Below are 144,179 nucleotides of genomic sequence, written 5' to 3' on the forward strand. Positions count from 1 at the left end.
TGCGCAGCCTTCTGATAAAAATGCATTAAATTTAATAAGTTGCGATTGTTGGAGATGTCTCCATAGATGCAAGGGTTCGTTTTACTGAGTGCAATTTGCTTTCTTAAATGAGACTACTGTCTTAACGGAAAACAATTGCTTTCTTTCATGTGGTGGTCAATCGACATGGAGGACCAGTGCGTAAAACAGAACAAATGGCTATGAAATCACAAGAACATCAATATACAGCTCGCACCAATAATACTAATAAATCACTTAGGGCGATTACTCCCCGTATAGTTATGGACTTTCCACAATTTGATTAACGTACGTTTCACCTAGTCTAGTCAAGGCATTTATTCATAAATGTGACGGAGCGGGCAAATATCGTTTCTTCTGGTTTAATCCTGTGGCTTGATTTCTTCAGTTTCGTCTGAGTCACTGAAAGAATTAAAGGAAATACACAGAAAATTCTTAGCTCTTAAAATATATTTCTTCGTCGGTAGACAACACCTGCGTATCAATACTCCGGAAGATCTCCTAGCAAACAGTGTAGCGCAATGGTTGATACACCGGTCTCATACTCTGGAGAAACAGTGTCCATAATCCCGTCTAGTCACACGTAATTACGCTTCTGCTGGGTTTCCTCAATCACTGGAGACTAATCAAGTTAAAGTTCCTTTAGCAAGATAATGGAAGGTACCATACTTAATAAGTATTTAATTGAGACAGATGTCTGTTGTAATGCCGTCAACTTCGATGGAACGTCAAATTCTTACATTTCTTCTCATTATAAAGCTTTCAAACGAGCTAAATGTTTTTTTTTACTATGATTGCATAATTTTGTTGAACAGTTCGACTTCAGTCACCTCAGCCTCCGCCTGTCGATACAAGTTGTCGATAATGAAACAGTCGTGGATTCGAAATTTGTCGCCTATGTGGGTGTTCGTCTTGACGTTTAATTGATTTCCTTCACTGCTTTCTGGCCATGGTTGCATGGAAAGCTTACAGCAGCGCGTTAGAGACGAGGCGTTATATTAGTGGCTGGAGCTGCTTTGTACAGGGTGGTCAGACACAATCTGAAAATCTCGTAACGGGATTACAGCGTAGGTTGTGCCGAGGAATAAGTGTTAGGAAAAGATTCGATACATTTCGCCGCTTCACACTTTAGTAGCATTCACGTCAGCCAATCAGATGATTGCGTGCGCAAATTCAACTATTTGCACGAGCTAAAATACGGTGATGTACGCACATCTGTGGGTCCGTGAGCTACCCTTGTTCAAATGCTAATGAAAATGTGCCTTAAATAATAATTGAGTAATGAATCGCTCATAATTGCGTTAAAGGAGCATTGGTGAAACTAGTCCCCATTGATTGAGGGAACCCTGCAGAAACGCAATTACGTTTGAATGAAAGGGGTTATGGACCCTGTTTGTCCACAATACGAGCATAGCGTCTCAACGAATGGGCTACACAATTTGCTAAGAGGTCTAAAGGAGTACTGATATGCGGGCAGATGTCTACGAATGAAGAAATGTGTTACGAGAACTTAGAATTATATTTTTATTCGCTTTAGTTCTTAGTGGCTCGAAAAATCTTTGAAGAAGTCAAGTCATAGGTTTACACTATAACGGAATCGATCTGCTCGTCGCCTCACATTAACAACTAAATAACATGATTACAGTACGTGAAACATATCTGTTTGTCTCTAGGTAAATTAAACCTACTTGAGAAATTCCGTCATCTGTCATTCCAGGGGTCACCAAGTCTGCGTTACCTTTAGGTGGTTAGGAAGATAGGCCACTTTAAAAAAAATCTTCCGGGACACACTATTTTAACATGTTTATCTCGCTGTGATGTTCTTAACAAAGTATTAAAACCCTGAATCGGCCACGTTATACTTATCACCACATAAAATTTGAGCTAGGTTAGCAAAAGCTACGTTTCTTTGAGTAGAGGAAACCAAACGAAGTGCACATTTGGCGGCACTGTCTCTGGTAGACTGTTTGAATTCGCCCGCGCAACAACCTTATTGGATAACTAAAGCGCTAATTAAATCGAAAACGGAGCGACGTATCAGTTTGTGTTTCCTAAACAACTGTATCTCAACATCACCTACCTTGCAACACTACGATAAGCTTTTCAATCTGCTTCTGACCACCCTGTATAGATGGACGTGTTCTGCACAAGGCGTGCCGGTAAGCGTCTGGTTTTCTATCTTCCCCCGCGTCGATTTCAAGCGCGCTACAGCAACGTACTGCTTTTACTGTGACGCCGAAGTTGACATGAACATTCACACACAAACTGTTCCTAGCAGAGTTCGGATTTTTGTCTGACGTGCTGGCTGCAACGGTAGCTGCAAAAAAGGACCGAAAAGACGAAACTGTGTCAGTTGTCGGCAATGGAATTAAAACAAACTGGCCGACTGGTCTTTGGCTGCGACCGGCCTGCAGGCAGGCCAGGGCTGATTGGAGTTGGCTGTAATTCGGTTGACGGCAGGCGGGGGTGGCAGGAGGGGGTGGGGGTTGGGGGCGGTTAACAGCTTGCATCGACCCGCGAGCTGGCGCCGCCGCTGCATTCCCACGGCAGTCGCTTGTCCGCGCCGTATCAGCGGCGGTAGGCAGCTGTGTGTGTCTCAGGTATGGCAATCCTGTGTCAACCACACTCGCTCGCAAGGTATACGTGCTAAAATCCTGCAGTTCCTCTTCGCAACACAAGTGCATACGCAACGCGGTGCAAGCACTCGTCAAATGATAACGCCGCTCCCATAATATCATAGAGCTTACACATCACCTCAGTCTGCACTAACGGCGTGTTCTCTGTCGAAAAAACGTAAGTTTCGGTTTCACTTTACACTGCCTGAAAATTTTGAGACTGTGCTCTCACATACACATTCAACTCATCACCTCTCTTTTTTCTGTCTCTGCTTACGTTTACCTTTCCTCTTAGTCGCAATGTATAACATTGAAATTCACTTTTTATAACATAAATCGCTAAATCGCGCTTGTTTATTGCCCTTCATTGTTACGCTAAAAATACACAAGCTTACTTTGTAAAACGTAATGGCTAGCGTCAGCGACGAGTCTAAGGCCATACTCTGGTCAGAGAAATTAAACGAATATTTACATCAAAATAATACTACAAAAGAAGAAAAAAACAACTTAACCTTCGTACACTTTAAAAAAGCTTATGATTGTGTCCACAGATCTTCAATGATGAATGCACAAGGAATTTCAGTCTCCATCCCAAGTTAACAGAAATGACAAACTTAACACTAACAAACACCAAATCTAAATTAAAGTTCAAAACAGAAATATCTGTGCCATTTACGATTGAAACCGAGTTAAAACAGATGGTTTATAGCCGTTACATTTCAACTGCGCTTTCAAGTACGTGATGAGGGAATGGTACATGAATCCACATATCATTCGAAAATACTGAGATAATGGTAGAAAATCCACTAGTAATAAACCACTTAACAGCAAATAACGGAAAAGTAAAAGTACTGAAACAGTTTAAATAGTTTGGAGACATTTTACGTAACAAGCAACTTGGACGAGAGACCTGCATGGCAACTAAAAAAAAAAAAAAAAAAAAAAAAAGCCCAGAAAATAACATGGTCTACAAACAATAAAAATGTGTGTCAAACAAAAGTAAATTCAAACATTCCAGATGGTTGTTCAACTGGTTCAACCACAGGTCACAAACGGAAGTATAACTCTTTTCAAAGTCACCAATAAAAACAGAACCGACAAAATTTTGAAAGTAGAGGGAAAACTAGCTAGAACATCAATAAATAAAGTAAAATACAAAAAGATGGACAATGGCGGATGCGGCCAAATGAGGTGGTGTACAAAGAAATGGAGCCCATTACTGATGCTGTTCCGAAAAAAGAATCTCATTTTCAGGTAATATTATGAGGACCCCATAAATTAGCCTATCAAGAAAAATTGTACGAAAGCTTTCGAATATGAGGCAACAAGTAGGAGAGATAAAGGAAATCAGGGAGAATATAAAAAATAAAAACAAAAAATTTAAAGAAACTGAGTAAAGTAATTGTCAGATTTAAACCAAAAATGGACAAAAAATAAAAATGTTATTTAAAGCCGAGGAACGACAAAAAAGATCAGAAAGAAGGAAAAACGTGTTGAATAAGTTTGCAACACGCACGGGGGTACAAATGGCGTGGCAGGGGGGTGGGGGTACGTTTAAACTGGTTGGCGTTCCTTGAGCGTGCGCCCTGTCCACACCACGTACCTGGTAATCCCGCGGCTGTCCTACTGTTCTGCTCCACACCGCTGCTGGTTTGCCTGGAATTATGTATCTAAATCTGCAAGCGGATTCAGGAGAGCCACTCAACATCAAACACAACGCTGTCCTACTTCTGGTATTAACAATTACATTCTGAGGCGATAAGAAACTCGCAGGTTGCACTGTTTACATTCTAAGTCATAAGTGTGTATGCCAATTAATATTTTTTACGATTAACTGTCCACAATATCAGTTGTACGAGCGTGCACGTAACCGTCGTGGCGCGGGTGATTGTTCATGATGCGGAAGCTAAATAATCGCACGAAAGTTCTTACGCTCGTCACGCATACACAGATATCTGGTACCAGTCCTCCTTGACACTGGTAATAACATAACACTGTTCATAAGGTTATATTCTCAGTTCTCAGTTCTCACTTGTACGAGAGTGCGTGTAACCGTCGCGGCGCGGTTAATTGTTGATGATGCGGAAAGGCGATGACCGAAAGCACCTTCTCTGGCTCTGGCACTTGACTGCACTCTTTTTCGGTAGCTACTTTTGACTGATTTACATCATTTCATTCTGGGGGACCGAGCACGGCGCGGATGATTGATGCTTACGGTAAGACACGCAACGAACGGATACACAAAAACGTTATCGGCGGCGGGGACTGGTCATATTTAATTACGTCTTTGCGCACTTTTCACTGGAACCACTTCCATATCTTATTACTTCACTGTAATAGCGCTTGTAGCGACACTTGAATTTCCATAACAATGCCTTTCACATGTAGAGCTACCGACAGCACAACGTAACAGCTCCGTGTCCCGTGCTCGACGCTGCAAAAGCGCAGCCGCTCGCAAAGATACTCCGCAACTAAGCCAGCGATCTGACGATATGCTTACAAACTGACCAAAAAATAATTGACTGAAATGGTCTAATGAGGCCGTAAAAGTAGAAGAAGAAGAAATAATACTGCCTTTTCTCCGTCCCGGCTACCGCTGTTGGAACTCACTATAAGCGGTGTTTGACTACTGCAAGTACAGACCAAAGGAACAATAGAGCACGATGAAACAAACAAAATAACCTTAATAAAAATGATTCCAACTCTACATAAACGATTTACGAGACAATTTGAGCACCCCTCTTAGATTGTCTGCAATGACACATGCTACTGTCATGTACCGTTTAGTAAAGTCATCAGAAGATCAAAATCAATTGAGAAATTACCTACACACGATATCTCAATGGTGCGAAAATTGGCAATTGCGTCTCAATAAGGAAAAGTGTGAAGTAACCACATGAGCACAGAAAGAAATCCGTTACATTTCGGTTATACGATAAATCACACGAATTTAAAGGCTGTCAATTCGAGTAAATATCCAGGAATCAAAATTACTAACAACTTAAATTGGCAGGATCACATAGATAATGTTGTGCTAGAGGCAAACCAACGACTACTTTTTATTGGCAGATGCAACAAGTCTCTTAAAGAGACTGCCTAAGCTTGTCCATTATCTGTTAGAGTACTGCTGTGGTGTATGAGATTCTTGCAGATAGGGTTGACGTACGACATCGAAAAAGTTAAAAAAAAGGCAGCTGGTTTTATACTACCGAGATAATGGTGGGAAAGTGTCACGGATATGGTAACCGAGTTGAGATGGCAACCACTAAATCAATTGCCTTTTTCGCTGCAGCGAGATGTTTTCACGAAATTTCGATCACCATCTTTCTCCTCGTAATCATAAAATATTTTACTGTCTCACGCCTACACAGGAGAAATTATCATAATATTAATAAAAGAGAAATCATAGCTCGTACAAAAAGATTTAGCTATTCATTTCTCCCATTCGCTGTTGTAGAGCGTAACAGCAGAAAAAGAGTCTGAAGGTGGTCCGAAGAATCGTCTGCCAGGCTGTTAAGTGTGATTTACAGTGTAGCTATGCAGATGTAGGTGTAGAAAACAATGGTTTTCAAGATTCGACTTATGGACAATTGCAGTCATGCCAATGTCCCAACACTGTTAATGTCTGAAGTTCATGATCCTTATGCCGAAATAAAGCAAGTGTGGTACATGCACCATGATGCACCGGCACCCAGTCATGTGGCTGTTAGGGAATACACAGCACGAATCTTAGACAAGAAATGTATCGATCGTGATTTTCCAGTACCATTGTCTCCAGGTCCTCCAAGTGAAACTGTTGGATCTTTTTGTTTGGGGATGTTTGAAGGATTTGGTATATTCCAACCCTACTAATAGTGTCGATGAACTCTGGTAACGCACTAAGGCTGGTTGCCATCGCATTCGGAACACGCTTGGGATTTTTGATCCTGTTCGAGCATCGACGAGGAGAAGCGATCAAGACTACCTTCATACGAACAATATATTTATCCTCATCTGCATATCCGCAGTTTGGATCGTCTACTGCTCCTCCAATCAGTTGTAATACGTCGAATCGGGAAAACCATTGGTTTCTGTACCTCTCTTTATTACTATTACTTGATTGTTTCATTGTCCTCCAATCGCCCCTTTCCTACGAATTTACAATATACTCTGCCGTGAGAGGATGCCATACGTTTTGCATCTACAAGAAGCTATAACAAGATTTTTTGAGATTGTCAAAACGAGATTAATCACATTTGTTTGACAATGGCTTTTTTTCTAACTGGCAACAGATTTATACGAAAAATCATAACTTTTATGTTTCTTGAAACTGAAAACCGATGTATCTGGCAAAATCATAAGCCTTACATCCGGTGGAAATCTGTTTTTTACAAGTTGGGCTAATGGGCAGTAATATGGCAAACCAAATTTTATGTCATCACCAATTTTATTATATAGACTGACGGAAAAAGTTCGCAATACCAAAAATAATTAGTTTAGAGTAATGAAATTTTGGGAATACATTTGTCTTGTTAAAATATTTAAGTGATTAACATTACAAGACCACAGTGTAATGCAAGCGCGAGATAAGCTACTACAAAAGGAAAACGTTGGGACGTTAATAACCGGTGTAACCGCCAGCATGTTGAATGCAAATAGCAAGCGTGCATGCATTGTGTTGGATGTCAGTTTGTTGGATGGAGATCCATGGCTGTTGCGCTTGCTCGGTCAATACATGGACGGTTAATGCCGCTTGCGGATGACCCCGAAGTTGTCCGATGGTGTCTCATATGTGCTCGTTTGCAGACACATCTGATGATTTAGCAGGCCGAGGTAACATTTCTACACTCTGTAGAGCATATTGGCTAACAACAGCGGTATGAGACCCTGCGTTAACCTGTTTGAAAACACTCCCTGGAATGCTGTTCGTGAATAGCAGCAGAACTGATCGAATGACCAGACTGACGTACAATTTTGCTATCAAGGTGCGTGGGACAACCATAAGAGTGTTCTTGTTGTCGTACGAAATCGCTCACCAGACTATAAATTCAGTGTGTCCAGTCGGCTGACAGGTTGGTTGCTGGCCCTCAACTGACCACCTCCTAACCAACACGCGGCCGTCGCTGACACCGAGGCAGAAACCTGCTTTCACCAGAAAACACGACAGACCTCAATTCCGTCCTCCAATGAGCTCTCGCCTGTCACCATTGAAGTCACAAACGGCGGTGGTTTAAGGAAAGTGCAAAGCACGCTGCAGGGCATCTCTCTCGCAGCTGTCCTTGAAGCAATCGGTTTCTAACAGTGCTGGGGTGTCAACTACTGCTCGAATTGCTGCTGCAGATGCGGTACGATGCACCACAGCCATACGCCAAACACAATGGTCTTCCCTTACAGTAATGACACGTGACCGTCCGCAGTCTGGTATTCTTGCAACCATACATTCTCCTGACCACTGCTGCCAGTAATCACATACAGTTGATACACTGTTGCCAAGCATTTCATCCAGGTATTTCATCCATATCGATAATGGAAGACACAGCTTCTCCTAGCCCTGTTTAGCCGGCTGGTGTGGTGGTGCGGTTCTAGGCGCTTCAGTCTGGAACCGCGCGACCGCAACGGTCGCAAGTTCGAATCCTGCCTCGGGCATGGATGTGTGTGATGTCCTAGGGGTTAGTTAGGTTTAAGTAGTTTTAAGTTCTAGGGGACTGATGACCACCGATGTTAAGTCCCACAGTGCTCAGAGCTGTAGTGTTGGCAGAAGAGCCAACACCGGGTTATGAATGGAGGCCGAAATGCACACGTTTTAGCTAACGCAGGCAGGCATGAAGAGGGATGGACTATACGGACGTGAGGTCTGGAACATGACAACGAATTAGAATTCAGAAAGCGGACGTAGCTAGTTTGATACTTAACTTTATTCCATTAATGATGAACGTCGCTCTTGATGGTACATGATTCACAATATCACTATCAATAGTAAGTGAATATGGCGCCTTGCTAGGTCGTAGCAAATGACGTAGCTGAAGGCTATGCTAAACTATCGTCTCTGCAAATGAGAGCTTATGTAGGCAGTGAACCATCGCTAGCAAAGTCGACTGTACAAGTGGGGCGAGTGCTAGGAAATCTCTCTAGACTAGACGTGCCGTGTGGCGGCGCTCGGTCTGCAATCACTGATAGTGGCGACACGTGGGTCCGACGTATACTAACGGACCGCGGCCGATATAAAAGCTACCACCTAGCAAGTGTGGTGTATGGCGGTGACACCACAAGAGCCATTTGAATTTAGCCCTGTTAAATGACCTAGTTCAGAGGCAACTAACGCTCAGGACTGTTACAGCTTGTGTTTAAAGCAAACCCGTTTTTTATTCTCATAGTAGTGCTACGAACGTCGATGTTATGCGACTAGAACGAAATCTGAATAGACATCATCTTTCAGATGTAGAAACACGCCTACTGATTTCCGTTTATGTTACAGAACTCCTTCTTGATGAGAATTTTTTTTCCTGTCAACGTATTTTATTGTCAAGTGCTACAAAGTAAAAGTTTGCCTTGCAATTGCAGACCGTTCTATGTCTGATATTTACTGTTTTACAGTTCAGTTATCACACATGTCCGATATGGAAACCAATAGTATCGAGAAGCTCTAAAACAGTTTACGCCACCACTTTCGTGTACCCCATTGCTCGCTGGAGGCTTTCTTCCCTCCACTGGCCACTATCTGTGGTTCTTACTAACTTCTATGAGTTGTCTTCAAATACAAAAATGTAAAAAAAAAGTTATTAGGAACGTCCATCGCTCCCCAAAGAAAATATGGCGTCTTTCCCAGGTATCGTGGTTAGTTGTAAGTTGAAATGCGTGTTCCAATATCGCAGAAAACGTGAAGAAACTGGATCTACATGTACATCAAGATATAGTGTACATTACAGCCACACAGTTGGAACCGCTGAAAATATATAGAAATCACTAATCTTTCTTTTGATTGTGCTTTTTTCCCGTAATGAGCAGAGTCGGCATGGTTAATCGGATTTGGCAAGGTTAATGAAAGGGATGGCTGGATGCCCTTCTTTCCGCCACCCCGCAGCCCGTGGGACGGAATTAGTGTACCCCAAATGTGTCTAGTCTGATCATTGTAATAGGGTGACTGTTCAGATCTCCGTCAGCCTTGTAACTGAGGTGGGATGTGGGGACCAGCCCAGTATTCACCTAGTGGGATGTGGAAAACCGCCTAAAAGCCATATACAGGCTGGCTAGCACACTGGCCTCCGCCATTAAGCCGTTGGGCGGATTCGATCTGGGGCCGGCGCGTCTACCTGAGTCCAGGAAGCAGCTCATTAGCGCTCTCGGCTAACCTGGCGGGTATAGACGTCACTGATATTGTTTTTTAAATATATTTGTGATTATTTCACAGCGTAAATTTTAATCTATATTGTGTGTGTGTGTGTGTGTGTGTGTGTGTGTGTGTGTGTGTGTGTGTGTGTATATTACTTTTTTATCTCCAAAGACGAAAGTATCCGTTATAATTGAATCTCGATTTTTTAATCTCAAAGAAGCAGTGGACCATTGAGTGCTGCTCTCTCTTGACACGGTGAAATAACAGTAGCAAATACTCATCATGTCCCCCTTTCTCTCTAACCAAACACCCTGTAAATACCCTCGACTGCTACCCATATTTTTATTTTTATTGCGGTCTGCAATCCAAAGACAGGTTTGATGCAGCTCTCTACGCTTATGCATACCTGCTGCAACATACACTCCTGGAAATGGAAAACAGAACATATTGACACCGGTGTGTCAGACCCACCATACTTGCTCCGGACACTGCGAGAGGGCTGTACAAGCAATGATCACACGCACGGCACAGCGGACACACCAGGAACCGCGGTGTTGGCCGTCGCATGGCGCTAGCTGCGCAGCATTTGTGCACCACCGCCGTCAGTGTCAGCCAGTTTGCCGTGGCATACGGAGCTCCATCGCAGTCTTTAACACTGATAGCATGCCGCGACAGCGTGGACGTGAACCGTATGTGCAGTTGACGGACTTTGAGCGAGGGCGTATAGTGGGCATGCGGGAGGCCGGGTGGACGTACCGCCGAATTGCTCAACACGTGGGGCGTGAGGTCTCCACAGTACATCGATGTTGTCGCCAGTGGTCGGAGGAAGGTGCACGTGCCCGTCGACCTGGGACCGGACCACAGCGACGCACGGATGCACGCCAATACCGTAGGATCCTACGCATAGCCGTAGGGGACCGCACCGCCACTTCCCAGCAAATTAGGGACACTGTTGCTCCTGGGGTATCGGCGAGGACCATTCGCAACCGTCTCCATGAAGCTGGGCTACGGTCCCGCACACCGGTAGGCCGTCTTCCGCTCACGCCCCAACATCGTGCAGCCCGCCTCCAGTGGTGTCGCGACAGGCGTGAATGGATGGACGAATGGAGACGTGTCGTCTTCAGCGATGAGAGTCGCTTCTGCCTTGTTGCCAATGATGGTCGTATGTGTGTTTGGCGCCGTGCAGGTGAGCGCCCCAATCAGGATTGCATACGACCGAGGCACACAGGGCCAACACCCGGCATCATGGTGTGGGGAGCGATCTCCTACACTGGCCGTACACCTCTGGTGATCGTCGAGGGGACACTGAATAGTGCACGGTACATCCAAACCGCCATCGAACCCATCGTTCTACCATTCCTAGACCGGCAAGGGAACTTTCTGTTCCAACAGGACAATGCACGTCCGCATGTATCCCGTGCCACCCAACGTGCTGTAGAAGGTGTAAGTCAACTACCCTGGCCAGCAAGATCTCCGGATCTGTCCCCCATTGAGCATGTTTGGGACTGGATGAAGCGTCGTCTCACGCGGTCTGCACGTCCAGCACGAACGCTGGTCCAACTGAGGCGCCAGGTGGGAATGGCATGGCAAGCCTTTCCACAGGACTACATCCAGCATCTCTACGATCGTCTCCAAGGGAGAATAGCGGCCTGCATTGCTGCGAAAGGTGTATATACACTGTACTAGTGTCGACATTGTGGATGCTCTGTTGCCTGTGTCTATGTGCCTGTGGTTCTGTCAGTGTGACCATGTGATGTATTTGACACCAGGAATGTGTCAATAAAGTTTCCCCTTCCTGGGACAATGAATTCACGGTGTTCTTATTTCAATTTCCAGGAGTGTACATCCAGTTGATCCTGTGTATTGTGTACTGTGTTGATCTCCGTTTACAGCTTTTACCCTTCATACTTCTCTCCATTACCAAACTGACGTTTCCTCCTCAGGATACACACTGCCGACTGATCACTTCTTTTGGTCACGTTGTGACATACATTTCGTTTTTCCTCAGTTCCATTCAGTACCCCTTCATCAGTTATCCGATGTACCCATCTAATCTTCGGCATTCTTCCGTAACACCAAATTTCAAAACCTTTTTTTCCCCTTTTGTCTGAATTGCTTACCGTGGACGTTTAACTTAAGTACAAGGCTGCATTCCAGACAAATACATTCAGAAAAGACTTCCTAGAACATAGGAAAGTTATATACCATGGTACCAAACTGCTTTTTTTTTCAGAAACACTGTTCTTGCTATTTCTAAACCGTATTTTATATCTTCCCTACTTTGGCCACTGTCAGTTATTTCACTGCCAAAATAGCAAGACACTTCGACTGCTTTTAATATCTCATTTCCTAATCTAACTTCCTCAGCAGCGCCTGATTTAATTCGACTGTGGTGCATTACTAATGTTTTATTTTACTCAAGTTTATATTATTACAGCTCTTTAAGACACTATCCATTCCTTTCACTTGCTGTTCAAAGTACTTTCTCGTGTTTGACAAAATTACAGTGTCATCGTCTGCCTCCTTCGCTAAGTCTGCCTTCAGCAGGGGTGAGGCGAGCACGCCTTGTATGCGTCTCGCCTGTTGTGTTGTTTGCTAGCGAGCGTGTGTTTGTTTACTTCAGCGTAGCGGCTTGTCTTAAGGGTCCGACTTCATCAACTATCATGGTATTTTCCTACCGCGAAGCCACGATTAAATTAACTATTCCTTTGGATCACGAACGACGGAAGGCGTATGAAGTAGAACGGTTTATACGGGTCGAAACGCGTCTCCTGCTGCAAGATGTTCTCGGAATTCGTTTTTATATTCTCAGTATTACTTGGTACGTAGCGCCGGTGAATTAAGAGCTGTGAGACGACATTCTCCAGCGCCACAATAACGATCTCAAGTTCTGATACTCTGACAGCCATGTAGGGAGTATAGTAGTTGATCACGCTAGTTTTGGCATTCGAACATTGAGGATTTTCGAAATCTCTTTTGAGGTGCCGACGGACGTTGTGCTGGCCGCTTTTAAACCTTACGGCAGCATTGTCAGTCACGTGGCTGAAATGTGGATGACGTTCGAAATTTACGGTGTCCTGAGTGGTGTGCGTCAGATAAAAATTAAACTGTGGAAACTTGGGCCTTCCTACTTGGTAACTGCCGGTGCAGGGTTGTTATTATATGATGGTCAGCAGCGCAGTTGTTCAGGTAGTGGCCAGGAAGGCCATGTTCGTTCCGAATGTTGCCGACCTAGATTCGTTCAGAAGCTGATCGCAGACTCGCTGTCCCTGCGACGCCCACTGTATTACCTTTATCTTCCGCTACTGCGGCAGTGCTGCCTGCTGCGCCCCTCTGAATCAGTCGTCACCGGCGTCGATGCGATGGACGACAACAGGCGCAAGCCGTCTGTCACGACCTCATGGTTGTTGATGCTGGAGCTGTACCAGCCTCGACTTTTCTACCGTCTGGCTACATGTCGGACGACAGCCGCCCGTCGTCCAACACGGAACAACGTGTTAGTAAGCGACCGTCACTTTGGAAATGGAAGAGATAAGAACATACCCCTTCTGATAACTAGGTTATAGGGTGTGTGCGCACGCTTAATTCTCTTCTACTGATGACGCTCTGTCCTCTAACGTCCTGGCTCCGGACGACGCGACATCTTTCCCTGCCTCCCTCTCAAGTCAGTATCCACCTATGGACACTGACAATCCCTCGGCCACGTCTGGTGTGGTTGCCTCCCTTCCTGCCTTTCTGACGCTACATGTAGGCACTTCTCCGATTGGGCGGACGACATCGATGCTGAAGTTGGACGTTCTGGAGGTGTACAGGGCGATGGAACCCCATTGGTGGGCTCGGCTCCCCTCCCCAACACACGGATATGCCGTTCCACCTTCCACAAGAGAATAAGAGGAAGCTACCTGTTAAAAAAAGAGGTTCAAATGGCTCTGAGGACTATGGGACTTAACATCTGAGGTCATCAGTCCCCTAGACTTACAACTACTTAAACCTAACTAACCTAAGGACATCACACACAGCCATGCCCGAGGCAGGATTCGAACCTGCGACCGTAGCGGCCGCGCGGTTCCAGATTGAAGCGCCTAGAACTGCTTGGCCACACAGGTCGGCCCTGTGTTTCCCTCGTGTTTACATCGCCCATCCTCAAGAAAATGGTTCCAATGGCTCTGAGCACTACGCGACTTAACTTCTGAGGTCATCAGTCGCGTAGAACTTAGAACTAATTAAATCTAACCAAACCGAAGGACATCACGCACATCCATGCCAGAGGCAGGATTCGAACCTGCGACCGTAGCGGTCGCTCGGCTCCAGACTGCAGCGCCTAGAACCGCACGGCCACTCCGGCCGGCCGCCCATCCTCCTGGCGATGGCAAGTTTTTAAAACTTATCACATAGCCACAGTCAGTAAGCTGTTGTGGAAAGCCCATGTTTAGGGTCTTGTTCAGAAACTAAATAGTGCTTTATTTACCATTAGAACAGAATCTGAAATAAGTGACAGTTCAACACGAGAAGTAGTCTACTTCGCATATTTTCATACGCTTACGTCGTATGGTATTATTTTTTGGGGTAATTCTTCTGATTCAAAAATGTTATTTTTGGCTCAAAAACGGGCTGTTGGAGCTGTATGTGGTGTAAGTCCGAGAATCTCTTGTCGACCCCTTTTCAATAGTCTGGTAATTCTAACATTGCCCTCACAGTATATATTTTCTTTGATGTCGTTTGTTGTCCGCAATATTAGCCTAGTCCCAAGAGTTAGCAGCTTTCACTCAGTTAATACTAGGCAGAAACCAAATCTTCTTGTGGAATGCACTTCCTTGACTCTTGTGCAGAAAGGAGTGCACTATTCTGCTGCATCCATTTTCAGTAAGCTACCACAAGAACTCAAAAATCTTAGCAGTAGCCCAAACATTTTTAAGTCTTAACTGTCGAGGAGCTCCTGGAAGAGCTGAAAAATTAAGCAAATTCCAGTGTCACATTGTTGATTTTATTTATTTAAACTTACGCCTTGTCACCTGAATATGTTTCTTATATTTCATTTTATCTGTTTCTAGTATCATTTATAATTTCATGTATTGACTCGTTCCTTGACCATGGAGACTTCTCCTTAATTTGGTCCCACGGAACAATAAATAAATAAATAAATGACAATACTATTTGTGCACGCCACAAACCGTCTTTAATCCATCAAATGCTGTACGCTGCAGACGTTGACGTTGCTCTGAGGACGTGCATGTTGCAACCTCTTGTGCTCGCCAAGGCCTTAGAGCACACGTCTCCCATGTTTCCCCTACTGGTAACGGAGTGGCGATCCACTACGTGACTTTGTCCTCGCTGAAACTCCTTGATGGCACAGGTGTCAGGATCATCAACGTCTATTCACCATGTGGTTCGGGTCACTGCCACGAACGTTCCAGCTTTTTCTCCAAGGCAGTCATGTCTCTCTTCCTGGGTCGGCAAGATGTACTAGTCAGTGGAGGAATTCCGCCCAGGCACCCAAAGACCAACAGCCGCGTCTCTATCCGTGCGTGGCGCTAGCGGCAGTTCTCCAACTTCTCAGCCTTGTGGGCTCTTGCGAACATTTTCGTGGTAATCGTCTGGGCTTTACACATTTCAGTAGCCATTATTCCGGTCGCCTCGCTCGTCTTTATGTCTCCCGCGACACTGTCGGTGGTGTACAGACTGATAAAGTCTAGACCGTAAAGTTCTCTGACCATATCGCATATATCTGTGCCATCGATCTCTGTTGTCATAGGGAGGCAGGGGACTACGGAAACTGAAACTGATCCATCTTACTTCGGCCTACTTTCAGCAACTCATCGAGACCATGTGGACAGCTTTTCGTCGAAGTCGTAACACATGTCAATCTGCCTTGACATGGTCAATCCTCTGCACAGAACCTGCCCTCAGCAAGCCCTTGATTGGTTATGGAAGGTAGGTCGCGGCGTGGCGACGACGAACCCATGAGTTCTACTCCACCATTCTCCAGGAATGTACTATGACGCCGTATTCGCCAGAGCGTCAGGTGATGGTGAATCGTGCCAAGGCAGAGATCACACTTCTCTCTGGACGTCACCTTGAAGGAACTGTTCTAAGGGTGCATGCAAACGACGGGTTATCGCACGAGCATCCACCTATGTACCATGTGATAACGGAACAGCTACACCGTCGTACATTAGTACTTTGTTTACTGTTCTTATGACTGATGATAGCGACGCTTAGATACCCAAAGCGGTGCAGGGTCTGCCCTCCAACGCACGGTATGCTATCTATTGTTCTACACAAAGTCACCATCTTGCAAACATTACGACGGTCTCCCGACTTTCCTTTGGATCGGTTACTGCATATCCAACAATGGATCTGCTTGCCGACGTCACGGAGGACGGAGTACATTATTCTATCCAGGAGGATTCTACGAACAAGTCGTTTGTCCCTGACTGCCTCCCACTAGAGTTTTATCGGACATTTCGTCCCGTAATGGTGCCGGTGTGGACGGAAATTTATCTGGAGCTTATGTTGCCTCTCGTGCAGATCCAAGACGGTTCCCTCGACGGCATCCTCATTCCCATCCACAAGCTTCGGGGTACATCACTGACATGAGATTAACGCCTCTTGACGTTGTTCATCATCCACACAGAGATCTTTACTCGTCTGCTGGCTGCACAGTTTAAGCAGATGACCCGGTACATGGTTTCCATTAATCACACTTCTTTCGGAGGTGCCAATCTGCCCGCTGTCGTTACAGAGACATAATCACTCTTGCTCATGATCGTCCTTGGCCTGGACTTTTGGTAGCTCTTGACTTCAGCGAGGCGTTCGTTCGCGTCGATCACGGCTACCTGAATGGGGTGCTTCGCAATATGGAATACCCTTCTACTACAGTCGACCTTGTAATGCGTCTCCTTCGTGGATCTGCATCTCGTGTACTCTACAATGAGCGTCTCACTTATCCCATCTTCATCCACGGTTGGGTGAATTAAGGCTGCCCGCTCTCTGCACTGCCGTGTGCACTAGGTGGCCATGTATTCAGCTGCAATGCTTATGCGGGAGATCTCATCAGAGTTCTTCGTAGCGTTGCTGAGGCCAGGCTGTCACTGCAATGGGTTACCACCTACGGCGAAGCTTCTGGTACCTGCCCTAACGTTTGAAAACCGAGTGCCGTGGCTATAGGTGTGTAGCTTCAAGCGGACAGCGTCACTGCATTGCGTGAAGTTGCTACCATTCGATGCTTAGGACCCGATTTCGCAAGTCATTTGCGGTGCGCCGTTACCCTCAACTGCCAGATGCTACCGTCCTAATAACGAGCTGGTCTCGTAGATAACGTATGCGAGCCATCGGTCTTCTGCAACGAACGCAATGTGTAAATGTGTATTTGGCATCACGCATCCCCCGCATTGCACAGTCACCTTCTGTTCCTTAGGCCACGGTCCGCCGCATCCTAGCTATATTAGGTTCATATGTTTGCCACGGATTGCTGTTCAATTACGGTTCGAGACAGTTATCTTCCAGCAGTGCAGGGGCTGTTTAGGCCTTTATCATGTCCCTGACATAGCGGTAGCCCATTTTCGTCAGATCTCAAATCGTGCTGTGGTGCCGTTGTCCTGCATGACTTACCATCCTCTTCCTGAAGCCCTTTCACCTAACTCTCTCTCAACCACAATCCAACTTTTGAACGTCCCATCACACTTCTTTTACTTTCGCTATTTTTTCCTCGAACTGAGGTGTGTCCCTACTGCGATGGAGCCAACGCTCTTGACATTCACGATGGCGGTCTATTGCTTTCTTCAGCAAAGTAGGTCACCGAATTTGGTTGAGGGTAAGAATCCCCACGTCCATTGGGGTGCCACCTGGTACTCTGCGTGAACTCCTTATCTTGCCACTGACGTTCAGCCTCCATGGTACCTTACGGTTAATGAGAAGCAAGTACAGCGGTCACGCCTTTTAGTGCACCAATTGGATGCGCACTGTCCTTACTTCTATGCTTAAGAAAACTCGGGTAAGCCCTGTTGATGTCAATAATGTCTGTAACAAGTTTATGTTAAAAATATACACTAAAGTGTGGTTTTTTTTTTTTTTGTTACATGTATTCGAGGAAGTTTCCGACAAAGTGTTCCAGCGGTGTTCCCCCCGATCAGCGTCTCGCGGTGAGGGGCACTTCATCTGCTAGAGCTAACGGTTGTTATCGGCGAAAACCTCGCTCCACCGTTGTTAAAATTCTATGAATTTATTGTTACAGAACTGTACCACAAAAAATCTTGTAAAATGTAATGACTTCTAGCTGGACTTCCGAACTGCGCAGATGTTAACTTTTATGAGTGTACGCTGTATTGCGGAAAATAAAAGACTGAGTTCATTGGTAAATTCTGCTGTCCTCGAAGACTTTATTGAAGTCAGATAATGAAGAATTATATTTCCGAACATTGACTTTCCTGAAGTGTCTGCAATAACTTCAAGCTGAAAGGCAATTTTGAAATGTATCGTTTCACAACATGTTAGCTATTGCACCAAATCAGAGGGGACTTCAAAAATTAATTAAGACATAAACCGATTTTTAATCAAGTTACAGTGACTAAATATTCACAATAAACGTTGTTTGTCCATTGGGAGTTGACCATTGCGCAGTTAAACAATGTCGCTGATAGCTAGAATTTTTCTAACTCGCCGCTCCATTGTTTCACGTGACATTATACAGCCAGAGGTACGGCGGCGCAATACAAGCCATAGTTTGAACCCCTCCATCTCTAGGTCAGGAAAATGATCCTGCGAATTTCAATCAAATCAGTCCGGAGTAGAATTACCAATTAAATTTCTCGCCAATCAAAGACAAACACAGTCGAGAATGCATGCGAAGGAGTATATTACGAAAGACGACAGCGTATTAACGATGCAATCCAGCATTTAAGAGAGCCGGGTACCTCATCGTGGCGACCGACATGTCCAGAACTCTATAATCAGCGTCTTGATACTCAGATGTCTGAAGAGATAAATGAGAAATGGCGAATCTTGCTAAACAAATGTCTAGATTTGAAGAGCGCTTAGCTAAAAAAATCTAAATGTCTTGAGACTTGGGTCTCCCGTCGGGTAGACCGTTCGCCAAGTGCAAGTCTCTCGATTTGACGCCACTTCGGCGACTTGCGCGTGGATGGTGATGAAATTATAATGATAAGGACAACATAACACGCAGTTCCTGAGCGGAGAAAGTCTCCGACCCAGCCGGGCCCTTAGGATTGACAGTCTGTCACGCTGATCACTTTTTTTCGATATAGTTGGTCTAGGCGGATGTCACAAGACATCCGTTAAAGTTGATCGCTGATTCCTTAATACTCAGTTTTTTATTACAGAGGCCAAGCAGCCCTCTGACCGAACACGCTGAGCTACCGTGCCGTCGGCCACTCAGCTACCGGGGGCGGACAGCGTTAAAGCTGATAATAATCAAGATCTTACTGCTTAGATACCCCAGCAGATCAGTGAACATATGACTTCTCATAACCAAGCACTGGTGGATCAGCTTACGGTGCAAATTAAAGAGCAAGTAACCACACGGTTATCACAGCAATTAGGTAATAGTAATTTGGCTCCTAAGTCAGAAGTTTGTGGACAAATAAATTCCGTAAAAGAACAGCTCCACGCTCACATCAGTGAATTTTAAGTTGAGAAGGAACAACTTCGTACTGAGATTCAAAAAGTTGCCGAAGATTTATCAAATCTAAGTTTAAATTGTGTTTAACAGTAAGAAGATATAATGACGGGTTATCTAATGAAGTAAATGAAACTATTAAAGTAGTAAGAAATAAATTAGTAGAATCTATTAAAGAAGTAAATTTAAATAACGAACAGGAAGAAGGTTTGTCTAGCTGATTAAATCTGTGTGCCCGACCGAGACTCGAAGTCGGGACTTTTGCCTTTCGCGGGCAAGTGCTCTACCAACTGAGCTACCGAAGCACGACTCACGGCCGCTACTCACAGCCTTACTTCTGCCAGTATCCGTCTCCTACCTTCCAAACTTTACAGAAGCTCTTCTGCGAACCCTGCAGGAAGTTTCATATCAGCGCACACTCCGCTGCAGAGTGAAAATCTCATTCTGGAAACATCCCTCAGGCTGTGGCTAAGCCATGTCTCCGCAGTATCCTTTCTTTCAGGAGTGCTAGTTCTGCAGGGTTCGCAGAAGAGCTTCTGTAAAGTTTGGAAGGTAGGAGACGGATACTGGCAGAAGTAAGGCTGTGAGTAGCGCGCGTGAGTCGTGCTTCGGTAGCTCAGTTGTTAGAGCGCTTTCCCGCGAAAGGCAAAGGTCCCGAGTTCGAGTCTCGGTCGGGTACACAGTTTTAATCTGCCAGGAAGTTTCATATCAGCGCACACTCCGCTGCAGAGTGAAAATCTCATTCTGGAAGGTTAGTCTAGTTTAAGGGGGGAGGTTCAAAAGCATCGATAGGTACCAATTCCAAACAAACTGCAACTGAAACAATGCAGTAATGTAGCTCGGTAATGAATGGAGTGAAAAATAAAACACTCAGTTCATCGGTATAATTCTGTTGTCGATGTCTTTATTTGACTAAGGTAGTGAAGAATTATTTTTCTTAACATTGGCTTTGCTGAAGTCTCTGTAGTAACTTCGAGTTGAAAGGCAATATTGAGACGTATCGTGAAACATAGGCATACTGAAATTTCTGAAGACATTGTGATAATTAAACTGCGTTTTCTGAAAAGTTTCGTATCCCGCATTTCACGAAGTTGAAACAGATTGAATTTTTTTATGAACTTGATACTGGAACGATTTTGAGGGAAAGTGCTTTCATTAATTTCAGAAAGGCAAAAAGTGATAATTGTGAAATTTTAAAAGTCTTTCGTGATAAATGTTTGAAGAATTTCTAAACACTCATGGTGGTGTCTGTTTGTTCTATATCGTGTCTCCTCACCACTTTCGCGCAACGACGCTCTGAGCGTGTTTTTTAGGGAATTGACTACTTTGAACCTGGGACCTGTTGCTGGTAAGGAGACGCCAGACCACACATGACATGTAGAATTCAGAAGAGTTCAGGAGACGAGCGATGATATAACCAAATACTTAATGATTTCGGCGTCAGCTCCACTGCACTCCCTGTAAAAAAATCTTAATACTAACTAAATTTAGTGGAAAGGGCTCAAGGTTTTCCGATTTTTAGTTAACTGGTAAAATAACGTCGAAAAAGCAGTTAAGTTTACCATTGGAAATTTTATTCTACTCACAAAATATTGTTTATAAATTGCACTATTGATAAAAGGAAATGTCTTAATACAGGATGGTAGAAACCAACTGCGTTCAACAAAACTGTGAACGAATATTCCCTGAGTGGGTTTCCAAGTTCTACAATGGATCGAAGGATGACTTATGCCATATCACATCTATAATCTAGGTTTAAATTAAGTTTCACAAATGAGAAAACTATCAAAATGGTCTACAGTGACCCTCAATTATCTTTAATTACTTATGTAACTTGTCATAAATTACAGTGGCTGATGTGGCTTCTCAATAATTATATAACAGAGAAATCATCGCATTTCAGATTTTTACTTCAAGTGGCAAATGTGAACACCATGAGCTTTAATTTACGATCGACACTAGTATTACGCAAAAAGGGGGTGTAACAGATGAGACTTCTGCAGTTCTGAGTGAAGCCTTATGCGCTCAAAAATGCGGCATCGCGTGCGTTCATTACCTTGTCGGTGTTTAGGCAGCGTCAGGGCAGCGGCGGGCAGCACAGCTCCACTCACCTCGCCATCTCGGAACTAACTAACCTCTCCTAACTTCTCTTTACTACCATTTACCGAAGTTGGTTAAAAACAACTACCTGGCTGTGTTTTCATCTGACCAATCAGGGTCTCAATGTTAATCTTAAGCTCCGCCTACAAAAATTCTGTCTATCCAATGAGAAACGTTATACTTTTAGTGGTGGGGAAATGTTTTTAAAGTTTGCAACGTAACAGAGACGCGAAAAAGTCTCACGCTAAAACTTGTGGGTGGTGTGGCCCTTTTTGTGTTATCGCAAGATCTATACTGTTTTTCTGGAGGGCTGTAGCTTTTAACATGGGCTGACAGGTGGTCCTTTACGTAACAGAGACGCGAAAAAGTCTCACGCTAAAACTTGCTGGTGGTGTGGTCTTAGCAGTTAGCTGGCGACGTGGGTGTCCGTCCCTTATCACAGGGCCTTCCAGCTTAACACGGTGCTGCTCTCGGCTTCTGTTCTCGTTTCTCCCCTCGGAACTGCGTCTGTCTCACGGTGGGAAGGTATGACAGTCATTTAGGCATTCTTGTGTTAGTCTGTGGTATTCCATTTGCTCACTCGTTACTCGTATTCCTTTGGTTAATTTAATGTCACGATTTATTCGGAGCTATGTGACATACTACTGTATTTGCTTATCATGTCAGAGTGTTGGATTTGCCTGACACTTTACATATCACCACCCTTCGAACTTAATTTTTGCATTGAATTTAGGCAATGATTGAATCGTTGTCTAAGTCAATCAAAAATTTTATAATTTATCTAAAGTTTTTCGCATACTGTTCAGCCACGCTATTCCATTCTATGCTAGTTTGTATTACTAATTTATATTTTTATATTCTTCCACATTATAATTAAAAATGACAAGAGAAGAACATTTTTATGCTATTGTTAATATTTAATTACTTTCTTTCTTTATTTAAGTGTGAAGTTTGTTTTTTAAGAATTTTGTTTTGGAAAGTGAGGAGTCTTTCACAACGATTTTCTTAGAAATATTGTTTTTATAAATGTAGTGATTAAGTATCTATTCCTAACACATTTTCTAAATATCTTGTACAAGTAAAATGTTTTTGTTTCCAGACATTCATTTCAGCATTGTTACACTAACAAATAAGAATTATTTCCAAGAATTGCTTTGACAAAGAAATATACATACACAAGTATTGAGATATTATCCTAACAAATGGTACAAATGTTAAAAAAAGGGAAAACATCCAACAAGATAATTTTTTATTCTATGTTTTTATAAGGAGAAAATAAGTAAAATATAGTTATTCTTTTATTTTTATGAGGAGAAAAAAAGTGGTATATAGTTTTAGCGTCTATTATGCCTTACTTTGTTTTCTTTATATACTGTCCATTTTAGAACTAACGACTTGTTTTTTTCAATAGTCTATTTTTTACTTAAGTTCATAGTTATTTTGTAGTTTATTAGCTGTCTGGTGTGCTTAACTTATTTAGTTTTTCACACGTTTCTTTTGCACAATTCCTACATCACATAATTTGATTTCACACGTTCACACAATCCTATGAATGTTTAAGCATGAGGTTGGCGAATGTTTTTGCACGAAGGTGATGGACTTGAGAGAGATGGATGTGGGCAAGTATTTGATGTACAGCTTCGTTCATCGTTCCTTGTTGGCTTTGCAAGTGTGTGTTGCTGTTGTGGAGGTCCCATAATGGAATGTAGCTGTGAGTGCAGAATCTCGTGGTTTACTGGCTACGTATGTGTGAAAGTCATCGTTATGTGTCGCTGAAAGCGGTAGTTTTTCGTTGTAATATTTCGCAGATGACTAGTTTACTTTAGGATAGGGATTTGGGAAGGTATGTCGTCTATTCTTCACCCATTTTCTATCTTGGTCTCAATCTTGCGAATCTTCAACTTCTGTTCTTCCTGCTTTTTTCTGCGTCTTACTTGCTTCTTGGTTTTTCTCTGGGCAGGATATGGAAATATTTATTGATAACTAGTCGCTTTGAAGTTCTCCTCCTGGTAACAGTTTGATAAATTGTTTGGGAGTGTCATTTTTATTTTTTGGAAGTTTTCTTCAGTTTCGTGCATCAGAGTGCTGTTTCATAGCAGTAGTGTGACTTTTACACATATTTTTTGCCAGCCATGGCTTGCCCAAGCGGTCTTCTCGTCAGGCCGTGCTCGCTCCACTGAGTCAGTGCGTTAGGGGGTTTACGAGCGGTGAAAGTCCATTGTCCCTGCACTGGTCCCTTCTGGCGTTTGGCCGTTTGGCGTCCCGTCGCATCTTTGCACGGCTCTGTCACTGTGCGGCTCCGTGTTCCATCCCAGCAGGGTTCCTCCTAGCGGGCAAATTTATTGCCCACATTCTATACAAGAGCCTTCTGAAGGTCTCGCTTCTACCTTGTAGGAATCGTGTCTTGCTAATTACATCCTTTTCTTTCTTGATACTTCTTGCATTGGTACTTGTGGGTCGTTTATTTATAATCATCTGACATGTCTAGTACATACATTGTTTTGCACCTTCTTAAAAAGCTTTACAAATTTCCGCGCCCTTTCCACGTTACAATTCTAAGATATTTGGAGTCTTAACGTCTACTCAAGAATCCTCAAATTCGTTTTTATTTTTGCGTAGTGTCGTGGTGTATAGCATTTTAGTATTTCCTGCTGTTAGACCATCTATGCTTTATCCCTTCACCTTAATCTATGGTACTATTGGTGTTATTATTGAAATTACATTCTTTTTCCCACCTTCCTCTCTCTTCATTCTTCTTTCTCCTGACGATCTTATCTGCAACACAATCTTGAAATATTGTGATGATTATTTACGAGTAATAAAATTAATCTTCAAACTTGTACTGAAAGTTTTTAATAGTGCCAGCCTTAGGTAAAAACATCTCTGCTTTATCTCGTAAAATACTCTCCAATTCTCTTTTACTGTGTTCTGAAATACCTTGAACTTCTTGCAATTTTTCGTCGATTTCTTTATGGATTTCTAACATGAGTTGTGGCGATTCCTTCTTTTGTGCATACCATTCTAATTATTCATCCTTTTTATCTCGTATCATTCTTAATTGTTTGTTTATAACTGGTATTTCTTCTAATTTTAGCTTATACTCAAAGAGAAGTGTGACATTCCCGAATGTTACTCTACCTTTCCCCATATCTATTATCGCTCGACTCTCATTTAAAAAATCTGCACGTATAATCAAATTTAGATTTAGTTTAGGTATAATCACGAAGTTGGCTTCGATCTTTTGACCTTGGCACGAAAGAGTTAACCTTGTTTGTCTCGTAACTTCCGCAGCATTGTTTCTAATAGGACCTCTTACTTTAATCTTACGTGATTTCAGAACTGGCAATTCCTCATTGGCATTACACTGCATGAATAAATTTTCTGAGATCGCAGTCAGTTCACTTCCGCTATCAATTACAATATTGACTGGGACATGCTTTACCATGGCCTTCACAATTGGTTGAATTTGAAAGGGTTGGTTCTGTTCTTCTTCCTCTTGCATCAACGAATCCTCCACTGAATCATACATGAGTCTTTTTACGAATTTCCCTTGTGAATTCGAACTTTCTGTAGGATAAGCGTCGACTGCTACTTCTCTCTCTTTTATTTCCTCTTCCCTATTTCTTCCTTCATTTACGCTTTCTTCTACATCCTCTACTTTTTCCTCATCCTCGTCTATCTTCTCCTTCTTCGTTGTTACTTCCACATAATCGCATCTAAATGCACTAATTATCGCTTCATAACTTCCTTCATTATATACGTTGGGTTTTGTGCCCACTTGTAACTATTTTCAACATCTGTCGACTGCGCATTATCCTCATTGAATTCGCTTTCCCTGGTTTCCATCTCAGATAGCTCTGCAATACTTATTACTTCGTCCTTTCCTCCTTCATTCGTTGTGCGTGCCTCTGGTAATTCATCTTCCTCGTCAGTATTCTCCCAATTAATTTCGTCCCAAAACGATATTGTTATTTTCTTGTCTTCGTTTTCATCTGGTCCCTGCGGATTTGTTTCTTCCTTCTTCTCTTCTCGTGATAAGATTTTTACTTCTCTGTTCAAGGTGCTGCAATTGTCCTGGGTCGGTGCGTCATTCTCTTTGGCATGGGCACTTAGCTGTCAATTCGAACGTTTATCGGGGTTTGGTGGTGTTACCTCCACCTCTTCTATCTGTATTCGCTTTTCTTGTTCAGCTTGTTGATAGTGGTTTCTTTGTTGATAATTTGTCGCTTTATTTGTTTTCCAGTACCTGTTCCAGTTGTCGTTATTCCCTCTGTAATAGTTGTTGCAGTTCCTGGGTGAATTATAGTTGTTGCCATATTCTCTTCTAAATCCATAACCGATTGTTCGTTGAAATCTATTGTCGTTTCTTGGTGAGAAGTTATCACGTGGTTCGTAATTATTGTTTCTTTGTACTGTGTCTTGTGGATTCCACTGCATGTTGATTTCGTTTTCACGTACGCTTCGTCTTTTTCTTGCGTCATCTTCCGAAAATATGAACTCTAGTTCCGTTAGAATACCTTTAAATGCTTCGACGTCATTGCCTCCGCGACCTACTAATGATTGCTGGTATTTCAATGGTAGCATCATCGCGCATAATTTAATCAACGCTCCGTCACTGTATGGTACATCTAAGCATTGATTTTTGTTTGCCATTACTTCGAAAAATTTCACGGGACTCTTCTCTCCTGAATTTTCAAAATATGGGTTCTGTAACAGTTCGTACTTCACTCTGTTCTGTGCTTCGCTGGACCAATATCGTTAGAGAAACTCCTCTCTGAAATCTTCGATCGGCAGGTCGCTGCAACATTCTGCATGGTTTCTGAGACTGTTCCTGACATGTGTGCACATATAAAGTCTAATTTGTGTGCTAGCGTCCAGTGTTCTGGTAAACCTACTCGGAATAGATCAATAAAAGTTCGTGGATGTAATGAGTTTCCTTCTCGAAAGTGTTGAAATTTTCTGACTGTGTCGAAATGATCGCTGTCGTACTTCGTCATAGTTCCAAATGAAATTCGCGATTCTTTGCCACTTTTGTTTCTGATCATTTAACCCGTCGTTCTTTCCGGTTGTGGTAGATCCATTGGATATTGTCCAATGTAACTTTCGCCTACCCTTGCGTAGTATCGTTGGAGTGGTACGCAATAATTTTCTTCCATTGGTTGTGAACGTGTAGCTGAATGCATTGCACTGTACTCTTCGCGACGTGGTTTTCCATTGTCACGTATTGGTTGAGTATCTTGTCTGGCTAACCTTGCTGCTTCATTGCACGATCCAAACTGTCTTGAAACATACATTTGTGGTTCCACATGTGTTTATGATGACGTTTTGTTCATCAAGAATATCGAAACGTGTTTGTTGCTGTGCAGGCTGTCTGCTTTCATGTATGTTACTTTCCACCTGTGATTGGAATCGCAAATGCGTAATATCTTCGTTAATTGCTTGTTTTTCCGGTGCTGTTACAGATACGGATGTGGTTGCAGACTCAGTGCTTGTTCGATTTTGTTCACTAGGCTCTTCAATGGTTTGCAACAACTCAGTTCGCAATTTCTGAAATTGTCGCTTCGTTTGCGCTTCTATTTTGACTATGCGGTTATCATATCTTTTGTGATACGTTTGTGTAACACACTGTTTTCAACAATTTCTCGCACTGTACCTGTTGCTTCTCTAGTAATTTCTTTTATCTGTTTCTCAAGTTTCTTGACTTCTAAGTAGGTGTTGTTACGTAATGTTTTGATCTCGTCCTGAGTGTCATTATGCATTGTTTGTAAGTCCACTTGTACCTTGTCAATTTCTGTTCTCAATTGATTGTAACCTGTTATTAAGTGTCTATCACTTCTCGAGATTCTTTTGCCTCGTTTTCAATATGACTTAGGTGTAACTGAATTTTTTTGTTTTGTTCTTTAATCGCACGCATTTGTCTGGTGGTTTCTGAATTTTGTTTCGTCATTTCTGCATTTTAATTTGGTTCGCAATTTCTTTATTTTGTCTTGTCATGGTTTCCGTCATCAATTGTAATAATTCTGCCAGATTAGTGGGTCCTATTGCGTTTTCTTCCGACGTCCTACGCTCTGTGTTTTCGCCCAAATGTTGGTTTGCAACCGATTGCATTGAACTGTGCTGTGACACGTTTCTGCTCGCATTCCTTGTACTCTGTGGTGAGGGAACTCTGATTACTTGTACTATGGGTTCTACGTATTCATGACGCAAGTTAGAATCCTCATCGACTGTCTCACTACTTTCCTGCTCCTCTGTCGTATGCTGACCTAGGTTTTCTGTGCCTTGGCGTACATTATCCTCGTTATGCTGCGTTATATGTCCTTTTTCTCTCGATATTGCATCGTCTATTGCACTGTCCTCTATTCTCTGTCCATTTTCATGCTGGGTCCCTACCTCAATTCGGCCAAGGTCTCGATCTGCCATTACTAATCTTTCTGAATCCCTTATTTTCTGTTTTAAAATCAATTCACGCGCCCTACTTGAAGTCAACATGCGCTCATACGATCTCACGCGTTTCATAAACATTTTGTTCACACGACTTGACAAACCATTCACTTACTTCTTGGGTCAGAACCAACTTGCCAACGATGTACCCGCCACCTGCGCTCTTGCATTGGGGAGAAAACTTAATTCTATCAATTTTCAAAATTCATAACTTATTTATGATATTGTCTCTGCTAGAATGTCTCTATTGAATACTTTCTTACTATCTATCACTGCAGCTATTGTTTTCGACTATGAATAACTTAAGAAAAACAATTTTTTTACTATGAAAATTTTTCAGAAGGATATTTTTCTGACCTAGTTAGGCATGTGGTCGACCATCAATCATGGTATTTTACCATCCTGGCAGGGTCGCCATTTTCTAAACATTCATGCTGGTGTCTGTTTGTTCTATATCGTGTCTCCCTACCACTTTTGCACAACGACGCTCTGAGTGCGTTTTTTAGGGAACTGACTAGTTTGAACCTGGGACCTGTTGCTGGTAAGGAGACGCCAGACCACACATGACATGTAGAATTCAGAAGAGTTCAGGAGACTAGCGATGATATAACCAAATACTTAATGATTTCAGCGTCAGCTCCACTGCACTCCCTGTAAAAGAATCTTAATACTAACTAAATTTAGTGGAAAGGGCTCAAGGTTTTCCGATTTTTAGTTAGCTGGTAAAATAACGTCGAAAAAGCAGTTAAGTTTACCATTGGAAATTTTATTCTACTCACAAAACATTGTTTATAAATTACACTACTGATAAAAGGAAATGTTTTAATACAGGATGGTAAAAACAAAATCCGTTCAACAAAACTGTGAACGAATATTCCCTGAGTGGGTTTCCAACTTCTACAATGGATCGAAGGATGACTTATGCCATATCACATCTATAATCTAGGTTTAAATTAAGTTTCACAAATGAGAAAACTATCAAAATGGTTTACAGTGACCCTCAATTATCTTTAATTACTTATGTAACTTGTCGTAAATTACAGTGGCTGATGTGGCTTCTCAATAATTATATAACAGAGAAATCATCGCATTTCAGATTTTTACTTCAAGTGGCAAATGTGAACACCATGAGCTTTAATTTACGATCGACACTAGTATTACGCAAAAAGGGGGTGTAACAGATGAGACTTCTGCAGTTCTGAGTGAAGCCTTATGCGCTCAAAAATGCGGCATCGCGTGCGTTCATTACCTTGTCGGTGTTTAGGCAGCGTCAGGGCAGCGGCGGGCAGCACAGCTCCACTCACCTCGCCATCTCGGAACTAACTAACCTCTCCTAACTTCTCCTTACTACCATTTACCGAAGTTGGTTAAAAAAAACTACCTGGCTGTGTTTTCATCTGACCAATCAGGGTCTCAATGTTAACCTTAAGCTCCGCCTACAAAAATTCTGTCTATCCAATGAGAAACGTTATACTTTTCGTGGTGGGGCAATGTTTTTAAAGTTTGCAACGTAACAGAGACGCGAAAAAGTTTCACGCTAAAACTTGCAGCTGGTGTGTAGCGTTATCGTAAGATCTATACTGTTCTCCTGGAGGGCTCTAACTTTTAACGTGGGCTGGGGGGTGGTCCTAACGTAACAGAGACGCGAAAAAATATCACGCTAAAACTTGCGGGTGGTGTGGGCCATTTGTGTTATTCTAAGATCTATACCGTTTTTCTGGAGGGCTGTAGCTTTTAACGTGGGCTGGAGGGTGGTCCTTGACGTAACAGAGACGTGAAAAAGTCTCACGCTAAAACTTGTGGGTGGTGTGGTCTTAGCGGCTAGCTGGCGACGTGGGTGTCCGTCCCTTATCGTAGGGCCTTCCAGCTTAACACGGTTCTGCTCTCGGCTTCTGTTCTCGTTTCTCCCCTCGGAACTGCGTCTGTCTCACGGTGGGAAGGTGTGATACTCATTTAGGTATTCTTGTGTTAGTCTGTGGTATTCCATTTGCTCACTCGTTACTCGTATTACTTTGGTTAATTTAATGTCATGATTTATTCGGAGCTATGTGACATACTACTGGATTTGCTTATCATGTCAGGGTTTTCATGGAAGGTGTTGGAATTGCCTGGCACCTTACAAATTTCATTATCAAAAACTGCATTAGGTCAATTTTTATCTACGTACTGACTAATTATCGAGCGCATAAGCTACGTATAAGATCTGTCTCGTTCATTTCGTAAGGTTTCAACTATTGCAGCAATTCAGAATGGAGTTTCAAACATTAATTAAGAACATAAACCGCCGGTTAATCATGTTACAGTGGCTAAATATTCACAATAAATGATGTTTGAACATTGGGAGTTAATCTTTACGCTGCCGCGCAGTTAAACAGTATTGATGATAGCCAGAATGTTCCCCAACTTAACGCTGCACTGTTTCACGTAACATTAGACAGCCAGAGACGGCGACGCAGTACAAGCCACAGTTTGACCCTCCCTTTCTCTCTATGTCAGAAGAATGGTCTTCCGAAGTTGAGGTAAATTGTTTCCGGAGTAAAACTACCAATTAATTTTTTCTCCAAGAAAAGACAAAAATCTCGAATGAGGTTCCGTCACACACGGATACACTCGACCAAGACCGTATCCAGAGGAGTATATTACGAAAGAAGACAACTTCTTAACGTCGTAATCTTGCGTTAAACGGTGCGAGGTACCCCAGCCTTCAAAGTTTTCACCTTGCAGATACTCGTACCCCGGTGTGTGACTCCTGTGATGTTCTAGACTCGAACTGTAGGTGATAGGTGTCTGATTCTTTGTGCGACAGATGCTGGCTCTAATTACCCTTACACCACCCCAACAGATACCTGTTCACCTGCTCCTCTTTCTGAACTGGGTCTACTTCGCACGAAAGAAGACGAACTCCATGAAGTGGATTTGGAGATAAGCAGTTCACGGCTTGTTTGCTGAGGGCGAGAAAAATGTCCTTGATTTTGGCGCTTCATTAACGAACTCTATTGTGCAGCTGTCCGCAGTCCCAAATGCAGACAGTTTATCTCCAATTTCCTCTGTACTGTTTCTTTTAACCCTCTTCAGAATTTGGGGTGTAATTGCAGTGAGGAGTTAGTTGATCCACGCCTTTTCCACTCTTACAACCGGTTATCCTCTGGTCATCGTGATGTTCTTCTCCGAGAAACTATGCGTCGATGGTTTTACCCAATCTAGTGACTATCCGCTCCCTTCTTAGCGCGATGTCGGTTTCCTGCTGTTCTCGGTGGTATTAACAACAATTAAGAAATAATAAATTAATGGTTGATATTCTTTGTATTTCTACTCCACGTTTCCTGCGCTTTACTTGGCTCCTGGAGGGACGGAACGGACATGGTGGCCAGGCCTCGAGTTGCGACTCCTTCCCAGTTTGCCGCTACCACTACCCCTTTGTGTGCCAGGAAGGTTCCATCGGAAAAAGAAGTGGTCAGCGCGTCTGAAAGCCATGTAGCGGGCCCTGGGTCGGAGATTTTCGCCGCTCGGGATCTGAGTGTCGTGTTGTCCTCATTATTGTTTCTTCATCATTGACACGCTAGTCGCCCCATGTGGCGTCAGCTAAAAAGACTTGAAACTCGGCGGCCAATATTCCCCAGCTGAGGGCTCCAAGTCATCCATGACATACGATCATTTCATTTCACAATGTCATCGACAGTCCTCAAAGTTTTCCATGAATTGAAATCGCTTTACAAACCTCTTTGCTTTCCCCTGATACTTCCTCAGCCGGCCGCTGTGGCCGTGCGGTTCTAGGCAATTCAGTCTGGAAACGCATGACCGCTGCGGTCGCAGATTCGAATCCTGCCTCGGGCATGGATGTGTGTGATGTCCTTAGGTTAGTTAGGTTTAAGTAGTTCTAAGTTCTAGGGGACTGATGACCTCAGAAGTTAAGTCCCATAGTGCTCTGGGCCATTTGAAAATTTTTTTGAATGCTTCCTCAATATAAAGAGTAAATAACATCGGCGACAGACCACAAATTCCTTCGTAACCATTGCCTTCCTTTCATGTCCTTCGACCCTTATAACTGCAGTCTGGTTTCCGTACAAGTATCAGATAAGCGTCTTCTTCCTGTTTTTTTTATCTTGTCTAAATCCAGAGTGTTAAGGTGTACGCAGTCGACATTGTCAAAAACTTTCTCTAAATATACAAATGCTCTGGATGTATTTTATAAGATACATTTAGTTTCGAGTTTCATCGTGGCTGGCTCTCGCAAGGATTCAATATTTCTGAGGTGATGTCGTCTCCAGCAGAGGCTGTGTTTCATCTTACATCTTTTAGTACCCTGTCAAATTTGTCTCGCAGAATCATATCTCCCATCTCATCCTTATGTTCTTCCTCTTCCATTTTCATTATATTGACTTCAAGCTGATTTATTTGTATAGCCCTTCACCGTCTTCATACCACCTTTCAGCATTCCCTTCTTTGCTTGTTATCTGAGCTCTTGATATTTTTATAGCTCCTTACCTTCTCTCCAAGGGCTCTTTACTTTTCTTGTAGGTGGAACGCATCTTTCCCCTAGCCATGCATGCTGCTACAGTCTTGCATTTGTCCTCCAACCATTTAACCAATCCTTCCTAGATGTCTAGCAGTTTATGCCAGTCTCACTTTTTAGACGCATGTAACCCCTTTCATCTGCTTCATTTGTTACGTTTTATATTTTATCTCAAAAACTTAACCAATCGACTTGTATTGCTTTCTCGCGTTTAGGTCAATCGTTGCCTAAGGCTTGCTTTAAAACTCTCACCAACTTCTCGTTCTTTCAATTTACTCACGTCTCATCTCTTTATTTCCTAAATTTCTTCATTGTCTCCAGTTTTAATTTACAGTTCATAACCAATAAATAACCAGATGGCAGTTATAAGAGTCGAGGGCCATGAAAGAGAAGCAGTGGTTGGGAAGGGAGTGAGACAGGGTTGTAGTCTCTCCGATGTTATTCAATCTGTATATTGAGCAAGCAGTAAAGGAAACAAAAGAAAAATTTGGAGTAGGTATTAAAATTGACAGAGAAGAAATAAAAACTTTGAGGTTCGCCGATGACATTGTAATTCTGTCAGAGACAGCAAAGGACTTATAAGAGCAGTTGAACGGAATGGAGAGTGTCTTAAAAGGAGGATATAAGATGAACATCAACAAAAGCAAAACGAGGATAATGGAATGTAGTCAAATTAAATCGGGTGATGCTGAGGGAATTAGATTACGAAATGAGACACTTAAAGTAGTAAAGGAGTTTGGTTTTAGGGAGTAAAATAACTGATGATGGTGGAATTAGAGAGGATATAAAATGTAGACTGGCAATGGCAAGGAAAGCGTTTCTGAACAAGAGAAATTTGTTAACATCGAGTATTGATTTAAATGTCAGGGAGCTGTTCCTGGAAGTATGTGTATGGAGTGTAGCCATGTATGGAAGTGAAACATGGACAATAACTAGTTTGGACAAGAAGAGAATAGAAGCTTTCGAAATGTGGTGCTACAGAAGAATGCTGAAGATTAGATGGGTAGATCACATAACTAATGAGGAGGTATTGAATAGAATTGGGGAGAAGATGAGTTTGTGGCACAACTTGACTTGGTAGGACATGTTTTGAGGCATCAAGGGATCACAAATTTAGCATTGGAGGGCAGCGTGGAGGGTAAAAATCGTAGAGGGAGACCAAGAGATGAATACACTAACCAGATTCAGAAGAATGTAGGTTGCAGCAAGTACTGGGAGATGAATAAGCTTGCACAGGATAGAGTAGCATGGAGAGCTGCATCAAACCAGTCTCAGGACTGACGACCACAACAACAACAACCAATAAATTATGATTATACTCTACAACTGTCTCTGGAAATGTTTTGTAAGTTAAAATCTGTTTCTAAGTTTTGTTTTACTAATACACGACCTCTATGGCACCCTCCGATGTCTTTCGCGTGTACCAGATTTTTATGATTCGTAAACCAAGTGTTAGCAATGGATACAGGCTATGCAGAAAACTGTGAAACTGAACATAGGGGAAGAGCAATGAGCGAAGATTTCCTTTCCTGCTTGGACTGTAATAACAGTAGTTTTGCTGCTATTGTACTAGTAATAATTCTTTCTGAATGCAACATTTTGCTGTATCCAGAGGCGGATGTCATCCTCGGGAAAGGGCTAGAGATCATTTCTATTGCTTGAGCAGATACAGTTAGTGTACTAGACGGATTGTATACACTACTGCAGTTGAAGACGAGATGATAGATGTTTCACATACAATACGCTAAGGCAGAAGTGAACAAGCAATCCGTGACACGAGTGCTATAGCTTGCCTTGCTGGTACATTTCCCCCACCGCCACACAATGATGTCCGACCGCGTGGAGGGGGGGGGGGGGGGGGGAGAAGAGGGGGAAACTGCGAACGTGTTGCATTTAAAAGGCAATACAGTCCCTCTGCTTACGGTGTTGCTTTGTATTTCATATTTCTCAAGAAAACAGGTCAAAAACAAGACAAATTTTAGCATTATTTACTTTTCGTTTGCTGAAAATGTATAATATTTATCTGATACAATCTTTCGGCTAAGGGTAGACACGTACAGTTTCACAGATGTTCGCACTTATGTTAATACGTAATCGTGACTTACATAGTTTCATAATCGAAAGAAGGTCATTCACACACACGTACATGTTGGTCGAAACATTGTACAACTTTTGAAACCTAATGACGGACACGTGGGCACTCTGCATGAGGAAAGTAATGTACACGTTCTGGACAGTTTTCATGTCAAAGGGATTTGTCTTGAAACCTGGAATCACCTTGCAGATCAGTCAGGTACATCTGCACCATTTGATTGTTTGTTCTTAATTTATTTTACACAATCATAATTTCGGCTTTATAGCCACTCTCAAGTGCATGCTGAAATGTTAAAGTATCCATGACTTATCTGCGACATGCCATCGTCATCGTCTATAAGACCAGAAATATGTTTTTTCGACGATAGTACTTCACAGACAGGTCAGACATATTTTAACATTTCAATATGCACTCGAGAATGGCTGTAAAACTGAAAACACTATTGTATAAAATGAACAAAGAAGAAACAGTCAAATGGCGGAAATTTATTTCAAAAAATTGGCACTAACTGCTTCTTGATGTACTGAACAATAAATGCCGTCGGTCGATCGTTGTAATATTTTGCTCTCTTATTGTCAACTAGATGTTTAAATTCTTTCTGTATGGTACTTGTCATACCGTTTCATAGCAAATCTGTAATACTAGTCGCTTATGCTACTGCGTAACACACAATGAGAGTTCTCATCCCTCTCTTCTCTCATTCCAAGTTACTTTTGAAGACTTGTAACGATAGATCGCTAGGCTGCATCTTTTGGTGCAAATAGCTACTCGACCTGTGAAGGTCATTCACTCCACGAACAAATAGCGAAGGTTAGACACTCTTGAAAGCACGATTTGTGTCGACCGAAAAATGTCGTGCCGGTATACTCAATGAAATGTAAACTGTTTTTAGTGTTGCTGCGAAACAGTTTTAAATGAACACGCCACCTTTTGAGTGAATTGATATTTATTTGATTACTACCCTGGTTTAGGCCTTTAATGCCATTTCCAAGTAATTGAATTTATGTCATTAACATATTTTGTAGGACATCAAGCACGGACATAACCTGCAATATATATTATTGACATACACTCAATTATTTGTAAATGGTATAAAAGACCGAATTCTGGGTCATAATTAAATAAACAACAGTACAGTCAAATGACGGTGAGTTCATTTAAGACTTAATGAAATGCCTCGCTGTTTCGGGGTACTTCCGAGAGAGACCGAGCGATGCCTCGACACGTGGAGTTTGGCACGCCGTGACCGGCCCTTTGCTGAGGGATTTGACGGACGAGAAATACACATTCCCGAAGAGCTGTCTTGATTTGAGTGATTACTACTTCATCCATCTAACAGTAGATGCTAATCCATTTTACTTTAACATGGCGTGTGGTAATCGATTTGGGCCTTCTTCTCTTAGAAATATACGTGTTACGCTTTATGCAGTTCTGAACAGTAGACGGACAATTGGTGATCCCTTACTGTACCAATTATGAGATCTGTAGGAAAATCGTACATCGAGCAAACTCTGAAGGAAGCCAAAGAGAAATTTGGAAACTGAATTAAAGTACAGGGAGAAAACAAAAAAAGTTGAGTTTTACCGATGACATAGTTATTTTATTAGGGACAGCAAAGTACTGCGAAAGGAATAAAATGGAATTGATGGTGTCTTAAAAAGTGGCAGTAAAATTAATATCAATAAAAGTGTCGGTGGAGGAAATTGGATTAGGGATAAAGTAAGCAGCATCAAACAGACAGTTGCAGTAGTTATGCAGAGATAATGAAGAACCTTGCACAGTGCGGACGAGACCGAAGAGCTGCAGTCTTTGAACTGAAGAAGTTTTGGTTCTTTCTGATACTTTGCCGACCCTCATCCCAGATTCAGTAAATTCTGTCAGTTCCCTTGTTCTTATTATTATTATTGTTATTATTATTATTATTATTACATTTCTGGTTATTTACTGTGATGTTATTTCTATACGACCATTTAAATCTTGCACTTTACTACAATATTGTAATACACAGATATATGTCACAATTGAAAAGTTGTAGCTTTTTTATAGGAATACATAGTGAATCTTTATTAATGAGTGGTTGTTTCTCGTCGCCAGAGTTCCTGTGAAACAAACCAATTCCATTTCTTTCAGTTTACGGGTAAATCGCTAATTGAATCACGCATCACTGATGTATTTGTGGTACTTGTACGAATTCAGAGCATTAATCCTTGACCGCAAATATCTGATCATTTGATCCTACTTTGAGCTCACTTCACTGGCGTCATCACTCAACAATCGGACTTCATAATCCAGATACCAACATTGCATAGTACTTTTTCAGCTTGGCTGGCCGGTATTTCGCCCATTCTCAGCACCACTGGAAGCTGCTATACATCTGTGGTAAGGGTAGTTTCTGTGCAGTGACACATAGCACAGAGAGAAGGACGATTACCACCAAAAGCTGACATTTGAAGCTAAACACCTGCAAGGGCTCATATTTTTACAGCAGCAGGGGATAATTAGCAATAATTACCCTTCCACATGATGTAAGATCAGCCAAACTAGGGATCAATTTGTCTTTCACTACGGTACTCTTCACACTTATCTATTCCACATGTCTATTTTTCTTTCAATAATAAATAGTTTAACACTAGTTGTGTACTACAAAAATTCATTTTTAGTCTGTGACGCATTAATTACAAATTTGGTTGGATCCTATGCAGAAATTTAGAGAAATGTCATTCCTAGCAGCATACAGCTGGCAGGTAAAGACAGAGACAGTCGATGAGAACGCAGGAGCACATTCATTTAATTAGAACTTTTTCTCCGACTTTTAGTTTTATTTGTGCTTCAATTATTTGTCTCTTAAAAATACAGGTTGTTACTTTATTATTAATTGCAATATAGAATATCAATTTCCATTTCGTGCACAAGAGTACACGGTACCCATACGTGCCAAACTGCCGATAGCAAAAATTCAGTTCTTCTCCGGGACATATCTAGGGCCTGTTGTGCACAGCACTTGGCCTAGTGATCATTTGTATGACTAGCGGAAGAAGGGGGGTCCTGTTGCTACCCTACAGTACAGAGTCAAAATTCAAACATTACTCACTTCCTCCATCACAGGCAAACTGAACAAATCGGGTGGTTATTTTATGTTAGGTATGGTGTAGGATGGACCATAGGCGGCTTACACTGATGGCGCCTGGTGACGCGGTAACAGATATATGTAAGCGGAGCAGCCACGGACGGGGGATCACCCTAGCGAAGATATTTGCTGCAGATGGGGAAATCCACTGAGATAAGTGACTCTGACAAAGGAAAGATTATTGTTACACAGAGCCTGTGAACGATTATATCGACTACGGTAAAGCTAAGCGAAAGTTCAAGTCTATTATCGTGAGCATCAACGCAAAGGGACAGGGGGAGAGTGAAACTACCACTATGCGCTAAATGGTAGGACGTCCACGGCTATTCCCAGAACGTGTAGTACGTAGGCCTGTCTGCTCTGTAAAATAGGACAGCGGTACGTCGACGATATTCTAAGCCAAGTTTTGTTATCCCTCAAGGCAAGCCAAGCTGGGCTTACATTTAAATAAGACGATGTCCGCCTACACACGGCGTGAGATTTACTGCTTATCTTCGTGCTTGCCAAATCCTGCCTCTGTCAGTAAGGTAGCCGAATTTCTCCCCACTTGGGAGCGTTTGGAGCACTTTGGACAGTGCACTCGTCGGATCTCGCGATTTTGACGATCTAACTCGCCCGTCGGATAGATGTGACACAATATCCCTCAAGACGATATCCATCAACTCTATCAATCAATTCCAAGTCGAATAATTGCTTGCATAAGGACCAACGCGTTAGTAACTTGCTTAATTTGTGAAGCTCTTTCTCTTGAGTTAATCTGCCAGTTTTTATGAAATTGTAATCATTTGTGTGTCTGTGCACGTAAATCACATCTATCTATTTCCGTCAAGTTCAAATGATTTTTCGTGGTGCGTCATCTTTTCCTCTCTCTCTTGTTTCTTTTTTCTCTTTTTTCATATGTACGTAATATTAGGTCTACGGCGTAAATGTAGTTCAAACTGACGTACGGATAGATGGCAAGGATCTTAGTTTCATGGCAAGAGTCCTGTGGTAACCAGACTCAGCATTTTTTCACGAATAAAACATTTTGACTAGCTGTCTCTGCATAATTGGCACTTCTTATTAGAGAAATATGCCCAAAGTGTTACTGCATTGACGAATAATGCGCTAAAAATGATCTTAACATGTCTGAAAACAACTTAAAATGACTACCAAAAATTATGTAAGACTAGAAAGACTGCAAACTTTGTAAAATATTTCTGATAATAGTTTTACATCATAAGCCGGTCGTCTTTGATGAATTGCGATCAATGAGCAAAGTATCCAGAAAAGATGTAAAGCAAACGATTTTGTCTTCATGCATACGTATTTGTTGTTTATATGCGTCAAAATATATAAATATGTCGAAGTATATAAATACACTGTCAAACGTTTACTCACCTATAGAATTCGTTTTACGTAAGCAGCACACCCTGATGTAGCAGCTCAAAGACGGGAAGCCGCGGAAAGATACTCCTGCCGGAGCACAAAGACAGAAAAATGAGGAGTCATTCGCCTCAACTCTCGTTCAGTCCCTCACCAAAAAATTAATCCTGCGAACATATAAGCGCTTTTTGTGCTGATAGATAGTAGCAGAGATACAGTGACTATGGAAGAGAGAAGAGACAGTGCCTGCTGGGACAGAGAATGAGACAGTGAAAGAGAAGGACAACATGATGAAGAAAATAGTAGTGACAACCAAGGAGTGTGGAGATATTGATAGTCAATGTGAGACAACGAGTAAAACAGAAAGAGAGATGGATAGACATAGAAGGAGTGGGAGCAGAAGAGAGACAGGCTATGCAAATGAAAAATACAGATGAGTGGATGTCACACACAGGCTTGAGGGGTCTGGTGAACTTTAACACATCGGTATAGAGGAGCGCACATTCTGGAACGAAATTCTAAATACGTGGATATAAGTTGAACCCCAAGAATTTTTGAGCTGTCGAGGTATGGTGGAGACAGTGACAATAGGAAAGTAAGGTAAGAGAAGAGAGTGTTAAGTGAGAGAGGAGACAGTAGTAGTGTTTATACTCTAAGGCAATGCGGGAAAAAGGTAGAGTGGCAAAGAGACATACACAAACACTGGCAGCTAGACGGCGATGCTGAGTATCAAAGCTTAACCACAAAGAGAAAATGGGTAAAAGTGTTGTGTTGGCAGAGGAGCAAACACCGTGTTACTAGAGGAAGTCGAAATGCACGAGTTTTAGCTCACGCAGGCTGGCGTGAGGTGGGCAGGACTATACGGACTATACTGACGTGAGGTCTGGAACATGCCAAGGAATTAGAATTCAGAAAGCGGTCGTAATTAGTTTGATACTTAACTTTATTACATTAATGATGAACGTCGCTCTTGACGGTACATGATTCACAATATCAGTATCAATAGTAAGTGAATATGGCGCCTTGCTAGGTCGTAGCAAATGACGTAGCTGAAGGCTATGCTAAACTGTCGTCTCTGCAAATGAGAGCGTATGTAGACAGTGAACCATCGCTAGCAAAGTCGGCTGTACAACTGAGCGAGTGCTAGGGAGTCTCTCTAGACTAGACCTGCCGTGTGGCGGCGCTCGGTCTGCAGTCACTGATAGTGGCGACACGCGGGTCCGACGTATACTAACGGACCGTGGCGATTTAGAGGCTACCACCTAGCAAGTGTGGTGTCTGGCGGTGACACCACAAAAATGATTTAGAATGTTCAATGTTAAAAGAGCGCGAATATGTTCCCATGCTGAAATTGTTGGTGAGAATTGTGGAATGAGGATTGAGACTGCTGATTCCTTACTTTTCTGTGTCTCTTTTAAAGACAAACATATTCGCCTTTCTTATGCTCTCACAAGGAAAATTTTTCGCTGTTGTTAAATATGTGATTCAATTAAATTTACTTTTGATATCTATCTTTCAGCCTCACAGACATGTCTGATTTCCTATTTGTCTGTACTCACTGATACAATCTTTTCTCATTGGCACTGTTGACATATTTTTAAACGTTTGTAATGGCCAATACGCCTGTGATCATTCTGATAAATGTTATCTAGTAACACCGCATCTTGAATTTTTTCAGGATATAGATTTCATAAGAAAAACCTCTCTATAAAACGCAGGAAAACTAATTCTCTGATAGGGACAGACGGTATTAGACATAATTACGAGTATAGCATCCAACAAAAATTTTCCTACCTTGAAAGTGACTTTTGAGCCTCGCATAAGTTCAGAGTACATTGTGTTGGCGATAACTGCGGGAACTGCATTAACGAAACATTTGTGGCAATTTGCTACCTTCAAAAGAGTTATAAACGAGGCGATTTCAAAGGAGAGGCTTCAAAGGTACCAAGCCATAAAAGCTGGACTACCATCACTGCAAAAACGGGATGCGGCCAGACAAATATTCTTTCACCTCTTCCTGTCATAGCTCGTGTGTTTGTTGAAAGAATGTTACAGGAACCAAAGAACTGTGTATCACATAGGATGTTCTGTAATCCGTTGGTTTTAGTGGTTAAATGGCCACACTGAAGTGAAATGACGATGTTAATGTCCAAAACAACATTTCAGACAGCTATTTTCATTCAGTGATACAAGGATTGCACGTAGCAGAATATTCCATTTTCCTAGGTTACACGCCTGTGAATAGCACAGTACTGCTTACTGGGTAGAGAACTCAAGAAAAAAAAACTTGTAATCCTGGTTTTTACGATATTAAATCTGAATATTGTCAAGGCATTATAATGTGTACTAGAAACAAGATTAACTAGCTAGAGCCCTTCTCTTCATCTCTCAAGAAACTAGAACAGCTTTATTCTGCGATGAGAAGTATGAAATGGGAACTTGTCTATAGTTAGAATTATGCAGGCTACTTTGAATGCCCTTGTTGGCATTGCACCATATTAGGAGGATAATCAAACGTTCACCACATGGAGCAACCAGTGGTTGCTCAAGGTCAATCCTTCTAAGACCCAGGCGATCACTGTAGGCAAAACCATCCCTTCTTTCTGTCTTCTCAACTTCTATGTCACCATCCATGACCGTCCTATCGCCCTCACCACCATCCGTAAGTACCTTGGAGTCACCCTTGACCGTCACCTCTCCTGGACCACCCAACTCCGGACAATCCAAGACAAGGCACACTCCTGACTCCAAGCTCCTTTCCAGCCATACGTGGGGTCTGGACCCCTCCACCATCCTCCACACCTATAAATCCTTCATCCGCCCTATCCTCTGCTACACCCACTCTGCCTGGATCTCCGCCCCTCCTACCTTCTACAAATCCCTTGAAACCCTTGAACACCATGCTCTCCACCTCGCCTATCACATCCAGCTCCCCTCCCCCACGCGGATCCTGTATGACCTTATTCCGTTCCCCCACCTCTTCCTTTTCCTCGAATGGATACGGATCCTCTACACCTCCCATAAACTAGATCCCCCTCACCCACTTGTCTCTCCCATCCTCTCCCACCCCAGTCCACTGCTGCGCCTGTATTCCCATGTTCCACCTGCTCTCCATCTCTCGACTCTCCTTACCCTCTCCCAAGGTGGCTTCCACCAGCTCCCCCTCCCTGATGATGCCCTCATCCCTTCCATCTACCCCTCCTATCAACTTTGATCCTCCTCCTCCACTTCCTACGTTTCCTCCTCATGGCACCCTATCTCCCTTCTCTCCATCCTCCCTTCCTCCCCCTCCTCCCTCCGGGATTCCCCTACCCCCCAATACCTTCTTTCCTCCCCCATCTCCGCTGCCCCTAGCATCTCCCCTCCCACTCCTCCCCCACCTTTTTCCCCTTTTGGCAGGTCCCCGGACTCGTACACGTTTCAGTGGACATTAGCGCGCCAGAGATCATCGCCATCAGTTTTGTGTGTGTGCTGTCGTGTTTGTGCATCCGTGTTTTCACCGTTCACGCTCCGTCGTTCACGTGTTTCGTCTAACTCATCAGTGTTTTTGTACAGTGCTGACAGTTTTCCTTGTTTTTCTTCATGTGTGAACGGGTTCATGTTTTTTTAATTACTGTGTCGACTGTTTTTTAAACACCGTTATGTTACTCTTGTGCCTTCATTGGTTTTTCTCTTATTGTACTGCCTGTGGCTGAAGAGCGGGGTAAAGTTGCCGCTGCCAGCTCACCTTGTATAAGGTGTAAAATAACAATAAAGAAAAAAACGTTTACGTTATCATGCATCCTTTCAGACAGACGAGCATGCAGGGAGGCGGTGCATTCTGCGTACACCAGCTTTGGAGGACTGGGTTCTACAGGATATTGAGACGAATTCTAGTACAAGCTTCAGACAGCTGGTCCGCCAATATGGTGCTACAGCCTGCTCTTAGGCAAGCAACGGCCCGCACACAGCCATTTTCACGGAAACGGCGTCGCCCTGAATTACCTACAAGCACTACCAGCAGACTTTCATCTTCAGCACAACCTTTCGTATTGGTGAACTTGTATTGAAAGATTATTTAAAGTTAAGCAATTTCATTAATGACATACACTTTCTATTTAAACAGCAGCACTTGCATAATGATATACATATAACTACTATGTTAGTTTTATACACTCCTGGAAATTGAAATAAGAACACCGTGAATTCATTGTCCCAGGAAGGGGAAACTTTATTGACACATTCCTGGGGTCAGATACATCACATGATCACACTGACAGAACCACAGGCACATAGACACAGGTAACAGAGCATGCACAATGGCCGCACTAGTACAGTGTATATCCACCTTTCGCAGCAATGCAGGCTGCTATTCTCCCATGGAGACGATCGTAGAGATGCTGGATGTAGTCCTGTGGAACGGCTTGCCATGCCATTTCCACCTGGCGCCTCAGCTGGACCAGCGTTCGATCTGGACGTGCAGGCTGCGTGAGACGACGCTTCATCCAGTCCCAAACATGCTCAATGGGGGACAGATCCGGAGATCTTGCTGGCCAGGGTAGTTGACTTACACCTTCTAGAGCACGTTGGGTGGCACAGTATACATGCGGACGTGCATTGTCCTGTTGGAACAGCAAGTTCCCTTGCCGGTCTAGGAATGGTAGAACTATGGGTTCGATGACGGTTTGGATGTACCGTGCACTGTTCAGTGTCCCCTCGACGATCACCAGAGGTGTACGACCAGTGTAGGAGATCGCTCCCCACACCATGATGCCGGGTGTTGGCCCTGTGTGCCTCGGTCGTATGCAGTCCTGATTGTGGCGCTCACCAGCACGGCGCCAAACACGCATACGACCATCATTGGCACCAAGGCAGAAGCGACTCTCATCGCTGAAGACGACACGTCTCCATTCGTCCCTCCATTCACGCCTGTCGCGACACCACTGGAGGCGGGCTGCACGATGTTGGGGCGTGAGCGTAGGACGGCCTAACGGTGTGCGGGACCGTAGCCCAGCTTCATGGAGACGGTTGCGAATGGTCCTCGCCGATACCCCAGGAGCAACAGTGTCCCTAATTTGTTGGGAAGTGGCGGTGCGGTCCCCTACGGCACTGCGTAGGATCCTACGGTCTTGGCGTGCATCCGTGCGTCGCTGCGGTCCGGTCCCAAGTCGACGGGCACGTGCACCTTCCGCCGACCACTGGCGACAACATCGATGTACTGTGGAGACCTCACGCCCCACGTGTTGAGCAATTTGGCGGTACGTCCACCCGGCCTCCCGCATGCCCACTATACGCCCTCGCTCAAAGTCCGTCAACTGCACATACGGTTCACGTCCACGCTGTCGCGGCATGCTACCAGTATTAAAGACTGCGATGGAGCTCCGTATGCCACGGCAAACTGGCTGACACTGACGGCGGCGGCGCACAAATGCTGCGCAGCTAGCGCCATTCGACGGCCAACACCGCGGTTCCTGGTGTGTCCGCTGTGCTGTGCGTGTGATCATTGCTTGTACAGCCCTCTCGCAGTGTCCGGAGCAAGTAAGGTGGGGCTGACACACCGGTGTCAATGTGTTCTTTTTTCCATTTCCAGGAGTGTACTTCATTTACAAGTCATAAATATTATTATATAAAGTAAGATCACATTGGCTACAGCAGAGGTCATGAAGAAACATGGCGAACTGTTTAACGCGTGGCGGTACAACCACTACCAACAGTTATCGTCTTGATAACACGCAAATGCTCAGCACGTCGTCAGCTCCTGCAAATGGATAAAACATCATGCCTTTTTGGTTCAGTATTTGTACATTTTATGCAAGACTCACTTCCCAAATTACCATGCACTTTTACAATCTGTACAGTGCAATCGATCTGAAGGTGGCCTAATTTATTTGCCGAAACTCGTCATTTTAAATAAATGATTCGTTGCGATCGTAACTGTTTCTTCGTAAGCAAAGACCAGACACTGCTTCATTACTCACTTCGAAATAGGCAAGTTCGGAAGTAAGGAGTACAGCAATCAGGCGATTTACGAAGTGTAAGTATAGTCCACACATTTTGATGTTGTTGATATCCATTGGGGGTGCTCAGTGCATGTGTGCTAGGAAGACGGTTGGTTAAATGGGGGCGCAGGCTGCATTTAAATCAAGTGGTGCTAGGGAGAGCAGTCGTGTAGGGGAAGCATGTTCTGTAACAAGTGTCTGTGCTCACTGTGGATAGTTAGATTTCTTATCTGAGAAGGAGTTGTAGGTAGCACTCACTTTGCTGACGAAGTTTCTTCGTCATTTATTCTAGCGCGCGCGCGCGTGCTCGCGTGCGCGCACACGCACACACACACACACACACACACACACACACACACACACACACACAGAGAGAGAGAGAGAGAGAGAGAGAGAGAGAGAGAGAGAGAGACAGAGAGAGAGAGAGAGAGAGACAGACAGAAAAGGAATGCGGTATACAACATTTATAGCTGTAAATGTAGATTTTTACCAATAATAGGAATGCAAATACAACCAAAAGAATATTATGCGTTCGACGCATGATTTATTATGTGCACCAACCGAGAACAATTCAGATATAAAAACGGTTGCTACAAGTAGCCAATGCCAATTGTCTCATTGACTCATTAGTTCGTGTCTTACTAAAGCACCTGCAAAAACAACTAAACATTTTAAAGTTTAGTTTGGCGCTTGAGTTGGTGGGGTGAGAGGCTGTAGTGGTGCGGTGGGGAGAGGGGGCAGAGTTGGGGGGGGGGGGGGCGGGGGAGGGGATTACCGAATATCTGATTGCACCAGGGGGTAATCAACTAAGAAAGGTACGGAATCACTGAAAGGAAGCAAATATTAGTAAACAGTCTCTACCCTTCAATAATTCCTGAGGTGTTCATTCCCGATCTGTCAACACCTAGAAATCCTTGGTTCCATCATCACTGGCGCGGGATACTTCCTTGTTGTGGTTTTCAGTCTGAAGACTATTTACTTGCAGCTCCCCTTGCTGGTGTATTCTACGAAAGTATCTTCATCTTTGCATACCTCCTGCGAGCTACATCCACTTGAACTTGCTGACTGTATCATGTCTTGGGCTCGCTCTACAGCTTTTACTCTCCAGTACGTTCATCCAATCCCAAACTGTTGATTCCATGACGTCTCATTATGTCATAATTGGTAGCTTGTCTCAGGAAACCGTGATCGCTATTTGTAAAATGAATGATAAACAGCGTATAAATCAGTGTTTTATTTTATTAATTGTGACCGATTTCGACCTGACTAGTAGTTCCATCAGTGCCGACAAACTGCATCTTGCAACTCTACACCTGAAGGTGATCCGCAGGTCAGATCGAAGTCAGTCATTGTCAATAAAAAATAGTAATCTGGACAGTGTTTTTCATTCATTATGCGTCACCGTCTCTAATATCAACCGATCTCTTCTTTTGACAAGATGTACCACGCATTTCTTTTTCCTCTTGTTCGGTTCTGCCCATCTAACGTTCGGATTTCTTCTAAAACATCACAATTCTATAGCTTCCATTCTCTTGTTGTTCTCGGTGTTTATCGTCCGCTTTTTATTTTCTTACAATACCACACTCAATACAAATACTTTCGGAAAATAATTTGTGACATTTAAATGTATATTCGATGTTAACAAATTTCTCTGCTTCAGAAACGCATTTCTTGCTATTGCCACTCAACATGTCCTCTCTGCTTCGGCCAGCAGCCCAAACATCAAAACTCGTGTACTACGTATAGTTTCTCATTTACTAATCTAATTCTGTCAACGTCATCTAATTTGATTACATACCATTACCTTCGTTTTGATTTTGTTGATTTTGGCCTCTTTCAAGACACTATCCACTCCAGAACAGCTTTTCTTCCAAGCCCTTCACCGCCTCTGACACTATTAGAATGTCGTCAGTAATACTCAAAGTGCTCATATCTTCTCCCTGAACCTTCATTCGCTTTACAGACTTCTCCTCGGTTGGCTCTACCGCTTGTTCAATACACCGATTAAATAGCTTCGAAGAGAGGCTACAGCGCTGTTTCACTCCCTTCTCAAATACTGCTTTCCTTACATTACTTTCGGCTATTATAACTGCCGTCTGTTTCTTGTACCTCCCGTCATTCGCGCACTGCTTCCCGCGCAGTGCATCTTTCACTGGACCAAAAACATGGAAGTCGGAAGGTGTGAGATCCGGGTTCTGTGGTGGATGAGAAAGAACAGTCCTGTGAAGATTTGTGAGCTCGTCTCTGATTCGCAGACTCCTGTGAGGTCTTGCGTTCTCATGGAGAAGGAGAAGTTCGTTTGAATTTTTGAGGGACGAGCACGCTGAAGTAGTGTCCTTCAGTTTCCTGAGGGTAGCACAGCTGTGTGTGGCGGGAGATCGGATTGGCTAGCACGTCCTCATTGTGATAATGCAGCGTCTCGCCCAAAGACTCACCGTGCTTTTGTTCATTGCCAGGTCTCCGTAGACATTCTAGAAGCGCGTATGAATGTCTTCGATGCTCTCGTTTTCTTACAAAAAATACCCAATGACACTTCTCTGCTTGAAACGCACCTTCGTTACAGCCGTCTTTTTGAAGACTACGTTTAGCATCCTCATGTAATTTTAGACCCTGCAGCGGGAATATTCCACGATGTCCCACAACAAATTCCACTTTTATTTTCAACTGGAATGGACCGAGAAAAATGTGTTGCATTAGTTATTGAACGGCCCACTTGTGAACTTCTTTGGCTCCCGAACCGATGATCCCCGAGGCAGCTTTCAACCAGTATTCTCCAATCTACTGTAAATAATTCATTTCAGTACTGTGCAGTTATTAAGCAGATTGGTCAGTAATATTCCTATTTGTCAGCCTTCTATAGAATAGGAATTATTACATTTTTCTTGAAACCATAAGATATTTCGCGTTTCTCATAAATCTTACATACAAGGTTAAATAGTTCTGTCAGGCCTGGGTGTCCCAAGTATCTCAGTAATTCTGCGGGAAATGCGACAGCAAAGTCAATCGTTCTAGTCCCAAGCGCTCCTGTTTTGACAATAATTGTAGCAGGACTACAATGGAAATTCAACTACGTATATAAATTGCGGAAAATAGCATTTGTTGTCTGTTTTAATACGCTGTCGACTCACATTAATGTGACAACCATCTATGTTCGACATTAACGTGCTATAACCACTCACTGATTGCAGGTGACGGCACTGGCAGTGGTGGATATGTGAAGTGTGTCGGGAGGACGCGGTAAACAATGCACTCATTGCCATGATACGGAAACGGAGCGAGTTATCTTACGTCCAAAAGGGCAAGGGCCAAGGATGGAAGTACTTTAGAAACGGCAAAGTTTCTAAACTGTTCGTTTGCCATCGTGGTTAAAGCATGCCGTCCATGGCGAAGGAGCGCTATCCAAAATTGGCCCCAAGGCAGCAACTCCTATATACCACGGGCCACAGATGACACGGGTGAAAGACGGCTGCAAAGTTTTGTACGGGCGAATAGACATGCAACTGTTGAATAACTGACATCCCACACGAACGAACGTGTTACCAACATTGTCACCTCAACGACCGTTCCGTGAACGGTGCCGTGTAAGGGGCTTCTGCATGGGGTGCTTGGTTCATGCGCCCATGCCGACTGCTGTTCATTGGCGAGAGACACTGAAATTTGCACGGCAATACCGCAAATGGACGTCCACCGACTGGTGACAGGTGGCCTTTTCAGACTAATCACGAGTTAAGTTCCATCGGACAGATAGCAGTTGCGGTGTACGGCGTGAGCGTCTGAAAGCAGACACCCTACAATAATCGTCGGTAGGATCGAGGCCGGAGGGCATGCCCTGGGTGATCTCGCCATTCTGGAAAGCCCAGTGGTTCTACACAAGTATGTATCTATCCTTGGGGTCTGTGTCCACTCCTTCATTTAGTTTACTTTTTTCTCGGTACGATGGCATCTTCTAGCAGGACAATGTTACGTGTCAAACAGCTCGCAGTGTACGTGCGTGGTTCGAAGAACACTAGAATGAGTTTACCGTACTCCCCTGGCTATGAGACTCTCCGCAATTAAGCTCGATGGAGAATCTGTGGGGCCACCTGGACCACCTGGATCATGTTTTTCGCACCAGAGATCCTCATCCGAGGAACCTAGCGCATATGGCCATAGCGCTAGAGTCGACGTGGCTCATCATCTCTGTCGGCACCTTCCAGAACCTCACTGACTGGTCCGCAGCTCGTGGCCGTGCGGTAGCGTTCTTGCTTCCGGCGCCCGGGTTCCCGGGTTCGATTTCCGGCGGGGCCAGGCATTTTCTCTTCCTCGTGATGACTGGGTGTTGTGTGCTGTCCTTAGGTTAGTTAGGTTTACGTAGTTCTAAGTTCTAGGGGACTGATGACCATAGATGTTGTCTCATAGTGCTCAGAGCCATTTGAACCATTTGAACCTCACTAACTCTCTTCCTGCACGTATCGTACCTGTCTGCAAGGCAAAACGTGGTTATTCAAGCCTTGGCTGTGGTTACATTAATGTGTCTGGGCAGTGTAATTCATGTAGGTGCAATACATAAATGAAAATTTAAATTTCTAACACTGCTCATCTGAACGTCATTACATGCACCAGCAAGAGGAATGATACCCAGTATCGAGAAAAAAGTGTAATACTTAAGAATAGCAGATGGCAGTCACAGACCTGTAGCACGCACAGTATATAGCGGTACGAACAGGAGAAGCCCCTGAATCTGTACCGCGAAGCGATTATCGGAGCAGATTTGTTGAGGGAGGGCTGCGTACCAAGTGTGCTAACGCGGATCACGTTTCTTCCCCCCGGTCGAAGACGCCGTAATCGCGGGCCTGCGGGTGGGTGCTAATAAATACCGCAACCCCGGCCCGGCGTGACAAGCCATTACGTTGATGAGGGCGCCGCCACCAATCACTCGGCCTCCGCGGCTCGGCTCCCCCTGTAATCCCGGCCGCTCCCCTACCCAGATGGACCGGCCGGGCCGGCTCCCCGAGCCCGTACTGTTTCCGTCAACAATGCTTTATCGCCTCCAGAAGCACCGGTAGCCGTCTCCTAGCTGACAGCCAATACTTTCGCTAAGAGGCTCAGAGCTCCATAAATACAGAGTACCCTCCCCGAAAGGCGCATACCGCTACCAGAGTACACAGATGACCATTAAACTTGCAACACCAGATATGATAGCAAATAACGAAAAATTGCTTAGTGTGTTTATGCAGTACAAGAATGCATTAGTAAGTTTGTTGTTGATTTAAGGATGTACAGGGCACGCAATGTAATATCCAAGGCTAGCACCTCTCGTGGCGGCAATGGTAACCTGGCTAGGCATGGAGTCGAATCGAGCAACAATAACAGACACAGGTCCAGGAGGTGGACAAAAATACGAAAATATCACATACCACAACATATTACCATGCCTAATACGGCGTAGACAACCCACTGAAAGCAGCCTTGACAACCAATTGAAAGCAGCTTCTTCCAGTTGTCTCGAAATGGATAAGTACAGGTCCCATGTGATTTTCAAGGGGATCTTATACCATTCTTCCTGCGAAATAGAGGTAAGATCAGGTAACAATGGTGGAGGTGGACAGCGATCACGCAGCCTTCCCTCAAACGTAGGCCACAAAGGCTCAACAATAATGAGACTGTTGACTGTAGTGGCCAGTGGAGATGCGCCAATTGATATTCTTGCACAAAAAATGAGTCCTGGATGATGCGAGCTTTGTTGATACGGTCCATGTCGTCGTGCAACGCAGCATGGCCATTGGGGACCAAACATTGTACCATAGGATGGTCATGATCATATTCACATAATCTTCGACGGTAAGGCTGCCCAAGTCATTCCTGAACTCACACCATGTTTCAGTCTTGGAACGTAAACTCGGCCTGAAGTTGGAAACAGTGCGAAACAATACTCATTTGAGAAAATACCTTTCCTCCATTGCTCCTTAGCCCAGGTTTTACGGCTTCAGCACCATGTTTTCCTATTACGGGCAGTTGCATTACTGATGAGTCGTTTTGGAATTCCAGCGCGACCTGCAGTACTCTGCTTCTGGAGCTCCCTTCGAGTTCTTTTGGTGCTGACAGGCTTTGTGAGAGCGATATTGAGTTCTGCGGTGACTTTTGAACCTGCCGTTCTTGTTTGTCGTCACAATCCTTTTCAGTGGTCGACTGTCACGACCACTCAATACAAAACTGCGTCCCCGTTGCGACACATCGGATGAGGTTTTTCCACTTACCATGTATGACCTATGAACTTCGACGCAGTGGCTCTTGAAACACCAAACACTTCGGCTCACTTGGTCACCGAAGCGTCCACCATACGAGCAGCAACAATTTATTCACGTTCGAATTCACTTAGCTCCGAAGCAGTGCAATCGCTATATAGAAGACACTGTTCTGACCACAACTGACGCACTGAGGACATTGCTACGTATTGTGGCCAATGCACAGGTGCCATTAGTGGTCAAATATAAAATCGCCAAATGCAGACTTGGCTATCATCTACATTTATGTTCCAGTACGCATTTCTCATGGTGCTTCCTCATTTTTGTCCAGCCGCTCTACCTCATTCCATTCTGCTTCAACTCTATAGCTGCGTTTGCATTGGCCATATCTTAGAACGTTAATGACTGCAATGATGTTGCTGGCAACATTGCTGAATGTAACTGCAATACATGGTAATATTTCACTGAGAGCAGGCAGTATTGCTTATGTGAAAAGCTGTTGTAATTTGTTGTGGAGGTATGGCCGAGGATGATAATATTGCAGATAGTTGCCCAGGTATGGCCGAGGTGTCCCCAAAGCTGTCTATCAAGTTGGAGAATATTTCGTATAGGCAGGCCATATCTACACTATGTGATCAAAAGTATCAGGACACCCACAGAAACATACATCTTTCATATTAGGTGCAGTGGGCTGCCACCTACTGCCAGGTACTCTATATCAGCGACCTCAGTAGGTATTAGACATCGTGAGAGGGCAGAATGGTGCGCTCCGCGGAACTCACGTACTTCGACCGTGGTCGGGTGATTGGGTGTCTGTTCTGTTATACGCCTGTACGCGAGATTTCCATGCTCCTAAACATACCTAGGTCTACTGTTTCCGATGTGATAGTGAAGTTCAAACGAGAAGGAACACGTACAGTACAAATCGTACAGGCCGACCTCGTCTGTTGACTGACAGAGACCGCCGACAGTTGAAGAAGTTCGTAGTGTGTAATAGGCAGACATCCTTCCAGACCATCACACAGGAATTCGAGACTGCATCAGGATCCAATGCAAGTACTATGACAGTTAGGCGGAAGGTGAGAAAACTTGGATTTCATGGTTCAGCGGCTGCTTGTAAGCCACACATCAAGCTGGTATATGCCACACGACGCTTCGCTTGCTGTAAGTAGCGTAAACATAGTACGATTGAACAGTGGAAAAACTTTGTGTGGACTGATGAATCACGGTACACAATATGGCAATTCGATGGCTGGGTGTAAGTATGGCGAATGCCCGGCGAACATCATCTGCCAGCGTGTGTAGTGCCAACAGTAAAATTCGGATTCGGTGGTGTTATGGCGTGGTCGTGTTTTTCACGGAGGGGGCTTCCACCCCTCGTTGTTTTGCGTGACACTATCACAGCACAGGCCTACATTGATGTTTTAAGCATCTTCTTGCTTGCCACTGATGAAGATCAATTTGGGGATGGCGACTGCATCTTTCAACACGATCGAGCAAATGTTCATAATGCACGGCCGGTGGCGAAGTGGTTAGACGACAATAACATACTTGTAATGGACTGGCCTGCGCAGAGACCTGACCTGAATCGTATAGAACACCTTGGGATGTTTTGGAAAGCCGACTTTGTGGCAGGCCTCACCGACCGGCATCGATACCTCTCCTCAGTGCAGCAATCTGTGAAGAATTGCACTGTTATTACAATTAATGCAACAAATGGGACAAAAGCTTCAAAAGTTAGACACAATGGAAGAAAATCAGAGACAAACACAGCAAAAGCTTCAAAAGTTACACAAAATGGAACTAAATCAGAGACAAACACAGCAACAGTTGGACACAATGGAACATAATCTTCAAAAGTTAGACACAATGGAACAAAATCAGAGACAAACACAGCAACAGTTGGACGCAATGGAACATAATCCTCAAAAGTTAGACACAATGGAACAAAATCTTCGGAAGTTAGACACCACACTTGAACAAACACGTGAAGATTTAACTACTGAGTTACATAACATTGAATCGAAATGTCAAAAAATCTGTAATGATGTAAAAACACAAATTTGTGAGCATTTTCAACCTATTTTTTCGCGGCATGAAAACGCATTACAGAATCACGAAGCAGCCATAAAAGAATTGCAAACTGTTGTTCGTGAAAATCACGACACCATGCAAGCTAAAATGGACTCAGTTGCATCCACCGATTCGGTTACGCAACTTCCAAGAACTCAGGAAAACTTAAAGGACACAGTAGATTCGATTTCAACACAAATGGACATTCTGAAACTTGGTTCAGAAAAACACACTGAGGAAATGTGTTCACTATCGGAGAAAGTAGCCGCACTTTCGGATCAGTTCACTAATTTATCTTCGAAGGTAGATGATAATCTGAATGACACAAAACCGGTAGTCTTTAATGAGACAGAGGAATGCGAACAAATTAGGAAATTCAAACAAAGTCTGAATCAAATTAGTACGCAACACCAAAGAGAAATCCCGGAAGTACAAGATCAGCTGACACAGGTAATACAACAATTACGTATTTCAGAGGACACTCGCGCTCCAATACGGGAAGATGGACATAGAAATACGGAACAGCCACAAAATAATAACACAGGACACTTCGGAAATTATGAAAGAAATTGGCAAGGTGCACCGAATTTTGAGATGGAACCGCCGACACGACGTAACAATGACTGATATGCTACTCGCCGACACGATGATTTTGACTATAAGCTGTTCATTACTACACGTAAATTCAAAACATTTAAGAATTCTGCCAACAACATCCATCCACAAGCGTGGCTCCATCAATTCTCTCATTGTTTTCCTCCCAACTGGTCATTAGAGCACAGATTAGAATTTATTTGTGGCTACTTGGAGAATGAACCAGCTGTAAGAATGCGATCGGTTATTCACGATTGTCACAGTGAAGGAGAATTTTATCATGCCTTCCTCTCAGCATATTGGTCTCAAGCTACACAAGACCGAGTAAAACATAGCATCATGATGATGAAACACCTTGAACAATCTGAATTTTCCAGTCTCGTCAAATATTTTGAAGACATGTTACATAAGAATCAATATCTTTCAAACCCATATAGCCCTTCAGAACTCATCCGCATTTGCATAATGAAATTGCCTGAACATTTAAGGAATATTATTTTGGCAGGTCGTTGCAAAGACGACATTGAAGCTTTTCAGGGACTCTTACAAGAATTAGAAATTGACACAGACAGTCGCGGGATGCGAAAACAGGAAAACAATCACTACCGTTCACATCCGTCACAATTCCGTGACGACAGAAACAATAACTGGACACGACAAGTCTATTCTTACAACGCAAATCGTGACCAAAACAGACACCACCCATATGACAACCACTGGCGGAGTAATAATAGTTACAGAGAAAGATCGCATTTCCATAGTAATGACTATCACAGAGACAATCAGAGAAACAGACAATATGGAAACCAATATAATTATTATCAAGGGAGACAGAATAACTTAAGACGCAACGGTCCAGCGCGCAGTTACGATTCAGGGAGAAATTCTCCACCACGTGACCGAGAAGAAAGAAACTATGGAATCTACCGACATGACGACAGACGATATGATCGTAACGACAGACCTGAATTGCAGCAGAACTGGCGGGATTCAAACAGAGCAGGGCCCTCTCGACAAGGTGAATTTGTAGAAGTTAGGTCTCCAAATCCCAATAACGACGCGCGCCAACAAAGACACAATAGGCAATGACTCATACCGCTGGCAGCCACAGAACGTACGCATGAAACTGACGACGCAGCTGCCGTAGCTAGTAATTACGTAAAAATGGAAGACATTAGGGACATCTTACTCCAGGAACAGAACGTAAAACATAACAACATTGCATATCCTGTGATTCACATTAATGTAAATGACGTAAAATTTACGGCAGTACTAGACTCAGGCAGTCCCATTTCAGTAATTAGTGAAACAGCTTTTAGCAAATGCAGCAAATCGAAGGATTGCCCCACACTTCCGTTACGCAAGATGAAATTACAAGGTGCAGTCATTGGAAAAAGTGTAGATGTACGCCAACAAACCAACTTAGAATTCTTTTGTCAAAGCCACAGCTTCTCTGTGAGCTTTCTTATTGTTCCATTATTGTCGACGGAAATTATACTGGGAGTAGACTTTTTGAATGAATATAAAGCAATCTTAAACTTTCACGATGCTGAAATAAGTTTAGAGAAAGAAGGTAAGTCAATAGCTTTGAAATTTGAAGATTGGCTCTCAAACCATGACGAGGAAATTAATCGGCTTTACCTTCTTTTAGACAACAGTTCGGAATTTTCTACGGAACTAGACACTAACAGTCGCTCTGCAAGTACTGACAGGGATGATATCGACGGCACATTTGAAACTAATGAGTTAATTCAGAATAAAATTCAAACAATTGAGAATTGTAATGACACTGATAGGCAGGACCTTTTTGAGATTTTACAAGCACATTCCACAGTTTTTACTCACAAAACAGGAACAATCAAGGGATTTCAATACCAATTTCGTGTTCGTGAGCATACTAAATTTTGTGTTAGACCATACGTAATTCCAGCACATTATAGGGACCGTGTTAGAACAGAAATACAATCTATGCTTGACGAGGGCATTATTGAGCCTGCAGTAAGCTCATACAACAATCCATTACATGTTATTGAGAAGAAAAATGGATCGATCAGGCTTGTATTAGATTCGAGACAAATCAATACTATCATTATTCCTGAAACAGACAGGCCGCAAACGTTGGAAGAACTTCTTCAAAATTTTAATGGTGTAAAAGTGTTGTCTTCCATTGATCTCAGATCCAGCTTTTACCAGATCGAACTTCATCCAGAATGTAGAAAATACACAGCTTTCCTTTGTTTCGGCGTTTGTTATCAGTTTCGGAAACTTCCTTTTGGGTTGAACATTTCCTCGGCAGCATTCATTCGCGGGCTAAATTCCATATTACCTGAGTTCTTAAAACGCCACATCACCTTATTTGTGGATATTCTGATAGCAGAAGCCTCATGGGAACAAAATAATCGCATCCTCAACAGCGTGTTACATATTTTTGCAAATTCTGGAATTACAGTTAACTTGGAAAAGTCTGAATTCGGTAGGACAAAGGTGAAGTTTCTGGGACATATTATTTCTTCTGAAGGCATTCAGCCGGATCCTGAAAAGTTAGAAGCAATCAGAGCCATTCCAGTTCCATCCACACAAAAAAACAAGTCCGCAGTTTTCTAGGCCTTGTAAATTTTTACCGTCGTTTTCTGAATATGCAAATTCTAGTTACACCAAAACTTTGTTCTCTCACTGGAAAAAATACTATTTGGAACTGGGACGAACAAGCACAGTTGGAATTCAATTCTTTGAAAGAATCGCTACTTAACGCGCCAATTATAGCTCATCCAGATCTCTCACAAAATTTTTGCCTTAGCACGGATTCTTCTAAAGTCGGTCTTGGTGCCCATTTATTTCAAGAAGCCACAGAAAATGACATTACTGATCAGAAAACCATTGTTTTTGCTAGACGAATGCTAACAAAATCTGAAAAAAATTATTCCGTTACTGAATTAGAAACTTTAGCTATCGTTTGGGCATTTAACAAATTCCGTTTCTTTCTTTATGGTAAGCACGTAAAAGTATACAGTGACCATCGTTCATTACAATTTCTTATGTCTTCAAAATTAAATCATGACAGGTTAAAGCGTTAGGCATTGTTTCTGCAAGAATTCCACTTCACAATAGTCTACATTCCCGGCAAGGAGAACATTGTTGCGGACGCATTGTCACGCGCACCGGCTGGGCTCGAGAAAAGTAACACAGAAAGCAACCTCGATAAAAATTTCAGTATTCTTTACATTCAGAAAGTAGCCTTTGAAAACTTCATCACCACATCTTTAAAGGACATTGCTCATGAACAAGATAAAGGTACGATTTGGAAAGACATCAAAAGTAAATGGAATGAAAAGACCCACATTATCTGGTTAGAAACAACATACTGTTCAAACGATGCTCTGTTGATGACAATCTATGGGTACTTTGCATTCCAGACGATTTTGTTAATAAGCTCATTTGGTACATTCATTTCAGCTATGCACATTTTGGTCCACGAAAATGTTATCATATTCTTCGAACGACTTGTTATTTTAACAATATGGAAAAGAGAATTCGAAGAGTCTTGTCTATTTGTAAACTTTGTCAAAAGGCGAAACTATCTACTGTCTCGCATCGTGCTCCATTGTTTCCTTTCATTCCTTCTAAATTAAAAGAATTTGCTGCTGTTGATATCTTGGGACCGCTTGTTAGAACATCTAATGGGTTTTCGTACGTTCTAGTCGCTGTTGAACTTACTTCAAAATTTGTTTCTTTCACTCCGTTACGTAAAGCCACTGGACGGTCTATATCCAACGCCTTTGTTAGAAATTTCTTACGTGAAGTTGGACACGTTAGTAAAGTAATTTCAGATAACGGACCGCAATTCAGATCTGCTGTTTGGTCACGCATGCTTCGTAACCATAAAATCAAATCTGTTTTTATTTCATTGTACTCACCACATTGTAACCCGTCTGAACGGATTATGAAAGAAATCAATAAGCTTTGCAGACTTTATTGTCACAGAATGCATCAGCATTGGGACAGATATTTACACTTATTTCAAAACGTGCTGAATGAAATGCCTCATGACTCCACTGCTTTGCCACCTGTTCTTGTACTGAAGAATAAAGAACCACCGAACAGAATCAGAGAGCTTGTACCTTTTCCGAATACACGTAAACTTCGATACAAAGACATAATTGATTTGGCTATTAAAAATATAAATGCTGCTGCAGACAACAGGAGAAAATTACACGGTAAAACAAATGCAAAGAAATTATATATTAGTCAGAAAGTTCTCATTAAAGCTCATTCATTGTCACATAGGAGGAAACACATGAGCCACAAATTCTTTCTAGTTTACAATGGACCTTACAGAATTCGATGTATACCACATGCTAATTGCGTTGAAGTTGAAAGTCTGCGTACTAGGAAGAGTAAAGGTTTACACCACATTTCACATGTAAAACCGTTTATTGAAAGATAATCAGCTTTTTAACTTTGTCTTTGCCATAATATTTTTCACTTCACGCTACTAGTACAATTTGTCAGACTTAGAATCTGTTAACATGCAACCATGTTTGAAGTTAAATATCCAGTCAAGAACCAAGAGAACTTATTTAAACAGAAACTACGAATGCAATGTTATAGTGAACAGACGTCAAAGTGTTATTGTGCGTGTACATTCTTGCTTGTTAGTTGCACGATTGCGTAACGAATATAAGGCTGGCATACTTAGAACAGTTACCAGTACTGCTAATGAGATTTTAATGCAACATTTTCGTTTACTTGAAAATAAATTCTGGATTTAAAGTACTTTCTGTGAGATACCAGATGACTTAGTGGTTAGTTTATGTGACAGCTACACGATTTTATCACGACGCCACTAATGAGTGACAATTTACAATGTTGCTTTTGCACTGTATCTGTTTTATATCTGCACAGTTTTTCTGTATTATTCTGGAAAGTAAAACATGTTTTAGTAGTAACTTTGTGGTATAGCTACAATGAGACAGCCTTTTCTGTAGCACAACAATACGTTACAGTACAGTACTTACTTCATCACCGCAATAAGCATAGTAACTACGATATCTATACGCAAAGCATTTCACTTTTGTTTACCATGAGGTAAGTACATTGACTTCTGTAGAACTTAGCTTTTGGAGGACGGTAACTACGACACTTCCACAGGGATTATCTTACAACAAGGCGCACAGTTTAGCGCTACAGTACACGTATTTGAGTGATTAATTTTGTACTTAAACATTTATTATTAAAGATATTTGAAGTACAATGATACAAAGGTTTTCCATGATACATTTCATTCCATTGCTGTAATCTGTAACACCTGAGGATATAAGTACATTAATCCTCAGGGGGGTACACGCTTACTTTGTGTACCATGTGTAGTGCAAGCACAAGGAGCCCTAGCTAATATGGTATTTGCTTATACAACTTTAAACATCGGTACCATATTTCTCTAACACATTAATTACACAGCTGTCTGATCATTTAACTGGGAGAGACAAACATTTATTTTACTACATCAGTGACAGATGTTTACGTAATTACACAGTTGGATAACTTCACACTTACGAGATTGTATTTTGTCTGTCTTTGTGAACTGTTCATATTTTTTCAGAACCATTGTGATACTATGAGAGCTTTGAATGGTGTATTTGGTATGGGATCACGATTTTTAAAGTATGTTTGAGGCAGATGACACTTTTGACATGAGCAGAGAATTTTTTTTAGGTTTTGAAATTATTGGAGGAAGCTACGGAGATTTTGAGAATTTGACTGAGGTGTTATGATGTTATTATTACGACGACGATGTGAATTATGCTGCTGAGGTATGTTTAAGCTGATGCTATATGAGTTCTATGATTATGCTACGTAACTGTTATGATGAAATATTGAAGAAGTGTCGACGATTAAGGTAAGGAATAAAGAGTAGTGGTTAGGGACTCCGGTTTGTGTAAAAGGTTGTTGAAAACCAAGAATCGTACTTTAAGAGTTATGAAATGTATGTAAATGCTTGAATGTATTACAATGCCGACGAAAACTTTTTGGACACTGTTATATTAATAGATTTTTGTTTCTACAGATGTGTAACGCAAATTCTTGACCTGTGAAATTTTTATATGAGACTGCCACTCTAGCGGAAACTGGTGTCGTAAATATTTCGGTAAGAAAGTTAAGTGACCACCTGCACGTAATGCGTCGTGGGCACCCAGCTGGGCGACAGCCACCTGGAAACAAGCCATTAGTGTGTGCCTTTCAGAGGCACAGGTAAAAAAAGGAAGGGGGGGGGGGGGCATTATGCTCGCTATTGACATTTCTTTGTAGAAAGCGTCGCAAATACGACACGCTCAAACTTGAAAACGTGTGATTACACTTTGGAGTTCTTACTTTATGATATTTACTGAAATGAAATGATGAGAAACATTCCATGTCTATTGTCTTGCTAGTTGGAAGATTGTTTACTGCATTATGAAATGACTTATGGCTAGCGAACGACGATTCACGCCTTGCTTCGCCTATTTTGTTTAATATCTAGTTTCTAGCTGCCCTGCAGCATTGGTTAAAGTAAAATTTTATAGATGTACTAACATAAATATTTTATGCCTACAAACCCAGTAAAGAATAACTTCGTGATATACTTCCAAAAAAATGAGGGAGCACAAAAAGACATTTCCCTTCACAGGAACTGCATACATAATTTTCTTTTCAAGTACTTGGTAATTTATTTCATTGAATAAGTAGTGGTGAACCATTTTAATTACATAGACATTAAGATGTGAATATACATTTCCCTTATCTGCGTTGTTGTCTTGAGTGTACTATTTTTTCTGCTTGTGAGTTTGTCATGTTTAGATATAAGTTATTACATTTATTGCTGCTTGCTTTGCTTACCTGCACCTTTTTTTTATTGCTGTTTGTATTAATTGTTTTGATCTGCTGCATTGCCTCGTCCCTTAGTTAAGCATCTGAGCTCAGTAGATTTAAGTTAGCTTAAGATGGGGTAGGTTATAAAAGAGAACGAGTTGTGATGAATTGGAAGAAATGTATTGAGAAGCTATAAGAAATGATTTGGGCAAAAAAAAAGAGTGTACAGTGGAGAAAAACTATTTTTGAAAGAGGATGTGAACAAAATACAGAAAGCATGCTTGGATAGGATATTTTTGGTGGAAACAAATGTTGAGATACGACGAAAGATCTACAGAATGAAGTTTTCGGTTGGACTGCAGTACCAAATGTTACCCTGAAAACAAACCCTGTCCTTTCCTTTTGTGTTATCCCACTATGTGTTTGTGTACCCTTGTGTATTTATTTTCTTCCTGTCTCTGTGTACTGTTTCATAGAATTTTTTCTCTTCTAATACTAAGCTACATTCACTATAATGAGGAATACTGTTATCCTCAAATATAATTTGCATTAATATCATGTTATTTACTTCGTAAAGATGTTTACACATTATTTTTTTCTGTTTTGTTCTAATGCTCATGTGTGAAGGTGATGTTTCAAAAGTTATTCTGATCTTTTATGTATGTACTTATGTCGTAATTTTTGTAACACTGATGTATTTGCTATTTCGATTCTTTTGTAAAGCCTGTACTACTGCAAATGTTATCTGTATTGTTATGTTATTTAAAGATGTATTTTGTACCTTTGTTATTGTATTCTTATAAAATTGTAATTGACACCAGTTCATGAAATTAAGTAACTTGTAAATTACATTTCACTGCACACGTTTCTGTTGGTCATAGTATATGGACAATATATGAGAAGTAGGGACTGATAGTGTTTGCATGTGTGTTAATAATTCAGCAAGGGACTGGATAACAGCATTGCTGGTTCTAAGGACATTTCAAACAAATTCTTTGTGATTGGACAAGTGGTGGTTTATGGACTTGCTATATTCTTCGCAAGACTCTTCGAGGGTTATTGTGCACCTGCACATTTGCAACAGATGGCTGCTGGCCATCTCTACAAGGACTACAGTGGATCTACACCTTTGACGACCCACCGATACCATTATTTCTACAAGGACTGCAGTGGGTCTGCACCTCTGGTGGCCCACCAATACCGTAATCTCTACCAGGACTACAATGGGTCTACTCTGTGACGACCTACCTAACAATATTCTTGAAAACTTCGACTGACTCTGCTGTGGGTTTGCTCTGTTGTGGCCCATTACCTGTCTGCATGTCAAGAGTCAGCACTGTCTTTCCGTTGGAAGGGCAACACTACTTCTTCAAGACTGCATGGAAATCCACTACTTCCGTGTGCATTTTCTTTTACTACACAGACTTTGAGAAAAACACTGCAATTTTACTTTGATGAATGATCAGTACTGTCTTTATGGACTTTGGGAAAATTTTAGCTTTTGACCAACATTGTATCAAGAAGTGTGTGCATTTCATTTCTTTGTCATTGTAATTATGAATAATTTTCCAAATCTGTATTGGCCACTGCCCAAAACAATTTGTACATTTTTTTGTGGGGAGCATGGGGGCTATGTAAGTAGGCTGTTTAGGTTTTTTTATTGGTAACGCCGCCGCCACGTAGCGCTCTGTATAAAAATCACTGGCTGTGCCGTGTGCAGTCTGTGGCTGGTTTGCATTGTTGTCTGCCATTGTAGTGTTGGGCAGCGGCAGCTGGATGCTAACAGCGCGTAGCGTTGCGCAGTTGGAGGTGAGCCACCAGCAGTGATGGACGTGGGGAGAGAGATGGCGGAGTTTTGAAATTTGTAAGAATTGGTGTCATGAATTGATATATATATATTATGACTATAAAGGTAAATACATTGTTTGTTCTCTATTAAAATCTTTCATTTGCCAACTGTGCCTATCAGTAGTTAGTGACTTCCGTAGTTTGAATCTTTTAGTTAGCTGGCAGTAGTGGCGCTCGCTGTATTGCAGTAGTTCGAGTAACGAAGATTTTTGTTAGGTAAGTGATTTGTGAAACATATAGGTTAATGTTAGTCAGGGCCATTCTCTTGTAGGGATTATTGAAAGTCAGATTGCGTTGCGCTAAAAACTATTGTGTGTCAGTTTAAGCACAGTCGTGTATAAATTTTTCAAAGGGGACGTTTCACAGCTATTGACATTGTACACACGTACCATTTATTTTACATTTCATGCGAGTCTTTTGTCCTTTTGGGCGTCCTGTATTAATGTTGGATCATGCCTCTTTAAGCAGTTTGTAATGTTAGTGTGTTCCGAAGAAGGCGTCGTTATCCCCGCCGAAACCTACATCAACATCCGGTTTCTATTTGAAGTCGGGGCGGATTCTTTATAATCATAAACTTATTCATTGCGTTCCAAAAGGCAATACAGCTCCAGGTGAGTCCTACCAAGATGTTTTGAGGAACAGAATCCTTCTAGCACAGCGTAAAAAATGGCTGGAGAAAGCTTCGTGACTACTCTTTCACAAAGACAATTCACCAGCACCTCAAGCAAACAATATTTTGCAGTTTCTTTGTAACATCACCTTTGAAGTGATTTTTCGTGCACTTTTTTCACATGACCTGACTCCACTCGACTTTTGGCTGTTTCCAACAATGGAAGACACTCGCTGTTGTCACGCATTCACTAGTCATGTTGCTACTGCATCAACGAATTTCCAGTGGTCTGAATAATATATCTAAAGAGGCGATTGCAGCGGCCACGCAATCATGGCATCGACGTTGTGAAAAATGATTGGTTGGTTGCTTGCTTGAGGGAGGGAAGAGGAGTGGTAGGAGACCAAACAATTGTGAAAAATGTATTTAGTTACAGGGAGATTATGTCAAGAAATTACACATTTTTCATAGTTTTTCTGGGATTACTCCGTGAGATAAAGAATTAGTGTTATAACTTCAATGCACATTGTGGTCGTCCACTGTCGCTGGAGCGTGTCGGTATCAGCAGATGTTCAACAGGAGAAAAGCATGTACTGAAATCAGTCCAGCTGTACAGAACTAACCCAAGGTAGCGATGGATGCAAAGGGAAATCCTTGCTCCCACATCATCAGAGTAGAACACATCGGAACAGGTGGAATTAAACCATGGATCCTGCCAGGACTGAAGAGGATTTACATGCATCTACTCTGGGCAATGGACAGCAACAACTTGCGTCTGCAATGGGTAGTGGATAGCGACAGTGCAGACGGCAGCTTGATGGATCAGTTTCAAAGCCACAGCTCAGCAGGAAAGTAGCTGTCAGCAGAAGGTAGTAAACCAGAAGGTAACTTTATGGTGTGACGCCAAGTTGACTGCATACAGCCTATCTCAGACATAAGCCTCCAGCTATTGACAGTAAAGCCTGTTGGCCGTGGCTGATTGCTTTATTTCAGACAGCAAGCAGTTTTCTTCTTCTGGTTATCATCTGACAACAACTGCTTCACTAGACATACTGTGAACAAGTGAACACAACTGATCACCCTGGACCCGAGGACCTAATTTGAGTGCTATATGTGTGAGGTGGGCCAGCTAGCGGTCCTCCAACAGCTGGACTCTCAGCCAAGAAATCGTGGTAGGTAGGAGTAATCGGGTGAAGTCGTTGGACAACCATGACTTCATTCGCACTGGTTTTCCTGTTTGGTCTGCCCTTTCAGAAGCACTGACAGTCTTGTAAGGTGTCATAAATTTGTTCATCCGGAAACACTGGTTGGCGCCTTCTGTGTCATTAGAGCACTGAATAAGTGTTCTTGCATACTGGAAATGTGCTATTGCTCCAAAGCACCTAGTTATTGAGTTTGTGCCGGCCGCTGTGGCCGTGCGGTGCTAAGCGCTTCAGTTTGGAACCGCGTGACCGCTACGGTCGCAGGTTCGAATCCTGCCTCGGGCATGGATGTGTGTGACGTCCTTAGGTTAGTTAGGTTTAAGTAGTTCTAAGTTCTAGGGGACCGATGACCTCAGAAGTTAAGTCCCATAGTGCTCAGAGCCATTTGAACCATATTGACTTTATGGGCGCTTCTCTCCACATGGCGTCATTCTGCTGAATCGAAGCAGCAGTAGTTCTTTAACCGAGGTGAAGCCATCGTACAGGAGATGAATATCTACACTACCATGCAGTAATTATGTGTCACAGTTGTTTTCAAGACCTCTAAATTCTTTGTAACTGTTATAACTTATTTACACTGTTCATGGACAGGAATTTGCCAATTTTACTTTTTTTATTATGGTCCTTGTATACATTAATTTCCACGGCTCATAACTCTGACGTAAATGTATCACAATTATGGAAGTCAGAATTCTCCCACTGTACTGTTGAAACGCAATAAAATATTAATGTAAGGCTTCTATTGTTATTTCAACTCTCTTAATGAATTCCTTGAGTTCATCTCCTAAACTTTTGCAAACTTCTGACGCCAAGAGGCATATTGGTGAAAAGTGCGCTTTGTAAGTACATAAAATTTCTTTACGAACTACCAGCAGCGAAAAGTCAGAAACAATCGCCAATATGATTGTAAGTAGAATACAGCGTATAAAGTAGGTCAGGGGCGGCCTCGGCGTGCCAAACTGCACGCGCGTACAGATGTGCTGCACGCGTGACGTCCAGGGCTCGGCCCGCCTCGCCACCACTCGGCTTTCCTCGGTCTTCCGCGGCACTGCTCGGCACAGCACGACATTAGACTAGCTGTGCGAGCGACATCTTTTCACCCGGCATAGGGTACGTTAGTTGATTCGTAGTGGCAGCCGTGTTTATTCCTCGCTATTTGTTAGCGATTCGTAGGAAGTATATAAGTACTGTTCAGTGGTTGTTGCAATGGAACACACGCTCACAACGAGGCAGGGTAGTGAAACAACGTCGCGAGCCTTCAGAGCTGAATGGGAATTGCAATATTTTTTCGAAGAGAAGGATGAAAATTCTCAATGTCTATTATGCAGTCGCATACTCGCCGGGCACCGCAAATTTGCAATAGAACGGCATTATAACACCACACGCAAAGGACTTAATGATTTAGTTGGGTTGATAGATCAAACAAGTTGCGGGATTAAGAAGACGTAGCGTTATGCTGCGAGACGGAACGAACGCGAATACCACTTACAAGTGTTTCTGATGTTTTTATTTGCACATAATTGTCGTTAGAATTCGAATTTAGAGTTCACTCAATTTTTGTTTCATTTTTTAGTCTGTAACCGAACGTAGCGACCTGTCATTAAGAGCAAGCTACAAAATAGACCTCAAAATTGCAAGAGCGAATAAGCCTTTCAGTGATGGTGATTTCATCAAGGAGTGTATTGTTGAGACGGCGGAACTCTTGACGCCACTGGAAGTAAAGAAGATTAGTGAAATTAGTCTTTCCAGACAGACAATAGCTCGCCGCATAGCTGGTATGGCAGCGGATGTCTTCAGGCAGTTAATTGATAGTGCCTGCAAGTTTATTGCATTCTCGATTGCTTTGGACGAGTAGACCGACATTTCGTACACAGTACAACTAGCGATTATTTGTAGGTGACGGAAGAGCTGATAGATTTAGTACCAACGAGACACACAACGAGGGATACCGACTTGTTGAAAGCAGCTGAAGAGGCAGTTGAAGCCGTTGGCCTGAACTGGAAAATGTTAGTTTCAGTCACCACGGATGGAGCGCCAGCAATTCGAGGTGCTCAAAATAAGTTCCCGTTAAATGGCCGTGACGTTATCCGAGACAGCGAGTAAGCAGGCGTTTGACTCACGTGGACAGTGACAGCTCGGTGCGTAGTGCGTGTCTACTGCCTCTGTGGCCATATTTACAAATGGGCGCAACAGACGGTCGAAGGGAACATTTGCCGTCATCCGCTCTATCGCCAAGTAGCAGCATGTAAACGGCCGCTTTCTTGGACATGCATTATTTAATAACTGTCATGGATCAATTTACAATTTTCGTAATTTTTATATGAATGGAGTTACTTTGGCTTTAATTACAGAATAAGTTTTAGCTCGTCTGCGTTTAAACTTTGCCGGCTAGAATTTTTAGACCGAAGAACATGACCTCTGAAGTACATCTTTAAGAGTGCTTGTATTGATTTTTATTCACACCAAAGTCTTGAAATTTGTTATAGCTTTATTTAACTGATTTCATCAGGTGCTGTAATCAGAACTTTCTGTCATTAATGTAAACGATATTTAATCTATTACAAATAAGGACAACTTTATTCCAGATTTGGTTTTCAGTCAATGAACTGAAAACTATTAGAGGTAGCTTAATGGAGTCAAATAGTAAATGTTTTTCTATCAAACTGACGCTTCATACCAATTTTCATCTTTCTAAGTCTAATATTTAGCGCTTTCAATTTTTCGTATAAACATCGATTTTGACCGAAGTATTTCTCCAATCAATTTGAGACTTGCAACAGTTGATTTTGACATACATTTGTAGAACAACTTTTGGCTTTCTAGCGTTATTACTATGTTTTTCTTTAAACGATCTATTTATGGAAACATATTCATCTGATCGCTCTGAGATTTAACAATTTAAACATTAGTACATTGAAGCATATGTTGACAAAGTTTAGAAAAGCTACTTTAATTTTTAATATCACTCTTAGATTACGACGCAATTTTGTTCGCCACACGCAGGCACGTTACGGTGACGCGACGCTAGTATCATGCCCGCCTCTGTATCTTTCAAGTGATACAGCGCTTTTTTAGGCACAAGATCTAGAGAACATGTTGTTCAAGGCAAACGTCAGAAGGCTTCCGCATCGAGGTAGATCAGGGCAGTATGGACTATATTCGCTCTTGCGTTGTTTTGTTTAAAGATAACATCGCCGAGACATCGAAGACAAAGCCCAACCACCGGCCATAAGACGTTATAAACTTAACGTATGTTTTTCAGTTTATCAGGTTCTAAACATTCATGGTGGTGTCTGTTTGTTCTATACCGTATCTCTCTACCACTTTCGCTCTGAGCGTGTTTTTTAGGGAATTGGCTAGTTTGAATCTGGGACCTGTTGCTGGTAAGGAGACGCTAGACCACACATGACATGTAGAATTCATAAGAGTTCAGTGAGACTAGCGATGATACAACCAAATACTAAATGATCTCAGCGTCAGCTCCACTGCACTCCCTGTAAAAGATTCTTAATACTAACTAAATTTAGTGGAAGGGGTTCAAGGCTTTCCTATTTTTAGTTAGCTGGTAAAATAACGTCGAAAAAGCAGTGAAGTTTACCAATGGAAATTTTATTCTACTCACAAAATATTGTTTATAAATTGCACTATTGATAAAAGGAAATGTTTTAATGCAGGATCGTAAAAACCAACTGCGTTCAACAAAAATGTGAACGAATATTCCCTGAATGGGTTTCCAAGTTCTACAATGGATCGAAAGATGACCTACGCCATATCACATCTATAATCTAGGTTTAAATTAAGTTTCACAAATGAGAAAACTATCAAAATGGTCTACAGTGACCCTCAATTATCTTTAATTACTTATGTAACTTGTCGTAAATTACAGTGGCTGATGTGGCTTCTCAATAACTACATAACAGAAAAATCATTGCGTTTCAGATTTTTACTTCAAGTGGCAAATGTGAACACCATGAGCTTTAATTAACGATCGACACTAGTATTACGCAAAAACGGGGTGTAACAGATGAGACTTCTGCAGTTCTGAGTGAAGCCTTATGCGCTCAAAAATGCGGCATCGCGTGCGTTCATTACCTTGTCAGTATTCAGGCAGCGTCAGGGCAGCGGCGGGCAGCACAGCTCCGCTCACCTCGCCATCTCGGAAGCAAGTCTCCCCTAACTTCTCCTTACTACAATTTACCGAAGCTGGTTTAAAAAAAATCTATGTGGCTGTGTTTTCATCTGAGCATTCAGGGTCTCAATGTTAACCTTATGCTCCGCCTATAAAAATTCTGTCTATCCAATGAGAAACGCTATACTTTTCGTGTTGGGGCAAAGCTTTTAAAGTTTACAACGTAACAGAGACGCGAAAAAGTCTCAGGCTGAAACCTGCAGCCGGTGTGGTCCTTTTAGCGTTATCGTAAGATCTATACTGTTCTTCTGGAGGGCTCTAGCTTTTAACACGGGCTGGGGGGTGGTCCTTGACGTAACAGAAATGCGAAACAGTCTCACGCTAAAACGTGCGGGTTGTGTGGCCCTAGTGGTTAGCTGGTGACGTGGGTGTCCAGTCCGTCCCTTATTGTAGGGCCTTCTAGCTGAGCACGGTTCTGCTCTCGGCTTCTGTTCTCGTTTCTCCCCTCAGAACTGCGTCTGTCTCACGGTGGGTAGGTATGGCATGCATTTACACATTCTTGTGTTAGTCTGTGGTATTCCATTTGCTCACTCGTTGCTCATATTTATTTGGTTAATTTAATGTCACGATTTATTCGGAGCTATGTGACATACTACTGGATTTGCTTATCATGTCAGGGTTTGCCTTGAAGGTGTTGGATTTGCCTGACACGTTACAAGGTATATAAAACGTAGGTAATCCCATTGGGGACCCACACCATACCGCGTATGACGATCATGAATGTAGTACAGCAACATTAGTTCATATCGCAGTCTCTTTTAACGGTTAGTCATTCTTAATGTTGTTCGCTGTACCGTTACTCATATGATAAGACGGCGTGGTGCCACTGCCGTGTCGAATCTCGTCACTAGGCGCTCCACTGCTGTCGCGCCTTTCTGTGTCTCCGCGTCAAAGGAAGTAGCAACAGTGATCGCCGTGTTGATAGGTCATGGCGTTTCAGACATGTAGATACTTGTCTATCTGTAAACAAAGAAACAGTCAAGGTATGTGCCGTAGCTGGTAGATGCTTCACAGTCGTATATGAGGCATAACACAGACTTCTTACAAATAAACAACATGCAAATGTGAGTCCAGAATGAGAAACTAGCTGCATTATCTTTTCTTATACATGATGTCCAGAAAAAAAGGTTCCATTATTTACAGAGGATTATGAGGGGCGTTCAATAAGTAATGAAACACTTTCTTTCTGAAAGCAGACTGGTTTTATTCATAATGCCAATACATCACATTATTCCCCACTCTGTTGCCTGAAAACCCTGTTTTTGAACGTCATCTAAGGTTAGACACCATCTGCAAAAAAACTAAGTAAGTGGATCAACGAAGAACCTAAACGGGTGTCGTCGGACGTCCGCCTCGAACAAATTCAATGAACAATATAGAGCAAAATGAGATAAACAAAAATAAAGTAGCTAGCATTTCTGCTTCTGGATTGTGGGGCCCCGGGTTCGATTTTCGGCCTGGTTGCTGATTTTCTCTGCCCAGGGACTGGATATTTATGTTGTCCTAATCATTTCATCGTCATCATTCATGGCAGTAGCTAGATTGGAAAGTGTAAAAAATAGGACTGTGTAAAAACGGATTTGTACCGGCGCTGATGACCGCGCAGTTGAGCGCTCCACAAACCACACTCATCATCATCATCCACATACTGCTTCCCAAGAAGTGCATCTTTCATGGGCTTCATTGGACCAAACAGGTGGCAGTCGTAAGGTGCGAGATCCGTGAATGAGGAAGATCTCCAATGAAATATTCTGAGCTCTTCTCGGATGCTCACACTTACGTGAGGCCTTGGTTTGTTATGCAGAAGGGGAAGCTCGTTTGCTTTTTTGTGGCGACGAACACGCTGAAGTATGGCGAAGAGTTCTCGGGCTTCCAGTCGGTTGGCGGTGTCTTCAAATTGCGACGTTTCGACGAGTGACATACTCATCATCTTCTGGCGAAGTGCCGAGACTTTGCGGATGCCGGTCCCTTTATACCTGCGGTGTGCCCCCAACACCTGGCCGCGGGAGGCTGGGTCCAGAGGAGCCGGCCGCCGGGGTGGAGGGGGAAGCGGGTGTGCCGTTCGTGTCTCCGTCAGAGCATTCTGATCGCGTCTCGTGAGCTGGACGGTTCTTGGTGCGTTCCTGACGTATTGCGGCTAATGCTGGATTCCAGGCCGCGCTCAGTTGATAGCCTTCGTCTCTGTTTACAAGATTCTCGTGGATCCGTATTTCTATTGATTCTTTAATGACGCTATCCCAATAGCTACCTGCTCGGCACAGCACCCTGGTGTTTTCGATATCAAAGGTGTGGTTTTCTTTGATGCAGTGTTCAGTTATAGCAGATAAACGGCATACATGACAATATCACCTTCACGATGGAAGTAGAAGAGAATGGCTGTATTCCATTCCTGGACATAGTGATCAGGAAGAAAGCGGATGGCAAGCTGTGCCATTCAGTATATAGAAAAAAGACGCACACAGACATGTACCTCCATAAAACCAGCTGCCACCATCCGGCACAACGCCAGTCAGTACTGACCACCTTGGTACATAGGGCGCACGTCGTTTGTGACAAAGAAAGCCTCTCAGACAAATTACACCATCTAAGAGAGGTATTTCGGGAAAAGGGGTACAGTGAAACACAGGTTGGCAGGGCCTTTAAGAGTAGACAGGCTAAAAAATTTTTTAGGAAGAGGAAAAGGAAGTTAACAAGAGACTCGCCTTTCTTCCATATTTGTGGCCCACATCAGCCAAAATCGGGAGGCTATTGAGAAAATCCAACATAAGTACCGTCTTCCGACCACCGCCGAAGACGAAAGAGCTGCTGGGCTCAGCTAAAGACCGACTCAAACTAAACACACCTGGTATATACAGCATTGCCTGCAAGTGTGGTGTGCAGTACATTGGTCAAACATGTTCGACTTGGACAGATAGAGAAATCTGCTATAACTTAACATTGCATCAAAGAAAACCACACCTGTGATTTCGAAACACCAGGGTGCTGTGCCGAGCCGGGAGCTATTGGGATAGCGTCATTAAAGAATCATTAGAAATAGGGGGCCACGAGAATCTTGTAAACAGGGACGAAGGCTATCAAGCGCGGCCTGGAATCCAGCATTAGCCGGAACACGCCAGGAACGCACCGAGAACCGTCCAGCTCACGAAACGCGATCAGAATGCTGTGACGGATACACGAACGGAGCACCCGCTTCCCCCTCCACCCCGCCCGCCGGCTCCACTGGACCTAGCCTTCCGCGGCCAGGTGGTGGGGGGGCACACCGCAGGTATAAAGGGACCGGCATCCGCAAAGTCTCGGCACTTCGCCAGAAGATGATGAGTATATATAAATTGCCGAAACGTCGCAATATGAAGAAACCGCCACCCGGCTGGAGGCCTGAGAACTCTTCGCCAGCTGTATACGCCGGGGAAGCATAAATTCAAATTTACGCTGAAGTATGTTTCTTCAATTTCCTGTTGGTAAGGCAATACACCTGCGATTCGAATCCTGCCTCGGGCATGGATGTGTGTGATGTCCTTAGGTTAGTTATGTTTAAGTGGTTCTAAGTTCTAGGGGACTGATGACCTCAGAAGTTAAATCCCATAGTATTCAGAGCCGTTTGAACCATTTAACACTTCCGAGTTGATCATTGAACCACGCGTGAGGACGTCAAACAGAATAACCTCTTCAGAGTACCAGAAGACTATCAGAATGACTTTGCCAGCTGAGGGAGCTGCTTTGGACTTTTTTCTTTTCAGGAGAGATGGTGCGGCGCCACTCCATGGATTGCGGTTTTTTGATGAACCCTGTTTCATTGCCTGAGACGATGTTCGACAAAAAATGTCACAATCATTCTCGTAGCCCACGAGCGACTCCACACAGAAGATACAGACTGTCCTTCGTAGCTCTTTACGATCTTGTTTTAGGTATTGAGGAAAGACACCTTTGAGTGCCCCAACTTTTGCGAGAGTGTCAGCACTACCAGCAGAGCAGTGAGCTGTTTGACTGTGCTCCATCATTCACCTCGAATGAGAGTGCCCGCACATTCCACCATTGCTGGAATCGGCTGTGTGCGGCCGGCCGGAAAGCGGGAGATTGGACAGTTTTGTGCGACCTTGTTGCAATGATGACAGTCCCCACGCCCAAAGATGTGCTTTTCCTCACTGCCAGGTCTTCGAAGACATTCTGCAAGTGCCTGTGGATATGTGTAATGCTTTGGTTTTCCACAAAAAGGAACTCAGTGGCAACTTTCTACTTGGAACGCACCTCCGTTACAGACGCCGTTTTGAAAGCTACATATAGCGGCACCCCCTATCGGAACTTCGTGAAACTACAGTGGCTGAAGCGGTAATATTCCACGATGTCCCACAACAAATTCCAAATTTTTTCAACACAAATTTATTGAGAAAAAAGTGTTGTGCTATTTATTTAATACCGCTTGTACTATGCAATTAGGGAAGAACAAAATCGTGCTACAGACAACTACTCGTATGTCATGGGCTACTATCACTGTCGTCAACGATCACCAAGTCTCTACGCTAATATTCACAATATTTGCTCGATGTGACTGTCATCCATTGCAATACAGTCTTGTACCCTACATCTCACGAAATCACGCATTCGTTACCACAGCCCTTTTTGTTATCGAACTGCATCACAGGCATTGAACACGCTTTATCGCAGCGTATCCACATCATTTTTGTAGACTGCATACACTAAGGCGGGCGGTCCATGGTATTGGGCCTCTCCGACCAATCCATAGCTCCTGAAGGAGTCCCCACTCGAAGTTCAAAATCATCTTGTGCTCATTCATGGGTGTACCACATTCGCAGTCGTTCAAGTAAACGCGCATACTCTAGCAGCGCAGACGGTTGGTTCCAAAGGAAGTGACCATACCAAGCACCATTCATTGGGATCTGTATAGCGTAGGGACCTATCAGTCTGTCCCCCTGCATAAAAGTTAATACTAAATGTTTGCTGATGTGGTCTCTTTTCAAGTGCGTGTGGGTTGGCATTAGCTCACACGGGCGTATTATGGTAATTTACGATATCGTTTCTCGTGAAGCCCGCCTCATCAGTAAACAACACCTTCGCTGTGTACCGCAGGCCCTGAGAAAACGTTTGAAGGAACCACTGGCGGGAATGCAGTCTGGCGGGCCATTCGTGTGGGAGAAGAGCTTGGACTCGCTGCACATGCTAACGATAGAACCGCTGTTCATGGAGAACTGTCCAGACAACAGGCGTAACAACACCTTCACTGGAGCTATTATTCGGTCACTCGTTCCACGGTTGTCCTTCACATGTACTAATACCCATTTATCGACATCAGGTGTACGAGTCTCTGGAACAGGGAACTAAACGTCTTTACAGATGGTGTTCGATGTCGTCAATGTTTAGCAACATGCAGGTTGCATACCCGTAGGCTGCTTCTATCTACTTTCCATTACAGAAGAACCTATCAGCCTTCTCCTGTGTTGTATAGTAGACCCTCTGTGGACTGCACGTACAGCGACGCAGACAGAAACAAATTGCAGTAATTTACTGCTGTGCCAGAATAAACAATGCTCCACGCGAACACTACGGATACTCCAAACAAAACTAACATACCTGATCGATACACTATTTGATGTCGTATGCTGTGAATGTTTTACGTGTTCTTGTGCTGGGTGTGTGCTTAATACCAATGCAAACACTTCGCCCTGCATAAATATCTAGCAATTACGCTTTCCCCTCATTTCTTTCGTTCCAAAGCGCTCGGTGTGCAAGATACGCTCCTGGTACACACGCAGGCCATAAATCTGAAGATATGGGGTTTAAGACCAATACTTTTTTCGTCTCTTGGGGCATGCTACAGGCTCTGTAAATATTGGAACATAACGTCGATGGTGTTACACCCACTTACTTTGTACGATTGCACTTACATGCTAATTTTTTACATATCAAATGAGGTGATACACTTAATGCCAATTTGATGTGTTTCACGCCTCCTTCATTATGTTGCAATTTTAAAGACCAAAAACGTATTTTGATAATGAGTTTGTCAAGAGGTAAGGAAGTGAGAATGTCTATCTAGAAGCTATTATGGTGGTGGGATAGCCGCTAGAGGACTCTAACAAGGAGACTGTCAAGATAAGATTATGAGGAAGCAGGAAAGCGGTAAATGGCAAACTCCTAATACACTTGCACACAGACTCTGTAAGTACACACACACAATAAAGGATGTGATAGGCGGTTTCACAAGAGAATTGCAAGTTATTGTTTGAAAAGACACCAATGACATGGTCCGCAGGTGATATTTTATTTGAAATATTAAAATCCTTGGATTAGTTACTTAGCACAGACAACAAAAGAAAAAATAAAGAAAAGAATCAGTAATGAGAGTATTAAGTACGAAGAATCAAAGTTAGAGAAGAAAAAATTAGATTTCTCAAAAATGAAACAATGAAAGATATCAGAAAAAATCTACACAAAAAGCAATTTTTCAAACTCTTTAAGGAAAGAAATGTTTTCCAGTCATCGGTCTATAACAGAGAACAATTTTCAGAATCCGTGTGTTTGGTACAGAGCACAACGGTAATGCATAACTAAAACAATGAAAAAAACTGAAGACAGGAACTGAAAGCGAAAGAAATTACAAATTATGAACGGAAATAAAGGAAGGAATAACGACATAAAAAAGCCGAATAGGACCAGAGAAAAATCTGTAGAACGCGCTGGGTAATACATAGTTAAAATAATGAAACAAAAAATTAAAGGCATGAACTGAAAGTGAAAGACATTACAAATTACGAAGGTAAATAAAGAAAAAAACGAAGACATAATGAAGCCGAATAGGACCAGAGAACAAAATGCAGAACGCGATTTCTAAACGAGGTGTGAGCTGAAACGAAAAGGCGTAGTGGAGGAAGAAGAAAAAGGAAAACTGCAACAGGTAGCATAGACTGCCAAGAGCTTTCGTTGAAGTCTGAATTCAAATAGCTGAAAGATGAAAGACTGGATGGAGAGAAATGAAAATTTTGAGCAGTTGAAATGTACCAAGTAACTATATGTTTTTGATGATTCTGTTAACTAAGGCACATGAGTTTTAGTTTGATTGCACTGTGCTCGAACTGTATGAAACAAACGTAGCTGTGCTCATGTTTTTTTCTTTATTCTAATAATAAAATGTATCTTCCATCCAATGACGAATTTGACTGAATGCGAATAATTAGCTTCATTTTTAATGTATTCATACGATATCTAACTAAAACATCACCCTCAAAAGAAGTATACAGCTACATCTTAAAAGCTGTAAACGTATATTGTAACCAAATGAGCGGAACAATAGACAACGAATACTTAACAACTATCAGACGTACAGGTAAAATTTACCATACGTTACGACTCCTACTCGGCTGCTGCCATTCCTTTTAATTTAGGCTTGTTAGGATTTAGATTCGTAAGGCCCACTTCAGCATCAGTGTTTGTATTTAATTTTCAGGAATTTGAGTGCTTTGCATGTGGGTGCGTGAATGTCGTACTGCAACACACGACAGCTTTCGTGTTTCGAGGACTCCCTATTGACTTGATAACAACACGTCATGTAGTTACTACAAAGGGTAAAAGGTGCTCACGCTCCAGCCGGACACTGCCTAAGCTACATTGACTCTACCTGCACCCGCAGCAAAAACGTCGCACAAATTCAGCAAATTAATAATTGACTTTTTTTTGTACCGAACCAATCACTCCGTACTACAAATGTAATTAAACTTCGACCAGTTACTGGCACTCCAATTAAGTCCAGTCGCTAACGGAATGAGATAAATACGCTTTTGCAAATTACATTGCTCTCCGCTCTCGTATCTCTGTTTGCCATATTGCTACTTATCGGAAGAATTTGCTACGTATCGGAGGCTTTTAGAAGCTGCCACAATTTCTGCCACTTATCTTGTACATAATTCCAGAACGGCAAAGAACTTTCTTTAAACATGACGTTTTTTATTTGTATACCTATTTGTATACCTAAATCCCTTTTCCTTCGGAAACCTTACAAGGGACCGAGATGAGGTTTTAAGCATATGATAAGAAACAGAGGGAAACATGATTTTGTCGTATGTCTAATCCCCAGAACTGCGGCGTCAATCACAATCGAAATACTGAAGCTGTTTTATTTCTTTTTTCTTTTTTTTTTTCAATGGCACGATATATTCTAACGGCATTAGAAAGCTCTTGTAATGTCGAGTACACTGATGTAGTGTTTTTTAATGTTGGCGTTGAAACGTTTCATGAAAATATCGAGAGCACAGGTAAAATTGTAAGGTAAGGTGCGCAGAATCCGCTAGTCGGGTGTAAACACAGTAAATTGGGACTCTCTGCCGTTACATACAACAACAATGTCCGCCTACACCACTAACATCATACACAATTTCCCTTGGCCGCACATTATGTATGTTTATACAAGCTCACCAACAGTTGTTGTAAGTGGAGCTCTTAGGTTGGTGCATACGTTCGTAGCGTTTCTGTTTTGCGTGTTGGTATTCCGTTTGCTATGGGTTTATTTATCGATTGTCATTTTTATTTATAGTTCACTGTTGCTATTTGAGTTTACATGTTATCATTTGGAAAGAGTGAATGGAACTGTGAACGCTAGAAAGTGAAGAGCCAAGTGGAGATATCGGAACATTTCTGTCTAATTCTTCGGTCTGTTTGACAGCAGCGTAGGAGACCAGAAACATTTGCGCCATGCATGGGGATCATACCATTGGACACAGCACGGAAAGAAAATGGTTTTCTCATTTTATGGAGGATCGTTTTGACATTTTGACTCTCCTTCGGAATTAGATGAAGATCGCTTAAACGCATTAATCCACAATGACCCACGTCAGTGTATTCGAGAGCTGGCAGACGTGATGAACTGCGATGATTCCATCATCGTGCGTCATTTGCATCTAATGAGGAAGGTTCAAATATCGGGTATATAAGTACTGCAGTTGGTGGCCATATGTTCATATCTGCTTTCTCGTCTTCAACGGGCTGGTGAACAACAGCGACCATTCGTATCTTGTGTCTTTATTGGTGATGAGAAATTGTGTCTTTACGCTAGCTAACATAGGAAAAAGAAAGGAATGGCTGAGCCCAAACAAAGTAGCAACTCCCCATACATAACTTGTACGCCTACGGAAACAATAACATTATGCGTCTGGCGAGACGGCGACATTATGGTGTACTACGAATTACTTCCCCGAGGTGTAACAACAACAGCTGAGACCTCTTGCAGGAGCAGTCCAAGAACAATGACCAGGAAGTGGTCCTACTCCACGATATCACCCGCCACCATTCTGCGAAACTGACAAAAAACACTACACAAGAGTTGGCTTGGGAACTCATTCTGCACCCAACTTATTCACCTAATCTTGTGCCCTCGGGTTTTCACCTTTTCCGCTCTCTATCGAACAGCCTTGAAGGAACTTCCCTTCCCGATGAAAATGTGCTCCTAACATGACTCGACGAGATCTTCACCTCAAAATCAAGTGATTTCTATAGCCACGAAATCTAAAAGTTGCCCCAACGTTGGCATACTGTCGTAAATAGCAAAGAAGAGTAATTATTGATCACTAAAGTGTCTGTTATGCGTGTCTGGTGCGTTTATTAACCTTATGGAAAAACTCTACGAAGCTATATACCTACCCAATAAACGGAATTACAGAAAGGGCTTTTTAAAACTGTTTCAAATGTGCGTGACAGTCACGTTTTAAGTGAACAACTTTCCTTCCCATTACAGCTCTTTTCACGTATATTTTTTCGAAAAGTTTCAGCGTCTATACTACCAAGCGTTATTCACTGTACTTTTCTTTTCGACGATTCTGAGTGCCGTTGCAAAAATATATAATTCTCTTGTGGTTGAAGCTCGTGTTTTCCGGTGTTTGCTTTACCAATACAAGTTTTTGGATAGGGTCCGAATTTAGCAAAACACAATTTTGATTTTTAATGCAAATATGTTTCGCTGCAGTTGCAACTCCCTCAGTGGACTTCTATTTTTATGGCTATTAAAGATAAAGAACGTTCTTTACTGTTTGCATACATGTAAATATTAGTTTTTAAATCGTAATTACAGGTATTTGAAAAAACACTGATTGTTTATATCACTGTGGAGTTGTTGGATGCGACAAAGTACACCCAAGAATAAAATTCACCATAGACACAGAACACGAAAAAAGGTTAAACTTCCTTGACCTCACAATATACAGACACAACAGTCAACAGCAATTCTCCATATTCGGGAAAGTGACCACCACTAGCACAGCCATTCACAAAGATTCTAATCATCCGATTATGCACAAACTAGCCAGCTTCCAATATATATCCCACACAGACTGAACAAAACCCCACTCACTGGAAACAACTACAAGAATGAATTGCAGTCAGACAGATAGTTTTAGAGAATGGATTAGGCACAGACACCATAGATAAACTGAACCACAAAATTAAAATAAAATTGAAAAGGACACCCAACACACAAAAAGAAAAGCCTTCTCATCAACTTACAAACACACAGAACACACATTTGAACACACATGAACAAGAAGCACCCATAACGACAAACAAGTGGTTGACTCTCACCTAGAACAACGAAGCAGTCCACAGAACAGGCAACATACTCAAAAACCAAGGGGTAAAAATAACCTACAGGACAGACAACTCAACACAGAGAAAACTAAGGACAACCAACGCAAGCACAGACAAACACAACACATCTGCTGTTAACCAACTAACACCTCAGGACTGAAAATCAGGTTATATAGGACAGACAGGCAGAAACTTTAATACCAGATACACAGAACACAGAAGAGCATTAAAAATTGCCATTGCTGAACACCTTATGGACAAGAACCATAACCCAACAGACATCAATACTGATTTGAAAATTCTCAAATGCAGCAACAGCCCTCCACGAAAACTAATAATTGAAGAAAATTATCAGATACAAAAATCCATAGTGGAAGGAAAACAAGTGATAAATGAATACACAGCTCTCTGCAATGGAACTCTGTTCTCTGCCCTCAAAGAGTTATTAGATAGGACCAACGTATAGAACACTCACCGTCTCCCCCCCCCCCCCTACCCTCACCCCTTACACACAAAAAAAATCCTCAAACTTGCTGTCACTCTCTCTCTCTCTCTCTCTCTCTCTCTCTCTCTCTCTCTCTCTCTCTCTCTCCCTCCCCCCCCCCCCCCCCCTCACACACACACACAAAATGCACAGACGCCTCTGAAAGATTCAGAACAACCGCCAGGAACACCTTCAACTGTTCCACTGTCAGCCACCTTCTATTTACACCTTCAACTGTTCCACTGTCCGCCATGTTTGTTTTTACAGCTGGTAAACAGTGAAACAGTGACAGCGACAACACAGTATATAGTGTTTGACAGAGATGAAGATGACGAAAAAGAAAATGTAAGTGAAACATAATGTAAATAGACATGTACACATTCACATACAAAGAATTAATTAATTTCAGGCTTTGCCATAACAATTTTCAGATAGCAATTTTCGCTTCAATAATTTGTCTACTTTAAGGTGTAAGTATTTGCAGATGACAAACTGTGAGACAAAACAGTCACTGTAGAAACATAATACATCAGGAAAACCATGCCATTGGGTAAAAAGGTATGAATTCATGATTTTATGTATATTTACAAATACCTGTAATTACGATTTGAAAACTTATATTTACATGTATACAAACAGTAAATAACATTCTTTATCTCAAACAGACATAAAAATAAAAGCCCACTGAAGATGTTACAACTGCAGTGAAACATGTTTGAGTTAAAAAACAAAATTGTGTTTTGCTAAAGGTGGACCCTATCCAAAAACATACGTACAGTATATAATTCAGTTTAAAAGAATACTTACCTCAGTATCTCGATTGATATAAAAGTTACGAGGGTTAAACATACTACAGAATTACTTACCGCTTTGCATATTATCAACGCCCTAAACCTCGTCTCAGTAATGCAACGCTTCAGCAAATAAAAGGGTTGCAAATTTTAGGCGACTCGTTCTATACGCAAAGGGTGTTAAAATGTATTACGTATTTTGCGAAATGGTATAGACCAATATTACGGTATATTGATATAAATGATAAAATTGATATAAATGATATTGATATAAATGATAAAATTGTTATAAATAGTATAGACCAAAACAAGAATAAAATGTTCAATAAGCATGGGCTCTGAAATGCATACATTAAGAGCTGCGTTGTATGAAAAATTGTACATATTCGTTACTGTCAAATACATTTCTTCTGTTGCAAGCTCTTTGAAATTACGAACGATCTAGAGAATTCAGTAAACGAATGAGTAAACAAAAGAGAACTCATCATTTTGTTATTGGGAAATAGCCGAGTCTGTAATGTAATCTGCTTGTACAACATACAACCTTCCCTTTGTTAGACGGTAACAGAAGACCGTCTGCTATTTCTCGCGTGAAACATAGGCTTCAATTATGCTGATACTTTGCAAAGATAGAACTACAATGTAAAGGCCTTTCGGAAACTTATCACAACAGAGCCTCGTTCCGTTAGAACTAATGCATGGTATGTACTTACCCATAACTGTAAGTACCGTTTACAGGTATGGCATTGACAGATTTTTACTGCATGCTGTATCTATTGCCGGCCACAAAGGATTGTGTCGTCACTTATTTATGGCAGTATGTAGCTCGTTCTTAAGTGTTATGTATCACAGCAGTGACGATGGAGAAGTGCTCACAGTTCTTAAGGTATGATTTGCACAGTCAATGTTTAATAGACTTTCTTGTTTATCTTATAAAAATATTGATATATGTTACAACGTTTTAGTGTTTTTCAAAGTGATCACTAACATTGTGTGTAATGCGTTACCAGAGAAGTGGAAGTCGCTGGACTCCCTTGGCACCCTGATATGTGCTCATAGGTCGGATGGGGCCGTCCCCCACGAATCTCTGTCAGTTCTGCGAGGAATGCCATGACGACTGTTGCGTGAGGGAGGGAGGAAAGGGTGGGGGCCCCAAATAATACATCGTTTATGTGTAAAATGGATGAAGCGGGGGGACGGGGTGCCGAATGATATGTCACTTGTGCATAAACGTTCTTGTGCATAAATGTTCTTGTGTGACACACACCAGTGTCCACACGTAAAATATTTGTTAACAAAACATATCCTGCCTTTCGATGGCTGGAGTTCATCTTTAATCAAACTTTTAAATATGAAACATGACGCTGGGAGAATGAAAGACAATCATGAAATGAGCGCTAGCTTCACCTCACGCTTGGCTGGTTCGAATCCCTCTGTCGCCCGTCAAAGAGTCCTGTCTCGTAAGCACTTCGGCGTTCTTGAGCTGCCAAAAGCTCTTCCACATCAGCGAGCAAAGATACATTCCTGAGTCTTTGTCGTGAGCGATAGTGCAGAGACATGATTCTTTTGTCAGGGCGAAGTAAGATGACGTACACCATAGAAAAATAGAAATTGCAGCAACATGGACACCTTTCAACTTTTACAATACACGAAACTTAAAAATGTAATAACATTTGACTACAGAATTAAGTAATTAGAGACAGTCACAGCATGGAAACAATGATCAATCCTACTGTCTACAAATGTGAGTAAAACGTACATATAAACTCAGCATAAGAAAAATAAATGGAACATTTCTTTTTATTGGTAGGATTGGGGAAAAAGTGGTTTTCTAGGAATAGATCGCTTATGAAACATTTCAGTGCTGCATTCTGGAATATTTGTCCACCAAATGGGATCCACATCAGGCCAATCTAAACAAAGACCTTTGACGTATGCTTAGGGGGGATCGAAGATGTAAGGCTACGCAGAATATGAAGTCGCTTCGCACAGAAATCTTTGGAAAGCAACCATCGTGGAATCCACATTGATCTTGGAAAACTTAGTAAAAGCTGAATCTGGTTGGATAGACTGGTGTTTGTAAACCGCTAATTGAAAGCGTTAACTACTACCTACCTCGGTCGGTGCAACGAATGTTGTTTAGAACCCTGTGGATCAATCTCCTACATATTACAATAATAAAATTAAATTAACAACAGCACAGCAGCTTGCACAATATATGTAGTCATTCTCCCTTAGCTCCCTCCGTGAGTGGGAGGTGAAGAAATCCAAATACAACGTACAACGGAAAGCGTCTCCTGTCACATATTATTTTGTAGCGGTTCGCGGTGTGCAGCTTGAGAAGTATGCTTTCGGTAAATCATGGTCTTTTATCTGCCGTACCTCAAGGTATATTTGCATGGTCGACCTACCTTAAACCGCTCCGGGCGGATACTCTTACATATTTTATGGCCGTAGCGAATACCACTGACTGATCGTTTACCGTTTAGAGAACCGCTCCCGATCTTTTCCACTATTTACGACAATTACACTATATTTATTTATGTGTAAGGTCTTCGCTGCATATATGACCAATTTTAAGTCTCTCTGCATTTCATATCAATTTCATTCCCCCACTATTTCATGTTCCACTACATAATGGTTTCGTTTTCTAACAGCCTCATCGAGCTATATGTACAATACATCCATAACACGCAAGTTATTTTGTGGTTTGTTGCGGAGGGCATTTGGTATACCACTGCCACTCCCGCATTTTTCTTATCTTGTTGCAAATATTCTTCGGGAAAAACGATTCTTGGTAAGCCTCCATGTCACCTCGATATTCGATTCCCGGCTGGGACGGAGATTTTCTCCGCTGGGTGTTGTCTTGTCCACATCATCGTCATTTCATCCCCATCGACGCGCAAGTCGCCGAAGTGGCGTCAAATCGAAGACTAGCACCCGGCGAACGGTCTACCTGGCTGGAGGCCCTAGTCACACGACATTTACAGTTTATCTTGATATTTGTAATGTTACCTTCACGGTCTTTTTTCTAAGGTACATACGCTCTCGGAATTTCGTCAACAAAACATAACTTGAAGCACAATGCATCTCTTGTAACGTCTTTCGTTGGAGTTGCGTGAGGCTCTCCCGTGACACTTTTGTTCTTACTAAATGAACCTGTGACGAAACGCACTGCTGTTCTTTGGATTTTCTCTGTTTCTTTTACTAACCTTATCTGGTACGGATCCCAGAGCAGTATTCAAGTCCTGGACAAATGAGGATTTTTTTAACCTGCCTCCTTCTTGTGTGAAATACATTTCCTGAGGATTCTTGCAATGAATCTGAGTCGGGAATTTACCATACCTGCGATTACTTTTATGTGGTCGATTCACGTTAAATCGCTTTGTACACATACTCCCAAATATTATTACTGATGCACAACAACAGACATTGCCTATTTACAGGCAAAACGTTACATTTGTTTATGTTGAGGGTCAACTGTCAATCACTGCAGAAAACGTCGATTCCTTGCCGGTCGGTCTTCCTGCACTTCACTACAGTTTTCTAGCGACGCAACTTCTTAGTATACAACAGCACCACCCGGAGATAGCTTCACTGAACTTCCTGCGATATACACTATGTCATCTATATATCTGTAAATTGAAGCACATCGTCATGTTTTTGAGTCGGTATGCTATGGATAACCTCAGAAACCGCAATGAAGATTTTTATACGGCTTTCACTCGTAGATAGATTAAATCACGAGGAATGCTTTCGTATATCATTTATTATTTATAATAAGTGTATTCTTATGTATTTCATATTTAAGTGGCGTTTGGAGTTACATCAGGTGTCTATGATGGGAACTACAATTTGGTCAGCTAGACAGGAGGTGGCATCTGACAGGAAAAGCAGAAGTTACCACAACTCCATAGAGTAGCGAAGCTTGACCAGCATCTATACATATCATAAATTAAGGCCCTCCGCAGTGAATTTTTGTCTTTGTACATGAAGACCAATCTCAGGAACGACTGTAGGGATTTTTATACACATTTCACTAAAGGATAGAGTGATTCAGAAAGAAGGTTTGGGTGTATCGATAGAAATTATAAACAAGTGTGCTGGGCATACCTACTGAGTAGTACCCGTGTGAAACTGGGGCGGTTATCTAGTTAACATGTGTAGTGGATAGTTTAAGGTACTACAGCGCTCTGTTAGGGTATATCCAAAGCTATTATTACACTAGATGGCTTCTGTATGTTAACAACGATATTCTGTATTCTGTTTGCTGAGAACACTTCAGTATAACCAGACATCTGGTCTAATATTCCATAGGCTCATATTTTATTTACTAAGTCGCAGCGAGCAAATGTGCCTAACGTCTTCTGTAAGTAACGGACCACTGTATCTACATAGGCGCTGGCATCTTTTCCTTTCGGGGTCTCTTGGACTAACGGGGTTAGCTGTGTTTCACACTATCGTTGTTTGTGATTTCGTGTTAATTCCTACAGAGAACATTTTTCGGTCTCTAGAAACGGCGTTATACGCGAGCATACAATATAGCCCTCAACTTTCGTGCGTCTGTTCAATACGCCTTCTTCAAAGAGAAAATGGCCTACGCAGTTTTCTGATTGTTCCTCTAGCGACCTACAGATGGTGCAAGTGCATTAAGTGCCGTTACTTTGTAGGCGTCAGTGTGCAGCATTACACCGCTTACAACAAACTGAACTTACTTCTCATCTGCTTTATATTTTCATCATTTTTATCTAATCTATGGCCGGCCGCAGTGGCCGAGTGGTTCTAGGTGCTTCAGTCCGGAACCACTCCGCTGCTACGATCGCAGGTCAGAATCCTGCCTCGGGCATGGATTTGTGTGATGTCTTTAGGTTAATTAGGTTTACGTAGTTCTAGGTCCAAGGGACTGATGACGTCCGATGTTAAGTCCCATAGTGTTTAGAGCCATTTTATCCATTTGTATCTAATTTATGAATATAAAAGGTATCTTTTTTGTCGTTTCTTCGTTTTTTATTAGAAAGATATTATGCATCGTCTGTTACCATTACAGCAGCTATACAGCATGGCAGATACATCCATAAAAGTACATGAAAATAAACACTGAGTTTAACAAATTGACACATGAAGACAAGAGTAAAATGTTTCTTAATATCAAGTCTTTTACATATCATTTTGCGAAAATCTTCGATGTCTGCACTTGATGGATAATGGGCCCAGCGAATTTTATCCCTCTCAGTATTTAGCAAATTACGAGTGTTTTCTACCATTGTGGCCACCATTTGATCTGTAAGCTTCTAAATTTGTAAAACTGAAATACATTTCAATACTACTACATCCATGCCTTTGTTCGTGTTCCTCCACTTATAACAGTTGCTCAAGATGGATAAATGTACTGGAGTTAGTCATTACCATTTATCATTTAATGATTACCATTTTCTGTGCCCACCATCATAATTTGCTCCACAATGGGAAGGAAATAAGTATACATCATTTGTGCACTAGAGTTCAATTTTGTTCTGTTTCTTGGTGTATTAATTTATTTTATATACATATTATTAGTGAGGCATTATGTTACTCATTCATTAGTAAAAAGTACAACACACTCCGGGGCACTTGAGCTTGGACTTTATGACGATGATCAAGATTCGCAGCATAGGTTTAACGAGGCGCCAGAACTGCTAAGGTTGTCAGAGGGCAGACAGACGCATTTAACACAATTATCTTTGACAGACGGCTCGACACAGCGCGAATTCGGGGACAAGGTGGGCGTAGTGAAGAGAAGGTGGCGCACGTTGCTGTCAGATCAGAGCAGAACGCACCTCGTCCCGTGCTGCTGGCGTGGTGTACCGACCACGAAGTAACCTGCGGCTGCTAGAAGTACTCCAAGTAGTCTGAAGATTACTGCGTGTGGTTTTCCTTGGGCGAGTGGTCATTACAAGATGGTGTGTGGCCTGAGGGAACCGCCATGACTTAAACTCCAAGGCTGCAATTTATTTCACGACCGCCGTATGAACAAAACTCATATTAATATAGCTACACATTGGAAAAGGGCACCAATGAAAGAGAGAAATGATGCGAGAAGCATGTTTGAAGAGCCGCTTTGCAGGTGGAAAAATACCTTAGGTTCACATGATGGTTGGTGTAGATGTACCTTCTATTTTTTAATTATTAATAGCTTCAAAATGCCTTAAGCGATTAAATCAAACAACGTGTCCATTGACAGCACATGGAAACACTATCAAAATTCAATATACGATTTTTTTATTAAAGCAGTGCAATATGCATGCTGACGGCCCTGCCGCTGTGGTGACACCAGTTCCCGTCAGATCACCGAAATTAACCGTCGTCGGGCTTGGCTACCACTTGGGTGGGAGACCGTCTGCGTTTGTCGAGCCCTGTTGGCAACTGGGGTGCGCTGAGCCATTGTGAGACCAATTGAGGAACTTCTTGACTGAGAAGTAGATGCTCCGGTCACGAAAACTGACAATGGCCAAGAGAGCTGTGTGCTGATCGCAAGCCCTTCCATATCCGCATCCTGTGACGCTCATTGACTGAGAATGACACGGTGGTCCGTCGATCCCGTGGACCCTTTTGAGGGCTATTCACTCGGTGAGTGGAATCTGCTTTATGAGCCATAATGTTGATTCAAGTGTTTAAAAATGCATTTAATAATATAATAATTCGAAAAATAATAAATTTTGCGGCATTTGGAAATAATAATTTAGAAAAGGTATCTATAACTGTATTGTTCTCCTTCAGCTTAACCACTTAATCCTGAATAACGTTAGTTTTGATTCTTTATGCGTAGTGAAATGTTAATAATTCAGAAACTGAATATCCAAATGTTACGACGTAAAATCTGCTGACACCATTGTTCTACTTTGTGTATAGTACTTGTGATAACGTTGAATATTAATATAGAATCATTCTGTTGAAAGGTTGGCGCGTTGCTGACGAAAGACGTTAAGCGAAATTTACCTACAATATAAAATCGAACTGTCACATTTTAGAACGTCAAAGGTATTATTAGCGCTTAAGTGCGAGTTAAATAGCACATTTGAATGTACAGTTTCAGCAGCAATATTTTCAATAAATACGCAGTCGTGAGTCTTGAAACGACGAACGGTAGGCTATTTCAACGCGTCGTCGATATTGACCAGGAGCAGTTTGTCGTATGATCCCGAAGGGGCAAGATCTGCGCGATTCGTCAGTCTGTGGTAAGGTGTTTGAATTTCTTCGTACGACATGCGTAAGGGACTTGCAAATATTTCTGCATGAGGTCGTAAGCTGAGAAAAGTTTTCCGCAATAGGTTGTGCGGACTGTAGCTCTGAACATCAGCTTTGTGTTCAATACTCTGAACTCTTGACGGAGATCGTGGATCTATCTGCTGATACCCTCATGCAGTCAAATAAGTGCGAAGTAAACAGTTTTTTACTAAACACCATCCACATTGTTTTAAGGACGCTTTACATTCTCCAAGTGTACGCTGCCTGTATTTTAGTCAGTTGCTTGGAAACAACACTGTAGGCATGCGTATTAAATAAAGAGACTTGTAAACAGGCAGAATACGCCGCTGCGGTCGGCAGCGCCTGTATAAGACAAGTGTCTGGCGCAGTTTTTAGATCGGACACTGCTACTACAATGGCAGGCTATCAAGATTGAGGTGAGTTTAAGCGTAGTGTTATAGTCGGCGCACGAACGATGGGACACAACACTTCTGTGTTGGCGATGAAGTGTGAATTTTCCCGTACGACCATTTCACGAGTGTACCGTCAATATCAGCAGTCCGGTAAAACATCAAATCTCAGACAGCATTGCGACCAGGAAAGGATCCTGCAAGAATGTGACCAACGACGAATGAAGAAAATCGTTCAACGTGACATAAGTGCAACCTTTCCGTAAATTGCTGCAGATTTCAATGCTAGGCCATCAACAAATGTCGGCTTCCGAACCAGTCAAAAGAACAGCATCGATATGGGCTTTCTGAGCCGGAGTCCTATTCGCGTACCGTTGATGACTGCAGCACCCAAAGCCTTATGCCTAGCCTGGGCTGGTCGGCATTGACATTGGATTGTTAACGTCTGGAAACATGTTGCCCTGTCGTACGAGTCTCGTTTCACATTGTGTCGAGCGGATGGACGTGTACGGGTATGGAGACAATCTCGTGAATTCATGGTTCATACATGTGAGCAGATAACGTTTCAGTCTGGTAAACGCTCTGTAACAGTGTGGGGCGTATTCAGTTGGAGCGACATGGGATCTTTGATACGTCTACATACGACTCTGACAGGTGACACGTACGTAAGAATCCTGTCTGATCACTTGCATCCATTCATGTCCATTGTGCATTCCGACGGACTTGAGCAATTCCAGCAGGAGAATGAAACACCCCACACGTCCAGAATTGCTGCAGACTGGCTCCAGGAACACTCTTCTGAGTTTAAACACTTCCGCTGGCCACCAAACACCCGAGGCACGAAAATTATTAAGTATATCTGGGATGTCTTGCAACGTGCTGTTCGGAAGAGGTCTCCACACTCTCGTCCTCTTACGGACATATGGACAGTGCTGCAGGATCCATAGTGTCAGTTCCCTCCAGCACTACTTCAGACATTAGTCGAGTCCATGTCCCGTCGTGTTGCCTAACGTCTGCGTGCTTGCAGGGGCCCTAAACTATATTAGGGAGGCGCACCAATTTCTTTGGCTCTTCAGTGTAGTAGAACGCTGATCGGGCAGGCGACAGGTGTATGGGCGTCCCCTATACATAGTTTAAAATCTTTTACACTCTGTATTAATCATTTTTACGCAGTTCTTGATTAAGAGAAAATGGGTTTGGTTGATTTGGGGGAAGAGACCGAACAGCTAGGTCATCGGTCTCATCGAATTAGGGGAGGATGGGGTAGGAGGTCGGCCGTGCTCTGTCAAAGGAACGATCCCGGCATTTGCCTGAAGCGATTTAGGGAAATCAGGGAAAACCTAAATCAGAATGGCCGGACGCAGGATTGAACCGTCGCTCTCCCGAATGAGAGTTCAGTGTGCGAACCATTGCGCCACCTAGCTCGGTGATTAAGAAAAGACACAAGGCGAAAAGATTTCGCGCGTTGTCTAGCCACGTGTGCTCGACAGGCAGTTGCTGTGCCTGAGCATATAGCCCAGGAACATAGCACGCCAGCTCCGCGGGTAGCCGATGCTTGATCTAGCGACTATAGCAACGAGGGCCAAGACCACGAGAGTTCCGACAAACTACACGCATGGCGAGCTGCCAAGGAGAACTCACGATGCAACCCCAGGCAGCAGACCCGTTGTCCTAAGGAGCCGCAGGTTGCGTGGATCTATTTCCTTTCAAACTGTCGGGAGTTCGGAAATAGTTCCCGACTGATTCTTCCGCCAGCGCTATACTTAAGAAGCCGCACAGCAAGTGAACAGCAGTGGAAGTCTGCTCACCAACCTGGAGAACGTCGCCTGCGGAGTCTACCTCGATCTGTCAGATAGCCACGTCTATACTACACAGCAACCTGGCATCACGAAGCTCTGGCACCAGGACTTTGGTACTCAATAGCTTATTACTGTGTTTAGCTTTTGTATGACTGTCCTGAAGTGTGCTCGTTCTGCACGAGCCATTCTAGAGATCAATTGCATGCATCATTTTACTCGTAAAGAATTCATTGTTATATCTGTGAAGTGTTCGCAAAACAAATTGACATTTTTGGGGGTCGATGGATGTTTTCCTAAAGGAATAGGCGCCTGCGAAGCTATAAACAACCCTTCGGAGCAGGTAGTATCGTGGCAAATGTCCGGCGTGGCAAATGTCCGCACACCGACTCACCACTCCAAATCACTTGATTTAGTCATCTAGTGTCCGGTGGTTTCGCTCTTTACACCACCTCAAGCGTCGCTTAGCACTGCCTACAGAAATGTGTGGCTTATTAAGAGCTTCCCGACTATTACACCTCATACGTTATATCGCTCTGCACGCATAGCACCAGCTGGACCGCTGGTAACACAGTGGAACTCAACGAGTTTGGTGATTACCCTCCACAGTGCTGGACTCTCCGTGTCTGGTGGTAAATGAGGTCTACCTGGTCTTGGTTAAGACGTGATTGTTCCATTGCGTTTCCACTTCACAATCACATCATCAACAGTCGTCTTGCGCAACTTTAGAATGGATGAAACGACCCTGTTGTCGTTTCTCAGGTAACATACAGTGATTGCCGTTCGAAGACACTGAGCTCTTCTGATCTACAAATTCTGCTGCTAAGGCTTCTCTATTGACAACGCGATACTCCCCGCCAGGTTTTGTACTAGTGGGTCCGCCTCCTATGACATCTAGCGGTCAATTTCGCATCACCTGAAGAAGGTGGGATACTTTCGATCAGATAGCGTATTTGTGAAAATATAGATCACTATTATGCTCTACCACTTATTGGTATACAAATTTAGCTGTTTCTTCATGATTACCAAATATAATGGAAATTTGTTATAATGCTAGATATCGTATTCCGTCAAGGATCTTGCGAAAATTTCTTAATAAGGAACATTCCATCAGTAACTGAATTAATAATTAATGTAACTACGGCTGTTAATTCTGAGCGTAAATTGGGCACGACATTTGTCTCAGTCTTTACAATAAAAGATGGGTCCATTTTCTAGAGGCTTTATGAGAGGTTAAGTGCTCAGTATCTTTCAGAAATTATGGCCTTCCCGGAAGCCTGACAGATCTAATAAAGAAAATTTTCTGAGGTACGTAAATGTCGCAATATAATGCTCAGGTTATTTGGCCCGGAGAGTAGAAAAATTCGTGCACGATTTTCGTGTTGGCGCACGCCGTGGAGCGGCGGGCGGTCACGCGTGCGTGCGTGCGGCCTGTACATCTCGCCTGAGTTTTACTACCCCAGAGCCACGATCGCTTTATGCGAGCAGAAAGAACATGTCGGCCCGGGAAGCGGCGCGCGGTACACAGCACGGGGCGGCTCCTTCCGTCTGCTGGGGTGGCGGAGAGCTGTAAAGGGGGCGCTGCCACCAGCCGAGCGTGGAGGAGGGGGTGGGTTTGCGCAGGGTTGTCTGCCCCCTCTCCAGGGCAGCCCTCTCCCTCGCAAAGATAACTTCGCCCACCACACGAAAAAGTTTATGACGCGTAATCCGCATTGATAATAGCAGGCGGGCGCCTTTTCTTTAGGCTGCCGCTATCCTGCCCCTACCTACCGGCGTTTCTATACAGTGCTTGTTTAGAAGTGAGCGCCAGTAAAAATATGGAAAACAGCGTTTATTGCAGCGAGCAGCACGTGAATAATGGCCTGATGCCACAATGGCGCCGTTGAAGAGCGCCCCCACTAACTTTCATCCCCCCTCCTCTCCAGACACTTACTCTTTAGACCATATAAGCAGCCCATGAAGAGCGGGCCAAAAAGTTTTTAAATACGCTACTGTTCTACTGGGTAGTTAAGGCTACAGTTTCTCTTAACTCGGAGCCTATGGCTGTTCAGTTGGCTGCTGTTCAGTTGTCGTTGCCTTCCTCTGAGTCTCGATCACTATTGTGGTGTTGTAGCCGTCTTTGACTGACAATATTTTACTTTTTACTCCATTGCAAATTAGGCTTTCTGCAGCAAGAGTAAAAAGGGCTAAAAGGATACGTCGAGTGTGGATGACGACTGCGCTAAACTTATATCTGTCGTCTACAGCAATGTTTAAAGCGGTACTGAGTGGACAGAACTTCCACACTCAGTTCGAAAAAAATACGTCAGATGCTTCTCTCCGTAAATTATCTTCGAATGTCTAGGTAACTGACTAACTTTCTGTCGTACGACCAGGTTCTAACATCTAATAAAAATTACATCTTTTTCCGACAAAAATTTATGTCCTTTGAAACGTCCCCTTAGAAAAATTAGGAATGACTGTGCTGGTAAACTTCTTCGTTATTTGATACTGAAACAGCTGAGTAAAACTGTACGTACTCAGTTTTCGCTTTCCTTATTCTGATCATCACTAAACTGACACACAATATTTTAGTAACCCCTTCAAAAGAATAGCCCTAAATAACGATAACCTATACCCTTCATGAATCACTTATCTCACAAAAATCTTCGTTACTCGAGCTGCTGCAATACAGAGAGTGCCAATACTGCCAGCTAAAGAAAATATTCTAACTACTGAAGGCACTAACTATTGATAGGCATGTAGTTAGCAAGTGAAAGATTTTGATAGAGAACAAACAATGTATTTACCTCGATAGTGTTCAAAAGTCATATATATAATATTCGTGACATCCAAGTTGACAAATTTCCTTTTTCTGACGGACACACGGCAGATCGTCCGCTCATATTAACATTTCAGAACTCTGGCATCTCTCTCTCCACATGCACCACTGCTGGCGGCTCACCTCCAACTGCCCAACGCTACGCGGTGTTCACATCCAACTCTCCAATACAACACTAACGAATAATTCAACAATGAGTCCAACCCACCACAGACTGCACACAGCGCAGTCAACGATTTTAATACAGAGCGTATAGCGTCCCCAGTGAAATAATAAGAAAAGACTTAAAAAACCGTATTTATAAAGAAGAGACATTTAAAAATTGAATATTATACATTTTTCTCATGTACCCGTATTATAATAATTTCTCTGTATAAGTTTCGAGGGTTAAGAAATGATCTGAAGAGACGACAATTTTTAGTCGTCTTCACTTCTTCTCTTGTCTTGGTTGCGTGTAGACGGGCACCTTGCGAGTGCTGGGAAATGTAAGCACATTTGTACTAATTAAGGAAATAATATATTGATTTAATATTATTGTGCACTTCTAATTTGTAAGAGGTGATCCCGATTTCATGTCCGCCTTCATTTAATTAATCTGCATTCGAGTAATTTAGAATGCAACAATCGCAGAATCAGCCAACGATGCCATTACTTGGGGATATTAACTTATAAAAATTAGCGGAAGCGAAAAACTCGCCCGCTATTTATATAATACACATTTTTCTCCACAGCCGCCCGACGCTGCAGAAAATACGCAGCTTTAAGACTCTTACTTTCAGTACAACAGCCGAGAGCCAGAGCCAGGACTCCGACTACAATACAATGGTTAACGGAGATACTCTCGCGCGTGTGTAGGTCGCAATCTTAATTAATAACTTAAGATTTTTTGCTTTAAAGTGAACTGACTAGCCAAGAAAATTAATATGAAAAGTTTATTCCATTGTTCAACTTATATGCTCATGTTTTAAGATTCAGTGAGTCTAACGTTCATTAACGTCACAAATAATTCATACTGAAGATTAATTTTGTTAAAAAAAGAGAACTTCACAAAAGCATTTAATTGTAAATCAAAATTGAATGAAATATCATTTTGATAAAGCCCATCACGTAAGTCGGCAACAATCATCCATTACCAATAAATTTTTGTAGTAAATAATGTATTAAATTACGACGACCGACGGACTCAGAAACGGTACGTGGCGTCACCAACACAAAAACCTAACAGCCAACTTGCACCATCTATTTAATAATATTCAGTACAAGCAAATAAAGAATTAGCTTTCCAGCTTCAAAACATTTATTTGGTGTTGTGAGCTTTGTACATCGGAATGAACAAGCCCCTTTTGATAAAAGCTGCACTCAACTCAAAGCTACTCAGTTTACATGAAGTTAAAAATCAGGATAAACCATCTCACGGAGAAAAAAGGTATAGTATCTGATCCTTCGACAGCGTGGCCCGTTTTCAGCGGTATCATAAATTTTCCTTGTGATCGTCCGTTACATGGAAAGAGAAAAATGCAATTTCTGTAGTCACATAACAAAAACATATTTTAACAGATAGAATAACTTGTAAAACGGCCTGTACATATGTTAGGTCAGCGACTACAGGTTGCGATTGCCACAGATGGTTTCGTGATACTACACCGTCAAATGACTGATCATGGTCCCTCTCGCAGTTTTGCACGGGACATTGTGTAGATTCTTCAAATGGTTCAAATGGCTCCGAGCACTATGGGACATTGTGTAGGTTCTTCAAATGGTTCATATGGCTCCGAGCACTATGGGACATTGTGTAGGTTCTTCAAATGGTTCAAATGGCTCCGAGCACTATGGGACATTGTGTAGGTTCTTCAAATGGTTCAAATGGCTCCGAGCACTATGGGACATTGTGTAGGTTCTTCAAATGGTTCAAATGGCTCCGAGCACTATGGGGCATTGTGTAGGTTCTTCAAATGGTTCAAATGGCTCCGAGCACTATGGGACATTGTGTAGGTTCTTCAAATGGTTCAAATGGCTCCGAGCACTATGGGACATTGTGTAGGTTCTTCAAATGGTTCAAATGCCTCCGAGCACTATGGGACATTGTGTAGGTTCTTCAAATGGTTCAAATGGCTCCGAGCACTATGGGACATTGTGTAGGTTCTTCAAATGGTTCAAATGGCTCCGAGCACTATGGGGCATTGTGTAGGTTCTTCAAATGGTTCAAATGGCTCCGAGCACTATGGGACATTGTGTAGGTTCTTCAAATGGTTCAAATGGCTCCGAGCACTATGGGACATTGTGTAGGTTCTTCAAATGGTTCAAATGGCTCCGAGCACTATGGGACATTGTGTAGGTTCTTCAAATGGTTCAAATGGCTCCAAGCACTATGGGACGTTGTGTAGGTTCTTCAAATGGTTCAAATGGCTCCGAGCACTATGGGGCATTGTGTAGGTTCTTCAAATGGTTCAAATGGCTCCGAGCACTATGGGACATTGTGTAGGTTCTTCAAATGGTTCAAATGGCTCCGAGCACTATGGGACATTGTGTAGGTTCTTCAAATGGTTCAGATGGCTCCGAGCACTATGGGACATTGTGAGGGTTCTTCAAATGGTTCAAATGGCTCCGAGCACTATGGGACATTGTGTAGGTTCTTCAAATGGTTCAAATGGCTCCGAGCAATATGGGACTTAACTGCTGAGGTCATCAATCCTCTAGAACTTAGAACTACTTAAACCTAACTAACCTAAGGACATCACACACATCCATACCAGAGGCAGGATTCGAACCTGCGACCGTAGCGGACGCGCGGTTCCAGACTGTAGCGCCTAGAAATGCTCGGCCACTTTGGCCGGCTAGGTTCTTCCTTTGATTTTCTGCGGAAAATTCCGAAATCTGCTTGCTGAGTCCGAATTTTGCTACCGTTAACTCGTGAGTACATTTCATTCGGTCAGCGATTTTTCACTGTCCTCAACGCTCAACTTTTATAAGAGAAGAATACACGCAGAAATTTAAATATTGGTGAAAGTAAACCCGCAATGCACTCTATTAATTGATTAAACTGTCTCTAGCTAAATCTGTCTGTTTTCGTTAATTTCAAAATATTATAGTCCTTCATAGCTCGTGTGGGCGATTAATGTTGTAAAGCAACACTCTGGCCATCTTTGTAACAACGATGTGTGCTTTATACGTTTAGGTTCAAATTCTTCACATCCTCGCGTCCTCTATAGGTTCACTAATTACTTATAATATTCATTAACGATAACTAATTAGTGGACACTCTAGCTTCGTCAAGATTACTTTTCTCGTGTTACTAAGATGATTTTTGGAAGCTTAACTTTTCTTGTTGGTAAGACAACATACATAAGTCATCTATTCAGAGTTGAAAACTGATGAATTTGTTAACTGGATAAGTTATTACTGCAAGTCCAACATACGATGTTCTCTCACTGAATCCATAAGTAGAGTATCAGAAGTACGGGAAATGACCGAAATAGAACAACGAGAGACTTTCAGAAAAGATTCGTCATTGTTTAATGCACGGAATGTTCATTGTCAAAGACAAATGCATCATGGTGCCAAGAACGATACATCTTGCACCATTTTTTGACACAGTCGCCACTGACTCTGAGATAGTTATCGTAGCGTGGACTCAGTATGATGAAACCATTTTGGTAAAAGTCGGTGCCCTGCGATGCGAGCGCTAATACAGTCATATAGTCTCTGATAGTTGCTACATACAATATGACCAATAGAAAAATGTGTGCAGTACAGAGAATCCCTAGTATTTACCTAACTTGAAGAATTGGTGTCCATGCAATTACGATTTTACAGTATAAGAATACAGTTACAGATGTAAAGAAACATCATTACAGTAAAGAACACGATAATACAAATAACATTTTTAGTAATACAGGCTTTACAAAAAGAATAGAAATTAGCACAGATACTCAGTCCGGAACCACGCGGCTGCTGCGGTCGCAGGTTCGAATCCTGCCTCAGGCATGGATGTTTTTGATGTTCTTAGGTTAGTTAGGTTTAAGTAATTCTAAGTCTAGGGGAGTAATGACCGCAGATGTTAAGGCCCATAGTGCTTCGAGCCATTTGAACCATTTTTTGAGCACATATTTGAGTATTGCAGGAATTATGACATAAGCAAATAAATGACACATGAGTATTAAAAGAAAACATAACAGAATAAATGATGTCTGAACATCTCCCTAAAGTAAAGAATGTGGTATAAAAATAGATTAGATTCGAGTATAACGGTATTCCTCATCATAATGAATGCAGATTTGTATTAGAAAGAAAAAATTCTACCAAATTTGTCTTATCAGGTAATCACCTAGAGACAGGAAGAAAACAGACACACAAGGGTACACATAAATATAGTGGAAAAACACAAAAGGAAAAGACAAGGTCTGTTTTCAGTGTGACATTTGGTGCTGCAGTACTTGTTGTGAGCATTTTATACCTCTGTTTCATTTTTTCTCCCTTCAGTAATATACTTCACGCTCATATCTCCTTTATTTTCAACCATAAAAACTTCATTTCCAACCAAAACCTCATTTAATTTCCACAGATCTTTCTTCTTATTTCAACATTTGTTCCCATTAAAAACATCCTATCTATCTGTATTTATACTTTCATATATTTCTTACCTCATCATCTGTTTCCAAGAAAATCCTACCTAAACCTGTTGTCACTATACTCTACTTATAATTGTTCTTTTCCTCTTTTGGAATATTTATTCTTCATTGTACAATACTCTTTGGCGAGACCTTTTTCTTATAACTTCTCAATGCATTTCTTCCCAACTCATCATAACTCTTTTTTTTTTATATAGCATCCCCCTTCTGAGTGCCTGCATCAGTATTGGTTTGGAAGTGACGTCCCGAGAGTGCGGCTTTCGATTTGGGAACAGATGAAACGCCGATGGGGCATCATCGAAGCTGTAAGCTAGGTGAACCAATCTCTCCTATACTAAGCGGCTAATCTGATTCTGTGTGAGCCTTGCTGTGTGCTGTTCAATGTTGTCGTTCAAAAGCACAATACCTTCACTCGCGTCCCGTGGTCTGTTTCGTCGAATGTCGGACGTGAGTTAGGTGAGGCTATCGCAATAGCACCTTCCGGGTGCCAGAACACTGTTGTCATAATCTTTCCTGCAGAAGATGACACTTTGAATTTTTTCGTCACTGGTGAACTGGGATGTGCACTCGAATAACAGCATGCACGCTGCTACTCCGTCTTCTTCGCTGCTCTGTGTGTGTGCGTCATTCCTCCTCATCTGACGCCCCTCCCGTCGTTGAACCAACAACGGATGTGCATTCGTATGGTGTTTGTTTGTGTTACCCGGGGTACCAAATTATCTTTCAGACACAGTGAAGAAACTTGCTTTCGGAATGTTCCTCGTAGAGTTCTACTGACTGGTGTATCATTCAGGCTAGAAGTGATGTACGGAGGGCAAGTGACGACTGGAGGCCGAGCAGTTCGTAGCTGAAGTCTAAGAAATTCGAAGGTTGATTTTGGTTGAACTATGACATGGGAAATCTTTGGTAACATAGCAATTTTGGCAGTTGTCAAGGGATTATTGTGTCACACATTTCGACGTACGAGGTCTTCTACCTGGAGGTTTGTACTAACTAGGACTGTATTTAAAACTGAAATCAGTGGTGGCCCTTAACCACACATTCGTAAATATCTCACGAACGGCTTATTTCGTGACGCACATTTATGCACAGTTTTTTTCTACTACCATATACTTTTATAGGTGTCAGTTTCCGCTGTTACTTATGATACAACCAGTGTAAATGAAGCTAAGAATAATCGAAAATATCCATTGGACATTTCCTACCCCTATTAACACCGCTCCCTTGGAAGGCGTTGCTTCCTGCCAGTACATTCCGCACATGAATTTGCGACTGGCTCTGTGAAGCACCTGCCGTCATGGGAAAGTCATTGGAGCTTAAGGCAGCATAGCACGAGACGACCTAAAAAAGTAGGTTACACATTATTATGTCAGGCCTAGCAATTTTTATGGAATCCTGCACCACATTTAAAAACAAAAAAAGTAGGGCACTATTTTTCAACAGAATCACTACATCTCTGTAGAAAACGATCAGAAAGCTATAACAGTCGTTCAACTAGTCGACGATAAAAATCCGCTCCTTGGTCGCAGAGCCAGTCGAGAACCTCTGCATGAATGTCCTCACCGTTGGAAGACCTACGACTGCTGTGAAGTACTCCCTAAGTTGCCTGAGAATTATTGCCTGTGGTAGATGGCCTTCGTTCATGGTGAACATCACCCAGGTCTGTGCGATTGTGGTCAAATTATTGGCACCATTAAGTTTCAGCTGTCGTCACAATTTCACGGTGAATCTGTGTGCAATTTAGACGTTTTGCCGCAATAGTCACACTGTCCCGTGTACTTGAACCTTAGAACAACTTTCCAGTTGACGCGCCATTTCACTTCCACACTGCAATGCACCTGTTACCTATATCTACATCCACATGACTGCTCTGCGAATCACGCTTAAGTGCCTAGCAGATGGTTCATCGAACCACCTTCACAATAATTATCTGTTATTCCACTCTCGAATATCGCGTGGAAGAAACGAACACATATATTTTCCCGTGCGATCTCTATTTTTATTATTTTATTATGATGGCCGTTTCTCCCTATGTAGGGCAACGTCAAAAAAGTATTTTAGCATTCGGAGGAAAAAGTTGGGGATTGAAATTTCATGAGGAGATCCCGCAGCGACAACAGAGACCTTTGTTTTAATTATGTCCACGCCAAATTCTGTATCATGTCCGTGATTCGCTCTCCCCTATTTCACCATAATACAAAACATGCTGCCTTTCTTTGAACTTTCTCGATGTACTCCCCAATCCTATATGGTAAGGATCTTACACCGAGCAGCAATATTCTAAAAGAGAACAGACAGGTGTAATACAGGCAGTCACTTCAGTAGATCTGTTGCATCTTCTAAGCGTTCTGCCAATAAAACGCATTCACTGGTTCGCCTTCCACACAACCTGTTCTATTGGTTCTCTCCTACTTAAGTTCCTCGTAATTATGATTCCTGCGTATTTAGTTGAACACGCTCTTTAGATTTGATTGATTTAACGTTAACCGAAGATTAACGGAATTCTTTTAGCGCTCAGGTGGAGGACCTCATACCTTTCATTACTTGCGATCAATTGCCAATTTTAACACTATACATATATATTATCTAAATCGTTTTGCAATTGGTTTTGATTTTCTGATGATTTTATTAGACGATAGTCGACAGTATCATCGCAAACAACCTATAGCGGCTGCTCAGATTGTCTCTTGAATCTTTTATGTAGATAAGGAACAGCAAAGGGCCTATAACACTACCTCGGGGAACGCCAGAAATCACTTCTGTTTTACTCGATGACTTATCATCGATTACTACGAAATGTGACCTCTCTGACAGAAAATCATGAATCTAATCACTTAACTGAGACGATATTCCATAAGCACGCAATTTCACTACAAGCCACTTGTGTGGTAAAGTGTCAAAAGCCTTCTGGAAATCTAGAAATCCGGAATCACTTTGAAATCCATTGTCGATGTCACTCAACACATCGCGTGAGTAAAGAGCTAGTTGTGTTTCACAAGAACGATGTTTTCTAAAACCGTGTTGATTATGTGCCAACAGACCGTTCTCTTCGAGTAATTCATGACATTCGAACACAATATATGTCCCAAAATGCCACTGCATATCGACGTTAATGATTCGGACCTATAATTTAGTGGGTTGCTCCTACTACCTTTACTGAGTGTTGGTGTGATCCGTGTAGCTTTCCAGTCTTTGGGTACGAATCTTTCGTCGATTGAGCGGTTGCATGTGATGTTAAGTATAAGTATGGAATTACTGCATCAGTACAATCTGAAAGGAACCTAATTGGTACACGATCTGGACCAGAAGTGATTTAAGTAGCCTCACTACTGCGAGGATATCTGCTTCTAAGTCACTCATGTTGGTTGCTCTTCTTGACCAGACTTCTGGAATATTTACATTATCTTCTTTGGTGAAGGAATTTCGGAAGGTTCTGTTCAGTAACTCTGCTTTAGCAGTACTGTTACCGAGAACATTTCCACTGCTGTTACTCAGAGAAGGCACTATTTGTGTCTTGCCGCTAGCATACTTCAAGTAAGACAAGAATCACTTGGGATTTTCTGCCTGGTGTCTAGACAAAGTTTCCTTGAGGAAACTTTTATAAGCATCTCGCACTCAAGTCCACACTAAATTTTTACGTTCTTTTCGTTGTTTCTGCAACAGTGTTCTGATCTGTTTTGTGTACCATAGGGAATTAGCTGCGTATTTTATTAATGTAATTGGTATAAATCTCTTAATCGCTTTCGATATTATTTCTTTGAGTTCAAGCCCCATCTGCTCTACACTTACGTTGTCAATTTGGAAGGTTTCGAGATTGCTCTCAGGAAGGCGTCAAGAGAATTTTTATCTGCTATTTTGAATAGCTATATTTGTCGTTTATTTTTGGAGGATTTGACAGTTATGGTATTCAGTCTCAGTACGACAACTCTGTGTACACGAATCCCTGTATCCATTTTTATGCTCGGTATTAGCTCAGTATTATTTGTTGCTAAGAGGTCAAGTGTGTTTTCACAACCGTTTACTTATTGAGTTGGCTCATGAGCTAATTGCTCGAAATAACTTTTAGAAAGTGCGTTTAGCACAGCTTCGGCCGATGTTTTTTGCGTACCTCTGGATTTAAATATGTACTTTTGCCAACATATCGATGGTAAATTGAAGTCACCACCAATTGTAATAGTATAAGTGCGATACATTTTTAAAATTAAAGTTTTCTTTGAACTTTTCAGTTGAGTTGGGAAGTCATTAAAGGGATCCAATTACTATTTCATTGCAGTTGCCAAGAATGACCTCTATCCATATTAACTCACTGACCTATCTACTTCAATCTCGGTAAAAAAAATAAGCTACTACTAACAGCAACAAACACGCCATCGCCAACTGTCTTTAGCCCATCCTTACTGAACACCGATAGGTGCCTCGAAAAAATTTCGGCTGAACTTATCGCTGGCTTTAGCCAGCTTATAATCTTTATGTCTACTTCCGCATCACTGCTTTCTATTAACGCTTGAAGCTCTGGTGCTTTCCCAACGCAGCAGAGACAATTTACAATTGTTATACCGATGTTTCCTAGATCTACTTTCTTCCTGTCTTCGAACTGCATCCCTTGAGACCGTAGCCCTCTAACCCAAAACATCGCCCAGTCTACGTCTTGCCCCCACTGCCCGTGTAGCCGCCCCCTGCTTGCTATGAACTCGTGATCTATTTAGCGGAACCCGGTACCTCACCACGCTATGGCACAAGTCGAGGAATCTGCATACTACACGATCTCAGAACCGTCTCAGACTCCGATTTAGACCCATCACTAAGTCCACAATCGGTCTTGCTAATGCTAATGTCAAACCCTGCTTTCATATAGCAAACAAGGCTGTCGGCCTTTACTGTTTCTGATAGCCACTATCAACCAGAGAGAATCTCTTCCAGTCCAAAGCGACACACATCATTAGTACCGACATGGGCCACCACCTGCAGTTGGCTGCACCCTGTGCTCTTCATGGCTTCTGGGAAGATCCATTTCACGTATAGAATGACTCCATCCGGTACGCAGACGAAGTTCGCATTCCCCTCTTTGGCAGCCATGTCCCTAAGAGACCTGATAACGCACCTAACATTTGGAGCTCACAGCTACCAATAATCCCACTCTCTGTGACTGCCCAGATCTTGCAGACTGAGAGGTTTCCTCTGTAACAGGACAAGCGACTGTTTCTAGCTGAGGGACATTGTCAGCCACAGATAGCACCTGGAACCTGTTTGTCAGACTAACCAGTTAGGCCTTATGTTGAGCCCCCTGGGAAGTCTTTTGCAGCCTGCCAAGTGCTGAAGCGACTTCCCACTCGACCACAGTTGAGGAGAGGACCTCAATGCAGGCAGAAACCGTGCTGCCCACTGGTGCAGACCGATTGGCGGACTCGTGGTGCCTGCTAAACTTCCGTTGGATTCTCACGGCCAGCCCACAACAGTGATGCCCATCCACTGCATCCTGCCGACCGATGTGGCCGAGCGGTTCTAGGCGCTTCAGTCTGGAACCGCGCGACCGCTACAGTCACAGGTTCGAATCCTGCCTCGAGCATGGATGTGTGTGATGTCCTTAGGTAAGTTAGCTTTAAGTAGTTCTTTGTTCTAGGGGACTGATGACCTCAGATGTTAAGTCCCATAGTGCTCAGAGCCATTTGAACCACTGCATCCTCAGGCTGTGTAACTGAAGCTAATACAGCCTGGAGCTGAGAGCTAAGTTTCACCAACTCAGCTCGCATCCGCCCACAGCAATCATAGTCCATACGTACAGTAAAGAAGGTGGAAAACTACACTACACAGATACACAAACGACGATGACGAGGACCACGATACTGTAGACACGGATGGAAAGGCAAGAAATGTGTTTAATAAAACAGATTAACACGCTTATATTAAAAAACTAAACTACCAAAGCATGTATATGAGGCTAAATAATTCGTTGCTCGTAAGGAACTTGTAAAATGTCACAAAATCAGTTGCTTTCCAACACAAACAGAAACGCGAGAATTGTGTCTATTAAAAATTAAATTAACACACCGAAATTCAAAACTTAATACACTAAAGCACATAGATGAAACTATGTAATTCTCTCCTGATTATGAACTTGTAAAATGTCACGAAATCGGTTATTTCCCTGTCGCTATTCTGTCTTGGCCGGCGGCTGCTTCCTGACAGCAGAACTGTGCACACGGGAAAAGTAGACGATGTACTTTAGTCATACAATGCGCTATCCTTCTTTCGCAATGGCTTTCACACGGGACGACATCTCTAGCTTACTTTTTGAAGTCCTGTAGTATGTTCTGACCACATGAACCAGTCAGCTTTAGAATGGAAAAAGCTCTGCGCTTTCGTTAAAAGTCAAGAGAAAAGACGTACAGAATGGCTGGGAATGATATTCCACAACATACAGGGAGGTTGCCCCAGCGGCGGACAGATCCTAGTGCCAGTCAGGTTTCGTATTCCCATTTTCACGGTAGATGGCAGAAGCTGACTGCTAAATGGGTCAAATGGCTATGAGCGCTATGGAACTTGACATATGAGGTCATCAGTCCTCTAGACTTAGGATTACTTAAACCTAACTAACCTAAGGATATCACATACATCCATGCCCGAGGCAGGATTCAAACCTGCAACCGTAGCAGCAGCGCGGTTCCGAACTGAAGCGCCTAGAACCACTCGGCCACGACGGCCGGCAGCTGATTGCTCTGCGATTGTAGAAGGAACGGAGTGCATGTTGTTACGACACTTTCCTTTAGCAACTATCAGTGGAGAGAAATCCTTTCTTCACTGAACATCTATAGTTACTACTGCTACGCAATACACTACTGGTCATTAAAATTGCTACACAAAGAAGAACTGCAAATGATAAAGGGTATTCAATGGACAAATATACTAGAACTAAGATGTGATTACATTTTCACGCAATTTGGATGCATACATCCTGAAACATCAGTACCCAGAACAACAACCTCTTGCCATAATAATGGCCCTGATATGCCTGGGCATTGAGTCAAACAGATCTTGGAGAGCGTGTACAGGCACAGCTGCCATGTCGCTTCAACACGATACCACAGTTCATCAAGAATAGTGACTGGCGTATTGTGACGAGCCAGTTGCTCGGCCACCGATGACCATACGTTTTCGATTGGTGAGAGATCTGGAGGATGTGCTAACCAGGGCGGCAGTCGAACATTTTCTGTATCCAGAAAGGCCTGCACAGGACCTGCAACATGCGGTCGTGCATTATCCTGCTGAAATGTACGGTTTCGCAGGGATCGAATGAAGGGTAGAGCCATGGGTCGTAACACATCTGAAATGTAACGCCCACTGTTCAAAGTGTCGACAATGCGAACAAGACGTGACCGAGACGTGTAACCAATGGCACCCCATACCATCACGTCCGATGATACGCCAATATGGCGATGACGAATACACTCTTCCAATGTGTGTTCAATTCGATGTCGCCAAACACGGATGCGACCATCATGATGCTGTAAACAGACCCTGGATTCATCCAAGAAAATAACGTTTTGCCATTCGTGCACTCAGGTTCGTCGTTGAATACACCATCGCAGGCGCTCCTGTCTGGGATGCCAGGTCAAGGGTTACCGCAGCCATGGTCTCCGAGCTGATTGTCCATGCTGCTGCAAACGTCGTCGAACTGTTCGTGCAGATGGTTGTTGTCTTGCAGACGTCCCCATCTGTTGACTCGGGGATCGAGACGTGGCTGCACGATCCGTTACAGTCATGCGGACAAGATGCCTGTCAGTGTTGCCCTAGCCGCCGTCTGCTTCGTCTGCTGTGCACCGAGCTACCTTAATTTAAGTATTAACTGTATTTTTCTTACTTGTCACTTCTTCTTCTGCGTGTTTTTGCTTTTAGGAAGCTTTAATAGTAGAGTGCTATTAAGTGTTCCATAGATTTCGTGTTTGTTTTGAATACAGTCAGAGAGAGTCCCTTTAGTCAGCCATAGTGCCAGTAGTGTCAGTGTCGCCCTAACCGCCGTCTGCTTCACGTCTGCTGTGCAGCGAGCTACCTTAATTTAAGTATTATCTGTATTTTTCTTACTTGTCACTTCTTCTTCTGCGTGTTTTTGCTTTTAGGAAGCTTTAATAGTAGTGCTATTAAGTGTTCCATAGATTTCGTGTTAGTTTTGAATACAGTCAGAGAGTCCCTTTAGTCAGCCATAGTGCCAGTAGTGTCAGTGTCGCCCTAACCGCCGTCTGCTTCACGTCTGCTGTGCAGCGAGCTACCTTAATTTAAGTATTAACTGTATTTTTCTTACTTGTCACTTCTTCTTCTGCGTGTTTTTGCTTTTAGGAAGCTTTAATAGTCGAGTGCTATTAAGTGTTCCATAGATTTCGTGTTTGTTTTGAATACAGTCAGAGAGAGTCCCTTTAGTCAGCCATAGTGCCAGTAGTGTCAGTGTCGCCCTAACCGCCGTCTGCTTCACGTCTGCTGTGCACCGAGCTACCTTAATTTAAGTATTAACTGTATTTTTCTTACTTGTCACTTCTTCTTCTGCGTGTTTTTGCTTTTAGGAAGCTTTAATAGTCGAGTGCTATTAAGTGTTCCATAGATTTCGTGTTTGTTTTGAATACAGTCAGAGAGAGTCCCTTTAGTCAGCCATAGTGCCAGTAGTGTCAGTGTCGCCCTAACCGCCGTCTGCTTCACGTCTGCTGTGCAGCGAGCTACCTTAATTTAAGTATTAACTGTATTTTTCTTACTTGTCACTTCTTCTTCTGCGTGTTTTTGCTTTTAGGAAGCTTTAATAGTCGAGTGCTATTAAGTGTTCCATAGATTTCGTGTTTGTTTTGAATACAGTCAGAGAGAGTCCCTTTAGTCAGCCATAGTGCCAGTAGTGTCAGTGTCGTCCTAACCGCCGTCTGCTTCACGTCTGCTGTGCAGCGAGCTACCTTAATTTAAGTATTAACTGTATTTTTCTTACTTGTCACTTCTTCTTCTGCGTGTTTTTGCTTTTAGGAAGCTTTAATAGTCGAGTGCTATTAAGTGTTCCATAGATTTCGTGTTTGTTTTGAATACAGTCAGAGAGAGTCCCTTTAGTCAGCCATAGTGCCAGTAGTGTCAGTGTCGCCCTAACCGCCGTCTGCTTCACGTCTGCTGTGCAGCGAGCTACCTTAATTTAAGTATTAACTGTATTTTTCTTACTTGTCACTTCTTCTTCTGCGTGTTTTTGCTTTTAGGAAGCTTTAATAGTCGAGTGCTATTAAGTGTTCCATAGATTTCGTGTTTGTTTTGAATACAGTCAGAGAGAGTCCCTTTAGTCAGCCATAGTGCCAGTAGTGTCAGTGTCACCCTAACCGCCGTCTGCTTCACGTCTGCTGTGCACCGAGCTACCTTAATTTAAGTATTAACTGTATTTTTCTTACTTGTCACTTCTTCTTCTGCGTGTTTTTGCTTTTAGGAAGCTTTAATAGTCGAGTGCTATTAAGTGTTCCATAGATTTCGTGTTTGTTTTGAATACAGTCAGAGAGAGTCCCTTTAGTCAGCCATAGTGCCAGTAGTGTCAGTGTCGCCCTAACCGCCGTCTGCTTCACGTCTGCTGTGCGGCGAGCTACCTTAATTTAAGTATTAACTGTATTTTTCTTACTTGTCACTTCTTCTTCTGCGTGTTTTTGCTTTTAGGAAGCTTTAATAGTCGAGTGCTATTAAGTGTTCCATAGATTTCGTGTTTGTTTTGAATACAGTCAGAGAGAGTCCCTTTAGTCAGCCATAGTGCCAGTAGTGTCAGTGTCACCCTAACCGCCGTCTGCTTCACGTCTGCTGTGCAGCGAGCTACCTTAATTTAAGTATTAACTGTATTTTTCTTACTTGTCACTTCTTCTTCTGCGTGTTTTTGCTTTTAGGAAGCTTTAATAGTCGAGTGCTATTAAGTGTTCCATAGATTTCGTGTTTGTTTTGAATACAGTCAGAGAGAGTCCCTTTAGTCAGCCATAGTGCCAGTAGTGTCAGTGTCGCCCTAACCGCCGTCTGCTTCACGTCTGCTGTGCAGCGAGCTACCTTAATTTAAGTATTAACTGTATTTTTCTTACTTGTCACTTCTTCTTCTGCGTGTTTTTGCTTTTAGGAAGCTTTAATAGTCGAGTGCTATTAAGTGTTCCATAGATTTCGTGTTTGTTTTGAATACAGTCAGAGAGAGTCCCTTTAGTCAGCCATAGTGCCAGTAGTGTCAGTGTCGCCCTAACCGCCGTCTGCTTCACGTCTGCTGTGCAGCGAGCTACCTTAATTTAAGTATTAACTGTATTTTTCTTACTTGTCACTTCTTCTTCTGCGTGTTTTTGCTTTTAGGAAGCTTTAATAGTAGAGTGCTATTAAGTGTTCCATAGATCTCGTGTTTGTTTTGAATACAGTCAGAGAGTCCCTTTAGTCAGCCATAGTGCTAGTAGTGCTAGTGTTTGTTTTGAATACAGTCCAGAGACAGGTAGTGCTATTTTCCTTGTTTTCTACAAGGAGTGGTTAGCAATCACACTTTAGCCAATAATCAACCGCCTTTAGTGAATTAGCAGTCTATTTAAAAGTTTATTAACACTGTATAGTAAATTGACTTCTTAGGATGGATAGGATGTGTGGCTGCTGTGTACGGACGCAGGAGGAGCTGGCCACTCTTCGCGAACAGCTGAGCGTGTTGATGGCCGCGGTCAGCCGTCTTCAGGCTGCTGCCTCGGAGTGTAGCGGCAGTGGGGAGTCTGGTGCGTCGCAAGGTACACCCCAGGTGTTACATGCTTCACCCACTGTCCCTGCTGTCGAGACATCTTCGCGGGTACCGGGCGCGGTTGGGCCACCCTCTCCCCAAGGGGAGTGGCGGGTTCAGCGGCGTTCGCGGCGCACGAGGCGGAGGGTCAATGTGGAGGCTGGCCGTGTGGCATCGCCCGCTCTGCCTGTGAGTGGACATGTGGCTGCTCCTTCAGCAAGGTCCGAGCAGGCACATGGGGGGAGGGGTTTATTAGTTATTGGGAGCTCCAACGTTAGGCGGGTGATGGAGCCCCTTAGGGAAATAGCGGAAAGGTCGGGGAAGAAGGCCAGTGTTCACTCTGTCTGCTTGCCGGGGGGTCTCATCCGAGATGTGGAGGAGGCCCTACCGGCGGCGATAGAGAGCACTGGGTGCACCCGACTGCAAATTGTTGCTCATGTCGGCACCAATGACTCCTGCCGTCTGGGTTCAGAGGTCATCCTCAGTTCGTACAGGCGGCTGGCGGAGTTGGTGAAGGCGGAAAGCCTCGCTCGCGGGGTGGAATCAGAGCTAACTATTTGTAGTATCGTTCCCAGAACCGATCGCGGTCCTCTGGTTTGGAGCCGAGTGGAAGGCTTAAACCAGAGGCTCAGACGATTCTGCGGAGAGCTGGGGTGCAAATTTCTCGACCTCCGCTATCGGGTGGAGAAATGTAGGGTCCCCCTGAATAGGTCAGGCGTGCACTACACGCCGGAAGCGGCTACGAGGGTAGCGGAGTACGTGTGGAGTGCACATGGGGTTTTTTTAGGTTAGAGAATTCCCTCCCTAGGCCCGACAAGACGCCTCCTGAGACGCGGCAAGGCAGTAGGCAAAATGCAACAAGGAATAACAATATTAATGTGCTTATAGTAAACTGCAGGAGCGTCTATAGAAAGGTCCCAGAACTGCTCTCATTAATAAACGGTCACAACGCCCATATAGTACTAGGAACAGAAAGTTGGCTGAAACCAGACGTAAACAGTAATGAAATGCTAAACTCGGATTGGAATGTATACCGCAGAGATAGGCTGGACAGTGAAGGGGGAGGCGTGTTTATAGCGATAAGAAGTGCAATAGTATCGAAGGAAATTGACGGAGATTCGAATTGTGAAATGATTTGGGTGAAGGTCACGGTTAAAGCAGGCTCAGACATGGTAATTGGATGTCTCTATAGGCCCCCGGGCTCAGCAGCTGTTGTGGCTCAGCACCTGAAGAATAATTTGGAAAATATTTCGAGTAGATTTCCCCACCATGTTATAGTTCTGGGTGGAGATTTTAATTTGCCGGATATAGACTGGGAGACTCAGACGTTCATAACGGGTGGCAGGGACAAAGAATCTAGTGAAATATTTTTAAGTGCTTTATCTGAAAACTACCTTGAGCAGTTAAACAGAAAACCGACTCGTGGCGATAACATATTAGACCTTCTGGTGACAAACAGACCCGAACTATTTGAATCAGTTAATGCAGAACAGGGAATCAGCGATCATAAAGCGGTTACTGCATCGATGATTTCAGCCGTAAATAGAAATATTAAAAAAGGTAGGAAGATTTTTCTGTTTAGCAAAAGTGACAAAAAGCAGATTTCAGACTACTTGGTGGCTCAACACAAAAGTTTTGTCTCAAGTACAGACAGTGTTGAGGATCAGTGGACAAAGTTCAAAACCATGGTACAATATGCGTTAGATGAGTATGTGCCAAGCAGGATCGTAAGAGATGGGAAAGAGCCACCGTGGTACAACAACCGAGTTAGAAAACTGCTGCGGAAGCAAAGGGAACTTCACAGCAAACATAAACATAGCCAAAGCCTTGCAGACAAACAAAAATTACGCGAAGCGAAATGCAGTGTGAGGAGGGCTATGCGAGAGGCTTTCAATGAATTCGAAAGTAAAGTTCTATGTACTGACTTGGCAGAAAATCCTAAGAAATTTTGGTCCTATGTCAAAGCGGTAGGTGGATCAAAACAAAATGTCCAGACACTCTGTGACCAAAATGGTACTGAAACAGAGGATGACAGACTAAAGGCCGAATTACTAAATGTCTTCTTCCAAAGCTGTTTCACAGAGGAAGACTGCACTGTAGTTCCTTCTCTAGATTGTCGCACAGTTGACAAAATGGTAGATATCGAAATAGACGGCAGAGGGATAGAGAAACAATTAAAATCGTTCAAAAGAGGAAAGGCCGCTGGTCCTGATGGAATACCAGTTCGATTTTACACAGAGTACGCGAAGGAACTTGCCCCCCTTCTTGCAGCGGTGTACCGTAGGTCTCTAGAAGAGCGAAGCGTTCCAAAGGATTGAAAAAAGGCACAGGTCATCCCCGTTTTCAAGAAGGGACGTCAAACAGATGTGCAGAACTATAGACCTATATCTCTAACGTCGATCAGTTGTAGAATTTTGGAACACGTATTATGTTCGAGTATAATGTCTTTTCTGGAGACTAGAAATCTACTCTGTAGGAATCAGCATGGGTTTCGAAAAAGACGGTCGTGTGAAACCCAGCTCTCGCTATTCGTCCACGAGACTCAGAGGGCCTTAGACACGGGTTCACAGGTAGATGCCGTGTTTCTTGACTTCCGCAAGGCGTTTGACACAGTTCCCCACAGTCGTTTAATGAACAAAGTAAGAGCATACGGACTATCAGATCAATTGTGTGATTGGATTGAGGAGTTCCTAGATAACAGAACGCAGCATGTCATTCTCAATAGAGAGAAGTCTTCCGAAGTAAGAGTGATTTCAGGTGTGCCGCAGGGGAGTGTCATAGGACCGTTGCTATTCACAATATACATAAATGACCTGGTGGATGACATCGGAAGTTCACTGAGGCTTTTTGCAGATGATGCTGTGGTGTATCGAGAGGTTGCAACAATGGAAAATTGTACTGAAATGCAGGAGGATCTGCAGCGAATTGACGCATGGTGCACGGAATGGCAATTGAATCTCAATGTAGACAAGTGTAATGTGATGCGAATACATAGAAAGATAAGGTCCCTTATCATTTAGCTACAAAATAGCAGGTCAGCAACTGGAAGTAGTTAATTCCATAAATTATCTGGGAGTACTCATTAGGAGTGATTTAAAATGGAATGATCATATAAAGTTGATCGTCGGTAAAGCAGATGCCAGACTGAGATTCATTGGAAGAATCTTAAGGAAATGCAATCCGACAACAAAGGAAGTAGGTTACAGTACGCTTGTTCGCCCAATGCTTGAATACTGCTCAGCAGTGTGGGATCCGCACCAGGTAGGGTTGATAGAAGAGATAGAGAAGATCCAACGGAGAGCAGCGCGCTTCGTTACAGGATCATTTAGTAATTGCGAAAGCGTTACGGAGATGATAGATAAACTCCAGTGGAAGACTCTGCAGGAGAGACGCTCAGTAGCTCGGTACGGGCTTTTGTTAAAGTTTCGAGAACATACCTTCACCGAAGAGTCAAGCAGTATATTGCTCCCTCCTACGTATATCTCGCGAAGAGACCATGAGGATAAAATCAGAGAGATTGGAGCCCACACAGAAGCATACCGACAATCCTTCTTTCCACGTACAATACGAGACTGGAATAGAAGGGAGAACCGATAGAGGTACTCAGGGTACCCTCCGCCACACACCGTCAGGTGGCTTGCGGAGTATGGATGTAGATGTAGATGTAGATGTAGATCTCGACTGCTAGTGATACGAGGCCATTGGGATCCATCACGGTGTTCCGTATTACCCTCCTGAACCCACCTATTCCATATTCTGCTAACAGTCATTTGATCTCGACCAACGAGAGCAGCAATGTCGCGATACGATAAACCGCAATCGTGATAGGCTACAATCCGAACTTTATCAAAGTCGGAAGCGTAATGGTACGCATTCTCCTCCTTACACGAGGCATCAGAACAACGATTCACCAGGCAACGCCGGTCAACTTCTGTTTGTGTATGAGAAATTTGCTGGAAACTTTCCTCATGTCAGTGCGTTCTAGGTGTAGCTACCGGCGCCAACCTAGTGTGAATGCTCTAACAAGCTAATCATTTGCATATCACAGCATCTTATTCCTGTCGGTTAAATTTTGCGTCTGTAGCACGTCATCTTCGTGGTGCAGCAATTTTAATGGCCACTAGTGTAGTATTTATAGGAGTTTTTGACCCTCTTCTTATAAGTTCAACGTATCTGCTATAATGTTGATTGAAATCTGCATTGATTAAGAATTAGACAGTATTACTTTACTAACGAAACGTACATATATTTAAAGACCACTAAGTCTTTTTAAATATATTGTATTGGCCCAAGTCCCAGACAACAGGCTTGTGCTCAGCGCCGAACAGAAAATCAGTTCTACGAATAAACATATTTAAGCTGTTTTTCATTTTTCAGGGCTTATTGTCAGAATGTCAGCTTCAAAGAAATCAAAATGGGACGAGGAGACAATGAAAACATGTGTCGATGGCGTACAAGCTGGAAAATTCAGTATCAAGAAAGCAGCAGTGAATTTTTCTGTCCCCAAGAAATCGTTAGTAGAACGTGTAACTGCTCTAAAAAGAGAGGAATATAAAACAACGGTCTCTTCTTGGGGAAGTTTAATAAGTAAGTTCACTGATCATTTGGAAGATGAGCTAATGAAATATCTTAAGATTTTAGACAATTGTTTTTGCCCGTAAGCAAAACAAAATATTTAAAATTGGTTTGCGATTTACCAGAATATTTAAAATTTTCGCATCAGTTCAATAGGAACAAGAAAACTGTAGGGAACAAATTTTTTGCGGTTTTCGTGAAGCAGCATTCCAGATTTTCCTTACGTTGTGTCCAGCCTACGAACCTTTAAAGAACACATGGTTCCAACAGTGATCAAGCGGGTGGTTTTTATGCTGAGTTGGAGGAAATAATGGGAAAGTTCTCATTGCCGTCAAGCGGAATACACACACGTGATGAAACAGGCTTTAGCATCGTTCCCCCGAAAGACTAGAAAAGTGTTAACTGTTAAAGGTAAAAAGCAGGTCAGTAAACCCACTTCGGGTGATCGTGTACGAAACACCACAACAATGCTTTGGATCAATGCTGCAGGGGATCATTTAGTCGCTCCACTTTTTGTATTTTTGGAGGCACAACTCATGAGATATGCACCAGACAGAAGTGGCTTCGAAGCACAAGAAACTGGCTGGATATCAGTTTCTGTTATTGAAGTGAATGACATAATTTGTGGAAAAGGGAAAACCGTCAGAAGGAAATCCAGTTCTACTTATCCTGTACGGACAGAGTGCTCACAAAGATCTTAAAATTGACGTATTTGCCAAGAAACAGCACATTCATATGCTTAGTTTGCCCCCACACACTACAAATAAGCTCCAGCCGCTTGGCAGTACGGTAATGAAGCCTTTCAAAAGTGCATTCAACTCAGAATGTGAGGTCTGGATGGGAAAATAGGAGAGTATGGGGCTGAAGATGACTGATAAGGACATTTGCGGACTAGTTGCTTCTGCTTTCTCTAAACATGCAGTATGGAGCTGCCAAAAGCAGGAGCTAAATGTCCTGGCATGTATCCACTAAACAAAAATATTTTCACAGATTTGGATCTCCTCCCGTCATTCAACACTACTACTGTACCAGACGGAGAGTTGATGAACCTGATCGGTTTCCCACAGCAACGCAACTGGGTAATAGCCCCATAGGGCTAACACTTCCAAAGGCTATGGTTGCAGCTGTGCCCTCTACTTCCAAAGACTACAGAAATGTCATTGAAAGTGTCTCCTCTGTGACTGATGATTCAAAGAGAAATATCGTTAAAAGGAGGAGAAGAGGATAAAAAAGTGAGATATTGACATCAACGCCATTCAAACGACAACTTGTAGAAAATAAAGAGAAGAAGCTGCTCAAGAAACAGAATCAAGTGATTGATTCTAATGGAGCAAGTAAGAAAGAAAGTTCACTGGATCTACCAAAGCGAAAGCTCGACTTCGTAACCGATGATGAAGCCTCGAAAAGAATAGAGAATAGGTCTGAGGCAGAGTGCCTTATTTGCGGAGCGACTGTCGAAGAAATCTGGATACAGTGTTGTTCGTGCAGTGGATGGGCTCATGTTTCGTGTGCAGACAGACACTATTGCCAACTTTGCATGTCAACACTGCAAAAAGCATTGTTCTTTTTATGCCTATAACAACATTGGTTTTGCTATTAAATTTGTTTGTTAATTTTTGTGTTGTCCACCATTGTAAAGAGTTATTTTAAGCATATCATTTTAAATGACATTTTACAATGTAGCTAATTATATTTAAAATACTTACTTTTGTTTCTTTTTTGTGACAAGTAGTTTTATTGTGCACAGTCATGTACTACTTTTAGTGTCTCAGTTTCTTAATGCAATTACCTGAGCATTGCTATTTATGATTCGATTACATGTCATTACCATTATTTTATTTCGTTGATGTTCACCTTATAACATCTTTTCGAGACACTACCCATTGTGTTCAACTGATCATTCCATTCATTTTCCGTGTCTGACAGAATATCGTCTTCGGCAAACCTCAAAGTTATTATTTCTTGTCTCTGATGTTAATTCCCTTTCCAAATTTCTACTTTGTTTCTTTTACTACTTATTCAGTGTTCAGATTGAATAACATCACGGACAGGGTACAAACCTGTCCCACTTTCTTCTCTACTATAACTTGTCCGTCACTCCCCTCGACTTTTGTAAGTGCAGTCTTCGTTCTGTAGAAGATGTAGGTAACTTTCTGTCCCAGTATTTTACCTTCGGAATTTCAAATTGTGTATTCCAGTCAGCATGGTTAAAAGCTTTCTGTAAGTCTACAAATTATATGAACGCAGGTTTGACTTTCTTCAGTTTCTGTTTTAAGCTAAGCCGTAGGGTCGGTATGGCTTCGCATGTTTCTTCATTTTTCTAGAACCCAAACTGATCTTCCCCGAGATCGGATTTATCAGTTTTTCTATTCTACTGTGAATAATCCCTGCTTACATTTGCAAACATACCAGTTCGAAATTGTAACAACTATCAAAAACGGTTTTCTTTGTAATATTAATGATCACATTCTTATCTTGCATACATACTGGAATAATTGGACTAAGTCTGACTCTCCTAAGGGACCCAATAATTATGTGTACCTGCGAATATTTACATCGGCGAAGCATTATCCCCACAAAGTAGTTATTACTGCAGATGTGTTCACGTACATTCGCATCCGTGCAAACCAGTATTTACAGTCTCCCAAAGTTTGTAGGTACTGTAATGAAACCATTAGTATGTCAGGTATGAGCACTAGACACAGAGGTCACAAAAGTCGTGGGACAGCATTATGCAAAAATGCAAATGGCGATAGTATCGTGACCACAAAGCACAAAAAGGACAGTGCATGGCAAAGCTGTCATTTGTACTCAGGTGATTGAAGTGAAAGGGTTTCAGACGTGAATAGGGCCGCAGGTTGGAAATTAACAGACTTTAAACGCGGAACGATTGTTGGAGTTTAGTTCATGGGACACTCCATTTCGGTAATTGTTAGGGAATTCAATATTCCGCGATCCACAATGTCAAAAGTGTGCCGAGAATACCGAATTTCAGTCATTATATCTCATCGTCGACAACGCAGTGGCCGGCAGCCTTCACTTAACGACCGAGATCAGCAGCGTTTGCGTAGAGTTATCGTGCTAAGAGACAAGCAATACTGCGCGAAATAATGGCAGAAATCAATGTGGGACGTACGACGATGGGCTATGGCAGCAGCACTACATCGCGTGCAGCTCCCCTCCTGGGCTAGCGACCCTATCAGTTGGACCCTAGGCGACAGGAAAACCGTGCCCTGGTCAGATTTTGAATCCTTATCTGAGTTCGGAAAAGCTGATGCTAGAGTTCGAGTGAGGCGCAGACCCCACGAAGCCATGGACCCATGTTGTCAACACGGCGCTCTGCCAGCCGGTGGTGGTTCCATAATGACGAGGGCTATGTTTGCATCTACATCTAAATAGATTCTCCGCAAGCGACAGTTTGATGCGTGGGGAAGAGTAGCCTGCACCACTACTACTCATTTCCTTTCCTCTTCCACTCGCAAACAGAGCGAGGAAAAAACGACCCTCTAAATGCCTCCGTATGTGCCCTGATTCCTCGTATCGTACCTTCGTGGCCTTACTACTGCAGCAACTGGTCTAGTGGCTAGTTAGCTGCCTCATCATCATCATCATTCCTCATATTGACTAGATTAGACTGCGTAAAAAATTGGGAATATGAAAAAATGGGGCCTTTGTGCAGTAGCTGATGACCGCCCCACAAACCAAACATCACCATCATAGTGGCCCTTAAACGACATGTGACTTCGTGGCAGTAGAATTGTTCTGCAGTCAGCTTCAAATGCTCGTTCTCTAAATGTTCTTAATAGTTTTTCTCGAAGAGAACATCACCTTCCCTCCAGGTATTCCCATGTGAGTTGCCGAAGCATCGCCGTAACACATGTTGTTTGAACCTACCGATAACAAATCTGTCAGCCCGCCTCTGAATTGCTTCGATATATTCCTTCTATCCGACCTGGTACGGATACCAAACACTCGACCAGTAATCGAGAATAGGTCGCACCAGCGTCCCACATGCGGTCTCCCTTAAAGGTGAACCACACTTTTCCAAAATTATCCCAATAAACCTTCCCTATTACAGTTCTAATGTGTTCTTTGCATTTCAAATCGCTTTGGAACGTTACGCCCAGGTACTTAAAAGACTTGACTGTGTCAATCAGGACACTAGTGATACAGTATCCGAACATTACAGGTTTGTTCTTCGTACTCATCTGCATTAAGTTACATTTTTCCACATTTAGAGCTAACAGCCATTCAGAACACCAATTAGAAATTATGTCCAACTAGTTTTGTATCTTCCGACAATCATTCAACTTCGACACCTTACTGTATTCCACAGCTTCATCGGCAAATAACCGTAGATACCTGCCCACCCTATCCGCCAAATCATTTATGTATATATACTCTGAAGCGCCAAAGAAACTAGCACAGGCATGCGTATTTAAATACAGAGATATATAAACAGCGAGAATACGGTGCTGCTGTCGACAACGGCTATATAAGACAAAAATTTCTGGCGCAGTTGTTAGATAGGTTACTGCTTTTACAATGGTAAGTTATGAAGATTTGAGTTAGTTTGAATGTGGTGTTATAGTCGGCGAACGAGCGATATGGCACAGCATCTCCAAGGTAGCTATGGAGTGCCGATTTTCCCGTACGACCATTTCACGAGTGTACCGTGAATATCAGGAATCCGGTAAAACATCAAATCGCTGCATCCGGGAAAATGTCCTGCAAGAACGGGACCAACGACGACTGAAGAGAATCGTTCATCGTGACAGAAGTGCAAATCTTTCCGCAAATTGCTGTACTTATCAATGCTGGGCCATCAACTAGTGTCACCGTGAGAACCATTCAACGAACAATCGTAGATATGGGCTTTCGGAGCGAAGGCAAACTGATGTACCCTTGACGACTGTACTCGTCGTCTGGGCCCGTCAACACCGACACTGGACTGTTAATGACTGGAAACATGTTGCCTGGTCAGACAAGTCTCGTTTGAAATTATATCGAGAGATGGACGTGCAGGGATATGGATAAAACCTCATGAATCCATTGACTGTGCATTTCAGCAGAGGACTGTTAAGTTGATAGAGGCTCTGTAATGGTGTGGGGCGTGTGCAGTTGGAGTAATATGAGGTCCCTGATACGTCTCGATACAACTCTCACAGGTGACACGCACCGATCGTAAGCATCCTGTCTGATCACCTGCATCCATTCATGTCCATTGTGCATTCCGACGGACTTGGGCAACTTCAGCAGGACAATGCGACACCCCATAGATCCAGAATTGCTACAGAGTGGCTCCAGGAACTCCCCAGACATGAACATTATTGAGCATATCTGGGATACCTTGCAATGGGCTGCTCAGAAGAGATTTCCACCCCCTTGTACTCTTATGGATTTATGGACAGCCGTGAAGGATTCATGGCATGAATTACCTCCAGCTCTACTTCAGACATTAGTCGAGTCCATGCCACATCGTGTTGCGACAGTCCTGCGTGCTCGCGGGAGTCCTACGCGATATTAGGCAGGTGTACCAGTACTTTGGCACTTCAGTGTAGAAAAATGGTGGTACTATCACACTTCCCTGGGGCAGTCCTGACGATATCTTTCTCTCTGATGAACACTCGCTGTCGAGAACAACATATTGGGTTCTATTACTTAAGAAGTCTTCGAGCCAGTCACAATATTTTTGAACGTACTACATATGCGTGAACATTCGTTAGCAGCCTGAAATGAGGCAACATGTCAGACGCCTTTGGGAAATCTAGAAATATGGAATCTGCCTGTTGCCCTTCACCGATAGTTCGCAGTCTATCATCTGAGAAACGGCCAAGCTGAGGTTCCTGCGGGCGAATCATGCTGATTCGTAGATATAAGCTTCTCAGTTACAAGAAAGTTTATGATATTTGAACTGAGAATTTTTTCAAGGATTCAGAAACTAAGCGAAGTTCAGGAGACAAGTCTGTGATTTGGCGGGTCCGTTCTTCTACCCTGGATTCACCTGCGCTTTTTTCCAGTCGCTTGGGACTTTGTACTGGGCGAGAGATTCACGATAAACGCAAGCTAGGTAAGGGGCTAATGCCGGAGAATTCTCTTTGTAAAACGGAATTAAAATTACATCCAAACCAGATTATTTATTTGCTTTCAGATCATTCTGTTGTTCCTCTGCGACAGGGATGCAGTGGCTGGAGGGGGTCCTCTGGTCCAACTGAACCGCCCATTGACTGGAAGTGGCAGTGTTCGGCTACTTGGAGACCATTGGGAGCCATTCATGGATTTTGCAAACAGCGATGGAATTTTTATGAATAACAATGCGTCATGTCACCGAGCCACAATTGTTAGCGGTTGGTTTGAAGAACATTCTGGACAGCTTGAGCGAATGATTTAGTCATCCATCGAACACTTATGGTGCGTAATCGAGAAGTTAGTTCGTGCACAAAATCCTGCACTGCCAGCACCGTCGCAACTATGGACGGCTCTAGTGGCACCATGGCTCAATTTTTCTGCAATTAGGTTGTATACACAAGGTTACTGGAGCACTGAAATTCACACAATTTGGTGTCAAACGTACAGTTTGGTTTTAGAAATGGTTTAACAACTGAAAATGCTACATTCTCTTTTCTCTGTGAGGTTTTGGACGGATTAAATAAAAGGTTGCGAACGCTAGGTATTTTCTTTAATTTAACGAAAGCTTTTGACTGTGTTGACCACAAAATATTACTGCAGAAGTTCGACCATTATGGAGTAAGGGGAATAAGTTACAATTAGTTCGCCTCTTACTTTAAGAACAGAAAGCAGAAGGTAATTCTCCGCAATATTGATAGTGGTAGTGATATTCAGTCCCAATTGGGCACTGTTAAGTGGGGCGTTCCCCAAGGGTCGGTGCTGGGGCCAGTGCTGTTTCTTATTTATATAAATGAAATGCCTTCTAGTATTGAAGGTGATTCAAAAATATTTCTGTTTGCTGATGACAGTGATGGTACTGAAGGATCTTGTTTGTAATATTGAAACAGTATCAAGTAATGTAGTTCATGAAATAAGTTGGTGGCTTGTGGAAAATAATTTGATGCTAAATCACAGTAAGACTCTGTTTTTACAGTTTCTAACTCACAATTCAACAAGAACCGATATTTTGATAAGACAGAATAGGCATATTATAAGCGAGACGGAACAGTTCAAGTTCCTAGGCGTTCGGATAGGTAGTAAGCTGTTGTGGAAAGCCCATGTCCAGGATCCTGTTCAGAAAGTAAATGCAGCTTTATTTACCATTAGAACAGTAGTGACAGTACAACACGAAAAGCTGTCTACTTCGCATATTTTCACACACTTATGTAGTATGGTATTATTTTTTGAGGTAATTCTTCTGATTCAAAAAGGGTATTTTTGGCTCAAAAACGGGCTGTTCGAGCTATATGTGATGTAAGTTCGAGAACCTCTTGTCGACCCCTATTCAATAGTCTGGGAATTTTGACATTGCCCTCACAGTATATATTTTCCTTAATGTCGTTTGTTGTTAGAATCTTAGCCTATTCCCAAGAGTTAGCAGATTTCACTCAGTTAATACTAGGCAGAAATCCAATCTGCATGTGGAATGCACTTCCTTGACTCTTGTGCAGAAAGGAGTGCAGTATTCTGCTGCATCCATTTTCAATAAGCTACCACAAGAAATCAAAAATCTTAGCAGTAGCCCAAACTGTTTTAAGTCTAAACTGTAGAGTTTCCTCATGGCTCACTCCTCCTATTCTGTCGAGGAGCTCCTGGAAGAGCTAAAAAATTAAGCAAATTCCAGTGTTACATTGTTGATTTTCTTTATTTAAACTTACGACTTGTCGCCTGAATATGTTTTTATATTTCTTTTTATCTGTTTATACTATCGTGTTACAATGTCATGTATTGACTCGTTCCATGACCATGGAGACTTCTCCTCAATTTGGTCCCACGGAACAATAAATAAATACAATACAATACAAGACACGTCCGTACGATGAGTTTCTGTCCTACTCCGAGTAATAGGAGGTCCGATACGATATTATGTGGTATCCCGTGACTTTTCTCATCTCGGTATCGACCAGAGGAGACAACATGCGGAAATAAGCGAAGTGCGGCAAGAGGCAACACACATGCTATTAAATGGAAGGGAGGAATGATCGTTTTTGATGCGGCAGAAGATGGTAGATGAGTGTGTCGTAGACGCAGGATGAAACGCAGTGAACAGCGTCAGAGCTCAGCTGGGGGGAATCATGAACACCTCTGGCCGGTACGGCAGCCGTGGCGCGGCGTCGTTATCTGTGGCGTGCTGTCCGGTGGCTGGCGGGCAGCGCTGCAGGCGGCAGGCGGTGCCGACAGCTGGGCCGCCGACGTCTGCGTGATTAACGACGACAGGCGCGCCGGCCCGGCCCCGTCCGTCCCGCTTTTGTGGCTCCGGAAGGGAAGGGGCTTATCGTGTCGTGATTAACACCGCCGCTCCGCTATCACCAAAGGCGATTCGCAGAACGCCTCTCGGAGGTGGCAAAGCGCGCAAAAGCTCCACAAGAGAACCCTACTTGATTTCCTGGGATATTAATATACGTCAGCTGACTTTTCTTCCACTAAATTCTCTATGGTCCTGTAATTACTAACTTTCCTTGTCAACAAGTGGCTGCCAAACACATATTAGAGAAAAGGCCCTTCACAGCTTACAACCTGTAGCCTCATATCAAAGGTACGAGCATGCATGCAGTAGCTATGTATATTCCTGATTATCGCAGTTCTGAACACAGCGACTGATTTCGCATGGACACACATGTGTACTAACATGACAGAGGTGTTCCTCGCACTCGTGATTTGCTCAACATGCGGAATGATGCAGGGTACCATTCACTTCACAAGACTTTTTGTCAACGTGATGGCATTTTGACGTCACACGTGATACTTATAACAGCAGTCACGGTTATCGCCTTTCGTTAACGTCGTATGCGGTCCTCTCTCACATGGGTAATAGCTCACAAATGTCGACAGTGGCAGAAATATATCAACGGCAAGTGCCATTAGCTTGCAATAAACGTTGTGAAACGAGCGTTGCCGGCGAAATGTACCTGACCAGGAAGAATATGTTTCTTATCGCTCATCGTTTTACGCATGCAAATTTAAGCTGTTGTCTTAGGTTCCTGCCCTACCACACACTCTTAAATCCCCACATGTTCAGAAATAATGTCCTCCTGCTTAGCTGAGTGACACTGTGTTTGCCTGCAGTGGGCCCGGGTTGGAGAGTTTCTCCGCTTGTGCACCTCATCATCCTTTCATCATCATCGTCAGGCACGTCGCCCAATGTGGCGTCACCTGAAATAAGACAACTCGGCGGCCAGTCTTCCCCGCCCACGCGATCATTTCATTTCATTTCGGAAATAAAGTGCCAAATATCATTGAGAAGGATGAATATGGCTCTTAATGCTACTCGTTTCAGTCCCAGCAATTAATGTTGTCCTCTTAGGTACCTGCCCGAACACACACTTGGAAATCGCCACATTTTCGGAAATATAGAGCCAAATATTTGTCAGAAGAAAGAACGAGATTTTTATTGCTACTGGTTTCATTTGGAGCAATTGGAGCCCTCCCCTTTGAGTTCCTGACCAACCAAACACTCAGAAATCGCCACATAGTCAGAAATAAACAGGGAAATATTAGTGTTAATTTCATCCTTCGTTTACTAATCAGATGGTAATGTTAAATAACATAGAATATTGCAGGACATACAGGGTGTTTCAAAAATGACCGGTATATTTGAAACGGCAATAAAAACTAAACGAGCAGCGATAGAAATACACCGTTTGTTGCAATATGCTTGGGACAACAGTACATTTTCAGGCAGACAAACTTTCGAAATTACAGTAGTTACAATTTTCAACATCAGATGGCGCTGCAAGTGATGTGAAAGATATAGAAGTCAATGCAGTCTGTGGGTGCGCCATTCTGTACGTCGTCTTTCTGCTGTAAGCGTGTGCTGTTCACAACGTGCAAGTGTGCTGTGGACAACATGGTTTATTCCTTAGAACAGAAGATTTTTCTGGTGTTCGAATTCCACCGCCTAGAAGACAGTGTTGCTGCAACAAGACGAAGTTTTCAACGGAGGTTTAATGTTACCAAAGGACCAAATAGCGATACAATAAAGAATCTGTTTGAAAAATTTCAACGGACTGGGAACGTGACGGATGAACGTGCTGGAAAGGTAGGGCGACTGCGTACGGCAACCACAGAGGGCAACGCACTGCTAGTGCAGCAGGTGATCCAACAGCGGCCTCGGGTTTCCGTTCGCCGTGTTGCAGCTGCGGTCCAATTAACGCCAACGTCCACGTATCGTCTCATGCGCCAGAGTTTACACCTCTATCCATACAAAATTCAAACCCGGCAACCCCTCAGCGCCGCTACCATTGCTGCACGAGAGACATTCGCTAACGACATAGTGCACAGGATTGATGACGGCGATATGCATGTGGGCAGCATTTGTTTTACTGACGAAGCTTATTTTTACCTGGACGGCTTCGTCGATAAACAGAACTGCCGCATATGGGGAACCGAAAAGCCCCATGTTGCAGTCCCATCGTCCCTGCATCCTAAAAAAGTACTGGTGTGGGCCGCCATTTCTTCCAAAGGAATCATTGGCCCATTTTTCAGATCCGAAACGATTACTGCATCACGCTATCTGGACATTCTTCGTGAATTTGTGGCGGTACAAACTGCCTTAGACGACACTCCGAACACCTCGTGGTTTATGCAAGATGGTGCCCGGCCATATCGCACGGCCGACGTCTTTAATTTCCTGAATGAATATTTTGATGATCGTGTGACTGCTTTGAGCTATCCGAAACATACAGGAGGCGGCGTGGATCGGCCTCCCTATTCGCCAGACATGAACCCCTGTGATTTCTTTCTGTGGGGACACTTGAAAGACCAGGTGTACCACCAGAATCCAGAAACCATTGAACAGCTGAAGCAGTACATCTCATCTGCATGTGAAGCCATTCCGCCAGACACGTTGTCAAAGGTTTCGGGTAATTTCATTCAGAGACTACGCCATATTATTGCTACGCATAGTGGATATGTGGAAAATATCGTACTATAGAGTTTCACAGACCGCAGCGCCATATGTTGTAGACAAATGTAACTACTGTAATTTCGAAAGTTTGTCTGCCTGAAAATGTACTGTTGTCCCAAGCATATTGCAACAAACGGTGTATTTCTATCGCTGCTCATTTAGTTTGTATTGCCGTTTCAAATATACCGGTCATTTTTGAAACACCCTGTAATTGTAATACATACGTATGAAAGACCCAGAATGTGTTAACAACGCCGAGAGAGAGAGAGAGAGAGAGAGAGAGAGAGAGAGAGAGAGAAAGGGCATGTAGCACGATGCACGATACGAACATACTCTCTTCAATTCTGTAACTCACAACATCATACATTTCGTTATGATTTTTGTCTGGATTATTATAGTATCTTTTCAGGATTGCGTTGTTAACTGATGTTTTATTAAAAGGATGACATGTTTGTGACATGTTTTCAGCTCACCGTTGCCTTGAAATGTCAATGCCCCGTCCGCATCGCTTCTCGATATTAAGTGTGACGACACGTTTGCAGAAAGTCTTGTGAGATGTCACCCCATGACGCACTGTTAGAACAATATTTATTGTTTTGCATGTCGCAGTAATATCAGAACATGTATTGAAAAAGCATAGCGGCCGTATTGAGAAATGTTTAACGTTGAATCTTGAGAATAACGTGCCAGAGTACGGCAGCCCAGGATCTACGATACCTCCGAACCGGAGCAAAAACATGATAGCGTCTCGTCCTCCCCCCCCCCCCCCCAACCCGCCACACACGCATACCATCGCCGCCCTCGAGTGTTTTAGATACGGCGTAAAAAGTTTCTTTATTTTGTAGTGCACATCTTTCTGAAGAGTATGATATACAAAACTTATACTTCCGAGGAAAAGTAAGACGTGTTATTTGGTCTTAAGTGTGCCAAAGCACAGCACCACGCCTCTTCACGCAGCGTTCTTCTTGCACGTCACCCTATTGCGCTACGTGGAATTCAAATACGAATATTTTCTAATGGATGCCATCAACCGATATTGGAGACAATGAAAATTAAAATGTCCTGTGGTGCCTCTCATGATCACAGTCGTCCTGTTTGACAACCTATTCCCTTAAACAAAGACTCTCAAATAATGCTCTTTATTGCCTATTAGCTCATAACTTTATATTAAATATAGGAAATAATAAACCAGTAAGGACAAGAGACAAGCCGGACAGTACACATTTCTTCAATCCTTAGGTCCCAGCATTTTATCCTCTCTAATCAACATTCGTCAAATGTTTTGCCACATGAAAAATCAAAATGTCGTTGTCTAATACTGAAAAAGCTGTTAATACGAATAGTCCCAAGACTGATATGATTTCCCTATTTAATTTCGTCTATTTTGTCACTGTCTGCCTTGATAGAACGAAATAGGCCTTTCTAATATTGCTGCAGTTGTAACACACACCAAATAAGCGAGACTGTTTAGACAAAAATTTTTTTGTTAGGAATTAGTTTCAAGTTTCATTCATACACTCCAGTTTCTCGAAAAGTAGTAGTGGTTCGAAATTGTTATGCAAATTTGGAGTCACTATATGCTTCCATATAATTTGTGTGAGTCCCCGTTTCTTCTCTTTTCTCGTTCTAATAAACAATCTTGTCATCACAAATTGTGTAACTATTCCTGCCATTGTCAAAACTTAATCTCCGTTTAACTTACTAACACAGCTGGAATCACCGGTTCAGTTGTCCCGCGTTTATTCTCCGGTTAGTCGTCAGTACGTGTTCGTATAAGGCACTGTTTCGAGAATAGAAGTTAAGCGGTAGCTAATCGGGACGGTACAACTGGTCTTAGTAATGTAGCGATTGGGCAATTTTTTTTGTATAGATTTCATTTTTTTGGATACACGGAGAAGATTAGTATGCAATCTTTCTTACCTGTTATTCCTGTTAGTCATCTATTTCCAGTCTGGTAGTCTGAATCTATGGATTTCGGTGATTATTATATCGACGCTGATCATTCGCACACCCAGTCAACCATATAAACAAACAGCGGTTGGCATTCATTCGTTCGAGTTTATTCGACTTAGCTCGTGTAGCTACGTTCCCATTCGTGTGCGGGAACGTTTTTTGTTTCTTAATGCGACGGGGATTCCCCTGGCAGAGATTCCACGTACACTAGGCACGCATTCAAAAATCAGCTTATGATTTTTTGCAGAAATCAACTTGTAATACGCTCAAAAATGTTCGGAAACCAAAATGGTTGCGTTTCCCCTGAAACTGCCGCCCGGAGCAGATACCTTGGTTTGCCCTCCCACCTCCGACCCCCCCCCCCCCCCCCCCCCCCCCCCCCCCCCCCCCCCCGCCATCCCGGGATCCGGGCCTAGTGAACGGTTGGTCCAACACCAACATACAGTGAAACACGCCGTGGTACTTTTGCCTGAGTCGTGAACAGTAATTCACGATTGAAAACCATCGTAAATCAATATCTGAAAAAATCGTCTCTCTATTTGCTATGCCATTCAAGTTTATTTGAGAGATCTACTTCCACTTGTACGTAAAATAATATTTCACTTTACTCGATTGTTCTGGCCATGGTAGGCTTATCAGGACTCGTTATTTCGCTGTAAACTGAAGGACGTTTTGGACTGTATACAGTGCAGCGGAATTTATTTGTGCGTTACTGTAATGTAGACAGTATTCACTGTAATAGTGTTGCCAGTATTTACTACGAGCGCAGTTTTCTCCGTAGTACTGATTGAAATTATGTTTGAGGATGAATCCGAGTGATGTTGTCATCAGTGCCAGTGAAAGGAAAAAGAGTTACTGAGCAGGATAATCCTAGGTAGGCGAACATACACACCAGTTATTCTTTCGTTGTAACCTGCATCAAATGCATGGGAACCCATAAAATGGTTAGTAGCAGCATGCATGTTAAGCAGCGTCAATCCTCGTAGCGTTTTCTTTTAAGTCGCTTACGGAATACCACTGCAAGTACGACATTGCATCAAAGACTTTTTTACTTTTATTATTCACGACTCAAAGGTATCGTTCTGTTAAAAGACCGAAGCTTCAAAAAACGTCTATCGCACGTCGAGGAATCTGGCCAGCTTCATAGGGAAAATAATAAGTAAACAACAGCTCTAATAAAAATAGACATTATTGCAAACATCTGGATCTACTACATTGCCTTCCAGCGTTGGAAGAACGAAGAGAATGACTAAGGTAGTAGTCAAAGAGCTTTGAAAACATACTCACCGCCAGCACTCTAGGAAGTCATCAGCGTCCTAGCATCGTCATAAATGTGCGAAATATATTGAATACGGTAAAGGTATTTATTCCGCTGACGGTTTGGGTGTGCTCTAGTGGATGACGGTAGGTAAGAGTGGCTCGACATCGATTCCATGACAGTAAAATTCTTTTATGAGATTCATGCAACTGGTATTTGCAACTCATGCCTACATCTGGACGGCACTACAGATCCATTTTCCATCTAAATAGCCTCAGTAAAATCCTAGAATTAATCATCCTTCCATCCCTCCGTTAATTCCTGACTGAAAACCTTATCCTTAAGCCCAAGCAGTATGGATTCAGTGCTGAGCATTACACTATCTAACAATCCAAGTGCATGGCCAGGACAGGAAGAGAAGCAACAGAAGCAGTATTCCTGGATATAGAGAAGGCATTTGACCGCTTCTGGCAGTGATGGGCTAATTTAAATGCTTGATCAAATAGGGTGCCCAGGATACCTAATCTGGATCATTGTCTCCTTCCTTAAAGGACGACATTTCTTCATAAGGAACGGAGACAAGTCTAGCCAGACACGATAGATTTCGGCAGGAGTCCTGCAAGGCTCAGTTTTAGGTTCAGTCCTTCATATCATTTATACGAATGACATTCCGAAGCAGATCGGTGGACAGGTTGCTATCTACGCCGATGATACAGTCATATGAAAAGTAGTCGCAGCCTCCTCCATATATGCCGCCACCGACAACAACACCAGGATAAGATTACGCAGTGGTGTAATCGATGAAAAATCGAGATCAATCCTGTAAAATGCCAGGAGATATATTTCATCCCTAAAATCAAGCTACCTAATCGTCAACTCACCATTGACGGCAAAGGATTGATTTGGAGAAATTCAGTAACTTACCTTGGCCTTAAAATAGATCGACACCTAACGCAGATTAAGGAGCTCACCCCTGCAACGAGCAAAGGCTGCGCACTTTTCTGTAGGTTGTATCCCCTCCTGAAAGCTTACACACTGAAAACACACACCCAATCTCAGATCCTCATCTTCATGAAATCCCGTTCAGTGCAAACTCCTTCTCCGGCGCGAGCTCATACTTCTGGTCTATGGCGCCAATCAAAGCACTAACACGACTGCACCGTCGCAATAACATAGTTTTCTGTCATAAGAGATCCTTTAGGACAACCCACCGTTTAAACACTTATTCAGGACAAATGCACCAAATTTTACGAGACAACACAAACGCACAAAATTAGTCCTTACATGCCACTTTAGGGACCACTGAAACACCAACTACAAGCTTACACACTGAAAACACACACACAATTCCAATTCCTCGTCTTCACGAAATCCCCTAACGCATTCTTGACGATCTCGGCCAGTGGTACTTCATACACAACATACTCAACCATAGCTTTCTTCGTGAAGCTCCAGTAGGTGCTATGCCCTGAGCGTTCCAGGGATGCCTCAGCTTTACATGGTCGCCTTCGCTCGGCAGTTCTGTGTCAGATGCCGCTGCCGCGGCCTAAAGCTGTTGCGATGCTAGCCAGGTGGCCAGGATCCAACCAGCTGCAACGAGTGACAGAGTTTAGATGTACGGGGTGCGAGCTTAAGTCCGGAGTCTTGCTAGCGGCGTCTGGCCTTTGTGGGTGCACAGTGGCCCAAGGATGGAAGGGACACAGTTTGACCCTCGGCGGTTCAGCGCTATGGCTGCAACCGCTGGCTGACGGTTCTACCAGGATGACAGTAGAGCAGCACCAGCCTGACAGGGGCTGTCGACGCTGAGACGGATGCCGGCTTGATAATTCACTTAATAGATGGGTACTCTTTCTGGCTATCCACATCTCACCCTTAAGTAAACATGGAACGGAGTAGAATGTTAATGACGTTCACAATAGGACATCTGTGTTTAGAATCGTTAAGATCGATACGGCAGTGACTGCAAGGGCAGTACTACCTTTCTGTAGTTTTTTTCTGTGTTGGGGTTTCTTATCGTAGGGTGTAGACGTAGACACTGTGCCACCAGGACAGGCGAACAGAAGGAAGGAAGGGTCAGCCACAGAGATTGTGCCCTTGGGATGCTTGTGGCGGTGTCCTTTCGTGGATGGGCAGTAAACTCACGGCAGGGAGAAAGCAGGAGAAACAACTTCATGCCCTGCAATCACAGTATACCAGCCATATGACATCGTGATTCTACACTCATGATACAGAATCGTCATAATCAAATTCACATGCTGGATCATCTCTATCCTTCCCAACAACTAGTTATGGTGAAAATATGAACATGAACTATAAAGAGAAATTGTGGACAGATAATGTTGAATCTTTCCAAGTTTTAGTATGTTGTTTGTGAAATAAATTCTGGACCTAGTGAATTCTGATTTTACTCTCGTAGTCAGTAAATCTCATGTCACCAAAAGTAGCTATAGAAAATTCAGTATCCCCAAATCAGGATATACCGCTAGGACGCCATATAGCAGATCACTTTAATTAAATTCCGTAGTGTGGTGTCACCGCCAGACACCACACTTCCTAGGTGGTAGGTAGCCTTTAAATCGGCCGCGGTCCGGTAGTATACGTCGGACCCGCGTGTCGCCACTATCAGTGATTGCAGATCGAACGCCGCCACACGGCAGGTCTAGAGAGACTTCCTAGCACTCGCCCCAGTTATACAGCCGACTTTGCTGGCGATGGTTCACTGACAAAATACGCTCTCATTTGCCGAGACGATAGCACAGCCTTCAGCTACGTTATTTGCTACGACCTAGCAAGGCGCCATTAACAGTACTATTGATATTGTGAAATATGTAACGTCAAGAGCGACGTTCATCATTAATGGATTAAAGTTAAGTATTCCACCAGCTACGTCAGTTTTTCTGAATTCTAATGGATTAAGTATTCCACCAGCTACGTCAGTTTTTCTCAATTCTAATTCCCTTGCCATGTTCCAGACCTCACGCCAGCCTACGTGAGCTAAAACGCGTGCCTTTCGGCCTCCTTTAGAAAAATGGTGTTGGCTCTCCTGTCAATCACAACACGTAGTGTAGCTTTATTAGTCAGCTATGGCTCCGGAGGACTGAATTGCTGCCCTAATTAGTCAGGTCAGACCGGCCAGATGTAAAGACTAGGTAAGAGTGTGCAGTCTCCCATCTGGCACGCACTGCTCTGGATTCGTTGCTACATAGTATCTTCTGTTCATAGTTAGAACATTTGAAAAATAGTGTGGATGTACACACAAGAATTTGCTTCGCGAAAATTGGACAGGGAGGAATAAAAATAAATTAGATCCTTTTGCGGTAATATAGGATAGTATGTGCGAAAACAAGAATACATTTAGTTTTCTTTTCCACATCTATTCCATTGTATATACATGTTTATACTGGTTACGGTAGTATCACTATCTGGTGATCTGAATACTACTTTGATCAGAGTTGCTATAAATTTAAAGGGTATAATAATGTATGTGTGCAGTATATGGGACAATCTGATGGGACTATCATTCGTGGGCGCTCTGAAAGGCAATACCTCCAAATTTTTTATGTACAAACATATTTTTAAATAAAACAAACATTATTAACATTCTATATCTTTATTATTCATGTCCACATATTTGCAGCGCTCTGCCTCTAGAGGACTCCGAATTGTGAAGTGTGACGTGGCGATGTGTAACGCAACGCATCGGAAACAGCATGCTGACATCGATTTTCGAATCCAAGGAGTTCGTCCACACAGGAAGCACCGTCTCCTTCACTGTGACAAAACCAGACCACACACGAGCCTTCGGTTCACTGTCATTGCTCATTCACCACATACACTCCTGGAAATTGAAATAAGAACACCGTGAATTCATTGTCCCAGGAAGGGGAAACTTTATTGACACATTCCTGGGGTCACATACATCACATGATCACACTGACAGAACCACAGGCACATAGACACAGGCAACAGAGCGTGCACAATGTCGGCACTAGTACAGTGTATATCCACCTTTCGCAGCAATGCAGGCTGCTACTCTCCCATGGAGACGATCGTAGAGATGCTGGATGTAGTCCTGTGGAACGGCTTGCCATGCCATTTCCACCTGGCGCCTCAGTTGGACCAGCGTTCGTGCTGCACGTGCAGACCGCGTGAGACGACGCTTCATCCAGCCCTTGCCGGTCTAGGAATGGTAGAACGATGGGTTCGATGACGGTTTGGATGTACCGTACACTATTCAGTGTCCCCTCGACGATCACCAGAGGTGTACGGCCAGTGTAGGAGATCGCTCCCCACACCATGATGCCGGGTGTTGGCCCTGTGTGCCTCGATCGTATGCAGTCTTGATTGTGGCGCTCACCTGCACGGCGCCAAACACGCATACGACCATCATTGGCACCAAGGCAGAAGAGACTCTCATCGCTGAAGACGACACGTCTTCATTCGTCCCTCCATTCACGCCTGTCGCGACACCACTGGAGGCGGGCTGCACGATGTTGGGGCGTGAGCGGAAGACGGCCTAACGGTGTGCGGGACCGTAGCCCAGCTTCAGGAGCAACAGTGTCCCTAATTTGCTGGGAAGTGGCGGTGCGGTCCCCTACGGCACTGCGTAGGATCCTACGGTCTTGGGGTGCATCCGTGCGTCGCTGCGGTCCGGTCCCAGGTCGACGGGCACGTGCACCTTCCGCCGACCACTGGCGACAACATCGATGTACTGTGGAGACCTCACGCCCCACGTGTTGAGCAATTCGGCGGTACGTCCACCCGGCCTCCCGCATGCTCACTATACGCACTCGCTCAAAGTCCGTCAACTGCACATACGGTTCACGTACACGCTGTCGCGAAATGCTACCAGTGTTAAAGACTGCGATGGAGCTCCGTATGCCACGGCAAACTGGCTGACACTGACGGCGGCGGTGCACAAATGCTGCGCAGCTAGCGCCATTCGACGGCCAACACCACGGTTCCTGGTGTGTCCGCTGTGCCGCGCGTGTGATCATTGCTTGTACAGCCCTCTCGCAGTGTCCGGAGCAAGTATGGTGGGTCTGACACACCGGTGTCAATGTGTTCTTTTTTCCATTTCCAGGAGTGTAGATCTGAATGGGCCACATACGATTTTCAACTATTTCCTGAACTTAAAGAACATTTTAACAGTGATGAAATGGTGCAAGCAGAGCTGAGGTTGTGGCCCCGTCAACAAAGTCAGTCATTCATTCTACAGTGACAGTAACAACATACTGGGCTCTCATTAGAAGAAATGTGTTCGTCAGGTTGTCTGTGGTAGGAAGGACAGGGCCAAAGGGAGACTGAACGTCATTCGTGCTGTGAACTTTTTCTTTATTTTAACAAAACACACTAACTTAAATTTACTAAATATCTTTTGTAAAAACACGTCCAGTGGGATTGACTAATAAGAAATAGAATAATTTACAATTACAAAGCTGTACCAGACTGATTAATAGCAAACAGATTAAATGCAATGATAAAGACTGCAGCAGTACAATAAAGAGTTAAAAACATTATTTGTCAAAGGAACTTTAAGATTTACAATCCAATAGAGAAGTAGAATTTGCAAACACGCACCTAATAAGAAAATTACTATATTGCTGTATAGCGTAGGTGCGCAAGGATGCAAGAGAAATAACTAGACAAAATTGAAGTTAAATATTGCATGGCACAAATAGTCAATGAGGACCTTCGTGAATCTAACAATTTTAAATCTCCTAGAGTTTAGCCAGTTCAGAAATCAACTGTGCATACAAGGAGTAAGATTAATAACCATTCATTTGGCCGAGCCGCACTTGCATAAACACATTTAAGCCAATAAATCTAGTAATTACTCAACTGGCAAATTATCCACTTAACGTTTCAACAATTTTAACAAGCTAGAAATAAAAAAATTAAACGAGCGATGCAGTATGAGCGCAATAATCAAGACGCAAATAAATTCATCTACGTGCTATACAGTCCCACCTTGGCAGGGCGTAGTGGGTTTGGAAGGGTTAAGTGGTGCAGGACCACCTGCACCCAGCTGGCCGTTCGGTCGAGTGTGGACTTGGCTCCGCTTTCGGACGTTGCGTCTGCTCCATCAACCAGGCAATTTCACCAAAGCCCCAACAAAACGAACACAAATGGTAGTCTAATTAACAGAGAAATACAGAATTTAGTACAGGTATTTGGCCAGGCTTCTTCTATAGACCGAGTTCCGTCGCACGATAGTCAAAATTACAAAAACAAAAAACAAAAAACTAGTAGATAATTCTTCAGTGAATTAACGAAGTCAAATCACCGAAACCTCTAAGGTGACAAAATCGAAATACAACTGCCGAGCAGGGACCTTGGTTGCCAGGCACAAATTGTTCCAAATTCTTGCAACGTGGCCGAGGGATAAACAAGTAACAGCCGCGCGGGGCGGAGCATAAACTAACAGCGGATAGAACATAACCTTCTGAATAAAATGACAGCCACGTATAAGATAGTAGTAACCAGCGCAAAATAATGTCACACGGAGACATGATTAAGATGAAAGTTGGTAAAGCATTTCCCCATTCGAACAATTCGGATTTCCAGGCGGCGACTGTTCAGGAGATGATGTCAACAGAGAAAAAATATCTTGCATTATATGGTACGGAGTATCTGATGTTAGATCCCTTAGGTGCGTAGATAGACTAGAGAACTTCAAAAGAGAAACAGTAGATACGTTTATAAATAATTCTTCTGCTACCAATCAGGATTTTCTTTACTTGCTTTTCACACGACGTGTTTCAGGAAATGCTTCCCATTTTCAAGTGGGATTTTGTGTGTACTATGCAATTTCTACGTGATGTTGTCGATTTGTGAGAGTCTGATTCATTTCGCTGCCTTTACTGCAATATATAAGAACCACGCGATTTTTAGTTGGTTATCGACCTTTTTGTGAGGTTAGTGGTGAAATTTAGAAGAATTTGTATTTAGAATTTTCTTATGATCCATTTATGAAGAATCTCACACACAACCTTCTGTAATCGAAAATACCGTACATAAACTAAACGGTTACAGAGGTGCTCCTACATGTAGTCAACGGTGATAACGTTATACGTCTGAAACAGAGTATGATATGCTTTTGTACTGAGGTTATTTATCTTAACAACTTGGATCATAATTTACTTGTATCGATTTTACAATTGTGTTTATTTCTATATCTTACTATTTTTATTGAAGTATACTATCGAAACCTCTGAAGAAATTTACACATTCACTTTCAAGTACTTCGTTTAATGCTTTATCTTCACATTTTGCGTAACGTGAATATATCTCCAGTTCTTCTAGCAAATCTGAAAACAGTTCGTATAAAGTTTTTGCTAATAATAACACAGAGTAAGCCCACCACTTGCACTTACAACACGCTACACGATAATTCGAGAATTATTTTTAAAGAACGTTACAAGTTTACATAAATGTAAGAAAGAGATTTAGAAACTAGAGTTTAACTTGCAAAGAAGTTCCAGGATCAGATGTGAACTCTGTCATTTATTAGTTGTGAAATGTAGGATCAAAACTAAATAAATTGCAGTATGGGAAGAAATTAAGGAGATGGGACCTGACGAACTCGAAAGAAACTGTGGTTCTGGAGAGCTTCAAAGCAAGTACTAGACAACAATTAATTGAAACAAATGAAAGCAATACAACAATAGACAAATGCGTAGCTTTGAGACACGAAATAGTGCAGATTGCAGAGAATGTAATTTTCCTTCTTCTCTATGTAGTTCTGTAGCTCTCAGTTCGTTCGAGCAATCAGTCATTCATAATATGAAATGCAGTCGTAGCTTGTTCACTAAAAATGATTCAGAAATTTTACTTGTTAGAATGAAATCAGGCGATGATTCTTCTTCTATGGAGGCTCGTGCTATGCGGTAGTCTGCTAATCTGTACAAATAAAATGTCTCGTAATTTTTGGGAGCGTTGTATAATCAGTCGGGAAACCTCGGATCAAGTGGATATTTGGATTTGATGAAGTTTAACGTTCCGAAGAAGTAATGGAGCTCTTGGATTATTAAATGCAGGTTCGTATCCAGTCTTTCGGAAGTTTCCTTCTGATTAACAACTACGCAATATATCGATGAATATCATTAATTCTCAAATGTCAAATACACACCTTTATATGAAGGAGCAATATATATATTGCCCTTTTAATCGTACAGTTCGTATCAGTTATCTTCTGTCATAAATCTCAATAGTCAGATTACAGTTCTTCAAACAAAGCTCATGCTAATCGGCACGAAGACAATCTCGGAAGCCTTTTTTCTTCCAACAACCACCAGAGAGAATATTACAAAGAATAATTATGCGCTCATGGCATAGCTATTGTATGAAACTACCTGGCGCATGGATTCTGCGAGTCTGAATATAGAGAATTAGTAAACGTCATTCAAGGGCAGAATTGTATCAGAATAATTCATCGAATATAAAGAGATTTTACAAGAATCAAACACGTAAAGAGCCATGACACAGTATAAAGCCTTGTGTAACACACAGGATACTGAATTTAACTAAAGATAACAGAAAATATAAAAATAAAGTACATGTACTGGGGAAAAAGTAGCATTGATGTCTAAAAATTAGACGGACTGAAGGTAAAAAATGCCAGAGCAGGAATGGCTGGAGGATAAATGCAAAGTTACAGTATAAACAACTACATGAAATCTAAATGAAGTATATAAAAAAATTAAACAAACCATTATAGAAAAGAGAAGAAGCTTTACGAACTTCCGAGAGCTCCGATGCCAACGCAGTACTAAGTGAAGAAGGGGAACCTGAAAGATGGAAGGGCTATATCAAGGAAAGAAACTTGAACAAGTGACTGAAGCTGAAACATGGGATGCTATACTGAGAGAAGTACTTGACAGATCACTGAAGGACCTATGTCGAAACAAGACTCCTGGAGTAGACAACATACACGTAGAATTATTAAGAACCTTGGAGGTACCAGCTATGGCAGAACTATTCCGCCTGTTATGAGAGATACTGAGACAGAGGAATCAACTTTATACTTTAAGAAGAACGTCATAATTCAAATACAAATGAAGGCATGAGCTGTCAAATTTGACGGCTACCGAACTAACTCACGGTTCGAGAAAGCTAACACGGTTTACTTAAAGATCAATAGGACAACTGATGAAAGCCGACCTTGAGGAAGATCAGTTTGAGTTCCGAAAAGATGTACATAACAAGCAGTAATGCTGACCCTACCAATTATTTCAGAAGATAGAAGGAAAAGAAACTTACTTTTATAGAATCTGTGTATTTTGTGGTTACAAAACCAAGAGAAATCACTTCTCAATTCTTTGGCTTAGATACGTTTGTAGGAAAGAATTTAAAGAGCCTTCCTCTTTTTTTCTTTTGTGCAGTAAAATCCCCTAGACTCTCAGTCATTGATATTATGACAAAGTAGTAGACCATTATATTTCTTCAGACGCTAAAATTTATATCTACGTCTCCAATGTTTAGCTTCTTCTTCGATAGTATAATACTAATTAATGAAGCGATAAACAAGCGGCCTAAAAGATAACTTCAAAACATTAGTCCAATATTTAATGAGCAAAAGTCAAGCGGCGTTTCCTTGACTCTATTACCACATAAGATGCGCATAATTTCGTAATGAAGATCGTCCTCAGGATTATGTAGAGACGCTGGCAGATCAGGAAGGCTGTTGAAGATAATACATTTACGTTGGAAGGAATGAGGCACAGCTTAGAACATATTTGATCATATCAGTAATTACATCATAACGTTTCGAGGAAACAATATATGCGATTAACTGTTCATTTGATGTACAACTGGTGTTTGTCCGCTGTCTCTGCTTATTTAGCCAGTTTCACGGTATCCCGCCTGGCAATTTCCCTCCATTCGCCAACGTGCCACGCCGTATGAGTCATCGTGCATACAAATGGCGATCTACCATATACAAGCGAGTGTAAGATTGAGAAATAGACTACAATATTACGACTATCACTGCCACGCGTGAACAGTTATTTCGGTTTAGGTCTGACAATGATGTGCATGAAGGCCAGAATTGGGTTACAATTGTTGTAATTAATGTGGACACGGACAATGCTGCAAAACTCTAAAGTTGTCGGAGACTGACAGGTCGTATTCTTCCTTAGTCAGTCGATCTGTTGCTGTTCACAAATGTTTGTGTGCTCGTAATAGACGTGGGTATAAATTACATCCAAACGGTATGCTTTGTATTTTGAAAAAGGGACGTGAAGACATTTCAAAATTTGCATTAATAAATACGGTGTACAGCTCTTTCTAGAACAATAATGTTGGTTGGACTACACTCTTTGAAATTCTGAAGATGCAGGGATGAAACACATAAAGCAAAAGGTTATCTGAGATTTGCATAGAAACTAGACTTCATGTGTACGAGTAGAAGAGCATGGATGAAAAGCAGTAATGGAGGAGAGAGTGAGACATACAGTAGTTGTAGCCTAAGCCTGATGTTATTCAATCTGTATTGAGTAAGAAGAAAAGGAAACCAAGGAGAAATTGGGAAAGGGAATTAGAGTTCAGAGAAGTGAAATAAAAACTTAGAGTTTTCCCGAATACTCCCGCATAGATCGCAAAGAAGAAAAATTGAACGAAATGAATAGTGTCTTTAAAAGAGTTTGTAAGATGAATATCAACAAAAGCGAAACAATGGTAGTGGAATACATGCAAATTAAATCAGGTGATGCCGATGGAATTAAATTAGAAAATGAGACAATACATGTAGTAGATGAGTTTTGCAATTTGCGTGGCAAAATAACTGACGATGGCCGAATCATAGGGGATACAAAATGCAAGCCAGAGAGGAAATGTTGACACGGAATATAAATTGAAGTGTTAGGATGTCTTTTCTGGAGGTATCTGTTTCGAGTGCAGCAGTGTAAGGAAGTGAAACGTGGACGACTAACGGTTCAGATCAGAAGAGAACACAAGCTTTTGAAACGTGATGCTACAGAATAATACTGAATTTTGGGTGGATAGAACGAATGACTAATGTGGAGGTACGGAAATGAATTGGGGGAAAAAGGAGGTTTATGGCATAAGCTGAGCAAAATAAGGGGTCGGTCGATAGAATGAAATGTGAAGCATCAAGGTTCAAATGGCTCTGAGCACTATGGGACTTAACATCTGAGGTCATCAGTCCCCTATAACTTAGAACTACTTAAACCTAACTAACGTAAGGACATCACAATCATTCATGCCCTAGGCAGGATTCGAACCTGCGACCTTAGCGGTCGCGCGGTCCAGACTGTAGCGCCTAGAACCCCTCGGCGACTCCGTCCGGCGAAGCATCAAGGAATCTCAGTCAGGGAACAGGGGTAAATGTGCAGGTTTCAAGTTGTTTAGGGAGACTTGTAGAGGGAGACCAAAGCTCGAATACTCGAATGGAGACTAAAGTTCATATGAACATAGGATGCAGTAGTTATGCGCAGAGACTTGCACAGGAAAGACTGGGAGAGCTGCATTACTCTAGTCTTCAGACTGAAGACCAAAACAGCAATATGTACATACTGTTGACAAAAAAAAAGGAGATACAGAGGCTGGGTACAAATACGGAACAACCAAAGGCCCAATACATTTCCATGCCTAATGCAGTTCACGAAACCCACTGGCACTAAAAACAACTTCCAGTCGTCTCGGAATAGATAAATACAGGTCTTGTATGGTTTTCAGGAGACTCACAACTACAAAAAACAACGTTCTGATCACTACTAAAAATTAAGAAGTATTGAGGACATGGCACAGGTGGCGTACGTTGTCAAATAGAACCGCACAGCCTGCAGGAGTGGACAGAATTAACATTTACGTTCGAACATGCATTTCTCACGGTGTTTGAATATTTTTGTCCAACCCTCCACAAAAAAAAAAGTGAAAGGGGTGCATCGCGCGAAGGCGGTGGAGAGAATGAGGACTGGAATAGGGCGGCAGTGAGGGAGTGGAGGGGAGGGGGATTTACGGGAGGTGGAGCGTCGCACTCGACGATGCCGGCCCGGCATGGCGATGAGCATGAGCATGATGATTAATTCGCCCCGCCCCGCCCCGCACCGCCGGCCGTTATTAGGATACCCATACCTCTCTCCCGGAACGAAGGAGGAACCGAGCAGGTAATCCGCCTCGAGACCGGTAGCGATATATCGTGGCTCCGGCCCGATATATCGAGCGCAGCAACTGTCGGTACCTTGTCTGCGGGATTAAATTAAGACCCTTATCGGGACCTTTAATCCGATACACGACCCTGCAGCAGGCTCGCCCGTCAGCTGAGGAACGGCTCTTCTGAAAAGTTAAAACAGTCTGGAGAATCAAAGATGTTCGCCAGTAGAAGTTCCCTTACCCAGAATTAAATACTAGATAACTAAAAAGTCATTCCGCCGTCGTAGGAGGAAGTAAAATACTGCATGTCGTAGCCACTTACACCGTGAGGGACTTGAGTGTTGCGCTGGAGTGGGTATGGACTTTGTTTGAGGGGGAGGGGATGCAGGTGGGGAAGGTGGAGGGGGCGGAGATCACAGGTTTCTACTGTGTCTCCCTCGCCTTCCATCGCTCCCCACCTCCCCCGGCCCCCGCCACCTCTCACCCCCACCTGCTGCCCACCCCTCCGCTCCGTAAATCCGTAAATACAACTGATACAATTTGACGTCGGTACAACTCCTAACGTGCCACAGTTGCCTGCGATTTTAATAATAACAGCAGAATGCACATAATGTTTTAGTTTAATAATAGGTTCCGGCGGAAGTTCGAGTCCTCTCTCGGGCATGGGTGTGTGTGTTTGTCCATAGGATAATTTAGGTTAAGTAGTGTGTAAGCTTAGGGACTGATCACCTTAGCAGCTAAGTCCCATAAGATTTCACACACATTTTTAGTTTAATAATAGTGTCAATAAACTGTCTAAAATGTTTAGTTGCATCAAGAGCCAGACAAGGGGACAGTTTGTAACCACTGCTATTCAGTTGTGTGCTGGTAAAAGTTGTAAGAGAATGGAAAGTAGAGGAGGAGAAACAAAAAGTTAATAACTACACAAAGTGAGGTAAATACAAATAAAAAATAAACTATTTGGCCTTTCAGACGATCCTGTGATAACAGGTTGAACCTAAGAGAACGCAATGGAAAGATTAGATATTCTGATGGAGGCAGCTGAAGCGCCAGTTCTTCGATGAGTGATCATTGGAAGCAACGCACTAAGAATTTTGAAAAGTATGACAGTATCATGAAACTAGACATATTTAAAATACCTACTTAAAAATATAATCATAAAAAGTGAAAAAGAGGCAGTTAAAATCAGAAATGAAAACACAATAAATGAAAGAGAAAAATCTGTTCATTAAGAAATGTTTCAAAGATGATAAATGAAGCCATTATAATGCAGATGTAAAACCAGAAGCTCTCTGTTGCTTGAAACATAACTTTTATCTAGATATAAAAAGGCATTTGAAGACTTCGAAAAGGCAGAAAGAACAATCTTGCGAAAAAATATTATATCCCATCGAGAATAAACTTGGTAATTGGGTTTTGAGACTAAATAAGGATATACTATCATTTTTCCTTAAAATAACAAATGAGATCAGGTAAAGCCGGGTTACACTGTGTGAACACCTAGAGAGAATGAAGTAAAACAGATTAACTAAATAAGATGCACATATCCTTTCAGAACAGGAGAAACAGACTAAGAAAATGAGTGGAGAGGCAAGACGAAAATAGACTAGGGAGTAATGCAGATTTGGCAAGAAGTCAAGAAATTCGAAGGTTTACAGGAAAATAAAGGAAACAGAAAACCGACTGAAGTCAAATGGTCAGATCAGAGGAAAAAAGCTCGTTCTGTGGAAACGGAAGAATATTGGAGAAAGATGGAGGAAAAGAGAAATAAATAGCTATATTGGCGTGAACATTAGTTTTCCTGCAATAAAATAAAAAATTATAAGATGTTTACATCTAAGCTCAGTACAACCAAGAAATTTTAATTCAGAGAAATATCTGACATTTAGAAACATTATCAGTACTTCATTTAACACTGTGATAGTGAACACATGTTAGCAGCTTATGGGTATTCGAGAGTGAGAAGAATGTTGCTTCTTTAAGTTCTTTAAGTCGTTGAATCAGATTCTACGGTTTCTTTTATTTTCGTGTTATTTTTCATTATGGAGGGTATCCCCCTTTTTAGTCTTGCCTCACTCAACTTCCTGTGATTTTCTGCTCGTCAACTTTCCCCAGTCCCCCCCCCCCCCCCCCCCTCCCTGCGTTACTGCGGTCCTGGTTAATCTTCAATTACTTGCACCACAGCTCCGTAGCACGCCTATAGCAAAGACTAAACATAATGGTGCAGGTGTTTGGTAAAATGGTTTATGGTGCGGTTATACCCTTTCTGCATTTCAAGTGAAGCAACTATGCAACAATCCTTGCTGGGTTGCTGAAAGTGCTCAGCAACAATGCACCACGATAAGACACAGTGGTTGCGTGACGCAGACGCTTGCAGTGTTGGTCAAACAAGCCCGAATGATGACGAAGGACGTGGCAGACACTCCCTTTGAAGAACGGAGTGTCGCCAGAAGAGTGAAAACCTAGGCAGTCGAAGACTGCCGAATATCCATCGAGACGATAATGAAGAAAGTGAAAATCATTCGTGTGTGACTCTTCTATATACTGAACCAAAATCTGAACTTGACAAAGGTGGCTGCCTGTTGGGTTCTCCGACTGCTTACACTCATTGAAAAATTCAAAAAGCTCAGCGAACTGAAATAGAAACGTTGTAAGTGTGTCAGGCCAGCCCAGACTTCCTTAGTCGTCTAATCGACATGGACGAGTGCTGGGTGTAACATTAACCTCAACGTAAAGATGCCAAAAAGCTGTGGAAACATTTGGATTCACAACTGCCGAAAATGTTTTTTTTTTTTTTTGGACTGCCATATTCTAGTGCTCTGAGAGTAAGGGAGTGTCCTCCTAGGGCGCAAGGCATCATAGGACCATCTGCCAAAATCTCCTGACGAGGTTACGGGAAGCAGTCAGGAAGGTGTCAATTGGGGTAATTCTGCTCCACAACAAGCCGCCACAGATCATTGTATATGGGACAACTCAAACACGCTGCCTTCTTGCGCTATCAAATTTTACCTCATCAATCATATCTTCTGACATGGCATTGCGTAGCGTGCATTTTGACAATGACGACGTGGCAGCTTTCAAGACAGAACGTTTCCTGATAATTGCTGTACAGCAGTGCAGTGCCTGTGTTATTCCGAATTTCGACGCAAAGTTGCATCCTAATTCGGAACAGCACAGGCACTGCAATATCGTATGTATCCGCCGACACCGGGCAAGGAGTTTTCAAGGAAAAATGTCTCGTCTGAAAGGCAATATGAATAATGGATGTACGAGCACAGGTTATAGACACATGGTTGACGACATACGAAAGTTTGGGTCTGACCGTGGGTCTTGCACAGATAGCCAAGTGGTAAGGCGACCGCTCGCGATAAGCGGGAAATCGGGGTTCAAGTCCCTGTCTGGCAGAAACTTCATTGTCAAAGTTCCACTCTACAGTTGATGGTTGTCCATATTTGCAATTTTGAATACCTTTAATGCATATCCTGATAGAGTTTAGGGAAAATGACCCTGTAACTTTAGGGAAGTGTTCCACAACTGTTGTTGTTGTGGTCTTCAGTCCAGACACTGGTTTGATGTAGCTCTCCATGCTACTCTATTTTGTGCAAGCTTCTTCATCTCCCAGTACCTACAGCAACCTACATCCTTCTGAATCTGTTTAGTGCATTCATCTCTTGGTCTCCCTCTACGATTTTAACCCTCCACGCTGCCATCCAATGATAAATTTGTGATCCCCTGATGCCCCAGACCATGTCCTACCAACCGATCCCTGGTTCTGGTCAAGTTGTGCCACAAACATCTCTCCTCCCCAATCCTATTCAATACCTCCTCATTAGTTATATGATCTACCCATCTAATCTTCAGCATTCTTCTGTAGCACCACATTTCGAAAGCTTCTATTCTCTTCTTGTCCAAACTAGTTATCGTCCATGTTTCACTTCCATACATGGCTACGCTCCATACAAATAATTTCAGAAACGACTTCCTGACACTTCAATCTATACTCGATGTTAACAAATTTCTCTTCTTTAGAAAAGCTTTCCTTGCCATTGCCAGTCTACATTTTACATCCTCTCTACTTCGACCATCATCAGTTATTTTGCTCCCCAAATAGCAAAACTCCTTTTCTACTTTAAGTGTCTCATCTCCTAATATAATACCCTCAGCATCACCCGACTTAATTCGATTACATTCCATTATCTTCGTTTTGCTTTTGTTGATGGTCATCTTATATCCTCCTTGGAAGACACTGTGCATTCTGTTCAACTGCTCTTCCAAGTCCTTTGCTGTCTCTGACAGAATTACAATGTCATCAGCGAACCTCAAGGTTTTTATTTCTTCTCCATGGATTTGAATACCTACTCCGAATTTTTCTTTTGTTTCCTTCACTGCTTGCTCAATATACAGATTGAATAACATTGGGGAGAAGCTACAATCCTGTCTCACTCCCTTCCCAACCACTGCTTCTCTTTCATGTCCTTCGACTCTTGTAAGTGCCATCTGGTTTCTGTACAAATTGTAACTAGCCTTTCACTCCCTGTATTTTACCCTTGGCACCTTCAGAATTTGAAAGAGAGTATTCCAGTCAACATTGTCAAAAGCTTTCTCTAGGTCTACAAATTCTAGAAACGTAGGTTTGCCTTTCCTTAATATATTTTCTAAAATAAGTCGTAGGGTCAGTATTGCATCACGTGTTCCAATATTTCTACGGAATACAAACTGATCGTCTCCGAGGTCACCTTCTACCAGTTTTTCCATTCGTCTGTAGAGAATTCGCGTTAGTATTTTGCATCCGTGACTTATTAAACTGATTGTTCGGTAATTTTCACATCTGTCAGCACCTACTTTCTTTGGGGTTGGAATTATTATATTCTTCTTAAAGTCTGAGGGTATTTCGCCTGTCTCACACATCTTGCTCACCAGATGGTAGAGTTTTGTCAGGACTGGCTCTCCCAAGCAGTCAGTA

This window comes from Schistocerca gregaria, chromosome 2 (genome assembly GCF_023897955.1).
Source record: "Schistocerca gregaria isolate iqSchGreg1 chromosome 2, iqSchGreg1.2, whole genome shotgun sequence".
In the NCBI taxonomy this organism is placed as follows: Eukaryota; Metazoa; Arthropoda; class Insecta; order Orthoptera; family Acrididae; genus Schistocerca; species Schistocerca gregaria.